This window comes from Peromyscus eremicus, chromosome 1, assembly GCF_949786415.1.
Source record: "Peromyscus eremicus chromosome 1, PerEre_H2_v1, whole genome shotgun sequence".
Classification (NCBI taxonomy): Eukaryota; Metazoa; Chordata; class Mammalia; order Rodentia; family Cricetidae; genus Peromyscus; species Peromyscus eremicus.
In genome coordinates, this window is record NC_081416.1 from 77,093,404 (window position 1) to 77,225,290 (window position 131,887).

The 131,887-nt window shown below is 49.8% G+C and overlaps 2 protein-coding genes across 2 annotated transcripts; one reads left to right on the forward strand and one right to left on the reverse strand.

The window, feature by feature from the left end:
- The first annotated feature begins 3,613 nt into the window (after positions 1–3,613).
- On the forward strand, positions 3,614–62,268 carry Gtf3c1 (general transcription factor IIIC subunit 1). Its single transcript, XM_059258392.1, is given in 37 exon segments — positions 3,614–3,729; positions 4,589–4,765; positions 5,017–5,160; positions 5,885–5,981; positions 9,271–9,394; positions 20,346–20,507; positions 22,954–23,069; positions 24,304–24,610; positions 25,289–25,503; positions 28,227–28,363; positions 29,577–29,730; positions 31,645–31,748; positions 32,492–32,676; positions 32,844–33,113; positions 33,564–33,709; positions 34,538–34,635; positions 34,992–35,088; positions 35,194–35,371; positions 38,821–38,959; positions 39,335–39,470; positions 39,723–39,801; positions 39,931–40,119; positions 42,860–43,017; positions 44,553–44,695; positions 46,224–46,305; positions 47,840–47,952; positions 50,586–50,648; positions 51,409–51,502; positions 53,913–54,085; positions 54,904–55,191; positions 56,077–56,336; positions 57,334–57,623; positions 58,671–59,181; positions 59,732–59,771; positions 60,557–60,749; positions 61,466–61,674; positions 61,676–62,268. Coding segments are annotated over 37 exon segments (6,090 nt in total). The 3' UTR covers positions 61,779–62,268.
- Positions 62,269–69,337: 7,069 nt separating this feature from the next.
- Il21r (interleukin 21 receptor) lies at positions 69,338–79,938 on the reverse strand. Its single transcript, XM_059251142.1, has 8 exons — positions 79,890–79,938; positions 76,403–76,505; positions 75,554–75,753; positions 74,469–74,623; positions 73,604–73,781; positions 72,817–72,916; positions 71,842–71,926; positions 69,338–70,308 (listed from the first exon to the last, which is right to left on the reverse strand). The coding sequence occupies exons 1-8, from the start codon at positions 79,936–79,938 to the stop codon at positions 69,583–69,585; spliced, it is 1,596 nt and encodes a 531-aa protein (XP_059107125.1). The 3' UTR covers positions 69,338–69,582.
- Positions 79,939–131,887: the final 51,949 nt, after the last annotated feature.

A 131,887-nucleotide genomic window follows, 5' to 3' on the forward strand; every position in this document is an offset into this window, starting at 1 on the left:
GCAGGAGCATGGAAAACTGTGACTGAGCAGAACACTTGGGCTGCTAAGACCTCGAGGACAGATGTTAGTAAACAGTAGAACAGAAAAGAGCCGCAGTGGCTCTAGAGGAAAGGGACGGGTAGCTGTGCTTTCTGTAAATCTGGGAGAGGGCAGTCCTCCAGCTCAGCTCAGTCACACGGAGCCAAGCTGTGAGTGCGGACTGGGTCTCCCTGCAGCTGGGCCAGAGCGTGAACAGAGCAGCTCAGTCTGCAGTGGTGGGCAAGGCGGCAGTGAGGTTTAGCTGGAGTGTGATGATACACAGTGTGTTAGCTGCTTTTTTCCCCCGGCCGAAAACAACTTAGGAAGGATTTGTTTTGTCATGGATTGAGAGGGTACACTTAGTTCCTCATGTTGAGAAAGGCATGGCAGGAGCATGAAACTGTGCACATCTTGACGAATCATGAAACAGATGGATGCTGGTCCTCAGCTGGCTTTCTTCTCATTTCCTTTTTGTTCAGGACACTAGCCTGGGGATGATGCAGCCCACATTGTTCAAGGCAAGTCTTCCCCACTCAGAAAAGAGCTCACAGACACACTCAGGTGTGCTTCAGTAATGTGCTGGGTACTAATTAACCCTGTCAAATTGACACTTGAAATTAAAAGTTAAACTGAATCACACTCTGGACTCAGAGACCCCAGCATGAAGCGTGATGGAGGACAGAAGGGAGCATCAGACCCTCTGGAGTTACGGATGGGGTCTGGGAACTCAAAACATAGGTCTTCTATGAGAGCAGCAAGAGCTTTTTAACCACTGAGCTGTTTTTCTCCAGCCCTCTCAGTACTCTGATTGAGATGTCTTGAAGGGCCTTGCTAGAAAGTCTTTGGGTCTCCTTAGGACATTATTGTTCATAGCACATCCAGTGGTGGGAAGATCTAATGTTTCAGTAGTGGAGTCAAAAATCAGACCCCTGCTTCTTTGCCCACATGGCGTTCTCAGCCCTGAGGCTTACTAGTGTGGTTCACAAGGTAGTCCTTCATTTACAGGTACCCATGGAGCCTTACTCTGCACACATTGTTTTGAGAATTAAGTGTTGGGGCTGGAGAGAGAGATGGCTCAGCAGTTAAGAGCACTGTCTGCACTTCCAGAGGTCCTGAGTTCAATTCCCAGTACTTAAATGGCTCACACTGGCTAAAACTAGTCTCCTGGTATCCGATGCCCTCTTTTGATGTGCAGATGTACATGCAGACAAAAGATCCATATACATAAAATAAGTAAATCTTAAAGGAAAATTAAGAGTGCCACATCCTTCCCAGGTGTTCTACTTAGCTTCTCTATTAGTAGAAGCTCCATGACCTTTTGGGGAGAAAGGATTTATTTGGCTTGCACTTCCCAATCACAGTCTATTATTAATGGAAACCAAGGCAGGAACCTGGAGGCAGGAACTAAAGCAGAGACCATGGAGGAACACTGCATACTGGCTTGCTCCTAGGGGGTTGCTCAGTTTGCTTTATTTTAATTTTATGTATATGAGTGTTTTGCCTTAAGTATATGTACTGCATGTGTAGTTGGTGCCCACAGAGGTCAGAAGAAGGCATCAGATCCCCTGGAACTGGAGTTTCAGATGGTTGTGAGTCTGCATGGTTGCTGGGAACCAATCCTAGGTCTTTTGCAATTAAATTTGTTTTTTTTTTTTCTTTTTTTTTTATTAATTTTACATATCAACCACAGATCTCCCTTTCATCCCTCATTCCACTCCCTCCCCTCCCCACCTTTCCACACCCAGCCCTCATCCCCTCCTACAACAGGGTAAGTTCTTCCATGGGGGGACAGCTAAGCCTGGTACATTCAGTTGAGGCAGGACCAAGCCCCTCCCCGCTTTTTCAGGGGTGAGCAGGTTGTCTGATCATAGGTAATGGGGTCCAGAAAGCCAGGTCATTCATCCAGTTTGCTTTCTTATATAACCAGGACCACCCGGCCAGGGCTGCTCACAGCAGGCTGGGCCCTTCTACATCATCATTAATCAAGATGTACCACAGGCTAGTCTGATGAAGACAGTTCTTCAGTTGAGGTCTCTCTTTCCAGATGACTCTAGTTTGTGTCAAGTTGACCCCCTTTCAACTTGACACATAACCATATCACTATTAAGTCATGATCTTTCTTGTTTATCCCACGATCTCATGTTAATATCACAATATAATATATAGTCCAAATTTTAAAAGTCCTAATGTCCTTTAAAAATTCCAATGATTCAATGCCTGAGGCAGGTGGAAGAGCTGGCCTTGCCCCTCATCAGCTGCAACACTCAGGAGAGTGGCCCCTACACCACAGTAGAGCTGGCCCTGAAGGTGTAGGTAGGGGAGAGCTGACCCTGAGGATGTGAAAGCAGAGAACTAGCCCTGCCCCTTGCTTGTCACTGTAAGGGTGAACTAGCCAGGGCAATGCTGGAGAGTTCACCCTGATGGTAAAGACAGGGGAGAGCTGGCTGGCTGGCCAATTCTGCAACTACCCAGGCCCCAAACCAGGATAATATGTTGACCCACCCCAACATCACCTCATCTGTCATCTGCTGGAGCATGGGGAGTAGGGACGGGGTCAGCCCTGTAGACCCAGGGCTGCAGAATCTCAACAACACACGGGGGCAACAGGATGTCCTGGAAAAGTCCCAGGGAGGGCTCAGCTTTGATGATGTAGCAGAAACCAAGATCCTCGAATCAGACCAATGATACTTTGCGATGAACACCTGCATGTAAAAACGTATGGATAAAGGGGTTTGCTGTGTGACTCACTGTCCCACTGCAGCTTCTATGATGAGATTTTTCCCTTTCTCTTTTTTTATTTCCTTTTTTCTCTTAAATTTTACTTTGTTTTATTCTGGTGGGGGGGATGGGTGGGATCAAGAGACATGATGTGAAAGACACAAAGAATAAATAAATAGAAAGTTTAAAAAAAAAAATCCAGCCAGGCGTGTACTCGGGAGGCAGAGCCAGGCAGATCTCTGTGAGTTTGAGGCCAGCCTGGTCTACAGAGCGAGATCCAGGACAGGCACCAAAACTACACGGAGAAACCGTGTCTTGAAAAACCAAAAAAAAAAAAAAAATCCCAGTGATTAGCAGTCCAAGTTCTCTTTTAAAAATTCAGAGTCTCTTAACTGTGATTCTGTAAAATCCAAAGTAAGTTACATCCTTTCTTATTTCAAAAGAGAAGAAAAGCAAAAGCAAAATGTAACAGTGTACAAAGCTCAGTGTCTGTTGCTCATGATCTTCTGGGCTCCAAAGGCCTAGGGCAGTTCAGCTCTCCCTGCAGCACATGTGACTTCTAGATTCAGACCAGGCACACTCCACACCTGCCACTGTCATTGGTGGTTGTCTCATAGTCCTTGCTTCTCCAGTATGGTGGGGTATCCGTTGCATTAAGACTGCACCATCACCAATGGTCTTCCTTTCAGAGATTCCAACCGTGTCATGTAGGGCCAACTTAGGACCGTGACCTCTGAGTCCTGGGCTTTCCAATGCAGCTGAGGCTACAACTTCACCAGTGGCCTCTCTGGGCCTCTATTTAAGGAGACTGACCCTGCCACACAGTGCAAAGCCTCAATGTTCTCCATGACCCCTTCATGCCTTCAAAACCAGTACGATGTGGGATGTTTACACACTGAAGTTCAGCTTCCAGCTTGGGATGCAGCCTTGGACCCCTCTGGACCACTTCTATGTATTTGCTCTGAAGAAAATTCCCCAAAAGATTTTGCCTAAGTGATTTTTTTTCTTTTACTTATAAATCACAGCTGATTTCTCAGCCCCATTTAGCCAGCATCTCTTGTCCCAATAAATCCAAGGTTTTACTTCCATGAATTCCTAATCCAAAATATTACATGAATGGTCCTGATAGTCTTTGCTTCCCTCTGAAATTTCACAAGCCAGGCCTCTATTGTCTGAATTGCTGTTAACATTGTCTTCCAGGTTCCCACAACAGCCCATTTAACTCAGAGTGCTCAGTGGCTTTTCTGCCCAAAGGTCCAAATCCTCCACCTTTCTCTCTCAAAAAGAGTCCAGGACACAGAAGCCACATGGTCAGTTCCATCACAGCAACACCCTGTTCCTGGTACCAACTTGTGTTCTAGTTTGCCCCTGTCGCTGGGTTCACACCAGGTGAACGGCTCACAGCCTGCCTGCAATGACAGTACTAAATACAGGAGACAGTGTTACAGAGGCTGTTACAGGAGTACTGAGTACTCGGAAGAATCTGGGCATGGTTAGGGTGGGGTTAGCATCTTCTGGAAGCCTAAGGAGTTGATAGCTGAACTGTGATGTTAAGGATGAGATCAGGAATTATCTAAAGGTCCATGAGAACCACAGCCAGGCAGTAACTTTGGGGCTGTGTCAAGAAGGAGGCCCTTGTGGATCTTCAGTCAGGGTGCTGTGGTGGTGAGGAATGTGGATGTATCTTGGCAGCCGATCTGTCCAGCTTACAGAAGTTCAGACTCGAACTTGTGACGTGGACCTGGGGTGCTGTGAGTGTCTCAGAATAAGCAGAAACAACAAAAGGCCCTGCTTTCTTGTGCTCTGGTTTCCTTACAGTTGTACTGATTCTGCATGTGGTTGTAACTTGCAGGTGGGGTAAGAAGCTCATTATTGTGGCCTCCCAGGACATGCGCTACCGGGCCTTAATAGGTCTGGAGGGGGATCCTGACCTGAAGCTTCCTGATTTCTCCTACTGCATTTTGGAGCGCTTAGGCCGGTCCAGGTGGCAAGGGGAGCTGCAGCGAGACCTTCACACCACCGCTTTCAAGTAAGAGCTGGCCTAGTGTCTCCACTTGAAATTACAAGGCCATTATATGCACCCCAAATGCAAGGGCCTGTTGCCATGTCTTCCGCCAAGGCATGGCTTTTTATTCTAGGCCATTGCCTCTTGTAACTTTTCCCTTAAGCTCACAGGCTAGACAGTGTGTGTGTGTTTGGTATTTGTGTGCGAGTGAGAAACTACATTGTGAGGGTAAAGCTACCAGTAAAACAAACTGGATGACACTCTCTCTTCTGCAGGGTCGACGCTGGGAAGCTTCATTATCACAGGAAAATTCTCAACAAGAATGGGCTCATTACAATGCAGTCACATGTGATCCGACTACCTACTGGAGCCCAGCAGCACTCCATCCTCCTGCTCCTGAACCGCTTTCATGTGGACAGGTGCGCTTTGTAGAAAACAAAGTATTCAGCTGCTTACGTGTTGTAACTAATTGCATTGTACTTTTAAGATTCTTAAAGGCCAAAAGCTAAACTTTTCAGAAAGATATTTTATGTTTGGTTCTGATGACAGTATGTCCTGCTTATTTAGAAAACTTGGCTGAGGCTTTCTGAATACAGAAAAGAAAGGGAACATACGACCCAACAAGGAGTCAAGCCAAGCTGCCTCTGGCTAGCTGAACTGGCAGAATGGCTCCTCCTTACTCTCCTCCCAACCTTCTCAGACATAGGCTGCATGAGCATCAGCTTCCTTAGAAGCTGTTATCTTGGAAGCATGTATCATGACACATCAGCTTCATGTTACAGGGGAGGTGGGCAGTGGGTCAGTCGCGCTGGGTGGGGGGAAGGGGAGCCAGAAGTGGAAACAGAGGCTTGATGGAGTGAAGGGAGCACAGCAGATATACAAAGATGCTTCTAGTCTTGGGCTTGGATTTCGGAAAAGCCTTTATCATGAAATAACCGCCACTCCTCTTAAGACAGAACTTGAGAGGCCCCCTAACTTTTAAAGTGTTATTCAAAGCTAAGGAGGTTTAGAGAATCCTTGCATGATGTTTCTGCCCTGGGGTCTGGTTTGTACACTGTCACCATAACATGAATTGTCATCTCTAAAGATCAGCTGGTCTGCAATGCTAGGCTCCAGCAGGTGACTTGCTGGTGTCTCTTACAGGAGGAGCAAGTATGACATTCTCATGGAGAAGCTGTCTATGATGCTGAGCACACGGAGCAACCAGATTGAGACTCTGGGAAAGCTGAGGGAGGAACTGGTAAGCCCATGAGGCGCGGCTGGGTAGGCAGCTGCAAGCTACGCACTGTCTGGGGAGCTTTGAAAGGTGCACTGAAGACTTGCCACCCCTCCCAGAGCTCAGCAAATGGCCTTTTCCTTTCTTTTTTATTTTTGCAGTGCTAGGAATCGAACATTAAAACTGGCTAAGCATTTTACCATTGAGCTATATCCCCAGCCCTGGCCTTTTCCTTTCTTTTGCACAGTGAGAAAATGCTGTTTTTATATGAAATTCTTACTTTATTTCCTCTGGGGTTTGCTCTCAGACCCACCATCAGAGTTCATGTGGGATGGTAAATTTTGACATTTAGATTTTCTTTCATCTTGAAACTTGTAATTTTACTCCCAGTGGTTTTATGCTGAAGTAACGGGAAGAAAAAAGCAATTGCTGACCTGTTGTGTCTTAGGCTCAGAGTAGCAGCTGTGAAGGGGTGAGTGTGAGAAGAGGCAGGCTCATGGTGGCGCTGCTGCCTGCCTGGCTGCCAGGGGATGCTTCTGAGTGGAACGGTAGCCAAGAGCCAGTATTAGGCATGGAGAAGAGACTGTCTGGAGGTTAAACCACAGAGCTGGAAGCTGCCCGTCAGAATCTGGGTTTTTTGGTGCAGTAATTAGTCCCCAAAGGGATGGCTCAGTGGTGCTTATGATTATATACGTCAGGACAATAGACAAGAGTCGCCCTGTGCTGTTTCTAGTCTTTGATTTCATCGTTTCCAGGCAGTGGGCCTCTTTCCATCATGACATCCACTGCATCCCCATCTCCTCAGAGGGGCCTCAAAGTGGCCTGGCTTCTTTGTTCTTTCACCTTGAGATTTCAGATAGAAATTTGAGTTTGAGAGCTTAGGTAAACCTTGCCCCATAGGTGATCATGATGGTAGCCAGCTGGAGATGACCAGCCCTGCCAAGTTCCTCTACTTCCTGTTACCTCTCAGATACTGGGAGAATCAATACCTTTGCCATCCCAGATGCCCTGCCATTTGGGATCAGAATGTATTTCTCTGTATCAGTTGATCAAAAAATAGGAAATCAAAGGAAGGTTGAAAAAACAAAAACCTTTCAGGAGACTTAAATAGAAGTGAGGAAAATTGCTACAGGCTGAAGAAAGCCAGTGGTTGTTCCTTTGTTCCTTTCCGTTCTCCGTCCCTGTGTATTCACTAGGGACTGGGACACTGCTGTACCCCTCCCTTGGGACAGGAAGCAGGCTAATCTTGCTCGGGTCAGCACTGTGGCCTCACTGCACCAGAACATGGTTATCTCTGAGCACGTGGTTCAGTGAGTGTTTTTAGTCAGAGCTGGGTCAAACTCCAAAGTCACAGAATTGGGTGAAGGTGGCAGGTGGTACTCTCATAGGGCTGTGTAATTGGGAGGGCTAGTGGATGAAAGCAGAGTGGGAGATGTGGCCCTAGACAGCTTGCACAGCTTCATAGCAATTTACAGTGGGCAGACTTCTCCCAACAGAGATGGCTTTCAGAGGCCAGCAAGGATTGGACGGTGGTGGCTGACGATGAGGGGGGTCTTGAGAGCCAGCCTGGCTTAGACTAGAGTCTAAGCTTCAACCTCAGGAAGGGCCTGTGTCAGTGGCCGCATGGAGAAACCCAGGAAGAAGCAAACAGTGGGAGCATGAGCCCCTGAGAGAAGGAGGGCACGGGCTGGATCCTGGCCAGAAGGCTGTCACTGGGCCTTGGATTTGAAAAGTATTTTGAAGGTGACACAGTGGTAAGTGGCCTGGCTAGGATGTAAGAGGACTGACATAAGGTCTGAGGATGCAACACGGGTTTTGATTTGAGTGGCCAATATGCAGGTGGACTGGACTGTGACAGCAGGCTGGTGGTGAGAAGGTAGGGTCAGGGACTTGTGCTGGGCTGCTCTGTGTTCCATGAGCCAAGGGCAGAGGAGGAAAGAGGAACCATGTGGGTGACGGGGGGTACTCTGTGAACCTGAGCCTGAGATTTATGGAACACGAAGGCTTTCTGTGTTCTCTGGAGTTGTCTAGCCTGCAGCTGGCAGTAGAGTCCAAGGAGAGCCAACTAAATTAGCCTGTAGCTAAAGTGGGTACTGTCCTTGGCAGGGCTCCTGCTGATCTTTCTGCTGGGCGGAACGTGAAGGTCCCCTGAGTGCAGGACCACATCATCTTCCTTCATTCTGGATGGTCCAGAGCTCAGCACCATTATTCCTGGGCTGGGGTTTGATGGATGAGTTTCCAAAGGCTCTTTCTCACTGGCAGGCTCAGCTAGATTAATGACAGGCACCACTTACAAGCCAGCAGGTTTGAAGGAGCCAGATGGGATTCATCTGGATTTCTTGGATAACCATATGTTCTGTAGCCAGCAGTGAAAGTGCTGGTTCCTTTGAGTGGGCTGCAGATGTGTGAGACCCATAGGCATTTGCTCTCTCTGCCCCAGTGTGTGAAGCAGTCCTCAAGATTCAGAGCAGCACTGAGTCATGAGCACCTTATCTTAGCCAGTTCATACCTTGCTTGCCCAGGGATTATACATCTAAGTAGCGACAAGGGTCAGGAGTTGATTGGCTAGGGGCAGGACATTTTATACAGTATGGATTTTTTAAAACTTTGTTGTCAGCAGCCATCAGAGAAAAGTGGCACCCATGTGACAGACAGCGGCTGACCTCCAGCTGTGCTGTGCAAGGGTCTGCCAAGGAGTGTAGACCTTCAGCTCCTTGGGGACCACATGCCCTGCTGTCTACAGAGGTATTAGGTCACCTCTCCCTGGCTGGTGCCTGAGAGGCTGTGTCAAATAGTACCTTGCCGGAGTTAGTTCTCTCATTTACTATGTGGGGCTTGGGGATGGAACTCAAGTTCTTGGGCTTGGTAGCAAGTACCTTTACCCGCTGAACCATCTCTTTTTTTGGCTCCTTAGATAACTTTAAAATTGTTTTCTTTTTTGCTCCACTGCCTTGGGGAGGGCTATCTGTGTTTGTTAATAATTCATGCACACACTTGGATTTAAAAAATACAGTATGGAAAGTGTCTGGTGGAAATCCTCCTCTTATCTCTGTTTCCACCTGTCTCACCCCACCCTGTCTACCCTTCCAGGGTCTCCGTGTACATCTCTTTCCCCTCTTGTCTCCACAGCAGTTACTCTGTGCTCCAAACCTTGTTCAGCTCCCTGAATGCAGCGTGGCAGTCTCATTAGTTCCTGCAGCATTTCTTCACTTACTGTCAGTGGTAATTCCCATCCTGAACACAGCTGTGTGTTTCCTCCATGCTGGGATTCCCAGGGCCTCGCTTAGCAGTACCGTGGGCTTGTGTTTTGCAGGGGCTGTGTGAAAGGACATTCAAGCGTCTGTACCAGTACATGTTGAATGCTGGGCTGGCCAAGGTGGTGTCCCTTCCCTTGCAGGAGATTCACCCTGAGTGTGGTCCCTGTAAGACTAAGAAAGGTAAGAACAGTGCCTGTGTCCGGCTGTATTTCCCTGCTGCCATCTTCGGGGACACTCTGCCTTGGAGTGTGAAAGTTACACTCTTTATTCAGTTCTTTATTGCTGAGTGCCTTTCATCTAAAAAGGACCTGACAAGTGCTCACTGAACTCCAGCAGCCCTGCGCAGACTCCTCTGGGAGGCTGCCTCCCCGCCTTCCCTCCTACACCAAGCCCTTCTTGGTTCTTTCGTTCGTTCCTTTTTTGGTACTGGGGACTGAACCTCTGAACCTAGAGTATTGTGCATGCTGGGGCAAAGGCTCTACCATTGAGCTGTTTCCCCAGCCCTGTTTTGAAGAACAGTCATGTCACACAACCATGAGGATGTGCTCCAGGTGTGAATTCACACATAGATGACAAGGGTCAGCCACTTGGTGTGGCCTCTTGGTGTCATCAAGACAGTCAGGACAAGGTGTTCAAGGTTGGCTGGATATTCAGGCATACTGCCTACTTGAAATAAACATTTTTTTCAAGTAGAATGTGTTCTAAAATTACAGTAGTGCTATGTAAACCAGTAACGTGGTCATTGATTATCAAGCAGTATGTACTGTGTCACTGTGCTGTGCTTTTGCCGCAAATGCCGGAGAAACCGTTACACTGTCACAGCAAAAGGTTACTAAGTGACAGAGATTTAACTATGATACCACTGCTGTGTGTGCAGCACACATGACTGCCTGCTTTGCACTGCACATCCTTTTGTGGCCCTGCAAGGTGGGTCTTAGCATCAGCATCTTACATGTAAGAAAGCTCAAAGGTGCTAAGTGGGGTTGGGAGATGACTCAGTAGGTAAAGTGTTTGCCAAACAAGCATAAGAATCTGAGTTCATGGGGGCTGGAGAGATGGCTCAGCGGTTAAGAGCACTGGCTGCTCTTCCAGAGGACTTGGGTTCAATTCCCAGCACCCACATGGCAGCTCACAGCTGTCTGTAACTCCAGTTCCAGGAGATCTGACACGCTCACACAGACATACATGTAAGCAAAACACCAATGCACATTAAAAAAAAAAAAAAAAATCTGAGTTCAGGTCCTCCAGAACCCAGGTAAAAGCTAAGTTTGCTATAATCCAAGTATGAGGGGTGTGAGGTATAGATAAGTGGATCCATGAGGCTTGCTGACTAGCTAACCTAACTGGAGAGCTCTAGGTTCAATGAGAGATGCAGTTTCAAAGAATTAAGGTAGAGAACAACTGACTTAGACCTGATACAGATTTCTGACCTCTATGCACGCATACCCACACATACATTGACATCTCCCCCACGTACACAAAATTTAAGCAGTCAATATTTGACAATGGTAGACTGTAAAGAAGCTTAAGCTAGAGGCTGGAGAGATGGCTCAGTGATTAGGAGCTCCGGCTGCTCTTTCAGAGGACCTGGGTTCAATTCCCAGCACCCCAACTGGGGCTTTCACCATATGTAACTTCAGATCAGGGAATCTGATGGCTTCTGGCCTCTGAGAGCACGCATACTGTGCACAGACACACGTGTAGGCAAAACAGTCATGCACATAAAAGTTCATAAAAAGAAACTTTTCCCAAGCACAGGTAGGCTATAAAATCTTAGCAGTCTAAAGGCCTTTATTTTTCTTTATTTTTGAATCATGCCCCATGCTGTTTATCTCTCACTTAACCAAAACTTTGCAAAATCTGAAAGTTGGAGCTTTCAGCAAGATAGGACAGTTGGAAGTTAAATGTTTTTCTCTGCATTCTGCCCAAGTGCTTCCAAAGTGATGGTAGAGACATAGCTGGAGTAAACTGGGAAGTTCAAAGAGCAGGGCAGCAGACATGTAGGGGTTCTCAGCAACACTTGGTGCTCAAAACTGCTGGAGATGTAGTAATAAGCAGAGCAGATTGGGAAAGCCAAGTACCCATGATAGGTGGCAGCTAGGAGCTGACACCTCTGAACTGGAAATATCAGAGATTCCAGGTGACTTTGAAAGGACAAGCGTGGATGGGGCTGAGACTGGGCGGGCTGACAGTCTACATGAGAAGCATCACACCTCACTTCCCTCTTGTGTCCCATATGTCAGGAGCCTGGAGGATTTCTAGATGCGTGGGCATGAGAACAGGCCTGGGACAAGGTGGAGTGCTGGCAATGGAGAATGTAGTCAACAAGAGATGTGATTCCTAACAGTTGCTAGTTCGTCTCATTTGATAACATTCTTCCATAGTTTTCTAGACTTTCACCACTTCCACAGTGACATGCTGCAGGTGAGAACTAGGGAAGGGATGTGGGTCGGGAATGCTTATCTGTGCTGGTTTAGGCAGGCTTCAGGGTCTCCAGCCATAGCCTCTGAAAACAGCAAAGGGACTGGAGATAGGACATGGGGCTTGTATGTGCTAGGTTAGCCCTGTACCACCGAGCTGCGCTCCAGCCCTCTAGTACCTAGTTCTAAAAGGGAACATGAGCTATTAGAACTATCCAGCCTCTAGAACACTGATAGACAGACTTAGAACCTAGGCCCAGGACTAGAGTCTTCTGTTCTGAAGAAAGTGACCAGTTCAAGAGCAAAGTCCTCTACGTACTGAATGCTGGAGTTTTCTAGCTAAGGAAAACAGCTTGTCACGTTTCCAACACGTCTGACAGCTCACCCTTCACTGGAGTCCAGATGATGTAGCTTTTCCCTTCCCTCCTCCTTCAGAAACACTGGTCTCCAGGCAGCATCCTAAAGCAAGCACATTGTTGAGGAAAATGAAGCCTAATAGAATTCAGGGAAACAGAAACCTTGAAAAGTACAATAAAATTTAATCCTCAGAAAGAAACAGGTGCTGTGTTCATGGAAGCAGAACAAGGAGCTGTGGAGATGGGGGAATGGAAGGGAAGGGTTGTTGACAGCTAAGTGCAATGAGAGAGAGTAAGAGAAAGGTTCCGAGAAAGATCTCAAAGAAAACAGAATGCCAAGTTGAAACTAAAAGCGGGGAAGAAGGGGCTGAGAGTCCCATGTCTCCTGAAAGTGGGTACTGCTGTGCTGCTGGTGCTCAGTCTCCTCCTAGTAGACCCCACCTCTTAACGGTTCCATCACTCTGTAGCTGCACAGAGTGCCAGCCAGGCCCTTAACAATGGGCCTTTGAGGACATTTTTCCAAACCATAGCACAGAGAACAGAAGGACACAGAGAAACATGCAGAGGATTGGGGTGTGGGAAAGTCAAAAATGGAACCTTTTGAGATCTGAAGGACATGGGCTTCTAGATCAAAAGGAACTGTCATGTTTCTAGCATAGTGAAGACTTCTCCAGGAAATTCCACGTTTCCCAGTGGACTAAAGCAGGACAGCATTGGATCAGAGCTGTCAGAATTCTGTAGAAAGGGGCTCGCAGTATGGATCTGTGGGTAGAAGCACTTACCTTACATCCCTGATGTGTTACTTACTTTTCTGCCACTGTGATAAAACACCATGATCAAGGCAACTTATAGAAGGAAGGAAGAGTTTATTTTGGCTTATGGTTCCAGAGGGTTAGAGTCTGTGATGGCCAGGAGGATGGCAGCAATAGTAGGTACAGTGGCAGGAATAGGGAGCTGAGTGCTCACATCTCAACCACGAGCATGAAGCAGAGGGCAAAACAGAAGTAGGTAAGGCCTTTTACTCTCAAAGCCTACCCCCAAGGACATACTTCTCCAGCAAGGCTGCATGGCTGAAACCTTCCTCCAAACAGCACTCCCAGCTGGGAACCAGTACTCAAATGGCTGAGACTATGGGGGACATTTCTCATTAAAACCATCACATCTGATAATCTGAGGTTGATCCCAAAACTCTGATTAAAAAAAAACAGATGTGGTGGCTGGCATCTGTAATCCTAGGCCCAACGCTCCCACAGTAAAATGGAAGGCAGACAGAATTGGCTTGAAGCTCACACAGGGCAGCCCAGCACAAAGTGCAGCCTCAGAAATAACCACAGATTTTGCCTCAAAAACAAGGAAGAACTGACCTCCAAAACCTCGTCCTCTGACCTCCACATGTACTCCTTTCCACACCTATGCCTGCACCCCTCCCCCACGCACACACAAAATGGCTCTTTAATATTCTGAAGGAATTGGTCATTTAGCCTAGAGTCCTTTCTTTAGTTTTGCCATGAATGAGGACTGAGGAGGGAACTAGTTCCATGCATCCACATTCTACATGTCCTGGGAACTAGAAAGTAACAGAGTAAACCAAGACACAGGGAAACATGGGGTCTAGGAAGCCAGGACTCGTGAAGTGGAACCCTAATGAGATCTGGCAAGTGTAGGCCACCACATAGACAGAGGTACATTTTAGTATTCTGGGATGTTGGAAGAAGAATGTTAAATAATTTGATGTTTTCTTCAGTGAAGAACCATGAAGGAAGACTCTGTGTTGCCATGTAGGCCACTGTGGCGAGAGCTTTCTTCCAGGCAGAGGTTCCTGCAAATTCAAAGTAACCACTTGACACTAACAGCTATCCAAATGGGCTTTTGTTGTTTTTCAAGACAGGGCTGTCCTGGAACTGACTCTGTAGACCAGGCTGGCCTTGAATTCACAGAGATCCGCCTGCCTCTGCCTCCCAGTGCTAATATTAAAGGCATGTGTTAACATACCTGGCCAAATGTGCTTTGGAAGTCAGGCAGTCATGCTTAAAATTTTCCCTTGACGTCTCTGTCCCAGCTTCCCTCAGCTAGATTAGAGCTACCTCTAAGGTGCTGCGGTGCTCACAGGGATTGCTGGGCTCTGGGTAGGGCCACGGCTTCGTGGCAGGTAGGATAGATCTAGAGGAGTTTTTTGTTTGAGACCGTTTTACTCTTGCCCCTGGTGGTCTAGAACTCATCCAGATCTACTTCTGCCTCCTGTTTGTGGCGTGTATCATCATGCCTGGCTAGAGGTGTATTTTGTTTAGCCTGCAGCATTTGTTTTCACTGAGTTGGTTTCTGGAATTTAAAACATGGATTTTTTTTTTAAACCTGGGAAGTCTGACTTCCAGCTTATATGCAAAGGGAAAGCAAATAGTAGTACATTTCCTTCATGGTGATTGACAGGCAGATGGGCCCGCCTCCCTACTCACCAGTAACACCTGCCTGCTGCTACATAGCACAATCTGTATGTATGGTCTCTCATCACCTTCAGGTGTGTCTGTCCACAGGGTATCACCTTAAGCCTGTCCTGGGAGGACAGGACTTCCCAGAGTGGTCAATGTGACTCAGAATACAGTTAGTGATAAGAGTTGGCACCCAGGCTGATCAGTCGGACATTTAGACTGTGTCATGTGCACACCAAGCCCATCTTGATTGCTAGAGGTTGTTCTTAGCCATGGTAGCCTCTGTACCTACGTGATCTCCCATCTCTGCTGCTTGGGTTTGTTTGCAACCTGGGCTCACAGCCAGCCCTTCCCTCTGTCTCATGGCCCTGGTTCATTCATTGCTTGTCTGAGCGACCTTGTGCTGGGTCCTGAGTTCTGTGAGGAGCTGGCCACACCCTTTGCATGCTTTGTGTTCCTAGTGCCTGGGCGAATCAGCTTGGAGCCAGTGAGTGCTTGGTACGTGTTTGTACATTTAATTTAATCAAGCATCACTTCCACTGGTTTTTAAACCCCTTAAACAGTTTGGATTTAGGCATATTTTATACTCACACTTTGCCATATCTATTTGGCAAAAGCAAAATAAACTTTGTAATGAAAGCAGCTGCCCAGAACTGCTCTGATTAACAAAATTATTTTCCTCAAGTATTTACTAGCCACCATGTGTTTATTAAATTGTGCTGAGAAAATGAAGGAAAGGGAGAAGTGAATTTGGCAATCCCTTCCAACAGGATCGCAGTTGGAAGCACTTGGCAGAACACCTGTGCATGATCTGGGCTGATGGCTAAGGTAGTCAGCTCACTTCCACTTCTGACAGGGATTGAGGTTGAGTCCTCCTCCTGATCTGATGTCCTTGTGACTCTTAAGAAATAAACAGTTCCGCAGACACTAACCTCAATATGCATCCCCACTCCTGGGTTTCTATACTTAAAGTGGAGAATCTAAAAGTTGAGCTGAGAAAGCAATTCTGTTTGCAGTAACTTGGAACAAATTTAACAAAATATGTGCAGATCAGTTACTGTGAAAACTACAAAACACTGCTGAAATTTAAGGGCTATGTAAACAGAAATGGATCAAGCCAGCTAACATTATAAGACTCCCCTGACTGATCTGATTCAACACAGTCCATGTCTGATTCCAGACTTGTGGGAGTTGAGGGTCTGTTTCTAAAATCTGTATCTAAGTGCAAGGAACCCAGAAAGCTGAACAGTCCTGGGGAAAGGGATAAAGTAGAACTCATTTCTACTTTCAAACCCTGCTGCACAGCAACAGAACTCAGACAGTGGCAGACATGGCACAGAGGGCATGCAGGTCGTGAGTTGGTCAACAGCACTCAAGCCCCTGTGTGGTGGCTCAGTTGGTTCTCAATAAGACAGGTGAAGTAAGAGCGGCCGCCACAGTGGCATTTCATGTGACTCCACCTGTAGGAAAGTCCAGTGGGACAATCTGGAAGTGAACTGTGAATGCTTAGGGGACAGCTCAGGTAGAGGAGTGGAGATGATTAAAAATCTTCTATGGGGTTGGGGATTTAGCTCAGTGGTAGAGTGCTTGCCTGGCAAGCACAAGGCCCTGGGTTCGGTCCTCAGCTCTGGAAAAAGGAGGAAAAAAAAAAAAAAAAAAAAAAAAAACTTCTAAAGTTGGCTAGTATTTAATACATAGGCTGTGACTTGTACCCACTGAAGGGGTTAGATTATATAATATATAAATTAAATCTCATTCAAGCTGTTAAATTTGAAATAAGTAAAACCTAAATCAAGAAATATAACGTGGTACAGCAAAGTGAATCATGACCATTAAGAAAGGGGATATTAACAAAATTATAATGGGATTAAAGTATACAACCTAGGAGAGAAATGAGCCATATAAAGAAATACAAAAATGCAATAAAATAAATATACAGGCCTAAAGAGTCAAAGCCAAGAAGAATAGAAAAGAATAAAGACCAGAAAAACAGGATAAAAGGTAAGCATAAACATGAAAACAAAGAGTTAGAGCTGTCACATATTTTAAAAGCTAGAACTCTAGTGCTGTGTTTTGAAGATGATGAAAACGGTTTAAAAGTAAGCAGTTTTATTTAAATAAAAGTGATTAAAAGACACCAGCTATAAGAATTAAAAGTAACACTGTCAATAATTAATGTACATAAAAGAAGCAGGGACATTTTAATATGGCAGAAACTATTAAAGGGAAAACTTGGGTGAGGGCTGACCTTTACCAGGGTGTAAACACCTAGACTTGAGTCACTTGTATAGGGGCAAGGGCAGTGCCTCTTGGAGCGGCCCCTTGTTCCTTCTCGAGAGGTAGCAGCTATGTAGGGCTCAGCAGGAATGTAGGGGCTGGTGTCAACACTGATGGTGGCAGACAGCACTTTCTGGACCAATGGCTGGCCCTGTGTGGAAGGAGGGGTTTGCCTGTGTCCCTTCCTAGGGTATAGCTAGCTGATTGCTTGGGGTGGAGATTGAGCCTGGACACTTCATGGTAGCATAGCTGCCTATATCAGATGGCCAGCCTGGTAACAGAGCAGGTAGGGGCTGTGAACATGGCTGGAACATGCCTCAAGTGAATCATGTTAGCTTCCTGAGCAGTGCCAGGCTCCAGGCTGTAGATGTAATCAACCGTCTTATTAAATAAGAAACACAGAACCAATGCAAAGAAGAAAGCCAAGAGATCAGAGCTAAGAGCCTTACCTGTCTGCTGCAGCTAGCCTCTTCAGCCAAGAGACCTCTCCGAAAGAGACCTACTTCCTGTCTGTTTGTCTTTATATAGACTTTCTGTTCTGCCTTCTCATTGGTTGTAAAACCAACCACATGACTGCCTTGTCACTGCCTGTCTGTACAGACCTCCAGGTCTTCTATGGTTGGTATTGAGATTAAAGGCGTGTGTCTCCAATGCTGGCTGTATCCTTGAACACACAGAGATCTACCTAGCTCTGCCTACCAAGTGCTGGGATTAAAGGTGTGCACCACCACCGCCCAGCTTTTGCTATGGCTCTAATAGCTCTGACCCCCAGGCAACTTTATTTATTAACATACAAATCACATTTTAGTACAAATAAAGTATCACTATACCAGGCCCTCAGGGGCTTCCTGGTGATGTTTTCAGCACCGCAATTCCAGCAGCCTTTCCCAACACTCCTCTATACTTTAGGACTGAGGGGACCTAATTGTGCCCGGTGCCAATTCAGACCAAATATTTGGGGCAGTGATATTTGCACTGGGTATTTGATGATGACTCTGAAATTCTAACCTAACAACAGTGATAATTTATAAACCTTTTTTAAGCTCCATGTGTGTTGTTACTAGTACTCTTGTTTCCTAGGGCGGTAAGAAGAGCCTGTCCTTGGGCTTGTCCTGGCCTTTTAAAAGAGGAAACCAGATAAGGCAGTACTACTATTGTCTCATATGGGGGTCAGCCTTGCAGGGGAAGGAGCATCCAGATAATATGCTAGGCACTGTTCTGAGTTACTTTTTCTGTAGTATTCCTAGTCTCTTTATTCTTTTTCTTCATTGCATTGCCAAGAAAATGGGGAGCGTGGCTTATGCTCAGGTCATCAGGAGGGGTGGTGCTGGTGCAGGGATTTGAGCAAAGAACATGTGACAATCTGCAGTGATTGGTCCCTCAGTCCCTTATGCCATCACTGTTGAGAGGCTGAGCAGGGTTTGTGAGGAAAGGGAAGTGTGTGGGCCTGGGCCTGTGCTGAGGAGAGGTGCCAGGGCCCCAGTGTCTGTAGATCCTACTCCCTGTGGCCTCCCATCAAGCCACTGACCACATTCGCCACAGCCCCAAACATCTTGCTTACAAAATAAACACAACATCACTTGCCTGGCATACAGACATCCCTTCTACAGCCTGCCTTGCTGTTCAGTGCAGTCTTCATTTCTTTCCCTTCTTTACCTCACTGCCTCAATGTCTGTCCTCCATGGCCAGATCAGACCACCCCTTCATCCTTCATTGTCCCATGCAGTGAATAGACATCTGCTCCACCCTACCTCCTAACTCATCTCCAAGCCTTCCGCACAAAGTGCTCAGTCCATTCAAGATGCACTTAGAATTAGCTCTGCTTGAGGGCTGAGAAACTTGAGGCTCAGAGAGAAAAAGGGCTTCCCTGTGGTAGGCAGAACCAGATTGTCAGCCTGGGCTGTGTCACGGCAAGCCCAGTGTCCTCCAGCTGCCTTGCCCAGACTCATTGTGGAGGAAACCTGTCTGGTTTGTGTCTGTTCTGGACACAGTACAGAATAAATGTTTGTGGAATCTGATTGAAATCAAGGTCCCAGCAATCCAGCTGGGTGTGATGTTTGGCCCTCAGCAGCTGTGTCCTTCAAGGGTGTTAGTAAGGAGAGAAGCAGTAGTGAGTGTCTCCTGAGCAGGCATCTGTTAGAAAGACTGTTTTTTTTCTTTGAGAAAAAGCCTTGCTGCTGAAGCCCAGAATGGCCCTGGACTCCATCTTCCCACAGCCTCCCATGTTCTGTCACCATAGGCATGTTTTACCACTTGGACAGGAAATCTGAGGCTCGAGCTCAAATCATCAAGCCTGCATACAAGCACCTCTGTCCACTGAGCCGTCTGGCTCCCCCAATGCTATTCTTGTGTTACAGCTGAGGAAACTGAGGCACAGAGAGAACATATCACTTGGTCAAAGAGTAGAGCTGGCAGAGGAGGCTTCCTACCTCTCAGGGTGTTATCCCCCACCACCCTCTAGCTTCCGGATTCAGGTCAGGCCTCTTTGCAGTCACCTAAGGCTGTCACCTCCTCTAGTTGTGCTAGGGCTTATTGATAAATTTCCCAGAGTTCATTCACTAGGGTGGGTGTCACTCTGAACTCACATGACATTTTCCCTGCTCACCCTTGGCTCTCTTTCCTTTTACTTGAAGAAATCTGACAGAGTAGCTTGCTCCTGTCATTGACAAGGCAGTGGGAGCTTGGGCTGGTGACCCAACCCTTCCATGCTTCAGTTCCCATATGCATAAAATGACTCCTGGAGTCATTGGGATCAGTGAGTTGGCACATGTCTGTTCCAGGCATCTTCATTGTTTGCCTTCTTTGTTGTCCTTTTCGTTGGGCATAAGTGTGGGGTTTTCCCTGATATGCTAGGTTGCAGTAGGCTATCTGAATGTGGATGCAAATTTCCCTCAGAGCCCAGAGCATGGCTTGTGTTGCAGCCGGACCCCACCTTGTGTGTACTTATCACTGGGGCTAATATCATACAGGGTGCTAGCTCAGACCCATTAGTCCTGTTTGCCTTGGCCTCTTTTTGAGTTATTTTTGTAAACTAAGTTCCCACCCTCAGAGTCCCAGAAGGGCCTCTTGTTGAATTTAAAGAAAAATTGTTCTTCATTTCTTCAGCAAATCCCAAATGTGGGTCCTGGAATACTGTTGAAAGGGATAGGCCATGTCCTCCAGGGAGGCTGTCAGGGCGCCTCTCTGCTCCTTTTACACATATTTCTTCCTGCTCTAAAGTTAACAAGACACAATAGTCTTGTCCCTAAGGGTAGTGGGTATTTTTGTTTGTTTGTTTGTTTTTCTAAATTTATGTTCATTTTGTTTATGTTAATTTTCACTTTAATCATGTGTATGTGTGGGCATGTGCCACAAGTGTGTAGATTCCCTGGAGACTAGAAGATCATTGGATGCCTTGCAGCTGGAGCTAGATCCAGGCAGTTAAGAGCTTTTGATGTCAGAAACGGAGCCCAGGCCCTCTGTAAGAGCAAGTGTTCTTAACCACCAAGCCATCTCTCCAGCCCCAGGATTAGTAGTTTTAGACTTTGCACACACACACATAGGGAAGAAACGTGCTGTGACACCAGGTCGTCTGTGACCTTTCAGGATGTCATCTACTGCTCTCCCATGAGGCCCTGTGCCTGCTGTCTGCTCATGTGTGCCCTCTTCCTAGGGACTGATGTCATGGTTCGGTGCCTTAAGCTACTGAAGGAGTTCAAGCGGAAGATGGAGGACGACCATGACGATGATGACGACGAGGAGGTCATCTCTAAGGGTGTGCCTCCTGTGGACATCGTTTTTGAGCGGGACATGCTCACGCAGACCTACGAGCTCAGTGAGTCCTGTTCACCCAACTCTTGCCTTTGTGTGAGCACTGGAGTAGGAAATGTGCTCCCCAGGTGGGAAATGGGGCTCCAGTACATAAAGCCTAGGAGGCTGCAGGCTTCTCTCCAAGCTTCGGCTTTGGATCAGGTTCAGGGTGGAGTCTTGTTGCTTCCTTGATACATGGCTTTAACTAGGCCTTTGAGCCTTGTTTCCCTTGTCTGTGAAGTGGGGTATGTTAGGACAACAGAGTTCTCTAGAGCTGCACCAATAGACTGAGGGTAACAGTGTCTATGAGGGGTTTATTAGGGCATTGTTTCATGTGACGTGGACATTGAGGCCTGCTATCGCTGGCACAAGTGGAAGACCCAGGGGAAACACTAGAGAACCTATAGATTTTCATGATCCAGAGCAAGAGGAGAGGCTGCTCCTGACCCAGGGAGGAAGGAAGTGGAGAGAGAAATGAGTCGTCATTGCCTCTGCCTTCTGTTTTGTTTTGTTTTGTTCTCACTGGGCGCCTGGTTGATGATATGATGTCACCCATATTTGGGCATATCTTCCCCCATGTCACCCTTTAACTATTCATAGGCTGCGAAATTTCCTCCAGAAATAAATACCCTCATGGACCCATTCCAAGAATAGTGTTTGACCATTAAATCTACTTAAAGTTAATCATCACGTTGGGATAAAACCCATGCGAGCACATTCTCAGGTAAAAGGTGGAGGAGTAAATTACCTACAACAGTGCCCCCCACAGAAACACTCAGGAAGCTTAGCTAGCTGTTGTCTTAGTCCGTTTTCTTATACTTTAACAAAGCACCCAAGAGCAGGCAATTTTTAAAGACAGGAGTCTATTGCTTGTAGATCTAGGGGCTGATGAGTTCAGGTTAGGCACTGGTAATTGCTGTTCTGGTGGGGCCTGTGCTGCTGCAGAAGTTAGGAAAGCAGAGGGTTAGCAGACATGTGGAGGGCACCACATGCTGCTTCTAGAACAGCCCAATGGAGAACAAGAACTGTCTGCAAAGTGGAGGACTCTACCCTGGTGCTGCTCCAGGGAGGAAGTGACAGAACTCAACCTCTGTGCTTTTACTGAGGTTCTGGAGCCACGATTGCCTTCTGAAGAGGTTCCATCTTAGCCTCCACCAGCAGGTCATGCTGGCTGATCTCTCAGGCTTTATGAAGACTAGTTGATGGACAGTTCTCATGGTGGCTCAGATTGCTTCCTCATAACACAGTTTGGAAACGCTGCCTATAGACCTCTTGTCCCCACTCTTGAGTAGAGGGGACCGTCTTAGCCATCTCCTCTCATTCTGGTCATCTTTGTGTGCAGCCGATGTAGAAAGCCTACATCCTGATTGATTTTTGCCTGGTTGCCTCAAGTGTGTGGACACATTAAAAAAGAAAGGGCAGTGTTTTCTGAACAAAGAGCTTTGCCGTCATCTGCCTCCAGGTTGTGTAGCAGCCTCCAACCAAGTTCCTCCCTGCAGTGTTCAGTCCACAGGGAGGGCCTGTGAAAGGCGGGTGCACGCCGATGTTGAGCAGTAGGCATGAGCTGCAGGGCAGAAACTGCAGACTGTACGGTGCCAGAAATGGGCAGCAACTTCTCCTGGTTCTCTGGAGCTGCTGCCATCATTTGCTCCCCAACTTCCTGCTGGCCTGGCTGTGAGAAAAGGAACAGTTGTTGGTCTCCACAGGAACATAGGAAATGCATATTCAGAGAAAGTTTTCGGGACCTAGACATACACATGTACCTGGGAGCCAAGACAAGATGATCACATGGTTCAAGGGTAGCAAAAAAAAAAAAAAAAAAAAAAAAAAGTTATTTTGATGCTTTTTTTTTTTTTTTTTTGGTTTTTCGAGACAGGGTTTTCCTGTGTAATTTTGGTGCCTGTCCTGGATTACTTTTAAGCCGCAGCAGGAAATCAGCTTTCCCTTACAAATGAACTTACTCAGATAAATGAAACTGACCCTTTCAAAAAGCATCAAAAAAAAAAAAAAAAGAAAAAGAAAAAAAATTGGCCGGGTGGCAGCGGCACACGCCTTTAATCCCAGCACTCAGGAGGCAGGTGGATCTCTGTGAGTTCGAGGTCAGCCTGGTCCACAGAGTGAGATCCAGGACAGGAACCAAAACTACACAGGAAACCCTGTTGGGGGCGGGGTGTGTGTGATGGAGGTAAGTTAGAGACCTTAATAGGTCCTCCTCCATTTGAACATAGCCACTGTTCCCTCCCTTCAGTGTTTTAGCACGGAGAACCAGAGAGCAGACACACAAAATGAGCTGCTGGTGCTCTCGGGGTCAAGGAGTGCTGTTGAGCCTGGCAGCAGTGGAGCACTGCTTAGAGGAGAGGAAGAAGTGCTTTCTGTGTCTTCTGTGCTTAGCATGGGAGCAGGGAGCAGGGAAGTGGCTGTGAACAGCCAGCCCTGTGCAGTGCTGGGGCTCAATATGGTCTTGTTCACAGTTGAGCGCAGAGGCACGAAAGGAATTTCCCAAGCTGAGATCCGAGTTGCTATGAACGTGGGAAAGCTGGAAGCAAGAATGCTGTGCCGGCTCCTTCAGAGGTTCAAGGTTGTCAAGGTAACATCCTGTCATCCCTACAGTGCCTCATCTCAGTGCCGGTGGGATTAGACATCAGAAAAGCAGGTGCCTAACTGTCTGTCCATGAGGCAGTACCTCCATGAGGCTAACATGCTAGGCCTCCCGCTCATGGAGCACTTGTCTGGTCCTGCTTCTTAAAATGGAAGCGCTGGAGTGACATTCCAGCAGCTGCCCTTGCAGCTCACTCCTGGGTGAGGACAGTCGGCTGGAGCTGGCTAGTGTCTAATGAGCCGCCGGTCCTCTCACTGGTGGGACGTGCTGGCACCTGGAAACATCACAGCAGCTGACTCTAGGCCTAGCGTCCCCTTTTGTAATTCAAAGCTGCGTCTCAGCTCCTGAGGCTGGTATTAGTTAGCTTCCTGTAACTGTAGTGAAGTAGCAGAGGCAGTTAATTATAAAGAGGAGGGTTGTTAGGCCTCTTCTAGAGATCTAATCCAAAATCAAGTGGTTCTCACTGCTTTGGACTTCTAATGAGACAGCAGGCGCCTCATGACAGGAACATGTTGGTAGAGTAAACTCACCTCCTGAGTCAGAAGGGAGACAAAATGGTCAGGTGGGAGGGGGGGAGGCACACTCCTTTGGGAGCACTCTCCTGTGACCAGGGACTTCCTGTTAGACTCCCACCTCCTAAAGGTTCTGCCTCTTCCCAATAGTACCACCCTAGGAACTAAACTTTGGCTCACAGGTTTTAGAGGATACTTATCCAGACCCTCTGGTGGGCTACTGTGGACATTTTGCCATAGACAGGGTTTTATTAGTTAAGCTAAGTATAACTGGGGCCTTGGCATCATCCCTTGCATGTGAAGGGATACATAGAAGATTTTTACTTTTCTCCCACTACAGGCCGTGGGACAAGCCCCTTTCCCATTTTAGAAGGCAAAATGATCATGGATTAGCCATAAACCAAACCACAGGTCTCCGAGGCTGTGGCTGTTTGCAGTGTATGGGACCCTGGGTTCTATGTAAACAGCACAAGCTGATTCCTGATTGTTTATGAGCCAGGTCCAGTGTCAGGCACAGAGGGTGCATGGTAAGACCAAGTCAAGGCCCTGTCTCCAAGGGACTTCTAGCTTCAGAGAACAGACACAGTCCAGATCATATGTAGGCCTAACATGGCAGGCCCTGACAGGAAGGCACTATGAGACAGGAGCCACCTGCACACCTATAGGCATTAACACCCCCTGGAAGGCACTAACTCATGGGATTACCCTAGGGATTCATGGAAGATGAAGGCCGGCAGCGGACCACCAAGTACATTTCCTGCGTCTTTGCGGAGGAGAGTGACCTGAGCCGCCAATATGCACGTGAAAAGGCCCGAGGAGAGCTACTGACCACTGTGAGCCTAGCCTCGGTGCAGGATGAGTCCCTCATGCCCGAGGGTGAGGAGGCCTTCCTCTCTGACTCAGAAAGTGAGGAAGAGAGCAGCTGCAGTGGCAAGCGGAAGGGCCGAGGGTCCCGGGGCCAGTCAAGAGCCTCAGGGAATGCTGGCTCCCAGCCTCATCACTCCACTCCAGCCAAGGGTAAGGACTGCTTGATGAGTATGGGGCCAGCAGGGCCAAGCAGCCTGGTACTGCTGGGCGTCATGCAGTTGTTCAGCTTAGGCATCCTGGAGATCCCCTAAGTGCTCTCCTGATTTGGGGCCCAGAAGCGTCCTTTTCACACCATTACTGTAGGTGTGGAGAGGACAGTCATGTTGTGTGCCCCGCCCTGGTTACTTGTAGTCTCCTTGAGTAACACCTTTTTTACAGCATGTTTTACTATTAAAGAGGTAGAGTTCCGTGAGCTTCATTCCTTCCCTCAGTCCATTCAAGAACCACTCAGGGTTTAGTTTATAGAACACTGCTGTGGAGGCAGGGATGTTCAGTCTAATGTTCTCCCAGTTGAGTTCTTACAGCCTAGTGAATTGTTTTCTTGTTTGAGACTGGACTTCACTGTAACCCACTTTGAACTCCTCCTTCCTGCCTCAGCCTCCTGAGTGCTGGGATTGCAAGTGTACATTACCTTGGATGGCTTAATCCTGTTTTAAAACATGTATGGAAGGTGGACAGGTGATAGACTTGTGAATTTTATGTTCAGCTTTGCACCCCAAGACTGCAGAGTGAGCCTGAGGAGGTCCCCCGGGCTAGCCTGCCCTGGCTGCCAAGCAGAGAAGCCTTTTTTTGTTTTCCCCTGACCAGCTGTGCCCACTCTCATTACAGGTGGGTGGAAAGTCCTAAACCTGCACCCACTGAAGAAGCCGAAGGCTGCCTCCCTGGGCAGCGCTGAGGGAAGAGCCCGCCGAAGCTCGGCTGGTAGGGAAAGCCTGAACACCAGCAGCTCCTCTGAGCTCAACGCATCCTTTGACCCTCACAACATGGAGAGTCACAGTGGAGACATCGCTGTGATTGAGGAGGTCCGCCTCGATAACCCCAAGGTCAGTAGTGACCGTAGGGACTTAGGGCAGGTGGACTCCAGTCTTCTGATGCTGGGCTTGAATCCCAGGGACAGGAGCAGGCGATAGCAATAAGAATGTCACCTGCTAGGCACAGGCTGTGGGCCAAGTGGTGACTAGCTCCACAGGGAGTGACACAGTGTCATTTGCTGCCTCTGCCCCATGCTGGGCCCAGAATTCCAGAACTCCATCACCTCTGACAAGGTGGTCTTTTCACTTGAGTTCAGAGGGGAGAGTTGGTGTGGTTGATTTACATAGCCAGTATTGCCTCTTAGAAGACAGTTGGTAGTGCTTGGACCTTTTAGATTATCACACTTCAGAAGAGATCGTTGATGGCCTTGAGTAGATGGAGGGCAGCATGCTTTGTTGTTGTTATTTTGAGGTAGGACCTCACTGTTGCCCAGCTGTCCTCCGGCTCCTGAGCTTAGGCAGTACTCCTGCATCAGCCTCCTGAGTACTTGAGACTACAGACAGGTGCCACTGTGTTTAGTTAAACTGCTTTTAATTTTTCTTTATATTTTGGGGCTGGAGGTAGAGCCCAGGGCTTTTTGCATGCTAGGCAAGTGTTGTGCCACTGAGCCATGCCCTTAGCTTTAAGACATCCTTGAAGCAATAAGTCGTGTGACTTAGAATGGCCACAACCAAAGTTGAGAGCCTGCTTTCAACGCAAGGCCAGTATCACTTGGTATAAAATGGAAAGAAAAAAAAAAAATTGTACCAGTACCATCTGGCTAGATGTCACCTGTCCAAGTACCATTGACACCACAGAGTCAAAGCCATACTTTTCCATAAGTGTATTACAGGCTGGGCAGTGGTGGCAAATGCCGTTAATCCCAGCACTTGGAAGGCAGAGGCAGGTGGATCTCTTGAGTTCCAGGACAGCCAAGGCTGTTACACAGAGAAACCCTGTCTCGAAAAACCAAAAATAAAAAATGAAAAAACAAAGGACAGTTGTTACAGGAAACCCCTGCTTATTACATGATTCAGTTACCTTTCACCATGCCATGTCCCTTGTCTCCTGAACATGCCTCAGATTCTGCCATTGCTTTGGAAACAGAGTAGAGGATCTGGTTCCTGGTGTGGACCGGATCTGTGGCCAGTTGGCTCTTGCTGCTGTTATTCAGGCTTCACAGCCCGAGAGGAGAAATGTGGACTCTGGTCCGTGAGGATGAAAGGCAATGCCATGGGTGGAAGACTGGCCTGCCGAGAGGAGGACAGGATGGGGACCTTACCCGCTCCCGTTCTCCTGGGCTGCAGTAGCAGCCTGTGCCTTGAGCACAGCCCTAGTGCAGAACTGATAGGCACTGGGTGATGGTAGTCTAGACTTGGTCCACACTTTACTGTTTGCAAGATGCCTGCCGAGACCTCCTTTTTAGGTCCTCTAATCCTGATACAGCAGGCCTTCCTCCCAGGCCAGAGTTCTGTGCTCTCTCCTACCACTGCTTTTTCTGATGAAAGCCCACTTCATTCTATATCCACGGCTCTCTGAAGGTTTTTGGCAGAGCACAACTCTGCTTCTCCAGCCTCCAGTTACTCGGATGGTTTCTTCCAGAATGTTGCTCTGAAACATGACAGACAATAGGCTGCCACTCTTAGGACCTTTCAGAAATCCTCGAGACTTCCCTCCCTAGTATGAGAGAACCCTGCCTGACCTGGAGTGCCTATGGTAGGCAAGGGAGCAAGCTAGGCTCAGCTGTTCTCACACTGCCACCCCAGCACCCACTTGTAGCTTCCTGGGATGTATTCCCATTCCCCAGAAGTACTACTCCAAGCCATAGCCCTCCAGCCAAACATGCCTGTGGCTACCACATGATGTCAACAGGTATTCTTTTTCCATTCGGGATTCATAGTCAGGCCTTACCGCATGTGCTGTAAAGACCCCGCTGCATGTTAAGCTCCTAGAAGATAGGAAGACCTTAAGAATGAAAGTGAGGTGCAGTGAGAGGTGGAGAAATGGTTCATTGGTTAAGAGTACTGGCTGCTCTTGGCAGAGAACTTAGATTTGAATCCTAGTACTCCTGTGGCAGCTTACAACCATCTGTGGCTCCAGTTGCAGGGGATCTAATGCTCTCTTCTGACCTCCTTTGGTACTGCATACATGTGGTGCACAGACATACAGGAATGCAAACACTCAGACATAAAATAAAAATTGATAAGATCTTTTAAAAAATTGAAAGTTGTGGGTGAAAAGATGAGTCAGCAGTTAAAAGTCCTTGCTGCTCTTCCAAAAGTCCTGGGTTCATTTCACAGCATCTATAGTGGGCAGCTTACAACTGCCTGCAATTCTAGCTCCAGAGGATTCTACACCTTCTAGCCTCCGTGGGCATTGTACATATGCAGCCGACACACACATACACATAGTAAATAAACCTTAAGGAGAAAAGAAGAAAGAATGAAGCGGGCCCTTGGTCAGGGTGAAGGGAGAAGCACAGACTCCTGTCCCCCTTCCATTTCACTTCCCATCCTGGTTGTAGAGTCAGAAGCCTTGTCCCAGCGCGCATGCATGCAAATGCACATTCCTTCTGTGTGCCTCTCGAGCCCTGCTTTCCCCTTGTGGGACACTAGAGCAGTAATGAGCATGCAGGCCTGGTGGACTCTCCTTGAATAACAGGACTTGACTTCCTTGAAAGGGGAGTGTGCCCCTCAGGTATGGTGTCTGTCTGGTCCTACTCTCCCTGACCCCTGGTCTTGGGTTTCTGATGTAGGAAAGCGGTGGTTCCCAGAAAGCCGGACGGCATGGCCCAGGCCAGGACAAGCCTCACAAAACATACCGGCTGCTGAAGCGCAGGAATCTGATCATAGAAGCTGTCACCAACCTCCGACTGATTGAGAGCCTGTTCACGTGAGTGTGCTGGTGTCTGTCTTTGACTGCCCCTCTTTACCAGCCACAGAAGGGACTGAAAGGCCTCGGAGCTGCTGCCTCACCATGTGCATTTTATGGTGTCCCATGGTGGTCAGTAGGATGTAGATTTGGTTCCTGTCACTGGGAAAGGTAGAACGTGAGAATTAAAATGCTAGATGTCACAGAGCCCGTGCTGACTTTTCTCCTTACCTACGGTAGCTCTGACAGGTCTGTGAGGGAGTAACTTGAGTGAGGATTCATTTGGGTTCCTGGGTTCTCCATGGTCTCCTGTCCCCATGTGTGTAGTGACAAGATTATGTAGCCAGAGAGCTTCTTCACCTCATGACAGCCACGAGGCAGAGAGAGGGTAAGGTCTGTCTCCAGTGGCCTACTTCCTCCAGGCAGGCCTCACCTTCCAGAACCTCCCAGTATCACCATCTTCTGGGTCCGAGCCTTTGAACCCATGAGTTGTAGGCAACATGACTGATTCAAACCCTGACCCTGGGGAGTTGTTAGAAGGGAAGGGAAACGGAGACACCAGCCAGAAGTGGTGCGGAAGAGGCACAGGAAGGACTGTGTGTTAAGGGAAGAGGAGCTAAGCTTAAGGTCTGCTCTTTGCAGCTCTAGGTGACCACTCTGTGGGGCAGCACCTTCAGGGCTCGGAGACCAGTGTGGGAACCATTGGGCAGAAGGGGCCTCACCCTGCAGTCACAGATGTGCGTTCTTCACTCTGTCTCAGGCTGACTGTGAGGGCAGGGACCACCTTAGATACATCTTCACCTTGGTCCCTTCTGTGCCCTGAGGAGTTTGTCTGGGTGTCCTGATGTCCATATTGGCCTTCCTCTTCTGTGGTTAATGATCTGGAAATATCACAGTGAATCAGAAGATTGAAGAGTGAAAAAGAGTTCAGACCAAGGAACAGTAAGCATGCAGATCTGGTGAAGACAGGTTTCCATCCTAGCACTGTTTCCCTTCCCTTGTTCCTGTTTATTGTCAGATCACGTGATTTCTAGTGCTGTGGAGCTGCTGTGGGTAGTGGCCTCTCTTCAGCTAATTTGTTTACTCAAGAAAGATGATGTTTCATGTTCCAAGAGGCCCCTGTGTGTAGGTGTGAAGAGCTCCTGCAGAGTTTCCCTGGTTCCAGACAGACTTGTTGTGGTTCCTCTATGCCTCTCTATGTTGAAATGGGAATGTGTTCTTCTCTGATATCCAGGATTCAGAAGATGATCATGGACCAGGAAAAGCAAGAGGGTGTCTCCACCAAGTGCTGTAAGAAGTCCATTATCCGCTTGGTTCGGAACCTGTCTGAGGAGGGTCTCTTGAGATTGTATCGGACTACGGTCATTCAGGATGGCATCAAGAAGAAGGTAATCTCTTGGGCCTCTCCTGATGCCCACAGAGCCAGCCTCATGCTTTGGGAAACTTTCTGGTCCAGTGTCCCTTGTCATTGTTGCATCTGGATTGATCCTTTGCTGTTAGTGATTGGGACATCACATTAGACCTCTTAATCTGGAGGGCAAGGGTCCTACCAAGTTCCTGTGGCTGCTGGGAGCAGCCGCCTGAGCACTAGAGCAGTGTGTTGGCCCAGCCTGGAGAGCCTGTTACAGTTAAGCAGGACAGTGTTAGGAATGCAAGAACTTTCTCCACAAAGACATTGGAAGGGTGGTGGCCAGTCTGTGGGGCCAGTCTATTCTGTAGTACTGTGATGGGAGCCGTTGCCATAGTAACTGTAGCTCAGCAGCTTTGCACACATTTTACAGCATCCATTTTTCAGGGTCAGAGTAATTGGGATGGCGCAGCTGGACATGAGGCTGAAAGCAATGAGGCTGTCTTCACAGCCCCTTAATTCCTGACTTGATTTTTCATCTTGGCTGTAAAGGAGCCCTGCTTTGATACTTTGTTTCCCTCATAAGTGGGCAAGGTCATTTCTGCTTTCACATATCTTATTTTTTTGAGCTATAGAAAGCAATACCAAAAAATGACTTAAGAAATAGTTTGCTGTTGCATATAGACAGGACTAGTGGGCTTTTATATCTGCTGAAGTCACTTCAAACTAAAGCCATCAAGTCCCCTTGACCTAGCTCCTTCCTCCACAACTGCCTGTTATGAATCCACTTGAGAAGTGGCAGACAGTCATGTGGCAGCCTGTCTCACTGAAGGACGACATATTGAGGCCTCATCAGCAGGGACATCCATGACTTCAGCAGGTTTTCCAGAAGCTACTCTGTTGGACTTCCTGGGTGTTGCTGTCGAGGGCAACAAATCCTCCCCTAGTTGGGGCCTGAGGAGACTATCTGGCCTCAGGATTGACTTCTCTAGTGCTATTCTAGAAGGCTAGTGACAGTCAATGCCTGGGGGAGGGGATGAGGATGTCAGGTCAGTATTTCGTGTCACACAGTCACAGAAATGGAAATGGAGTCTTCAGCTGAGGCTGTTGAAGAATTAGCTGCTAGCCTGGGCCAACGGGGCCAACAGGAGCTGCCATCTCTTAGTGCTTTTCATTTCTCTGAGAAGTTGCCTAACTGGCTCTCATTTGGGTCTCACAAAGAAGTCAGTAGTATAGGTGGATGCAGTGTAGAGGTGGGCATGGGGTTTTCTTTTTACCAGCAAGTATGTTGAGCTGGGCACGTGGGGGTGGGGCTGCTGCCTGTCCCAGCCCCACACAGCTGCTGCCCTTCACTCTACAGTGACAGCACAGGCTTCCCCTGGTACCCAGTCCATCATGTCTCATCACTCATGGCCTGTCTTGCTCCCCGACCTGTACCACTTCTGCCAGTGCTGAAGTTAATTTCCTGACTCCTACACACCTGCTACTCACTCCCGGGATTTTAGCCCCGTAGCTCAAAAAACAGTAACCACTGTAACCGTTCTGCCTGGATTCCCAGGGAGAGGTAATAACAAAGCAGCCCTACTTCCTCTGCCAGTCGTTCAGAGGTGCACTGCCAGGATCCTAGCAACACACAGCCAAGAGACTGCTCTTATGCCACACTCGCCTCTCCTGATTAATGTGCAGTCCAGAATCTCAGTGGAGCAGGTGTGGGGAGCTGCTCCAGCTATCAGAAGAGCTGGTGAGCTGTGACAGCCTGGACAGGGAAACTGCAGGACCAATGGCTTAGGGTCCAAGACTTGGTGACATGGTCCCCAAAGGAGTTCTGATTCCTGCAGGTGAAACAGCAAACTGTCTTTTGCCTCTCTCAATTGTGGGTATGTTGGAAATCCTGCTATGGAACCTCAGTTCAAACCTGCCCTGCCCTCTGGGACACCCCAACCTCTCCCCACAGGTGGATCTGGTCGTGCACCCATCCATGGACCAGAATGACCCTCTTGTGAGAAGTGCCATTGAGCAGGTTCGCTTCCGGATCTCCAACTCAAGCACAGCAAATAGGCAAGTGGAAGATTCACAGTTAAACTGCCCAGGTCTGTGTTGTAGCCTGCAGCCAGCAGAGCAGCATCCCAAAGGCTTTGTGTGCACCTGCATGAGATCCTGGGTGCTGGCCAGAGGCATCCAGTTCTGAACTCCGAGTATTCTTCATTCTAATGTATCATTTTCCTTTTCTTTGGATGGTGCTGGAGATGGGACCAGGGCCTTGCATACGCTAGGCCAACACTTTCCCACGGAACCACACCACCTGCCCTAATGCTTGTCCATCCGGGAAATGTAACCAACTGGGGCCCTTCCCATTGGTGCTTCTGTAGGAAGCTCAGTCTCATCCTGGCCTAAGTCATTGCACTTGCTTTCCCGAGGTCTCACTCATCTTACCCTAGGTGGCTGAATGCACCATTGAGGGAGCAAGTTTTAAGGTGGCTAGGTCCCTGGTGGGCAGAGGGCCACCCTGGAGGTAGAATCTCAATGCTTGGTCACAGTTTCTGACCATTTGCCATGAGGTTTTTTAATGTTCCTGGTTGCTGGCACCTGTGTAGTGTCAGGAGACCTAGCATACGGGGCTCCTTTCTCTTCTTGCTGGTGAGTACCTCTGAAGGCCCCCATTATTACCTCCATGTTTTAGACACCGTTCACTTGTGTCATCTGCCTGGGCCCGTGATCAGTTGAGTCTGAAACCCCAGGCCTGGCAGATAGGTCTTGTCTTTGCTTCTAACATATTTCTGCACCCTGTGTTTGGCCTGCAGGGTTAAAGTTCCACAGACTCCAGCACCCCAAGAGGAGGCAGAAGAGGAAAGCAAAGAGCCAGAGGTCCCAAGTGGATCAGCAGACTCTGACCCAAACACATCTTTAAAGTCAGAAAGCGGACGGGTGAAAAAGACGGATGAAAAAATGGGCATAACCCCGCTCAAAAATTATAAACCTGTCATAGGTAAAGAGCAGCTTCACAGTCACCTTTGCCAGCTTTGGTCTGCACAGTGGTAGATAAGTCACCTCCCTGGCACCTAGACCCTGCGTAGCCCATGGTAGCTGTAGGATGAACTGGACCAGACATAGTCTGGGGTTGCTCAAGCACTGCCCACACCTTTCTCCCTATAGTGCCTGGACTGGGGCGCTCCATAGGGTTCCTTCCCAAGATGCCCCGCCTTCGGGTGATGCACCTCTTCCTGTGGTACCTGGTCTACGGGCATCCTGCTGGCCACACCGGGGAGCAGCCCACTTACCACAGTGAGAAGAGAGCAGGGAAGCAGGAGGCCAGCAGGCCAGGGGCCCAGCCCTCCTCAGGAGATGACTGGGGCACCTCGGAAGCCAGAGACAGCACAGAAAGCGGCTCCTGGGAGGCAGAAATGGAGCTCTCCACAGAGATAGGTGAGAGCCACCGGCGTGCACCTGGGGGTAGAGGTCAGGGTGTAAGGGGAAACAGAAATAAGTGAGAGCCACAGGCTTGCACCTGGGGGTGTAAGGGGAAACAGAAATAAGTGAGAGCCACAGGCCTGCACCTGGGGGTGTAAGGGGAAACAGAAATAAGTGAGAGCCACAGGCCTGCACCTGGGGGTGTAAGGGGAGACAGAAATAAGTGAGAGCCACAGGCCTGCACCTGGGGGTGTAAGGGGAGACAGACATAAGTGAGAGCCACAGGCCTGCACCTGGGGGTGTAAGGGGAGACAGACATAAGTGAGAGCCACAGGCCTGCACCTGGGGGTATAAGGGGAGACAGACATAAGTGAGAGCCACAGGCCTGCACTAGGAGAAGGCAGAGAGAGACAGCTTTCTCCTGAACATGCCATCTGCTGGGAGTGACTCTTGACTTTTTCCTAGTATATGTGGATGAAATCTCGTGGATGCGCTACGTCCCTCCCATCCCAATCCACAGGGACTTTGGCTTTGGCTGGGCTCTCGTCAGTGACATTCTTCTCTGCCTGCCCCTCTCCATCTTTGTCCAAGTTGTTCAAGTGAGCTACAAGGTACCTGTGACTGGGCCATGTCATATGTGGGGCTAGCAGGGCTGGAAGCCTATACTCACGTGATCCAGTTTGCCCAAGTGATGGATGAGGAGAAGGATGAGTGAATAGTGGGTGGGCAGCAAGATGGTCAGTCAAAGGAAAACATTTCAAATATTCGTTATTCTGCATAGATTAGAAGTGATGAGGAATCAGCTGGGTGGGTGGGTAGTTACATGTACTTCGGGATGCTTATCATTGGCTAGGTCAGCAGATAAATGGGTGTGCTGCAACAGCAAACACTTTAGAAGCTTGGTCCAGAAGGAGCAAGTAGAAACTCAGACTTATCCCTCAGAGTCATTCACTGCTCACGTTTTTGGTATATTTTCTTCTAGGGGTGTGTGTGTGTGTGTGTGTGTGTGTGTGTGTGTGTGTTTTAACTGAATTGCGATTATGAATTATACTCATATGTCCTCTCCACTGACACAATTTAGTAATATTTTCTACTTGGGACATTGAGGTTCCAGTTCTTGCTTTGGCAGATGAAGTGTTGATGCAGTTATGGTGGGTGTGTGAGTGGACACCTCCAGAAACTTCCCCTTAGGCAAAATCACTGAGCTCAGGGGATCAGCAGTCATCCTTCCCTGCTGAGAGCACTCCTCTTGTCTCCTGGAAGGGCTTTAGTAGCTGTGTGCCTCCTCGCAGGCCCAGCGCGATTTGTTGCCCTCTGCTGTGTGCTAGGTCAGCTGGGAGGGGAGATACAGAGACCCAAGCCGGAGATGGGGAGGTCATAGTGTTAAGTGCTTTCTCGGGAGCCTTGTGGCTGAGCTGAATCTGCAGATGCCTCTGTAGGTGGACAACCTGGAGGATTTTCTAAATGACCCTCTGAAGAAGCACACGCTGATCCGCTTCCTCCCCAGGCACATCCGGCAGCAGCTCCTGTATAAGAGGTGAGAGTAAATCCCAGAAGGTGGGGTCTCATGTTCACTCAATCCTGGGAAGAGAAAAGGCTTGGCCTGCCAGGCTGCACAGCCTCAAGATTCTCAGTAGTTTATTCACCAAAGACAGGAGCCAGTACATTTATTACTTGATTTGAATAAGTAAAAGTTACTGCTAAAGAGTTGCAGCTACTGGAGTGTTTGGGTTTGTTCCCTTGTTGTATTTACTTTCCAAATTAAGCCCCAAGGTGACTGTGGGCCTCAGTGCCCTGGGGGACTAGGTAGGAGAAAGAGGAGCAGCTCATCCCTTCTCCTGGCCTCGGAGCTCTGTGCAGTGTGTGGTGGCAACCAGGTGCCCTCTCTTCTAGGCGGTACGTTTTCTCGGTGGTGGAGAACCTGCAGCGTCTGTGCTACATGGGGCTGCTGCAGTTTGGACCCACAGAGAAGTTCCAGGATAAAGACCAGGTAGTGCCTTCCAGCCCAGTGAGGCAGGCCTGATTGTCAACCCACCCCCAAGCATCATGGTGCTGATGCTTGTGTGCCTCATCTCCTGATGGGTCTCTCCTGCAGGTCTTCGTTTTCCTGAAGAAGAACGCAGTCATTGTCGACACCACCATCTGTGATCCACATTACAACCTGGCCCACAGCAGCCGGCCTTTCGAGAGACGTCTCTATGTCTTGGACTCTATGCAGGATGTGGAAAGCTACTGGTTTGACCTGCAGTGTATCTGCCTCAACACCCCACTAGGTATCCTGGCTTGCTGGGCCCCTTGCTTCTTTTCCCTTTGGTGTGATCATGGGTGCAGAGCCAGAAGAGAGCCTGGGGGTCATGGAGTCCATTGTCATTCAGACCACTCCTTAAACCAGAGTCCCTGGGGCTCCTTGTAAAGCACTGTGTTGGGCCTTGAAATGCCCCATCCAAGCCCAAGCATTTGATCTGCCCAAGAGCTGCATGAGTCGGTATTTATCCAGCATCATCCAGGTGTCATCAGTTCCCTGTCCTCATGCCACTTGTGTTCTAGGGAGGAGGAGCTCAAGAGAGACCCAGAGTGTGATAAGAGCTGTCGGGACACACAGGGCTCAGAGTCACCTAAGGAGACCACTGCTGAGCTGAGCGCTGTAGTCTGAGGCCACTGAGGCTGGAGAAGACACGAGGCAGGGGAAGTGGCTTGTCCCTTGAGTGTGTTAGGGAGGCAGTGGAGGAGCATGGCAGCTGAGAGTGGAAGAGGGTTGGGAGCAGACTGGTGGGCTCTGTAGGAAGTGCAGGGTGAGTTGAGAGCAGAAAGAAACCATGGAATGCTTAGGCGCATTGTGTTTGGAAACACACCCCACTGCCCTTTGGAGGATGGACTGAGAGTTAAGAGTAGAAGAAAGGAGATCAGAAAGGGAGTCCTGCGTGCTGATGACCAAGTGGGAAACTTGTGTGGGTCGACTGTGCTGGGCTCAGCAGTCTCATCCCTGAATGTCTGTCTTCTATGCTGGTCGTGGCTGTCTAAGTGCCATCTCCCAGAAAGCCTGGTCAGCATTTTGTCCCCATCCTATTTCCTCCCATGATCTCTTTAGCACATCTCCAGAGTATTGTAAAGTGCCATTCTGAAGTGGACATCCTGTCTGTACATGGGCAAGAACAGCCCCGGGCTTGGCTGGGGGGTGGGGCGCGGGTAGAACTCTCCCCGGGTGCTCCTGCTGCAAAGCCCCACAGTCACCATCAGAGCTTTCTCTCCACATGAGAGAGACACTGCTTTGTTTACACCTGGGGACGAGCTGGTGGAGTTACTGAATGCCCACACTGTAGTGTGCCCTCACTGTCAGGAGCTTTAAGGCGTCCAGGCAGCTCTTACTGCAGTGTGCTTCAGTGATGCTTTGGGATTCAGAAGGGAGGGAAGCTCTTACTAGGTTTCTAAAGCACTCTCATTCCCCTGTAGTTTATACCTGTATAAAATTTATGAACCAGTATGTTGTTTGCGTCAGTTTCTCAGGCCTGACAGTTGCATTTTTTGTCCCTCTTAGATGAGCAGAGATGTCACAGGCTTATTGCAGTCATTAATGAGACATCCATTGTCCCTTTCCTCAGCAAACATTTGAGGAGCTTCTGCCCCAAGTAATGTGGAGAAGCACTGTGTCATAGGACGCAGTTGTGCTGTGAAGTAGGGGTGTCTGAAATCCAGCGTGCACATAGGTCTCCTGGATGGCAGGTTAGACTGCTGTTTCCTAGGCCCCGTCCAGGGAGGGCATTTGGTTTGTTGTTTGTTTTTAAATTTTATTTATTAATTTTTAGTATACTTTTATTTTTTGAGATTATAATTACATTTTCCCCCCTTTCCTCCATCCTCTCTCTTGTACCCCACCTCTTACTCTTTCTCAAATTCACGACTACTTTTTCTTTAATTGTTGTTTAATACTTATGTGTGTGTATGTGTGTGCACGTGTGTATTCATTCCTGAGGATATAAATATAACGGGCTCAGTTATATGTTACTTTCATGTGTGTGTTTTCAGGGCTGATCATTTCATATTGGATAACCAATTGGTGTGCTCTTCCTTGGGGAAGATGCTTTCTCTTCCTCTCAGCACTCCTTAGTTGCCTGTTGTTGTTTGCTTAGGGTGGAGGCCTCCTAAGCTTTCCTCCCCCTCACGTTAGTGTGGGTGTTGGTGCCATCCTTGTTCAGGTCTTTTATAGGCAGTCATGTTGGTGAGGCTTCATCTCACAATCAGCTCCCTGTTCTCCTGGCTCTTAGTCTTTCTATTCCCTCTTTGACAGTGATCCCTGAGCCTCGGTGTGGGAGTTGTGCTGCCAGTGGGTCTGATTGGGGTTGGTTGTAGTTTGCTATAATGTTCTCTGTTTGTTTAAAAGAGATTCTCCTTGATGAGGAATGAGAACTGTACTCATATGTGATTATATATGGAGAGGTAGAGTGTAGTTAGGGATTATGTCAGTAAGGAGTCCTTGTAGGTTCTCCTCTAAGATCTATGACTTCTAGCCCTGGGTAGTTAGCTAGGTTTCCAGTACCAGGCATGGTTTCCCTCTTGCTGAGCAGGCCGTAAGTCCAGTCAGAGAGCTGTTGGCTACTGCCAAGGCATGTGTGCCACTGCTGCACCCTTAGGGTTATCGTGCCAGCTGGTCATTGATAGGCTTCCTAGGCATCAGAGCTGGACGTTTGTATGATGCCTCTTGGTACCATGGAAGCTAGTTCTTAGGGGGCAGGCTTTCAGATCAAATCTAGCTCAGGACCTCTAGGTCCTGTGTCCAAAGTACATGGTGTCTTCAGCCATAAGGGCTTACCTTCCACCTCTGAGAGGTAACCAAGGGCAACATCAGTAGCCTCAAATGTTTTAGTAGTTTCTTGGACAACACTGGCCAACACCTCAAAAGAGGGCTTCTCATACCTGGTGTTGGGATTTTTGTTAGATAGTCTATAGCTCTTGGAAGGAGCATTGTCAGCCCAGAAAGGATTCTTTCATTTCAACTGTATGTGTATGTATACAGACTTAACATGTATGGTAGGTGTTCTTAGATAATTCCTTATAACTTTTTCAGACAACTTTTATTATACCCTCCTTCCATATTTATCCCCTCCCCTGCCCTAATTAAAGCCCCCTGTTTTCACCATTTCCCCACTTGTGCCCTGCTTGTTCTTTCTATTGCTCACCCCCTGATGGCCTTTTTTACTTTCAGAGAGGGCATTTTTAACAAATACATTGGTGGGCACCTTTAGTATGTACATGACAAGAATGACCTAAGTGTCACATGTCCACTCAATGGACAATAGCCCTGTACAAAGTCTTTGCAGTCTCCCTGAGCCTCTGTTCCTTGTCTTCTAAACCAAAGCTGTCACTATACATGTGTAGGGTAGCATGAAGCTGAGCACAGTCTCTTAGATACCATTCTAGCCAAGAAAAGTTACCTGAGCTTCCCAGTTTGCTGTACTCACTGGCCATCAAGCCAGTGCCTGAATGACAGCCAACCAGGAAGGAGGCTTTCCCTGCTTGCTACTTCCCTCCAGTCCTTAGCAGACTGCACCAGTAGAGACCCCTCAGAAGTCCCTGCTGTGGCTGTCACCTCTCTCTCTCTGCTCTCCCCTACCTCTCTCTGCATAACATTGTGAGAAGGGCTTCACCTGGGACCATGGCTCACTGTCCCTCTGGCTGCCAGCAGCTGGCCGGAAACATGTCACTGAGCCCTGCTTTGGTTGTCCAGGTGTGGTGCGTTGCCCCTGTGCACAGAAGATCTGCCCTGATCAGGGCAGTGACCCAGAAGGCAGCTTGCGGAAGGAGCAGGAGAGCGCCATGGATAAGCACAACCTGGAGCGCAAGTGTGCCATGCTGGAGTACACCACGTGCGTACCGCCCCCTGAAGGCCGGGACACCCACCTTTGTGGCCCTAGCCTTGGCTAACAACTTAGGCTGGAGCCAGAGGCAGCAATTCAGTTTCCATGGACAATGTCTGGCCCAAGACATGTTTCTGAACACAGCTTTTTCTGAAATTTATGTCAGAATTTAGAAGCTGGCAACTTCACATGAAAATCAGACTTTTTGATTTCTGAAAAATTAACAGCTTCCCAACCTATAGCACTCCAAGCTCTTTCTTTCTGCCTGCTCATTACTGTCTTGGGAAAGTGAACACTATCACACATGCACACAGGGTTCTCCCACTCGATATGCAGGCTCTTAACTTACAAGGAAGGGCTCTTTTTCCATTTGCCTTGTCTCAGGGGGAGCCGAGAAGTTGTAGATGAAGGCTTAGTCCCTGGAGATGGGCTAGGAGCTGCTGGGCTGGATTCTAGCTTCTATGCACACCTGAAGCGCAACTGGGTCTGGACCAGCTACATTATCAACAAAGCCAGAAAGGTAGGCTCCTGGGGACACTCCACCCCTGCGCCTGGAGCCATCATCACTATTGCTAAGAGGGGACACTGGCCTAGAGTTTGCTTTCCCATTGGTTTCTGGCTTACACTGTCACGTGTTTGGGTGCTCCTTTTTAGAGACACACAAAGTCTGGTGGCATAATGCCTCCAGGAGGGAGGGCACCTGCAGGGACTGAATGGCTGTAGAGACCCATGGAAGTTCACAGCTCACCCCAGTGCTTTGCTTACCTTTCAGAACAACACCCCCGAGAATGGGCTCACAGGAAGACTCCAGACGTTCCTGTCTAAGCGCCCAATGCCTCTTGGATCTGGAGGTGTGTGTGCTGACACTAAACAGTGCCAACTATGAGGCTAGTTCAGGCCACCACCACTGTGGATTCTGCTGGCCTGTATGGCCTCTACAGGGGCTATGCCAAGCAGTTGTATCCTCTGATTATTTCTAGGCAGTGGCCGTTTGCCACTCTGGTCAGAGGGGAGAGCTGATACCGAGCTCTGTACTGACAAGGAGGAACAGTTTGAACTGGACCGAGAACCTACCCCTGGCAGGAACCGAAAAGTGCGTGGTGGGAAGAGCCAGAAGCGGAAGCGGCTGAAGAAGGAGCCTATCAGAAAGATCAAGCGAAGAAGAAGAGGTACCTGGGGGTGTTCGTGACCTTATCGTTGTATGTCCATGGCACATGGCAGTATTGCTCCCACAGGGCCTGGGTTCATCCTGCAAAGTGTCCATTTCCCCAGTCTGTAGCCCTGACTTGCTGTGTCCATAGCCCATCTAAGAATGAACCGTTTCTCCAGGTTTCTCTGGCTGTGTGCTTTGCCAGCCTTTCTCTTTATCAGCCTTCTGATTTCATCTTACCTGGAAAATCTTCCTAGCAAGATCTTTTCTCTCTTGGTTTGCCTTTGAGTGTCTGTCTCTGCTCATCTGGCCAAGCTCAGTCCTGTTGAAGAGTAATTAGGTGGAAGCTGGGAATCATTTAAACCTGCACTGTTCCTTCAGAACTAGCACAGCCCTCCTTGGCGCTTTCTAGTCTTGTTCTTCATCTGAACTGTACTTCTAATGGAAGTGAGTACCGAGGGGACCGTTCCCTAAGTAGGCCGTATGTTTTAACGTCAACCATGGCTGCAGATTCTTCAGAGAAAAGTGCTTAAGCAGGAACCTACTTTATTGGTTTGTGTTGCTGGCATTCATAATAAACGTCCCATCACTTGACATAGCCCTCAACTTAGCCTGTTCCAGATACATGAAAGACCAGGATATAGAGCAGTATTCCTCAAAGGGAAAATGCAGTGGCTTGATGTGTATGTGGATCCTAACCCAGCGCTCCCACAGTGTGACTGTGTGATGGTGCACTCGGCTGCTCCTTGTTACATAGCAGGCGTCTTGTGCTGTTGTGATTGTCGTCACTGACAATACCTATGCCAGCCACTTCGGGAGGAAGGATATATTGACTCACCGTATGAGAGGTTTGGTCCATGGTCTGTTTCTGGGCTGATGAGGCAGAGCTTCATGGCAGGGGGCGTGTGGTAGAGTGTGGCTCACTTTCAGGCAGACGGAGGCAGGGATGCTGGGCACACCCAGAGGCACGCTTTACTGTCGCTCTCAGGGGCTTCTCCACCAAGTGGCAGTCAAGGTCAGCCTCAAGGTGGGCTTTGCAGGAGGTCTCTTTGTGCTGTTCTTCTAATAGTTTTGCACTTACCTATGTATATGTACATAGGGTTCTAAAATACAGGTTGTTACAAACCACTTCACGTGCTGAGCCATTTTTACCTTGCTGACCCCAGGACAAGTTTTTATACTGTTGTTTTTGGTCTTCAAGACAGCCCTAGAGCATAGGCCTTGCCATCCCTGTAGTGTGTAAGAATCCACATGCACCCTGAGGTCACAGGCACACAGATACTTGGGGGCTCAGAGGCTGCTGTTGGTTACCCCACTTATTCTTTGAACATGTTCTGGAAACATCTCTATAAGATGTCCACCTTCAGAGGACTTAGCAACCCGGTGGAGCAATCGTAGATTGGTAGATGATGAGAGGAACGGAATGAGTGTATAAAGGGGATTTATTAGAATGGCTTACAGGCTGTGGTCCAGCTAGTCCAACAATGGCTGTCTACCAATGAATCCAGTTGTTGCTTAGTCCATGAGGCTGGATGTCTCAGCTCATCTTCAGTAAGTATACACTGGAATCCCGAAGAAGTAGGCTCTAATGCCTGAGAAGAAATGGCCTTGATAAATGAAAGCAAGCAGGCAGAGGGGCCAAGCTTCCTTGTGCTACCGGTTCTCTATTTCCTCCACCCTCAGCGAGCACCTCAGCAAGTCTCGGTTCTCTTCCTGGAGGAGTGACCTGTACCTTCATTCCTGAAGGCTCTGTGCCCTTTGTCATCCTGCTTGGGTTAGGCTGTTGTAGTTTGCCGTTGACTTTAATCACAGAACATGGTAACACCAAGAGATGCCCTAAAGCTGTGGTTCTCAACCTTCCTAGTGTGACCCTTAATACAGCTCCTCACATTGGGGTGACCCCTAACCATAAAATTATTTTCATTGTTACTTCATTTAGCTGTAATTTTGCTACTGTTATGACTTGTAATGTAAATATTTTTGGAGATAAGATGTTTACCAAAGGGGTCATGGCCCACAGATTGAGAACCACAGCACTCCAGCCATAATCTATTTTACCTCCATTGTGGAGAGGCAGTCCACTTCCCCCTTGGTAATCTAGATCAACACTGTTACTCCTTTCTTAGCTTGTTGGCATCAGAAGTCCAGAGTGGCCAGGGGGGAGAATGAGCCTCCCGTTCAGTGGAAAGTTTGTTCTGGCTCCTGGCAGGAGCACTCCCCACTCTGGAACCAAAACTTAAGGTCCCAGGAAGAAGAATCAAAATTTCCTAGTGGGTCACTAGAGTGACCGTGAGTGGAACTATCCCCTTCTGCTCCTTGATTTCTGAACCCATAGATCCTGGATATGGAAGAAACCATACCATATATTGGACACTGGCTCAAAACTTCTGGAAAACCCTGCCCCAACCCTCTAGGCTGCTGCTCTAGCTGTGTCTTCAAAAGACCACTCCATCTTTCTATCAGGCTAGCTGCTTCGGGATGGTAAAAACCAGTGGATTCCGTGATTGAAGGCCTACTGTCACATTTCTCTGGCTGTGAGGGCCATGTTCATACTGCCTAACCTTAACCCATGACGTTCAGCCAGAGAAATGGGTAAAAGAACTGCCCTTCCTGGTTTGCTTGTTTGGAATTGGGCATTGTCTAGTAGCTGGTAGGCTTGGTCACTTCTTGCCAGTGCAGTTGGCGCTCTTCCCCTCTGGAAGAAAACCTGCCTCAAGCCAGTTGCTGAAGGTCCCTCTCTTCTCCCCTTGTGTTTCTAGGAGAGCACCCGGAAGCAAAAAGCAAAAAGCTGCGCTACCAAGATGAGGCTGACCAGAATGCCCTCCGGATGATGACCCGGCTGCGTGTCTCCTGGTCCATGCAGGAGGATGGGTTGCTAATGCTCTGCCGAATTGCCAGCAATGTCCTCAATACCAAGGTTCTTGCCATTACCCAGGCCCCTGGGAGCAGCCTTTGTTGTGTTGTGAGAGCTATGGCTCTGGACTTATTACCACTCCCAGCAGCTGCCCAGAAGAGCATTTCCCAGAATCCTGTGTACTTGCACTGCTAGCCTGCACATTCTCCCAGCCTTCAGTTAGATGCGCGTGCACGTCTGCCTGGCTGCAGTGGAGCAGGTCAAACCATTTCACTCTTGTCTGCTGCCCACCCTTTCCTTCCTTCTGTGTTGTCTGCCTGTAGTGGGCTTGGTGTGTTCAGTACCATGAACCGTGATTTCCACCTTGGCTCTGTAGTTTTGTTACCCCTGGGCCCTAGAGTAGTTGTACCCCTATGGCAAAGACACTTGGCATTTCCTGGCCGTAGCCCTACACATTTGTCTTCCACACTCACTGTAACTTCCCTGCCTTGTTTTCAGTCAGCAAACCCTTCCGTGCTTCTATTGGTGACAGGTTCTACAGCCCCACCCAGAGTTCCTGTGTTTCACGTTCCCTCAGCACCTCATGACCCCTGGCTCTGTGCTTCCTGCCAGCATGGCGAGCAACAAGGCATGAGCAAACCCATGCTCTTTATAGAGGCCAACAGGATATGAGCTCCACGCCGACTGGGTCAGGGCCACTGCAGGCAGTGATGTCAACAAATAGAGCGGTTCTTACGGCTGATCTGTGTCCTGGTCACCAGCATACCAACCAGTAAAAGCCAGTTAGGGCCGTGTTGCTTTTTCCATCCCTGTTCTGATCCATTGTCTCCAATGCTTGCACCCCACCCTTTCCTAAATTCCATCTCTATTTGTCTCTAAGGAAGATGGAGAGGTGCCCGTTACCATCCTGAACTCCGTCTGCTGCCTCTCACATGGCTCTTTATTACAGCACTGGTGGTCAGGAATGCCTCCCCTCCCCCATCACCTGCCTCCCACTCCTCTCTAGAACTTGGTGGCATCTTGTTAGCATTGTTAGGAAAATCAACTGTCTTTAACCCTTTCCTGTGTGTTATTATTTTCTGACATGTTCTGAGTTTGCTGTCTTAGTTCATTCTGTTTCTTCCAGTATATACATTAGAAGATGATGTGATAGAAGGCACACAGTACAGAATGCCTCTGAGAACACAAAATGTATCAGTCTTTAACACTCTCTACCTACCCAAGGTGATGCACACCTTTGATCCTAGGAGTCAGGAGTTCCAGGCCAGCCCTGACTGCCCAGAGAGGACCCTAACTCAGTACCAAAAGAAAGAAGCAAAACTCCCAAAGCACATTTACTGTTCTCTTAACCTTACCTGATACTGGTGCCTTCCTCAGTGCGTGCCAGGAAGTACAATCCCATACGATGTTGAGGACTTGTCCTGTTTTTCTGTACCCAGGTCTCACTTGGTACAGTGTAGGGAGGCGAACATGAGGTGAACGCTCTGAGCCTCCCTGGGGAAACAGTCTCCTAGGACACACTCATTCCCAATCCTTTCTGTTAGCTGTCCTGAATATGGGCTCTGCAGGTACTAACTGTCACTCTGTGTTTGGACTAGGTGAAAGGACCATTTGTCACCTGGCAGGTTGTGCGGGACATTTTACATGCTACCTTTGAAGAGTCTTTGGATAAGACATCACACTCGGTTGGACGAAGAGCTCGCTACATAGTCAAGAATCCCCAGGCCTTTATGAACTACAAGTAAGCCACATTTGCAGCTGGATCGTGCCAGCCCTTATTCCAGCACTTCTAGCTCCTTTTCTCCCCCTTTACCCGTCATGTTCAGACTCGGGTGTGGGTGGAATCCAGGTAAAGTGTGATAAGTACAGTGGCTGTCCAGGTGTTGGAGTCTGCAGGTGAAACAGACATGACCTTCCAGAGCAGGTGTGGTTCTGGGCACTTCTGTGCACATGAGCTTACAGATCACCTTTGGGAGCAGGCGCTGAGTGAGGCTCACTGTGCATCTGTCCTGGTATCCCCATGCATGGAGGGCAGGGATTGACTGGCACTGCTGTGATCAGAGCAGTCCTAAGAACTTCATGGAGCTCTTTCTTGGGAAAAGAACACAGACCAAAGAACACTGTATCCCCTTGGCAGAACTGGTTGTCCCCAAGTCCTTCCGGGTGAGGCCCAGGCCTTGTGGGGACAGCAGGTACTTAGGAATCACAAAGCATCTTCTTGGCTGCAGGGCCAATCCACTGTCTCCTTACAGCCCTTCAGGCTCTTCCACAGCTTCCTCCACAGGGGACCAAGGAGGGAAGGCCGGAGAGATTCTGTGGAGCTGGGAGGTACCCACAACATGTCACCAGTGCGAGAGTGGGATAGGGTGGGAGGCAGGGACAGAAGAATGTCCTGTACTGTTCCAGTTTCAGTTTAGCCAGGGCACAGCAATTCTGCACTGCTGGTCACCTGCAGTCGGCCAGGCCATGTCCACATTGCATGCCTAGGGCCTTTCTTGTATGAAGCCACTTTTGCTTATTTATAGAATGTTCTTGTTTCCTACCTGAAAGAATTCTCTGAAGGAAAAATGTCCACCTGTCAAGAGGTGTGTCAAAATGGTAGAGAGTTGTCAGGGAAGAGGGTCTGAGGCTTGGGCTCCCTACTCCCAGCATGCCCTGGGACAAAGAAAAAAGGGGGTTCCAGAGTCAGCAGCCCTGGGGTCCTGTCCTCCTGTGGACTGGAGATGAGGTCATTTGCTCACCTGGAAGTCAGGTGATGAAAACCAAGGACAGCATTCACAGCCCAGGCCTCTCCGTTCCCTGACAGCAGAGATGGCAGACTGGCTGGCTGAGCCTTTGATAGGCTTGTTTCTCCTTTGCTTCCCTTTGGGCAAGCCAGGTTCCACTGCCCTCACAGGAATGGAGAGGCTGGCAGGGGGACGGCAGTGCTGGGGCCAGGAACTCTGATAGCAGATGGTGGTGTACAGTAGTTTAAAATTCACACACACACTTCTGTTGGTCCTATCCAAATCCCTGTGATGGGGTAGTGCTGAGGGAGAATGGCGTTGTCCTCAGTCTCTCCATGGAAGATACAAGCCAAGATGGAAATGTGAGCCTTGACCAGCCTGGCTTGCATTGGGTGCAGCTCACTGCAGGGCGCTCATTCCCCAAAGCTAGTTGTCCCACCAGTGCTTAGGTAGATCATAGCTCTCAGTGAGCTGGCCATCGGCTCCCAGTGTTCCAACAGAGGAGGGTGCAACTTCAATAGCACTGGACCTTCCTTCCCACAGGGTCTGCCTGGCAGAGGTGTACCAGGATAAGGCACTCGTTGGAGATTTCATGAGTCGAAAGGGTAACTACGAAGACCCAAAGGTAAGTCCCATGCAGTGGCAGGGCCCGGTGCACTCTGAAGATAGGCATTGAGGAACTTGCTAGCCCTCAGGACCCTACAAACATAGTCAGCTTGCCCGTGCTTAGGACCCTTGGCCCTGACTCCAGGCGTCCATTTTAAAGTTGACCATGTATGACTTGGTGCTTTCAAATGCTGTTGAGCTTGGGGCCTGTTAAGAAAACAAACCAACTCTTTAGAAATCGCAGGCCGAGACTTTTGAAAGCTGCTCTGTGGGTTTACCGTCAGGTGGGCCAGATGGTGTCTGATAGGAAGGAGGTAGCTGTGCAGGCCCAGGTACTTCTGCCCTGGCTCAGAGTGTGTTGACCTGCTGTCAGCCATTTTAGACCCTGCTATACCCGTGTCAGACCTGTTACTAGGAGAGCCCAGGGAGGGGTGTGTGTCTGCCCCTAGAACAGGTAGAGAATGCCCTGGCCTTCATCACATGGGACAAGTCTTCTCCCAGGTGAGGAAGGCATGGGCCTACAGGGGTCTAAGACGGCCCGGAATACTGAAGTGCACGCACCAAGCAAATCCAGCCTCGTGAGGCTGAAGACCTCACCTGTCATATAAACAAAGCAGTCAGCGTAGTGGGCTGTGTTCACGCTGCCATGAAAGAATAGAGAGTAATAGAGTAATCACCAGAGCTCAGCTCTCCATCTTGAACATGGAACCTCTGGACAAAGTTCCAGAAGCTCCCAGCAAACCTCATACAGAGGCTGAGGTGACATGAATGGATTGGCACACTGGCTCATCCTAAGAGGCCAGTCACACCAAACCAGAACACCTCTACTAATAAGAAAGACTGGGTACTAAACAGTCAGTAGGCATGTCTGCTCCTGTGAACTTTTTAGAGGTCTCTACTCTGGCCTGAAACTGGGAAGCTGGGGGCAGCCGAGTGGACACAGTAAAAGGGAGGGGTATAATCCTCTTGGAGCACAGCAACAGCCCAGGTTTGCAGCCAGGTGTGTCAGGAATTGAGGCTTGCCCAGGTCCAGAGAGGAAGCCAGTCTTCTGTGACTGCATGCATCCCAAGCTTTTAGCCCTGCTTCTCTGGGCCTGAGCTCTAGGAAAGGTATGAGGCCAAGCGGAGACTTCTCGGATAAGTCTGCATAAGGCAGCGGGCCACAGGTGAGCATGAGGGTCTGGAGAAGTTGGAGAAGTCAGCTTACACAGGGCAGCCAGGGAAAACCAAGCTGAGAGAAAAGAGGTAATAGAGCAACGTGTGCCTGGCAGCTAGCCTGTCCATGTGCACGGTGGGGACAGTGCAGGCAGTGTTTGCATCTCCCCTTAGCCTGGGGAAGGTGGGGAACAGGTATGAGAGCTGTCAGTGTCACTGGACCCCATGGACTCCAGAGTCCTGGCATAGCAGTGAGAGTTCACCACTCCAGTGACAGGGGACTCAGGATATGGTGTTTGTGGGGCATGGCTGCCAGAGGAGTTTGCTCACAGTGTCCTTGGTGCTTGCACAGCCTCCACCCCCTGGGAAGGTGTAACAGCTAAGCTTTTGTCTTACAGGTTTGTGCCAAGGAGTTTAAAGAATTTGTGGAGAAGCTGAAAGAAAAGTTCAGCTCTGGCCTGAGGAACCCCAATCTTGAGATCCCCAACACACTGCAGGAGCTCTTTGCCAAGTAGGTGTCTTGTCCTGAATGGGCAGAGCCTTGCACTCTGCAGGTGGGTAGCAGAGATTAGCAAGCTGGACAGTGCCTGCCTGGCTGTACTTGGCCTTGCATTGACCACCTGATGCCAGGTAACCTGAGGCCCTGCACGTCCTGGTACCTTTGTTTCTTCTCCCACTGAGTCCCTGCTGCCCACCTAACTAATCCAGGCTCTGTGTTGTGTGTGCTTCTTGCTGAGTTTGTTGATTTACTTATTAGGAGACTATAAGATGGAAGGAAGGGAGAGGGAAGGGGGTGGCTGAAGGTCCCAGTGATCTACCTTAGGGCCACAGCCAGGTGTCAGAACAGCTGCATCTGTCCTGCACAGCTTCAGTCCTAGGGAGGCACAGGCCACTGTCCCCGGGCCAGGGTCACAAAGCAGGGCCAGGGCCTATGCCGAGTGCCTCTCATAAGAGAGATTAGGTTTTTGGCTCACCACTTGTGTGGAGGAACATAGTAGTATGAGAATAGTTGGGGAGGCTGGAAAATCTGAAGGAGCATGAACCAGGCCTGTTTCCACAGCAGCATCCAGATACGGATCCCTCCTCCTCCATCCTCATGGAGACACACTCCTCCCCATCCTCAGAGAGATACCCCTCGCTCTCAGTGTTTCATTTGGGAATCATACTCTAAGGTTCATTTAGTAGTGAATATAGTGTCCACTCTTTGAGACCTCCATGGTAATTGCCCTTTTTTGTATGTGGTGGGACAGATCTATGTAGTCCAGGCTAGTCCCTAAGTCTGAGCATTCCTCCTGCCTCAGCCTCCTGATCCTTAGGATTATGGGCCTGTGTCACCACCCCAGCTGTAGCTGTTTTCTGGGTTTTGTTTTTATTTGGCAGGAAAGCACCGTCTATAATTTCCATGCATGGATGTGCGGTTTATGCTCACTCTTGATGGTATCTCAATGTCTGTGCCCATGCTTGTGGTTCATGTTCCTACACATGTGCATTCAAACAAGAGGCTGCTTGTAATCCCAAATGAAGACAGTTTTAAGAATGTAAAAGCAGAGCTCTACACACTTCAAGGAAAAGTGAGTTGCAGGTGTGGCCGATAACATTGACTTTGGCCTTAAGTGCTCTGTGGACCAGGCAGGATGGAAGAGACTTCCATGCCCTCCCCATAAGATGAAAGTGGAATTTTCTGAAAAGGCACTTTTTCTGTCAATAAATTTTAGGTAAAATTTACCATTGCAGAGTTGAGGTTTTACTTTACTTTTCTGAAAACCAAAGGAATGACTTGGTGAAACCTGAGGTTTTAACAATTAGTTCCATGAATTTATATTGACTTCAATTTCATGTAAAGTGATATTGCATAAAATTCACAGAAAAGACAGGAAGTGTTCTGTTCTTCTGCCATCAAGATTGTTGCTTATTTGTAAGATTTATTTATTTTTATTTCCATAGTGTTGGAGATTAAACCTAGGACCTTATACATACAAGGCAAATGCTGTACCTCAGAGCAAACCCCCAACTCCTCAATTTGTTATTGGTGGTTTGTGTTTGTTTGTTTGTTTTGAGGCAGGGTCTTACATGTAGCCAAGCTGGCCTTGAATTCATATCCTCTCGCCTCATCCTCCCAGATACTGTAGTACAGGTGTGCAGCATCAGGTCCAATTTACTCATTTCCTGTTGACAGATAATAATGGTATATACTTATAAGATACATAATGTTGCCGGGCGGTGGTGGCGCACGCCTTTAATCCCAGCACTCGGGAGGCAGAGCCAGGCGGATCTCTGTGAGTTCGAGGCCAGCCTGGGCTACCAAGTGAGTTCCAGGAAAGGCGCAAAGCTACACAGAGAAACCCTGTCTCAAAAAACCAAAAAAAAAAAAAAAAAAAAAAAAGATACATAATGTTATATGTAGTATGTTATTATTTAAGATCAGTAAGCACAATAAATCACTAAAACTCATTCCTCACCCTCACCATAGCCTTCCATCAGTTTCATCCCTCTGCCTATCCGTCTTTCTGCCTTAAGCCTCATAGCACCTTCCTGTTTGGTTTCCATGAGTTCAGACACACCTCCAACACCTACATAAGTGCCAGGTGATCATGGCAGCCTTTCTATACTCACAGCACAGCAGGCAGAGACGGGATCCCTGAGCATGCTGGCTAGCTAGACTAGCTAATCAGCAAGCTGCAGGTTCCTGTGAGAGACCCTGCCTCAATAAATAATGCAGAGTGATTAAGGAAGATACTCAAGGTCAACCTCTGACCTCCACACACATACACTTGCACATATGTGCACTTGTAACCTACAAATAAGCAGATGCACCACACACCCATAAACATACACAGACCGTTTCTTTGCGTTCTTTTCCACGTTCCTCACTTTGCTTGTCTTCTATTCAGTGAGTACACAATTTTACACCCTCTGTCCCTGCCTATCCATGTGTTCCCACCATGCTTTGTAAGAGGACACTGACTCTCCTGATCCTCAAGTCATAAGAATGGACTTGTTTGATGGGTGAAACCTGGTGTGGTTTCTGTGTGTGCTGAGTTTGGCTTGTTCAGCCCTTCAGCAATGAATGGCCACCATGAGCAAGTGCCAGCTCGGTGGAAGGCCATCCTGCCCCACCGGCATACTCTTCTGCCTCCTATGCAGATACCGAGTGTTGGCAATCGGAGATGAGAAGGACCGTGTCAGGAAGGAGGATGAACTTAATAGGTAAGCTCCATTTCTCAGCTACAGCCTCAATGGGGAACCTAGGGCTAAATCCAGCCTGCCACCTGCTTTTGTGAATAACTTGAGAACACAAGCCATGTTCATTTGATGTGCTGTCTGTACTGTTTCCTTTCTGTGCTGAGTGGTTTTACTAGAGCCCATGGGGTCTGGCCCTTTACAGAGGAAGTTGGCCACGGCCTAACCTCAGATGTCACCCGCCTGCTCTTAAGTGAGCTCAACCCACAGAAAATGATTTTTTTTTCCCCATCCTTTAAAGAAATATTCATCTGAATTTTAGCACTATCAAGTAGTACAAAATGATCCTTTTTCTCATTTAGAGTCAGAAAAAGAAAAAGCTTACTTTTACTAGCTGTTTTAGAAGCTGGTTACACACCGTATTGCTCCTTACCCTCTAAGGGAAGATACTTTTGTTTGTTGAGACAGTACCTTACTCTGTTTCTACACTGGCCTGAAACCTGCTCTGTGGGCCAGCTTTCCCATCTCAGCCTCCTAGTTCTGGGATTATAGGCAGACATCTAGCTGGGAACAGATTGTTGTTGTTGTTGTTGTTGTTGTGAGACTTGAACAATTAGTAAGTCTAGGAACTGCCTTTTACTTGGGTTTTGTGACTACGTCAGCATTCACTGCACTTCTGTGGGATTGCAATGTCTTAACTAAGTATTTCTCGTGTGTGCACTTAGCCTCTCAGGAGGTTGCTGTGGGCCAGCAGCCTCCTGCAGTCTCGGTACTTACTGTGTTTCAGTGTGGAGGACATCCACTTCCTGGTGCTACAGAACCTGATCCAGAGCACACTGTCCCTCTCTAACAGCCAGTCCAACTCTTGCCAGTCCTTCCAGGTGGGTGCTGGCCTCCTCAGCACAACAGGGCCCTTAGGGAACCAGAGCTATGTGGATGCTTACTCTGCCCTTCTCAGCTGTGAGTCTCGGGGACCTTGAGTGTCTTTCATTCTTGTGTATTTATTGCTGCTATAATCAAACCTAAGGCTTCCTTCATGTGTACAAGCACTCTAGCATGCCAACTCCAAGCTACTGAGGGTGGGGCCCCAGTAAGCCTGGGCATCCCTGTCTCTGGTTCTGACTCAGGCGCTGAGCCACTGTCTAGTCTTTTCCTGTTGCTGTGATGAAGTATTCTAAGTATTCTAATAAGCAACTCAAGAGAGGTCAAGGAAGCAAGAGCTTGAGGCACATTGCATCTACAGTCAAAAAACGGGAATGAGTGCTTGCTGAGTTTGCTGCTCAGGGACTTTTCAGCATGGATCACAGCCAGGGAATGGTGCCTCCCATAGTGGACAGTCTTCCTACCTCAATTATTGTAATCAATATAATCCCTCATGGGCATACCTGGAGGTCTACCAGGTGATTCTAGATTCCATAAAGTTGATGACACTAGCCATCACAACCCCTCTTTGTGCTAGTGAGTGTCTTGCTGGGGCTGCAGACACATCCTCCTAAGGCCTGTGCCATAGGGCTCCAGTGGAACTGCTGAAGAAAGATGTTTAGTTTTTGTTTTTCTTGTTTCTTACTATTTTTTAAGATTTACTTATTTTTATTTTTGTATATGGGTGTTTTACCAGCATGTTTATCTGTGAACCACATGGAGTGTGTTGCCCACAGAGGCCAAAAGAGTGAGTCTTGTCCCCTGGAATTGGATTTGCAGACAGTTAATAGCTGTCATGTGGGTGCTGGGAATTGAACCTGGGTCCTCTGGAAAAGCAGCCAATGCTCTTAACCTATGTCATCTCTCTGGCCGGTTTTTTTTTTTTTTTTGAGATGGTCTCACTAGGTAGCCCTGGCTAGTCCAGAACTTGCTGTGTAGATATGCCAGCCTTGAATTCACAAAGGTCTGTCTCTCAAGTGCTAGGATTAAAAGTATGCACCACCATGCCTGGCAGGAAGATGCTTTTGATATCTTGCCTCAGAACACTACCTTGGCACTGGACATTGAGCGGCAGTGGACCTAAGTGTCATTAGATCTCTCCAGCTCTAAGTCACCTGGTACAGTTTCTTCCCACAAGGACACCTAGGACCCCATATCTGAGAGTGCCAGCAAACACTTGTTTCCTGGCAGCACTTAACTCTGTTTGGCCTTCTGCATGGTTCCAAGTGAGAACCTGGTTATTGGTAACACCGCTCCCTTGGCTTCATGGGCATTCTGCAGCTGGAGAACATGAAGCCCTGTGTAAGCCTGAACTACAGTAGAGTATACAGTGAGGTAGAAGTCCCAAGATCTCAGCCATGGCCATACCAATTATTCGTTGGGCTCATGCTTGTTTAAAAAGAGAGCCAAAGATATGTCTCATGCTCAGCAGGGAGCCCAGGCCTGTGAGCCCTCAGCATCCTGCTTGCTTCCTCAGCCCCAGAGAAGAAAGTAAACAGCCACCAGCTGCTCTTCCACTTCCACTTCCATTTCTAGGGACATCTAGGCTCAGATGGAAAGTGTCTAAGAAAGACCATCTAACCACCCATCCCCCAGAGCAGGCAGGGTGCATCTGTGGCTCTCAGGAGCTAGCATTGAGGACTTAAGGGCCATCAGTGACGAGCGAGGCTCATACAGTACCCCTTAGGTTCCCCTGCAGTCTAGGTTCTCAGAAGACAGAGGAATGGGCAGATACTGCAGGCACGCCAGACAGCTACAAGGATACTTTCCTGTGGCAGCCTAGGCTCTCAGGATCCAAGTGGATGAACCCCGCTGTCTTGACCCAGCACACAGCAGCAGGTGTCTGGAGGATGTACCCAGCAAGTTCTCAAGAGCAGAAATCGTAGACGGCCAAGCCCTCGTGCTGGCTGCAGCTTCTACTCCACTTCTTTAGGGAGGAAAGGTGAAGAACATTGCAGCGTTCTCTCTGCCCCATACGGTCTCCCCCCTGGGGTCGGACTGTGCACACCCAGACCTGTCAGACAGACTGCCTGGAAAAATCAGGGTTGTGTGACACTCAAGTGGTCTCTTCCAAGAGACTGCTCTTTGTGCCCCACACCCCAGTGATCCTCAGCAGTGAAGTTACTTTCCTCTCTTGGTTTCTCTCCTGCTTCACAGCAAGGCTTCGGAATGTCACTGAACTGTCATGCTCCGTGCACTGTCACTAGGAAATCCCAGGGTCAGTACTATCCAAGAGCCTGAGAGCCTCTTGGAGACATTCAGGCTGGTCAGCTGAGCCAGGGTTCCTGTGAGTGGCTCCTTGCAGTTTTATGCTGCCATGGCTGGCTCCCCTTCTGGCCAGGCACCTCACCCTGCCATGTGCTATTACAGATCTTCCGTCTCTACCGGGAGTTCCGGGAGCCTGTCCTAGTGCGGGCCTTCATGGAATGCCAAAAGAGGAGCCTGGTCAACCGGCGCCGAGTCAGCCATTCCCAGGGTCCCAAGAAGAACCGTGCTGTGCCCTTCGTGCCCATGTCCTACCAGCTCTCCCAGTCATACTACAAGTGAGTGTGCTCAGGAGCAGAGGGCTTGGTCCAGGAGCGCTTCTCTTTCTGCCTGTCTCCTGTGAAGGAGTGCTGCCATGAAGCAAGTAGAGGAAAGTTAGTTTCCAGTTGTGTAAGCAGTCCAGGTAGCAATGCACCTGCCTAATGGGCTAGCCTTATCCCTCCCTCATTCAGCTCAGGGCCTTTTTGTACCACCTGTGCCCTGCAGGGCTGGGCAGGGTGCCCCCAGAACCCTTCTGCACCACCAGCCTCTGATTGCAGGTTGGGAAGCCCCTCATCCAGGCATGTCATGCCAGCCTCCAGTCAGCAGGGACCACATTTGGACATTAGATGATTCCACCACTAGTCCTTTTGGCTTCTCCCCATTCCAGGCCCTTCCTTCTTCCAGGTCCTCACCCTGAGGAGCTTGGGCTCCTTTGCATCTGGGGAGGGTGAAGCAGCAGAAGGTATGGGTGTGGTCGGCAAGTAGGGTACACTTCTTGGGTCCCTGCTCTCTGGGCTTTTGTCAGAGAACTGGCCTCCACGTCTGCAGACAGTGAGATTGGACACGCATGTCCTATCAACTGTCACAAAAGGAGGTTCCTCCTCCTTGGGTTGCCAGCTGTTGGCATGAGGCGTTGCCAGGCCTTTGGCATAGATGAACTGGCCCCACCTTGGATGTACAAGGTGAGTGGGGGAAGAAATGCCCCCACAATACTGGTCTGCAGCACTGTTTCCCATCACAGTGGGCATGAGTGCTGGGGGCGGCACAGGGTGCAGGCCAGCACAGGCTGTAACAGCAGCTCTTCAATAGCATCTCCTTCTTGCTTTGCCTACAGGCTTTTCACATGGCGATTTCCCACCACCATCTGCACCGAATCCTTCCAGTTCTACGACAGACTCCGGGCCGCCAGCATACTAGACCAGCCTGATCATTTTTCCTTCAAGGACCTGGATAGCAGTGACCCTCCAAGTGACCTGGTGGCATTTTCTTTGGATAGCCCTGGAGGATACTGTGTGACAGCTCTGGCTCTCTTCTCCCTGGGCCTCCTCTCTGTGGATGTCAGAATTCCAGAGCAGATTGTGGTGGTGGACAGCTCCATGGTGGAGAGTGAGGTCATGAAGAGGTCAGAGCCCAGAGCAGCATGTGCATGTGACTCTGGTCACAGTTTGGGGACACACAGATTCTTGAGCCATTAGGAGTAGTCATTTCCTCTCATTGTTGTAGTACGGACAGGGTTATCTGCTCAGTCATCTGGTCTGAGCGTATGGTCTATGTACATGTTCTCGTGGGAGTATGCACATAGTATATATACATGTTCTTGTGGGAGTGTGTGTATGTGAATGCAGGTGCAGAAGCCAGAAGTGGGTGCCTTTACCACTCTCCTCATTTTCTGAGACAGTCTCAAATTTCTCCTCAACTCAGCTAGACTGGCTGTCCTGTGAGCTCTGGCGATCCACCTCCCCAGCACTCGGATTACAGACATGCTCCCACCCTAGCCTTTTGTGTGGGTGGTAGGGATCCAAGCTAGGGTCCCCATGCACTGACTGAGCCATCTTTCCAGCCACCAGCAGATTTTTGTCATTAGCAAACATGACTTTTGCTGCTTTGTATCTGGTGGGTGTGCGGGACCTTTGCAGAGGGGACTGGTGTTCTGGGATCTTGCTGGGCCAGCATCTGTCCATCTGTCAGATTTGTGACTAGGATCGGCAGGGCAGTGTCCAGTGAGTTACCTGCTGGTACTTTCCAAGGGGTTAGGGGAGTGCTGCAGAGAAGGAAATGTGAGCCCAGGTACTTTACTGTGGCAGAGCTGAGCTGGGCCTTCATGGGAAGGTTTGGATGGTGATGTAGAAAAATTTATCTCAAGTAGAGACACATGGTGGTGGGGAGAGGGCACCTGGAGTGAATGGTGTCTGTGACAGTAACTATTGCCACTCAGTGAAGGCAAAGATGGCTGTGTAGCAGGTGGACTTGGTCTAAGTCAGCCAACTAGTTGTCTTCTCTTCCGCAGCTTGGGAAAAGATGGAGGCTTGGATGATGATGAGGAGGAGGAAGACTTGGATGAAGGTTCAGGGGCCAAGCGCCAGGGTGTGGAAATAAAGGCCCATCAGGCCTCACACACCAAGTACCTGCTGATGAGGGGTTACTACACAATGCCAGGAGTGGTCAGTACGCGCAACCTGAACCCCAATGACAGCATCGTGGTCAATTCCTGCCAGGTGAAGTTCCGGCTGCGCAGCACCCCTACGCCCACCCAGCTTGGGCCCACTGGTGAGTGTCCTGCCACAGTTCAGCTACGGGGGAATCCTGAGGCCCCTGGCCAGGCACACAGTGCTGGAGACATGAAGAGCAGCATTGCTGTTGATAGAGGTCACCTCATCGGGCCTGTCCATGCTTCCTAGCTGATCTCCTTTGTGACACCTCCAGAACCTTGAGTCCCGTAGTTTATGATGACACTGTTGAATCTTGTCCTTTATCCCTTTGCTCTCCCTTTGCTGTGAAAGATGGGACATCAGCTCCATTGCCACCACCCACCTTCTTCATGGAGGAGCTCTAGGGAGTGCTAGATAGCTTAACTTTTGTCCAGGCTGCCATAGAATGGGAGTGGAAAGGCCCTGCCCTTGCAGCCAGCTGACCTTTGTATGGTCAAGGCAGATGGTGTTTGCTATCACTGTCACTTCTTTTTTTTTTTTTTTTTTTTTAATTTTATTTATTTATTTTGGTTTTTCAAGGCAGGGTTTCTCTGTGTAGCTTTGGAGCTTATCCTGGAACTCGCTCTGTAGACTAGGCTGGCCTCGAACTCACAAAGATCCGCCTGCCTCTGCCTCCCGTGTGCTGGGATTAAAGACCCAGCTGTCACTGTCACTTTTTATCCACTGTCAGAACTCTTTTTCTGAAGTTGGAAGCAGGCAAAAATACAGTGCCAACCTATAGGTTGTTGTCTCGGCGAAAGAAGCTCTCCTGGATAGAGCGAAAACCTGACTGCATGGACGTGGCCCAGGCGTCACTCAGGGTTACGGGGTGTGGAAAACATGAGCTTTAGAAAGGGGTAGCTCAGTACAGCCTCAGTGGGGCTGCAGTCCAGCCCGTAGTCACGCACCAAAGAGTCTGACTTCTAGGGCCCAGTATGTCCCCAGAAAGTGAGCCGTGACTCCTTGGGGAGCAGTGAACTGGTGCTGGAGCAGATCTTGCCTCAGTATCCCACATGTGTTGGTCCCATGAAGGGATTGCTGGGTTTTTGCTGATTTTGCTTTCCTCGTGGTCTCAGGGTTCACAGGCACACCTCTGGAAGAGCTCCAGGCGGGGCCATCCTGCCTCCCCGATTCCTTCACCAGCCTAGTGGATCCCCAGCTGCACACCTGCTGCCCAGAAGAGTTCGCCCACCAGATGGCACAGTCCGGCTACAGCCCTGAGGATGTGGCTGCTTCCCTGGAGATCCTGCAAACTGTGACAGCTGCTGACTGCTTCGGGGTTGACAGGGAGAAGCTAAGCAGACAGTTCCCTGCCTTGGAGAAGATAGCGGGCCAGCGGACCAGGACGTTCTCAGACTATGTCCAGGTGGGCTGAGCTTGGGGCCAACCGTTGCTGAGCAGAAGCGCATGCCTGTGGTGGTGGGGTTCCCTTTCACTGAAAAGTCAGGACGTAGTCCTAACTCCATCACAGGGCCTGGCTGAGCCCTGTAGCAGCTAGCCCTACTGGGGATAGGCCACATCTCCCTTGACTCTTCTGTTCCCCCAACTCACAGGCATCCCATATCCCCTGGACTGCCCATCACTTGTTTGGTCCTTTGGACCTAAAGAATGTCATTCTCGTCTCTGTAAGCAGCTTCTGGGAATAGAATGCAGACAGTGGTCTGATGTGGAGTCTGCCATCTGGGATCTTTGTGTAGGACATGGAGCTGACTGGGACTATAGCCTCCAAGGACTACTCCAGGAAACCCAGCCATAGTGGAAGCTGGCGTGTGTCTCTGAGGAGCTCTTGGCACAGGAGATACTGTTTGCGTGGTTTAAAGTGTTCTTACCCTTACTTATTGTAACTTTGGGAACTGAGAGACCTCAGAAATTCTCAGGCTGTGGAGAAAGAGCCTGCTGACCACTAGAGGGTTGCAAGCCAGGCACTTTCTGCTGACCTCAGCACCCTGGCAGAGCTACATAGGCAAGGTGCAAGGCCTGGGCTTGAGGGTTTATAGGAAAAAGGAGCGATGGTGATTCCTGGGACACTTCCTGCACAGAAGCGGACAGTGGGGGCAGATGTGACCTGAGCACAAGCAGAGTCTTGTCATTGTATTGAAACAGTGGCCGCCTTTGTAGAGCTGGACTGTCAAGACCCACAGGAGGACACATGAGGCAGGAGAGTCAGAGTCCTATCCATTGGCAGTAGTTCTGTGATTTCGGGAGCAGGCTATGTCATGAGTAATGCAGTAGGTACAGAGAGAGCCCACAAAGGCCCATGCAGCTTGTAGCTCCAGGGCAGGATCAGGCTTGTCCCTTTGGACCTGGGCTTGCTGCTTGCTGAGAATACTTGACACTCGCTGCCATCCACACATCACCCACCTAGTGAAAACCATGCCTTCTTCCCAGGCAGACCCTGTGTCTCTTTTTCTAGGACCTCTTGGAGCAGCAACAAGTGATGGAAGTTGGAGGCAACACTGTGCGTCTGGTGGCCATGGCCTCTGCCCATCCCTGGCTCCTGCATTCAATGCGTCTGAGAGACACAGAAGTAGACACCAAGGCCTCAGGGGATGACTCCCAAGCCAGACTCCCTGAGGGGTCTACAGGCGAAGACCACACCTCTGAGGGGACAGCAGTGCCTCCAGACAGCTCCCAAAGCACCAAAAAGCGTGCCCACTGCTCTGTGCAGAGCCATGAGACTGATGCTGAGGAGGCCATAAGTCTCCCTGCCAAAAGACCCACACTCCAGGATGTCCGAGTGGCGGCCAGCCCCAGGCCTGGGGCAGAGGAGCAGATAGAGGCCCAGGCCTTGGCTCTGCTTGCGCCTCCTGAGGATGCAGGTGCAGAGATCCCCAGGCAGGAGAACCAAGAGAGTGTTGGTGGTTCCGGCCTGGAGCAGCTGGGCTGTGAGTTCCAGCTTCCAGAAGGCTCTGAAGACCCCCGAGGTACTGACCTCAACACCTCCCTATTTTCTGTCCTTCACTTGACTGCTCTGGCCCTGTCTCTAACTGGGAACCTGCCCTGCCCTCAGTGGGTGTGCCTACAGGACCGTGCCTGGAGAGCCTGGGCGTGGGAGCACCGGGTTTGCTGTGGTGACTGTGGGGAGGTTCTCTAGACGGTACATTTATTCCTAGAAGCATCTGAGCCTTGGCCAGTGGCAGGGGATTTCCCTTTGAGATCTGCTGCTTTTCCCATGAGCTGTTGTTGCCTGAGAGCATTACACACTCTACCCTGTGGTCAAGGCTCTTGGCTGGGAGATGAGGTACTTACTGACTTCACTGTACCTGGGTCCCCTTGGGCCAGGATCAGCTCTGCACTTGCCATGTACTGGCAGCGTCTGGTGTACTGGCCTCAGCCACTAGAGTACCATACTCTGGGTAGAAGGCTATCTTTCTGGTCGCTGCTTATCCACTTTGGTACCTGTTGAATGGGGGACAAGGGACATGACCTCCCACTTTGCCTTCTAAGAGTCTGCCACATTTTCCTCTCTTCCAGGACTTGCAGAGAGCAACATGGCCCAAGCAGCATGGGAGAGGTAATGGGAGGCTGTGGCAGGGAGGGGCATCGCGTGGAGAAAGTATGACCTCAGCTTCCAGGCTAGTGACCTAGTGTCAGTCACTGGATGAGGCTCCTTCATAGGGTGCAAGCCTGGGTAGTTTGCCTTGAACAGAGGTTCCCAGCCAAGGACTTTCATCGGTCCTCTCTTGGGCCTCCTCCCACGGCCCCCTGAACCCTCACACCCATCTTAGATGAGGAAAGGGCCTTCACAGCCAGCCTGTGACCACATTAACCAGAACTCAGAGCTGCCTGCCCAGGGCAGCCGCTCAATCCTGTAGCTGAGAGATGGCATATCAGAAGGGCTGCACTTTTCTGCCTTGAAGAGGCACCTTCAGTGGCCCTCCCTGGTCAGCCCACAGAGACCCTCCACAAGTTTCTCCCTCCATGTGTATGTGGCCTCAGCCCACTAAGGCTTTGTACTCTGGATCTGCCCCCAGGGCACAGATGAACCCTCCAGGGTTCAGCCATGGCTACCAGAGCTACCGAGACCTGCTCCATACAGCCCATCAACCCTGGGTTAGTGTCAGCTTTGTGCCAGAGGCAGAGCTGCTGTGTGGGGAGATCTGTGAGTGAGCCAGCAGGGAGGAGCCCCTGGTCGAGGCTACAGTTGCACTCAGCCAGAGATTGCCCTGCCAGGGAGCAAATAGAGGCTGGAGAGCCGTGGGCAGATAGTGGCCAAGTCCTGGGCCTCCCTGAGCCAGAGTAGCCTGTCTGTGACCGTCATGTCCCCTCAGTCTCTGACATCAACTGTCTGTCTCACAGTGGCTGTGAAAGAGTGTGCTTCATTGGTCGCCCCTGGCGTGGTGTGGACGGGCGCCTGAATATGCCCGTGTGCAAAGGAATGATGGAAGCCGTGCTGTACCACATCATGTCCAGGCCTGGTGTTCCTGAGAGCTGCCTGCTGCAGTACTACCAGGGGGTCCTACAGCCTGTTGCCGTGCTTGAGCTGCTCCGGGTAGGGCCCAGGGCATCTGAGCCCAGCTATGGGGTGGGGCACATAGGGTGGGTCAGGTCCATGGAAGGCTACACCCCAGGTATCACCACCTCAGCTTACCTTCAGTGCCTTCTTCCATCGGCAGAGGGGTCTGCTACTGTCGCTGAGGCCCTGCCTGGCTCTTGACCCTTCTCCCTTGGCCTGCTGCGGCCCACCCCTGAAGCAGGCTCCCTGTCCCTTGGGAACACTTGCCCTTGCTCTGTTTTATCCCCCTGTTGTTGTCCTCCAGACTCACTTGGGGTCACATGCGCACAGATCCTCAGGAACCCGAGGTAAATAAATGGGATGGTATAGAAGACTGAGGACCATGTGACCACTACTTTCCACAACCAGCTGCTTCCCAGCCTGGGCTGGTGGCTGCCCTGAGCTCCCATTCCCATGGTGCCCTGGGCCCCAGCTTCCTAGCACACAAGGAACTGGACACCTAGTGTGACATTCCCTGAACTTCCTAGCAGTCATTCCAGGCAGAGTTTCATGTGGGGCCAACCAGGTGGTGGGAAGGCTTTGGTGGCTGAAGAGTACCTGTCTGTCCTCCAGAGGTCCTTGTCACTGTGAGACCCATACCTGCCATCGTTTCTCCTGCCCATCTTGACCTAAACCTTCCTGCTAAGTCCTGCCCCCGGCCATCTTCTGCCTGGGGACAGCACCTGTGTAACCCCGCGTGTCTGTATCCGCAGGGTCTGGAGTCTCTCGGCTGTATCCAGAAGCGCCTGCTGAGGAAGCCAGCGTCCGTCTCACTCTTCTCCAAGCCTGTGGTGGAGGGCCAGGGCCAGGCCAGTGAGGCTGAGGCACTCTCCTGCCCCGAGAGCACTGTCACCTTCTATGAGCCTACGCTGGACTGTACCATCCGTCTGGGCCGTGTCTTCCCCCACGATGTCAACTGGAATAAGTGGATCCACTTATAGATGCTGCCCGGGCCAGTGGAGGAGCCTCTGCCCATGCTTTGTAGCTCATCCTGGACTGCCCCGGGAGCCCTGTCCCTCACAGTGATGTTACTGCATCTCTGGTGGGCCTAGCCCACTTGTAGCAGCTGCCGGGTGACTTCAGTCCCCTCCACTCTGTGGCTCTTGCTTCCAAGGTGCCCAGCCTTCCTGCAGGCCCACGTCCTGCTCTGAACTCAGGCTCCAACATCAGCAGTATCTGCAAGGATGGATATTGTTTGGGCAGCAGAGCTGATGGATGGCCAAGCCCTCAGTCACCTGGCACCCATGACACCATTCAGACTCAGAGAGGAAGGGCCTTGTGGAGACACGCCACAGGGATACCTAGCAGAGTCTGCTCCTCTCTAGGTAGGACATCCCAACTTGGGCTGAACCAAGCCTAGGCCTCTGACTCTCATGGGGACCCCTCCTGCCAGAAGCAAGGCCTATAGGTTTTGCTTTTGTTTGTTTTGTTCTTGTTTTATTTTGCTCTTTTCTCATTAGATACAAGCCCCTGGCATGTATTTATTTATTTTTTAATTAAAGTGAGATCAAATGCATTAGTTTTATGTGTTTGCCTAGTAATGGTTGGTCCCCAAGGGATTCCCCTACTTTCCAGCCAAGTGTGGGTGCCCAAGTTGGTGGCTCCTGGAGAGGGTGGTAATCTTTGGTCCTGGGAAGGGGCAGCATGGCATCCTTTAGCAGCTCCTAGCCCTGCCTGGGAGGATCTGGTCCCTTCAGGTTCTCTAGCAAGACATTTAACTTGTTCTTGGCAGTGGTTAAAAACCTTGAGTTTTCACCTTATGGGAGAAAGAAAATTTAGATTTTCATCTTTTTTTTTTTTTTTTTTTTTTTTTTTTTTTTTGTAAAAATGCAAGCAAGTCTTAGCAGCAAGACTTGCCCTCATGACCATCAGGAGAGCCACAGACCACTCGCCACAGCTGGCCTGAGCCTCCTCAGTCCTGGGCCCCTCCCTGTCCACCTTTCCTGCCTACTTAAAGGGCAGGGCACTTGGTGGCCTCGCCCAGCTTTGCGGCCTGTCTCATCCTCCATGTCACTGCCCTGATCACTCTAAGCCACACCCCTGTGAAAAGAGGTGAGGATGGGCCCAAGACAGGGAGCCCAGCACAGACACACAACAGTGTAAAACTGACCTGGGTAACATTCTGGAAAACTGGGGGGCAATGAAGGCGCTGGGCTCAGGAGCAGACCCTGCCTGTTTACACTGCACACGAGCTGGAAGCCAGCAGCCAGGTTCTGCCGTCCATCCAGGTCTCGGCTGAGATGGGAGGCCTGGGGAGCTGAAGGGCACCAAGCATGGACTCAGCTTGGCAGTACCCGTCTTCCCCAAGACCTCCTACATGGACCATTTGGAAAGCATGTCTGGGGAGGGGACGTGGGGTTTGAGGGTACACTCAAGCAGATTCAAGGCTTATCTGAACACTTGTTCCCAAAGCCCCTCACTTCTTGGTTGTAGCCACCAGTTCATGTCCTTTCATCTGTCATCCATTTATGCATCTGTCTGCCCATCCAATCATACATCCATCTGCCTGTCCGTCCACCCTCAGACCGTCCACCCAAACAGCTAGGTAGCAGCAGCCTTTCCAAATGCTGCACAAAGATCTCCAGAAACCACAGCAGGCTGCTGAGTCAAGAGGACTCCAGAGTCCCAGGGGAAGACAGGAGGAAGGAGGCCTTCAGCTAGAAACCAGAGAACTGCTGGGCTGCTGAGAAGTTCCGATTTCGAATAGAAGGAATGGTAAGCCACCAGTAACAAAGACTCCAGGAAGAGGCCATACAGGGCTGCTGTGCATCCCATCCCTAGAGCAATGCTGGCCGGCCTCACCTGGCCTTGTCACTTCTCACCAAGGACTGGGCCACCTGGCCCGCCACACTGCGCAGAACAGCACGTCCTCAGCTGTGGACAGTTCCCTGCCCACCTACAGTCTGGCCCTCTTTAGTCTGTCTTTGATTTCTTCAGGTGAATGACACGCGAGTGGTTCCTTAGGACATAGAACTTGCACACACGGCTCAGGCCTCTACCTGCCTCTCCAGGACACTCGGAGGCCTTTTGCATTTACACCCATGTGGGCACACCCTGGGAGACACAGGCCTTCGTGCCATTTGATGTCAAAGATGCCCATTATGCAGCTCATTTCGTATGCAGCTCGCTTTCCTTCCGTAACATCCCCGGGACCCCCAGAGCCGCTCAGACACCAGGGCAGCCTCCAGCACTGGAGCCTGAGTTTACACTTGCCTTCCCTGAGCAAGCTCACAGGGCTTCCCAGCCAGCCCCCACCCTCGCCCCTACCCCCAAAGCACGTTTCATGCAGGGTCTTCATCCTCCAGCCTGTTTAGGGGGCTCAGCCCCTTCCCTCTCCAAGCCCCACTCAGGTTATAGTCACTCTATTGCTGTCAGAATCCTCTGCATTTCAGCTGGCTCTCCCTAGGACTAGAGCAGCCTGTATGGGACCTTTGGTGAGGTACCTCTTACCTTCTGATCTTGGCTCCCCATCCTTCCCCCGGCCTCTGACTGCACTAGTTTTCCAGCTGTGTGAATGTGTGTGTGCGCGCCCATATCTCTCACCATCCCTCAGTGCCCAAAGTAGTCCCATTCACTCGAGGGCTGGAGTTCAGGCCTTGCTGAATTAAACTGCCGCTTTGTTTTCGGGCCTCAACACCCACAACTCTGACCAGAGTCCCTTGTTCTCTCTGGATGGCTGAGAGCTGGAAAGCTGTCAATGACTCCTGCTCAGCAGCAGGGGGCAGCAGCAACCTGTGACACCTCCCTGGGCCTGGGTGACTTCCTGTAAAAACGGTGTTACTAAGAGCAGCACACACCTGCATACACATCAGACACCATTCTGGACACTCCAGAGAATTCGTGTCACATGACTGTGTGCCTGTTTCATGTATGAGGAAACTGAGGGCCCACAAGGTTAAAACAGCTTCTACAAAGTGGGAAGCTAGTGGTAGGGCAGGTGTGATGGTTTTCCCGTCAGGCTGCCTGCTTCAGAGCTCCCTCCACAGCACCTGTGGTGGAGGGATGGCGAGTCAGCACCATGCTCACTGAAGAGCACAAGACGAAAGTTCCTACCTAGGGCTGTCAAGTTGGGAAAGAAAAACTTCCAAATTATTGGGGACAGGACCTCAGGTTGTCCCGTGGTTGGGGTTACAGAGATGAGTAGTTCTGGCCTCCACAAGCTTCCTGGGAACTCTGCCCCCTTTCCTGTCTTCTGCAGGTCCTGTGAGGGCAGTTTCTCCCCTCTGCCATCCCTCCGTTCATTCCCTTCCCATACTGAGCATCTGTTCAGAACCCTGCCCCATCTGGGCTCTGACACACAGCAACTTCAGTCCTGGCCTCAGGGATAGGGACAGGCAGGCAGCAAAGTCCAGGTGGGTTTTGTTAACATGTTTGTTGGGGAACAAAGCCAGGCAGGTGTGTGCTGCAGCTGGGAATAAGGGCCCCCACCACAGTTAGTTGTCACACGGAGGTGACGTGCAAACTGGACCGTGTCCTTTACACCTTTGCACACGTGGACGGCTCTAGACAGCAGGGCTCCTCTCCAGTTGGTCGTCTATGTACCCGCAGGAAAAGCTACAGCCACAAGGAGGTAAGGCTCATCACCAGCTGCCCCTTCGTTCTCTGGGAGTCCTCCACCTACTTCCTGTGGTGTGTCAGGCTGGATGGGCCGTGGTGGGCTGTGCTGCCCCGTAAGTGGCAGCCGCATCCAGGTAGCACAGCCCCCCACACAAGGATCTTTCCATCCACTGGAGAGTCCAAGAGGAACACAGCTCGCAGGGGGCTCAGTGGACTTGGGGAGTTCTTCCCTGGGGCTTCTGTTCTCAGGGGGAGAGGTGGGTTTTATTTCCCCTTGTCTCCTTCCTGCATGAGACCCTGGAGACCCACGTCACAGTGGGAATGCACTGGAGACATTGGGGGAGGTTGCTGGGACCCTGGCAGAGGCAATGTGACTTTCAAGACAATCTGGGAGGGCAGAGGAGGAGTGCCACCTGATGTCAGAGGCCAGCTCAGTGTGAGGCCATAAACAGCTCTAAGCAACCCTGCCTGGCCCCTGATCCTTTTCATCCCCCTTCCTCAGGACTTGAATGTCACACAAGCACTGTGCCTGTGAACCATGCCCCCAGCCCCCTCCTCTCCTCTCCCAGAGGTCCTTAGGATGGGAGTTGTCTTTTCATTGTGAGTTGTTAGGATGCTAGAGCACTTCCTGCCACAAGCAACAGGAACCCACCTCAAACCAGCTTACACACACAAATGGGAGATGTGTCAACTGGTCCACTGGGTCAGGACAAGGTGGGGTGTGCTGTGTAACAGTCACACCTCTGCAGCATCAAATGACAAGAGTTCATTTGGGGCTCACATTTCATACTGTCACAGGTGCAGGAAACTCAATCCTGTCCTCAGGCAGAGAGCATCACAGATGGCCAGCTCAGTCTCCACCAATGCCCATGGCACCGGAAGATGACTAGGAGGCACTGTGGCTCCCAGATAAGTGCTCCATCAGAAAGGATGACTTCCTGTTTCTGCTTGCATCTTCTCTGACCCCATGAGGCTGGGATGTTGACATGACTAGAAGGCCAAACACTGGAACCTGTGAAGCGCACAATGACTACTAACTACACTCATGTGCCTCAGTCAGGCATGGCTCGATCCAGAAGCTCCCAGGTTCTACCTCTCAGCGCCTCAGGCCAGCTGTTCTCTCCTGTTGCCTCCCCGATCCCCGATCCAGCAGCTCCAGGCTGGTAGCTCTGTGTTCCCAGAGGAAAGGATGAAACAGCAGGCCTCGGGGTTCAGAAGCTAGGGCAGGAGGATCAAGACTTCAAGACTAGCCCAGGCAACGTAGACCCTGACTCAAAATAGGGAAAGTAGAAGGGTGACCAGGGATGCTAGCTCAGTCATAGAAGACCCGCCTAGCGTCTGTGAGGTCCTGGGTTCTAGCCCCAGCACAGCTACAGAGAAAAGCATGAAGCAGCTCAGGTCACATGTCTGCCTTGACTACACAGTGGCCTGGGTTGGGGGGGCGGGGGAAGGGAGTCTAGGGGGAGGAGTCTAGTGCCCTGTCTCCAGAGCTAACGAAGTGGCAGGCCCCCATGGGTATTTGCTAAGAGGTTTGCCTCTTTGATTTTTTCAGTGACAGATCTTAGACAGGCCCGGCTCATCCTGCCCAAGGGATAGCCCCATCCCCTCAAAGCCAAGATGGGCAAAGCCTGGACATCAATGACTATGCACTCTTGTGGAGTGTGATGTGAAGCTCCCATCCTTCCAGAGAACCTTACTAGCAACTCCGGTCTTAGGTGAGGCTTCCTCAGGCCTCATGCTGTGCCCTCGGTGCCCATCAGCAGCTGACCAGCTCCTCCCAGCCAGAAGACATCCCTCACCAACCGTGTCTAGAGTCATCTAGTTCATAGCCTGAGATCCTGGAAATAAGAGAGCTACAATCCAGGCTTTATTAAAACTTTATTAAGCACCTGTTGTATGTAGGGCGGGGGTAAAACTGGGAGCAGACCGAGCAGCTAGCTTCATAGATGTATCTGTCCACCCGCTCTTGTGCAGTGTGTCTGTCTCTCCATCCGGCTGTCATGCCTTCACACCTTTGACCATCTTCCTGTTGACCCACTACTAACTCCTCCTAAGCGGTCCAGCTCTTGCCTCCAACTTTGCATCCGTGTTTCTTCACAAGGTGTCCCTTCAAAAATGGAGCCCTGGATGTTCTTCCTGCCCACACCCCAGTGAGGGGCTCTCCCTGCTGCGGGGGGGGGGGGCTAAACTGGCTCCCTGGAGAGCTGCCAAGAGCACCTGCAGTCTGTGGCTCCCAGAGGATGTGAAAACCACAGCACACTTTGGTCTAGGTGTCTGGGGGCGGGGGTGCAGCAGGGTGGGTCTGTGAGCACGTGCAGGAAAGGAGCTGTGGTTTTTGCTGCTCTGAAAGCCTCATACACACCTTGGTCCTAGGTGCAGTCTCACTGTTGAAACTGCCAGTGTTCCAGAACTTTCCAGTCCTGAGTCAGATACTGAGGACATTCCCGCATTCCCTGGGTAATTCCACCAGCTAGCCTGCTTTACACATGAGTCTGAGGGAGCTTTCGGCTGACTGCTTTCCAGTCCAGCTCTGCAGACTGGACAGGTGGACAGCCTTTCTCCCTGGGCCATGGAGGGGAGATGCTACATCCTGGAATCCCAACCAGGATGGAGGCTTCCCACAGTGTCCAGAGCAGATCAGGCTCTCCCCTGTCTCAACCCTATCTTGTTTGGCAAATACCACACCACATCTCAAGTGGGCACCCTTGCAGGAAGAACAGACCGTTCAAGAAGAAAAGGACAAAGGGTAAGGGAGGGAAGAGGAGGGAGCAGAAAGGAGGGAGGGAAACGACAACTTTGGCACTGTCTAGCTCCTGTACTACCCTGCTGTCCGGGGAGAACTGTTCCGATACCACCCAGTACTTCTTAGCTTCCCTCACGCAGCATGCTCACAGGAATCACTGGATGCTAGGGGACCTTCTCTAAGTCCCCAGGATAAACATGGCACCAAGGACAGGCAGGGGAAGAGCAGGTACTGGCTACAGAGTGCCCAGAAGCTACTTTTTCTTTTCTTTTCTTTCTTTCTTTCTTTCTTTCTTTCTTTCTTTCTTTCTTTCTTTCTTTCTCTCTCTGTCTCTCTCTCTCTCTCTCTCTCTCTCTTTCCTTCCTTCCTTCCTTCCTTCCTTCCTTCCTTCTTTCTTTCTCTCTCTCTCTCTCTCTCTCTCTCTCTCTCTCTCTTTCTTCCTTCCTTCCTTCCTTCCTTCCTTCCTTCTTTCTTTTTTTAATGTGCATTAGTGTTTTGCCATGGGTTTTGGATCTCCTGGAATTGGAGTTACAGACAGTTGTGAGCTGCCACGTGGGTGCTGGAAATTGAACCTGGCTCCTCTGGAAGAGCAGTCAATGACCACTGAGCCATCTCTCCAGCCCCTAGAAGCTGCTTCTTGTTGGCTCGTTTGTGTTCCCTGCACTCTGTGGGTGTCATATAGAGGGTAATATGCTCTGTACCTTCTCCCCATGCCTGATACTTAATATTTTCTGAGTACTTATAGGAATTTTCTTTTTAATAAGAAGCCAGGAAAAAACAAACAAACAAAAAACCTTGGTTGGTGGTACTGCTTCTGAGAGACCGGGCTGTGTACGTCACAGCCCAGAATCCCATTTAGTGCCCTTGCAGGACTCTCCACAGGTACCCAGGCTGGAGGTGTAGGCTGACTTTTTCCATTCTCCCACCTTGGGGCATGCACCTGGTCCTAGAAGCCACGAATCGAGAAGCTGAAAGGGGCTGTAAACAACACAGGGCTGAGCTGGGGCAGCCAGACCATTCCTAAAGTCCAGGAAAGCCAAGTCAGCAGAGTTCAGACGTGGCCTCTCCAGGCTGCATGGCCTGGAGCCACCCAAACTGGGATTCATAGCTACATCCCTAGGTTCCCCACAAGCCTTCCCACTCTGATGGACTCTAGAGGCTCATTCCATCCCCTGCCCAGGAGAGAAGACAATGGCACCTGCTAGGGTTGGGTTTGGTGATAGTGCCCTGGGGCAGCAATCTGGACCGGTCTCTTGACACTGACCGTGGGGAGCCTGCAGGGGAGGAGTCAGGGGCTCATGTCTAAGAGACGCCTACACGCATGCATGCACACAGTGAGCTCAGACAGACACACAGGTATGACAGTGCACACAAGGCATGCGCTTCTCACATATGGATGTGCTCACACACACCCAAGCCACACAAGGACACACACATACCTACATATTCACACTGTAAATGTCAGGCTCAAAGGCCCTCCCAGAGACAACAGGCTTCTGGCCTCTTCTCCTCACAGCTGGCCCTCGTATGCTAGCTGGCCTGGGCCTCACTGTCCACAGGTGGAGGGGTCCTGACCACCCACTGGCGGAGATAGCTGCGAGGGGGCCCTTCATCGCTCTCCACGGGGCTGCCACAGTCTGAGCCCGCAAAGCCGCTGTCAAAAGTGTCCATGTCCAAGCCAGGGGGGGAGCCTGCTTCGCTCTCAGAGCCCGCTCCTTGAGACCCAGTTCTCCAGGGTGGACCTGCTCTCCAGTCCCTTTCCTCGGCAAGGGGCAGCCTCAGTCTGTCCAGGAGACTGCCTGGGGAACCTCCCAGCCTGAGGCCACCACCTGAGACACAGCCACAGGGCAGAAAAGTGGTGTTTGCGACCAAGAGCAGATCCTCTGCATTAGGGCCGGCGTCCAGGTTCAGGGCTGGGTAGCCATCATTCCCACAGCTACACGGCCAGGCACATGGACACTCTGCATCCCCCACAATCACTGTGTCAATGGACACCAAGCCATACGGCCGGTCTCTCTCCTCACTGTAGGCTGAGTGCCCTGGGCCAGCTACCAAGGGAACTGTGCACCAGGGGCCAGGCTCGGCCACTCCATCACACTCCAGCTGCTCTTCCAGACCTGGTGGCCCCAGGAACTTCTTTCCCTTGGCTGGGTATGATGATGAATGTCCATCATGCACTTGTAGGACCGAGTTTGCTGTGGGATTCTGTGGTGCCAGCTCCAGGCTAGAGGCTGTGAAAGGGGTATCCACCCATTTCTAGGAGAAAGAAAGTCATTGGCTGGGGTAGATGCTTGGGTGTGAACAGACAGAGCCAAAGACACATGGACACTGAGACACAGAGACGAGCCAAAGACAGGGAGAGCAGAGGAACAAGACACTAGCAGAGAGAGAGAGAGACAGGACCGTGATGAACCCCTGTCCAGGGAGCCCCAATCCTGTCCTCTTTCAGGGCCCGTGTCCCCTCCTGCAGTAAGAACAGACTGCCTTCAGTGTCGTATTCACTCTAGTAACCAGTGCCCCAGCCTAGGATCGGCTGGGTGCTGGCACCAGGTTCCTGTGTCCTCAGGTCTAAGTGACCCAGCCCATACCCTGACTTCCTGAAGTCTTTAGTTCTGCTGTGTGTCCACACTAGATGGAGAAGTGAGCCCTGTTCACAGCTGTGTCCTCAGTACCTGACACACAGTAGATTTACCCCAAATGTTTATGGATGGAGTGAATCAATAACAAGCCACAAGCCACAAGGAAAGGCCTTTAGGGGATCTGGACTGGACTGAGACAGTGGCCCTGAAGCCTTGAGAACCCTCTTGCCCCTTGCCTGCCAGGACATAGGAGCAAATAGGAGAGCCTCCATTGAGCTGACTGAGATCACTCTGTAGAGCAAAATTCCAGTTCTGAGAAGGTCCCCTGAAAAAACATCTCAGAACCACAACGGTCCACTATCCCTGACCTGGAGTCACTTCTTAGTAGCTGTGTGGCCTTGAGCTAGATCCTTGCCCTCTCTGTGTCTCATTTCCCCAGCTATGGAATGGCCCCACCCACTGCAGTGTCTTGAGGATTGAGTGAGGTAATGCTTGTTTGCTGACAGTGCGTGGCACACAAGATTAACAGCAACATCAACCGGGCACAGCAGGCCGAGGTGCTGAGTTTCAGGGGTAAGGCAGGGCTGTGGGCACACCCTTCCCCTGCTTTGGAAGGCCTGCATCTCCTCCTGGACCCAGGGCTGCTGGGACCCCACTGCAGGAGCTACTGTTAAAGGGCAGCCACGGGCCAGGTGCACAACAGGTGTCCCTTGGGTGCCCTGCTGCTCTGACCTCCAGGTGCTGCTGCAGGTGGCTGTTCCCTATCCTGACATCATATCCTCTCTCTGATGCCTCCCGCCCTGCTGGGTTTGCGCAGCAGTGCTGGGCAGATACTCTGAAATGTCAGTAGTGGCAGCGGTACTTGGCAGGGAGAGGGATGCACTGTGGGGTAGGACAGGTCCTTCCCAGGTAGGATTTGCTCCCTGCCATAGATCAAGGCCACCACAGGAAACCCCAGGCACCCAGCTCATGCACCCAGGGGTCACCCAGTTTTCCACTTTCATGGTAATTCTAAGCTGGAAATACATCACAATATCTAAGTCTAAGACCAGCTCTGTACCTTGCAGAATAGGGAAACTGAAGACTGGCTCCAGGTCAGGTTGGGCCTGAATACTCTGGGCTCACAAAGTGGTCTTGGGATCAGGGTGAGAGTGGGTGGGGCTCCCCCAAAGGGGCCAACAATCCAGAGGGTGCAGCCAAGGTGTCTCACCTTGAAGTTCCCACTGTGTTCCCTGTACAGGGGCTGGAAGAAACTCTCAGGGCTGGGCACTGGTGCCCATATCTTCTTCCACAGTCTGCAAAGAAAGGGGTGTGTAAAGCCCTGTGGCAGCAAGTAGGAGGCCTGGCCTCTCTCCTGCAGAAGCAACAGCTTCTATTGCCAGGCACCTTCCTGCCCACCCATCAGTAAAACGGAAGCAGCAGTTACCCTACCCCCAAGCTTCCTGCAGATGCTCAAGTTCCTGTCTCTGCCATCTATTGTGGGCTGGGCACACACTGCCCTCTGGGACCTTGACTTCCTCATCTACCATGGTGGGAGCCGGGAGGAGCCCATGCTGCCCCCGTCAGCTGTGACTGGCACCCTGGTCTCTCCCTTCCAGATTCTCAGTCTCTGTCTCTGAGCATCTCATTGAAGGGGAACAAAATGAGCATGTGCAGAGCCCCACTCTGTCACTTATCAAAGGCGTCTGCATAGAGCAGCCTGCTGCAGCACTTGTGGTACCGAGGTGGTACGTTCTGGTTTGAATCAGCGGCCTCCTTTCTTTCCACGCCATGCAGAGCAGAAGCCCCGTATGTAAAGCAGATCCCAGACCACCCTAAGCTGAAATGAAGGGATGGGGAGGGGTAAGTGATCACCCCTCGGGCCTCAAAGTTCACTCTCTGGACAACGTCACAGTCAAGGTCCTCTCAAAGAACACGAAGTTTCTACCCGACCCTTGCCGCTTCACAGTTGTGAGACTCTCGGCAAGTAGCTTGACTACTCTGGGTTTCAGTTTTTCCTGTATGAAGAGTGGGGTGCCATTGAGCTGGGGCAGGAGCTCTACAGTGTCTAGCACATGGAGCATGCACGCTGTTCATTCACATCACTGCTCTCACCAAGTCACCAGCCCAGACAGAATAGGTCTTGGTTGGAGGGGCTGTGGCCCAGGCTGACCCCTTCTCTGCCTCCCTGAGCCCCTGGCCTCACCTCCAAGGCAGGTGAATCTTCAGACCCATGAAGATCAGGACAGGGGTCAAGCCGATCATGAGGAGCAGCATCAGGTGAGGGTCCAAGCCTGCTTTGGGCTCTGCATAGAGAGCAAACCGTGGGTCCAACAGTAAAGTCTCCCAGAAGTATGTGGGTGGGTGTGCTGGGGACAGTGGGGTGGGGTGGAGGGCTGGGAGGAAGTTGGGACTGATCCTTCTCCTTGGGTTTGTGGAATGACTCCTCCCCCAAAAGGCTCTTAGGTCAGAGGTGTGGTCGCAGCCTGGGATGCTACTGGAAGGTGGTAGGACCTTTGGAACTCAGAGCCTAGTGGGAGGAGGTTGGGTCATTATAGACACACTAAAGGAATATTGGGATCCCAGCCCTTCCTCTGTCTTTGCTTCCTGACTACCATGAGGTAAACAGTGTCATACACTTCCCCCAATGCAACAGGGCCTTGCAATCCTGAGACAAACCATAAGCTAAAGTAACCCTTCTACTCTATCAAGATGATTATAACAGGTATTTTATTCTCATCCCAGGCAAGTGATGTCATCTCTCTGAGCCTTAGTTTCCTCTTCTGTAAAACGGGGCAATGACTCTCCCCTCAGGGTTAGGAGTCAAATGTACCATCAGAAGCAGCAGCTCCCCTCACAATGAGTGGCTGCATGGGGGGTTGGATAACTGAGCACATACCTCCCAGCCATGCCGTGAACCTCAGGGCTGATGAAGCTGCACCAGGACATGATTTAGTACCAGAAGTGAGGTTTCCCACCAATGTCACACTCACCCTCAGCCTGCGTCTGGAAGATGACAGGGTCACTCCACTCACTCCAGGTCCCCCTGAATAATGTGCCTGGCTGGGGTGCTGCCCGCACCTGCAGCTGGTAGAGAGAGCCTTTGTGGAAATCTTCAGGGAGAAGGGAGACGTTATATGAGTCCACTGAGATCAGCTTGGTCACCGGCCTCTGGGAGGATGGAAGAAACACGATGCTCTATGGTCCCCCAAGCCATCAATGGGGTGCAGAGGCCTTCCCCTGGGGTAACAGCAGGCAGGCACCTCAGGGAGCATGCATCCTGACTAGAACTGCCTGGAAAAAGGGCTCCCTCTCTGTGGCAGTGGACCCACCCCAGACTGTCAATGTCCTGGGAGTAACCATGGGCACTTCTGCACATCGTTAACCAGAAGCTTCACAGACAGTGAGTCCCGGGGCTCCATGTCTCAGATGACATAGGACATCCTCAACAGTGTACCTTTTTGGAAGTCCTTAATTAAGGCATCTTGTCAATGGACGGCTATAGAAGTCTCCCTGGGAACATTCTAGATGGTGCCCTTTATGGACATCTTCAACCAGGACCATTCTAATAGACGTATAATTCTAGAAGCCCAAATCTCTGTCTAAACAGTGGGACGTTCTGGAACCTTCCAGCTGTGCCCTCTTAAGTAGCCTCACATTTGAAGCAAGTGGACTATTCCCAAACTTGCCCCACTGTAACTGAGGTGGACTGGGAGAAGTCAAGGTGGAGACATAGTGAGGGGAGGTAGGAGAGGGTTACATGCTGCGAGGGAGTGCCAAGTCCTGTTCCTTACCTCACTATGCGGGGACCTGCCTGGATACCCCTGCTGCTCCCACCCCAAAGCCCTGCCACCTCACCACAGCATAGGGGTCTCTGAGGTTCCGATACTGCAGCTCATATTGTAGCTTGCCCCTCAGCACATAGAAGGCAGGTTCTTCATAATCTGAGCGCCAGGAGATATCATAACGTCCAGAGAAGGTCACGGTCACATTGAAAGGGGGAGCTGGCTTGACTTGGAGGAAGACCCAAAAAGATGAAACAGGGTAAGAATCTGCAGGAAGCAGAGTCCCTCCTGATGTTCCCCAAAGGCCTTGGGTGGCTTTGAACAAAGCACTCCCTGGCCACAGCCCCTGTTGCTTGGACTAGATCTGGGTGAAACATCACAACAGTGACTCAGGACTGGGGACTGTGGGGGAAGAGAGGGCACTCCCAGGCTTAAAGGCTGGAGCCAGAACTCAGGCCCTGCCCAGCCCAGCTGGGGACAGGCATACAGACCAAGATCCTCTGGGCTTTCTTGGTAGAAAAGAAAAAACAAAAGCAAAAGCAAGAAGCAGAAGCTGGAAATCCAGAAGGCTGAAGGAAGTTTCTTAAGATTTAATGTTAGTGCCTTAGTGTGAAAAATCCCCAAGCAAGGTGCCCTCATTCTGTGGTTTTCAATTTCTCTCCTAAAGAAGGAGATGCATAAAAATAAACAGATACACCCTTTGCCATGTACCAAAGCAGCTGCCCCAAATCCCTCCTTTGCCCATCTCAGCCTCTGGGGACAGCTGCAGCCAGATCCACCCTGGGGCTCTCCTAACTTTAGGCCCCTTGCATCTAGATGGGAGGAGTCCATGTTAGCTGACTGGTGCTCATTACTAGGAACAGAATCCTAGGAGGTCATGTTTAAAGGGTCTTTACAAGGTATACCTTGTCCAGGGTCAGGTAGACAGGGAGGGCTGAGCTGGGTCCCACCTCACATCTTTCCGAGCCTCACAACCTTTCCATGCTCCTCTTGGGCACTGAGACCAAATCCCCTACCAAACCAGCACATCTTAGCTAAAAGCAGTGCATCTAAAAAGGATGCTCTAAGGACAGTAGCTTTTGATGGCATGAGAAGAGCTTGCGTTGAGGTCAGAGAAAGGTCCTGGGTCCTCCTCAGCTTGGGGTTCATGGTACTCACTGCTCTCAGCCAGGACAAAGCTGCCACACTCCTGGGAAATGTTGCCAGAGTGGTCCATCATGTTGACGGTGAAAACATCATCAGACATGAATCCAGACAAGGGCATGTGGCACGTGTACTGCACGTGTGTGGTGTTGTGGCCTGACCTATGCAGGCTGCAGGAGGTTTCCTTGTGCTGCAGTTCCTCGTACTCATCTTGCCTTCAGGGACAGAGCGACCAGTCAGTCACGCATGGCTGGGGACAGTGGAACTCAGTGCCCAGGGCAGGGCAGGAGTTCAAAACATGAGGGTGAGAGGGGCTGGAGGTAGGGCTGAGGGTCTCCTGGGGACAGCCCCCTCCCGGCAGTGTCCAGCACACTGAGTCCAGACACAGCTTGCATTCCTCCGAGGACCAGGCGCTCACTACCTTGCTCAGGGCAACGGCTCTCAGCTATGGGCATTTGGACCTAAACCTGTCTCTGTCGGTGACAGTGGGTAGACAGCTGTCCTGTAGGAAGGCTGGGCAAGTTCCTCCCCTCCTTTCTGTCCAACGCCACTGAACACCCGCAGGTCTGTGCTTAGAGGCATGCAAGCTTCATTCTCTGCTCTGACAGAACTTCCAGGGACACTGGTCAGGTGGGGTGGTGATAAATGCTTTGGCTCTTTAACTCCCACGGGGCGGAAAGGATGGGGACCTGGCTCTCAGCTCACAGTCCCGGTGGTGGGTGACATTGCTGGTGGGAGGGACGGGCCCTTGTTTGCAGCTAAACTTCTTGCTGAGCACGCCACAGGTCAGCTCAGCCCAGGGTTTCCTCCCATCCTGCCACCCTCTCCCAGCAGTTCCTCAGCCCGGGAGGCATGGCTACTCACCAGGTGAGAGTTAGTGTGCTGGGGTGGAGGTTCCAAGTCTCCAGGACACAGGTGACAGTCCAGAGGTAGTCAGTGTAGCAGGTGAGGTCCAGGCAGCCCCAAGCTGGAGGATAGAGGAGAAGCCTTTTTGAGTGAGAGACAGTCGGAAGGCCTTGGCAAGCTGTCTGAGACTGAGGACAAGTTTGGGCAGAGTCACAGGCTGGGATGAAAGCCTGAACACAGGGACTCTTGTCACCTGAAATTCCTTGTGTGAGTTCCAGCATTTCAAGACTGGTCATGGTGATGAGGTTCTTCTAATGTGGAACTGGGCGTCATATTTGGTCCCCAGGCCACTGTCTCTCAGAGGGTAGGACACTCTGAAGTCCCCACAGGCTGATGGACAGATCCCTGAGGCCAGGGAGAGTGGCCTGAGCCCCTAGGAGTTTAGTGAGGACGGTGAAAGAGTGAGGAAGACTTCTGCAGTTTACTTCTGGTAAAGCTGGCTGTGCCACTGCCAATGACAGCGTGGCTACCAAGCTGTGACCAAAACAAAAGCCTCAGCAGGGGCTGGCTGGAGGAGTCACCTCTACCCTCAGCCTCTCCACCCCCCCCCCCCAGCCATTTGTTTCACTTTCCAGATGACAGGTGCAGCAGGCAGGGGCACATCTGGCTTCCCAGCATTTGGGGAATGGAGGCAGGTGGATTGCTAGTTCAAGACCAGCCTGGGCTACACAGCCAGCCCCTGTCTCAAAAGGGAAGAAAACGTATCTACCTAATTACTAAACCGAAATGATATAGAATTCTGGATATTCCCCCCTCTCTCGGGTTTGTAGCTATGGAAGATGTCTAGGGGAGCAAAGGGAATAGTTGAAGGGGGTTTAGGAAAAGGGACAAGGCAGGGGGACTATGCTCGACATCCAGTACACGCATAAGAAAACAACGAAATGGGGATGCAGTCATTGTCCAAATTTTGTTCAAGGTTTGGCCAAATGAGCAGAATCATTTTGCGTTTTGCTTTGTAAAACTGCACCCGTATCTTCTCCCCAGACACTGGAAATGTGACACTTTTCAGTGGCTTCTTCCTTCTGCTTCCTGACCAGTGAAAGCCCTGAACCAGTGGACTTTGCTTCTGGGTTCTAAGCTAGATTCCAAGGCCAGACCTGGGCTGTAGAGGACAGCATCGAGGTTCCAAGGGTAGATGGCTTTCCTGGGCTGCTGAGCTCTCTTCCCTGGGGACCAGCATCTTCCTGGTCATATGCCTGGCAGACTCTACTAGTGAATCCCAGCACTCGCTCCCAGGCTAGCCCCAGAATCTTTCTCACAGTTCTTACGTAGCTCCCACCAAAAGCTGTAGAGACCAGGCCAGTGAGATGGCCCGGTGGATAAAGGTGCTTACTGCCAAGTCCAACATCCCTGGATCTCACATGGGGAAAGGTGAGAACTGACTCCTGCAAGTTGTCCACTTTGGCAACATGTACAGCACATACACATAAAAAGGGAAGGAGAGAGGGAGAGAGGAAGGGAGGGAGGGAGAGAGGGAGGGAGGGAGGGAGGGAGGGATGAGAGGGACGAGAAGGGAAGAAGGAAAGAAACTATATAGTGCCAGGACTTGAACCCAGGCCTTTGTGCACTCTAGACAAATACTTACTACTAGCTTGGGATGGGACAAACCACTGAGGCAGAAAGAGCAGAGCCCATGGGCTGCTGAGAGGAGGCTGCCAAGGCCAGAGTGAGTGAACAAGCCAGGCAGCACCCCACAACTGGATGGCAGCCAGCCAGGCATCTCACAGAGGTTACTACAGTGTGCAGAGTGCAGCTGCACCTCACTAGGTAACCACAGCCCCAGGATTAAAATTGCCTCCCTGCTGTCCCTAAGCTGGCTACACAGATCCCCAGCCTCCACGCCCACATTCAAGTGAGGTCAAGCCTGAATCGCATACACTGCCACATAGAGCAGCCATTTGACACAGCAGCAAGCTGAGGCAGGGGGATTACGACTCCATAGGGAAACCTTGTCTCAAAAACTCAAAAGTGAATGAATGAATGAATGAATGAACGAAAAGCAGCACAGCAGGGGTCTAGGGCCCTGCTAAAATTAGGATGTATGTGTCCCCTCAAATGCTCAGGCCACAGCGTGTGTGAGGAGGTGGAGTCTCCAAGGGTAGTGGAGTCCCCACGCCAAGCTCCTAAGGGGGTCTAGTGGTGTTATGGGTGTTTCTGCCCCCATCCTGCCTCCTGCCATAAAAACAGGAGGCCCAGCACCACACTGGAAGTAGATGCTGAACTTTACCAGCCACAGAGCCCGCTGCACCAGGGCCCTGAGCGCCTGACCCTGGGAGTGAGAAAGACACACATTTGTCCATGTCTGTGGGTTTGTGAACATGCATGTGCACATGGGAGTTGAAGGCAGAAGTCTTCCTCCTCCTCAGGCTTTCTCAACCTTGGTTTTTTTGTTTGTTTGTTTGTTTTGTTTTTTGAGACAGGCTCTCCCATCCAGCCTGGAGCTCACCAGTTGGGCTAAGCAGCCTGGCCAGCATTCCCCTGGGGTCTGCCTCCATCTCCCCAATGCTGGGATAATAGACAGGCTCAGCGGCACCCAGTCCCTTCTGCGGGTCCTGATGCTAGAATGGCAAGCGCTTCACAGAAGCCACCGCCCTGCCCATGTATCTGCTCCTTATATCTTGTCTTAGTGCCATAGGACTGAGTCAGACCTAAGTCAGGCAGCCAGCCACCCCCAAGGTGGCCACAGGGTCTGCATTCTCCCTGAACCTCTCTCTGTTTCCTCCACTGATGGCAGCATAGCCAGGCTCCACAGGAGGAGCCGGAGGTGACATTCTAGCCTCAGTGTGTGACAGGGGTCTGTTACCCCACCCCCACTCTTACCCCCTGTCCCCAGCGCAGGCACTGCAGGGGTTTCCAGAGCAGGCAGCGTGTTGCCATTAGAAAGGGAAATCAAAAGCCGGGCCTGTTCCTGGGGGAGCTATTTAAAGTACTGGATATTTCGGTAAAAACCAGAGCAAATGTTGCTGAGTCTGCAGAAGGTCAAGTTCCCCTTACCCTGGGTGGCCTGCACAGTCTCTCATCTCCTGGCTCTTGACGGGGAGAATGCCCTCAACAGCACTCTTGACCTGCAGCTCTGATGCCTTCCCTCGGGACTGCTAACAGAGTTCTGGCTCCTCTATCCCCACCTCCTTTTCCTCCAGCCTACTGAAGGTTCATGACCCCAGTGAGAGTCTTGCACAAAGAGGAATGGAGGTTAGACCAAGGGCAGGACTTCCTTCCCATGAGGGTGGAGAGCCTTTCTGTTTACTGAGCTCTTTGGTTCCCTGGGTTCTAATCAATCAAAGCATTCAGCTTTGGTGTCAAGTAGACAGAGGCTGTAGATTGCGGGTCAGTGGCCTGCAGCCACGGCCGGCCAGGAACCTACAACACCATGTGGCCCCTGCTCAGTTTTGCGGGAGCCCATCTCATGGGCCCATCGCCCCTGCAGCCATTGGTTGAGACTTACCTCCCTGGAGGATCAGCAGGAGCAAGGGAGCAGCCAGGCCCTGTGGCATGCTGTGTCCCAGACCTGCAAGAGAAGTGTGTGGAATGTGAAGTGAACCAGCTGTGGCCATGCACTACTGAGCAACCTCCCCACCTAGGGTCTGTCCCCACCACATCAAAGAACCAGTCCAAGGCTCACAACAACCCCCCCGTTGAAAACTAAAGACAAGGTTAGCCCACAGCGGGGCTTCTTATTCCAATAGGAGGCCCAGCTAGCCTACAGGGGTACACTGGGAAAGCCAGGCCACCAAACAAAGCTGTCCGGAGCCCTTGACTGGCTGAGATGGACAAAGGCCCTTGCAGAACCAAGGAAGTGATGATACTGTGGGCAGAAAACCATAGCTGGCCAACACCAAGCTCCTCCTGCCCTTTGCCTACGGAACTGCTAGCCCAGGAGAACCACCTGCCTGGGCTCAAGAGCCCCATGCAGGCCAGTTCCTCCAGCGTGGAGCTGGGACCAGGTCCTTGAGGAAAGATGGCCCATGCACGGATCAGGTCAGACTTATGGCTTTTCCCAGACACCATCCCTGACCCTACAATAAGACAATGCTTCATCTGGGGTTCCCTTAGATCCAGCAGCACTGCCTGGCCTTCCTGACCATCATCAAAGAAACAGTGTAAAGGACCAAGGTTCAGATGGCCAGCTGTGAGCGCTAGGCCAGCCTCTTGCTGTCTCTGAGCCTCATAAAAAGAAGCAGTGAAGGCCCGTCCAGAGCTTTGTAACAATTCAACCAGGCGATGTGCAGAGAAAACCGAGTATAGGCTCCGACACACCACAGAGCTGACTGGGCTAGAGCAGAGTCTAGGAGCTTCTAGAACAGAACCCCAAGAAGAACAGTGTGCCCAAGGGGCTTCCAAAATGCCTCACTCTCAAAATTACTTATTTAGTGTTTTTCTATAAATGGCCTTAAACATTTGACTCCAACCCCAGTCTAAAAATTACCACTCGTGGTCCCACACTTTTTCCACAAGGATATATTTCCCCCTCCTTTCTTTCCCTTCCCTCTCCAGACAGTCTTAACTGTGTAACCAAGGCTGGTCTCAGTCCTGCAAACTTCCTGCTTCAGCCTTCAGCCTTCTGTTGTAATCATTGTCATTGTTCTAACATCAGTATCAGAAGAAAAGATTCTGGAAAGTGTCAGTTCAACTTGTTGCCTTGAGCAACACTGAGCTTGGGTGGCCCCCGCCCTCACAAGTCCTGTGGTATGGTTTGACTGTGTGTCCCCACAAACTCTGTGTCTTAGAACCTAACACCCAAATCACACTTTAATAGAATGGAGGAAATTGGGGCTAGCTGAGGTCATGAGGGTGGGGCCCATCATGGCATTAGTGAGTTTTAAACAGAGCATGGACTGGAATGGAATTCACTGTTTGGCATTTGCCTGAACATATGGGAGTCTGCCCCCAGCATTGAAAAAGAAAGGTGAGGGAGGACAGGCAGGGAGGAAAGAAAGGAAAAGAGATCCACGCTGGCACAACTGTGCCTCCCCCATACAGTCCTGCACCAAGCTGTGATGGTGCACGTTCCTTTGAGCTTCCCAGGCACCAGACTCTCTGCTAAACAAACTTCTCACTTCCCATTCTTGGGTGTTTTGTTCCAGCAGCAGACCAAACAAAGCCATGCTGATATTACAGTCTGAAGAGGTGACCTCTGACCCCAGGAGGCTCCAAGTATGCTCCGCTCTACAGTGTCAAATCTATGACACCAGCCCCAGCACAGAACTCTGTGTCACATCTCAGCCACAGGGAAAGTAGAAAGCTTCTGCTCTTTGTCAAGAGCCTCTTCTCCCCCTCTTCATACCACAGCTCTGCACAAGCCACCGGAAGACAGCAGCTGCTCTATCTGCCTGGATTGGCGGTGCTTCTTGTGGGTGGCTGACATGCTTCCTAAACTGCAGCCCCTCGGCATGGTCCACAGAGCAAGCCAAGCCAAGCCAACCACCCACTTGCCCATTCGCCCTGCCACCGTGACTAGATAGGGCAAGACACAAGCTCAGGGAAGCCCATGGCAGCCAGCCTGGCCTCCTCTCTAGAACTCTGGCTCTGATGCTTTGCTGGGCACCTACCGGAAACCTGCAGCCACCTCGGTGTCTCTTAGAGATGTACCTTGGTTTACAGGTTCAGGGCTTCAGCATGTCCCAACAAGAAGGTGTGGTGGAGAAGCTCAGACAGGAGTGAGAGGCAAAGGGAGCTCCCATCATGGTGGCCCAGGAAACAGGGAGCAAGGCAGGAACCAGGTTGGGTATCACCTTCAAAGGCCCATCCCCAGCGACAGACTTCCTTTATCCAGCCAGGCTCCATCCCCCGCAACATAGAACAAGTATTTAAACACATGAGCCTGCTGGAGACACTTCAGATTCAAGCCACAACAGGAGGGCTACATTAAGAACATGATCAGGTTGTATCTGATGTCCATCCATATCTGAACCTTCCATTTACATGAGCTCAAACACCCCTATCCTCTAACACTGTTAGTTATAATTCTGTTGCTTTTTCCAAAGAGGCCTGGCATTGCAGAGTGGAGGAGGGGCCCAGCATTGGCAGCCAGCTGATCTCTGACCCTTCTGTCTACTGGCCTCAGTTGCCGTCTCTGAAATGGGCACATTCTTTACCCCTGAACCTCACAGCTGAGAGCAGCCAGGTGTCAGGTGTGAATACAGATTCATGCTGAGCCCCACATCATCAACCAATAAATGTCCCACAGGCTGCCTACAGGCCAGTGTGACGGAGGCATTCTTCAAATCGAGGTTCCTTCTTTCCAAATGACTCTAGCTTGTGTCAAGTTGACGACACCGACCAGCACAAATACCCTCTCTCAAGTACCCCTGCCCCATTGCCTATCTGCTGCTGCACCAGCCGAGTCCTCTCCCTGAACCACAGCCCTTCCTGTCCTTAACGTGACATTTTTGTGGCCCATTTCCTCTATCCAGTTGGGCTGGAATGTTCTAGGATGACTTCTGTCATTCACTCATCACCTTTCCATGACACTGTTCTCTACTTCCTATCTTTACCTTGCTGATCCCTGTTTTACTCCAATAAACTTGTGTCGAAAGAAAACAGCACATTATTACCACTGACAGTTCACCAGGATAAAGCCAAGAGGCCGAGGGCAGCATGCTGGGTAAGTGCCCTGTGGAGCTGACACAGACTCAGTTCAACCCCGGGCTGTGTGATCTCATGCAGGTGACTTGACTATTCTGAGCCCCAGGCCCTCATTTGTAAGTGCTGATGGTTAAAGGTCCCATGCTCTCAGAACCCTTGGGAAATTAACTTGGTGCTTGTGAAACACGTGCAACAGCCAGTTTCTGTTTTAATTACATTAGTTGTGTGTGTGTGTGTGTGTGAGCATGCACATGCACGTACATGCCCGTGAGCATGCCAAAGCATACATATGGAAGTCAGAGGACAACCTGAAAGAGTTGATTCCCTCCATTACGTGGGTCCCAGGTATTGAACTCGGGTCGTCCAGCTAAGCACCTTTACCCGCTAAGCCATCTCACGGGTCTACATAAAACTTTCTTAAACAAACCACAACCAGCTCTCTGGAAAGCTAGCCCACCACTGTGAGAGGTAACAGCTGACAGAAGGAAAGCACAACCCAGCCACGTCACCTTCCCAATACTCCAGGAGCTGGGGAGTACAACCCAGCCACGCCACCTTCCCAACACTCCAGGAGCTGGGGAGCACAGCCCAGCCACGCCACCTTCCCAACACTCCAGGAGCTGGGGAGCACAGCCCAGCCACGCCACCTTCCCAACACTCCAGGAGCTGGGGAGCACAACCCAGCCACACCACCTTCCCAACACTGCAGGAGCTGGGGAGCACAGCCCAGCCATGCCACCTTCCCAATACTCCAGGAGTTGGGGAGCACCTCTGTTTTTCTTTAAAAGTGAGGGGCAGGGTGTCAGAAATGTTGACGAATAGCTAGCACCAAATGGAGGTGCTGGCTCTCTGCTTTGAGGGCTCCTTTACACCCCTGCTCCGTGGTCTGAGGACATGCCAGTAGCTGCTGCACCAAGGGAACAGGGATCTTAGTGCTGAAGGTGTGCCCATGACTCTCTCCTCACACTCTCTGCACCCAAGAGGTCTTCTCATCCCTCTGGCCTCTTTGTCCTGACTCCTCTCCTGGGATGCACATGAGGCTCACAAGAAAGTCAGGAGGTGTCCAAGAGCTTCTGCAGGGGACCTGAAATCTGCTACATCCCGGCTATGTGTCCTTGGGCAGGTACCTAGCTTCTCGGATTCTGTGTTCTCTGCTATCAGTGGAGGTCAAGGGCCTTTGCTGAAGTTGGTCGCGATTGCAAATTGCATGGGAGACCTCTCAGAGTGTTTATCTACCGGGCCCCAGCACTGGGGTTGGAGGATGCAAACTAATAACTAACCACATTTCAGGAACTCGGAGGGAAGCAGAGAAGGTTGGGGTAGCAAATGAGACTGAAGGGAGGGCCACAGAGAACACGAGAGCCTAATCTCCCAGCAAGCAGAGAAATGCAAATAAAACCACAAAGGTTTACCGCGGACACTTTATCAGATCGGCCAGGAGCTAAAGCTCGTATGGCCTGACTCAGAGTCTGATACACAGGGATTGCCATTCATGCCAGGGAAAGGTGACAATACCACCAGTCTGGAAAATATTTTTTGGTAACCAAATGAACGCAGTCGGCGGCTTCCCTAAGCGCCAGCCACGCCATGCCCATGCTCACCAGCATCCGATAAGCTATCAGAAGCCTCGCCAGGTTTAATCGTGAGGAACTAGAAACGACCTAAGTCCTCATTAGCAGGGCATGGAGAAAACAAGTGGGGCTTTGTCGGCCAAACACGGGAATGATTCACTTCCCATGGCCCACACCCACAGCAAAGCAGGTGACCACCGAGATGGAATGTGTACGGAAAAAGAAGAACGTGGAGGAGGATGCCGCCTCTGCCACTCTTGGAGCTACATGGAACAATTCTATGAACTGTTTAAGTGGACAGAAAGGAACTGGGAGGGAAGACAAGCATCACTTTTTCGTTTTCTTTTTTTGAGACAGGCTCTCACTACACAGTCCCGGTGGGACTATAACTAACTATGTCGACCTGGCTGGCCTCAAACATGCAGAGTTCTGCCTGTGTTAGCCTCCTGGGTGGGAACGAAGGTGCATGCCACTGTGCCCAGCCTGAAACACTGCATTTTGAATAATGTGCAGAAAGAAGAAGCTGGGGAGGTGTTTCTAGGGTCCCCATGGTTTGGGAAAGCCCAGCAACACTGTGTGACCTTTTCCTATGTCTAAAATATCTCACAGCAATTTAAGGGCAAGCAGTTTAAGTGCAAGCAAATATTAGTTGTGTAAAATACCGTGTGCATGAGAGGACTTCCACTGTGGGGTGCTGGAGGGGGGGTATCAGGCTGATGCCCCCACAGAGAGCCACTGGCAAGCTTGAGATGAAGTAGGGCAGCCAGGAGAGATAGAAAGTGACAGAAGGCACGAGCCCCGAGGCCCTACACTTCCTTCCTCAGTGACTTGGTAAATCACTGAAGATGAGCAGCCAGAAATCTGCCACAAAGAACCTGGAGATTGGCTGAGAGGCCACAGCAGTTTCCAGCAGTTATACCAAACTGAGGGAAGAATTGGGGCCAGGGCTGGTCAGTGCTCAGTCATCCAGCAAAGGCTGAGAAGCAGGAATCTGGAATAGCTCAGTCAGCTCTCCCAAGGAAAGCCTCAGCGTCATCCAAAGGCTCCACATCTTCATCCATGGCGCTCAGGGTTCCGTCAAAGCGATAAGGTGAGCTGTGCACAGAGCTTATGACCAGTAAGCCAGAGTACAGGGCACCAGAACAGCATAGTAATTCAGAGTCTGGCACTGCTTTTACAATCACTACAGTTGCTCTGATTAAGAGTTCCTGGGATCCGGGTGGTGGTGGTGCATGCCTTTTATCCCAGTACTCAGGAGTCAGAGGCAGGCAGATCTCTGTGAGTTCAAGGCCAGCCTGGTCTACAAAGTGAGTTCCTGGAGAGGATCCAAAGCTACACAGAGAAATCCTGTCTGGGGGGGGAGGGGAGTTCTTGGTGGCTTGGTAGCATTGCCTTTAATCTCAGCAACAGGAAGACAGAGGCAGGTGGATCTTCGTGAGTTTGAGGCCAGCCAAGGTTACACAGTGAGACCCTTTCTCAGAAAAATTAATAAAAAAGAGTTCTTGGTGGGAGGGCGAGGCTCTGTTCTACAGCATGGTCTTAAAGTGTTAAGACCCTGATGGTAGGAGGGGAAGAAAGGGAGAGAGAGAAGGAGCAGGAGGGGGAGAGAGGGAGGGAGGGAGAATTCTACTTTTTGTATTTAGAAAGGAAATCTCGAAACTCCTCAAATTTATAAGCATGTAAGAAATGGGTTTGACAACAGATTAGAAACATGAGAAGAGGATTTGTGAGCTGAAGGTTGCTCAGCTGAAAGCAGATGGAGGAAGAAACGTTTCAACACACAGAAAATAGCAAAAGACACGCTTGCAGCATCCTAAGGAAGACTGGCTACCCATGCACACTCACTGTCCAAGAACCAGAAGCGCAGATTCTCATACTCAACACTCCGACGTTAAGTGTGGAATTCTTACTGATCCCTTTATGGTACTGTTCCCACCTTCATTTTAAAACAGCACACACCTTTCATAAGTAGAATTACTGTTGTGTGCATTAATTCATCCCTTTTACTGAGGACCTTTACTTGGTTAGTTTTTGAAACAGAACTTGCTAAGTAGCCAAGGATGACCTTAACTGTCAACCTGATCAGATTAATAAACACCAGAGAAAGTACACTTTTGGGGGTGCTGTGAGGCATTTCCAGAGGAGATGGGATCCTGAGGTTCTGAGCTACTGAGGGATCAGACCCTGATGGGTTTATGATATGAAGCATTGTTGCAACATAATACGAAGTAAGAGGTGGGGTGGAGGAAGTCAGTGACTGGGGTTGTCTTAGGGGGTCTGTCTTGCCCTGGCCCCCTTCCTGTGTTCCCTGACTGTCCCTTTTCTCTGTTTCCTGGCCACAATGCCATGAACTACTCTGTTCCTTGGTACCCTCCCCATCATGATAGATTGATACCTCCGAACCTGTGAGCCCAAATAAACCTTCCCCCATTAAATTGTTCTTGTCAGATGTCTCCTCATAGTAGTTAAAAAGGCAATGAACTCAGTAGTCAATAAAGAGAAGAAAGAGAGTAAGCCAGAAGGAATTAGAGCTAACGGCTAAAGATTTTTCCACACTCACAAAAGACACTTAGCTATTGATTCAAAAAGAAGACAAATTCAAAGAAAACTCCATCTGGGAACATCACAGAAATGCTTCCTCTCTTCCTCCTCTTCCATTTTCTCTTTTCAGACCGAGCACATGTAGCCCAGGCTGGCCTTAAGATCCTGTAGCTGTGTAACTGTGGAAAAACCTAAACTTTTGATCTGTCACAGGTGGACCTCCCAGGGGCTAGGATTACAGCTGTGCACTATCACACTGGTGTATACTGGGCTGGGATCAAACCTAGTGCTTTATGTGTACTAAGCAAGCACTCTGCTCACTGGGCTACATCCTGAGCCCTAGAAAAACTATATCTAAAATTAAAGACAAAGATAAGCAATGATGACGTATGCCTTTAATCTGGAGGCAGAGGCAGGCAGATCTCTGAGTTTGAGGCCAGCCTGGTCTACAGTACAAGTTCCAAGATAGCCAGGGCTACACAGAGAAACTATGTCTCAAAAAACAAACAATAATAATGATAATAATAATAAAGTTAAATTAAAGACAAAGATACACTGAAAGTACTGCAGAGAGAGAATCATTTATCTTCAAAAAGGACACATGTGACTGACAGCTGACTTCCACAGAAGTAACAGAAGACAGGAAACAATAGAAAAAAAAAACCTTAAAGGCTGAAAATTTTAAATGTAAACATACAATTTTAAATATTTTATATATATATATATATATATATATATATATATATATATATATATATATGTATTTGTAGCTAGCAAAAACTTACATACCTAGCAAAAAATATCCTTTTGTGGGCTCTCAGGTAAGCACCAAACTTATATAAAGGAGTGTAACAAACAAGATAATAGAAAACATAGAATGGTGTTTTTCAAAGACGGGAGGGTTTGGTATGTAGCTCAGGATAGCCCAGAACTCCTGAGCTCAAGTGATCCTTTTACATCAGCTCCTGCACAGCTGGGACTGCAGACATACACCAACCTGCCTCTCTGAGAATAACAACCATGTTCAAGAGTAGAACATCTAAAAAGAAGAAAAAAGGGAACAAGAACAGATCGGACCCAAAAAACAAAAAGAGAAAAATAACAAGACAGTTGTTTTTACTGACTTAACCCCAAGCACATCAGTACTTCTTAAATAAATTCAACACTGGAATGTAAACCAACCATGACGTCAACAACTGAGGTTAAAAGGAAGTAAAATTTCACAAGTAAAATGTACAAATTCTGAACAAAATGTTCAGATACAATGATACAAAATTAGTTAATACTTTTTCATGTCATTTATGTCAATATGGAAGGTGAGTTTGTCCATCTATTTTATTCCATTTGCAGAAGAAAGTAAAATTTCGTCTGACTATTCAGTAGGTTCAGAAAACATATTTAATGGATTGAGATATCCATTCGTGATTTTGAAAGCTTGTCAAAAAATAAAATCCCCTGATCTCAGGAACAGAGGACTATTATTTACTCTGATAAGGACACACACAGAAACAATATGCACTGCTCTCAGTGTCCTTAATGGCCAAGTTAGCATATTTTCTTTTTGTTTTGTTGAGTCAGAATCTTGCCATGTTCCTAAGAGGGACATAAGCTCCTTATCCTCCTGCCTCAGCCTCTTGAGTGCTGAGATTACAGAGTTGTGCCAACACGTCTAAATCAAATATTAAACATGTACGTCCTAAGGACAGGGAAAGATCCATGGATATCTATTATGATAATGGTCCTATCCAACACAGCAAGGCAGCAACAACAAAAACCTCATGAAGATTAGAAAACCAAGTACCTGCCAGGTGGTGGTGGCACACAACTTTAATCCCAGCACTCAGGAGGCAGAGGCAGGTAGAGCTCTGTGAGTTTGAGGCCAGCCTGGTCTACAGAGAGAGTTCCAGGACAGGCTACACAGAGAAACCCTGTCTAGAAAAAAGAAAGAAAGAAAGAAAGAAAGAAAGAAAGAAAGAAAGAAAGAAAGAAAGAAAGAAAGAAAGAAAGGAAGAAAGAAAAAGAAAGAAAGAGAGAGAGAAAGAGAAAACTAAGTGCCTGCAACAGTATAAAGACTGAGCACCTAGAAAAGTCCAAGACATGCCACAAACAAATAAAAATTATCTGAACATGATACAGGCATCTATGAAAGTCCACAGTAAAACAAACAAAACCCCATCTTCCTCTGACATCAGAAGCAAGGGAATGCTCACTCCTGCCACTTCTGTTCAGCTAGAAGTCTTAGCCAGAGCAATGAAGAAGGAACGAGAAATCAAGGGCACTTAAGAAGAAAGAGGTACAAGGATCTCCGTTTGCAGATGACGTGACCTTATACACAGAAAATACTAAGGATTCCACATTGAAAACGTTACATTGAATACAGGAATCCAGCAAGGCTGAAGAATACAAAATCAAGACACAAATATTAGTTGCATTTTTCAATACACAAACAATAATCAAAAGGGAAATTAAGGGGCTGGAGAGATGGCTCAGTGGCTAAGAACATTTCCCAGAGGATCCTACATTCCCAGCACCCGAATCAGGTGGCCCACAACCACCTGTAACTCCAGCTCCAGGGGAGCCAATGCCTCTGTCCTCCTCAGGCACCTGCACTCACATGTATGTCTCCACATGCAGACACAGGCCTATACATAATTAAAAATAATTTAAAAAATTAAAGAAATTAGTAAAACAATTCCATTTATAATAGCATCAAAAACAATAAGACACTTTACTTGGAGAATTGTAACACATTATTGAAAGAAATTAAGAAAGACACAAATAAATAAAAAGATATCCCTTCATGGGATGAAAGGCAATATAGTTAGCATGTCAATATTGCTGAGAATAACTATAAAGTTAAACAAATTCTACCAAAACACTAATAGTTCTTTTTGTAGAAATAGAAAAATCCACCCTAGAATTCATATGGAATCTTGAAGGGTCTTGAGTAGCCAAAGCAATCCACAGATGGGAATGCAAAGTTGGAGACTTTCTTGGTTTAAAAACTTATTTTAAAATTACGGTGATCAATAGACTGGAGAGATGGCTCAGAGGTTAAGAGTACTGACTGCTCTTCCACAGGACCTGGGTTCGGTTCCCAGCACCCACATGGTGCTTCACAACCATCTGTAACTGTCACATGGGATCCTATGCCCTCTTCTGCACTCTATGGGCACTGCACTCACATGCACCTATATATATGCAGGCAAAACACCTATACACATAAAATAAATATAAATAAATCTCGGACAGTGGTGGGGCACGCCTTTAATCCCAGCACTCGGGAGGCAGAGCCAGGCGGATCTCTGTGAGTTCGAGGCCAGCCTGGGCTACCAAGTGAGTTCCAGGAAAGGTGCAAAGCTACACAGAGAAACCCTGTCTCGAAAAACCAAAATAAATAAATAAATAAATAAATAAATAAATAAATCTCTTAAAAATTTTAAATCACAATTATAATTGGTACTGGGATAAATACAGACATAGAGTGCAATAGCAAAGAGTAGAGAGCCCCCAAACAAGCCTACATGAGATGATCAAATGACCTTCTATGAGGCCACAAAACCACAGGGGTGAAAGGGCAGGACTTCAAGAATCTGCGCACATGAATGTAATCCCAGCATTTTGGAAGTAGAGACAGGAGCATCGGGAGTTGCGAGTCATCCTAGGCTATACATAGGAGGTTTGAGGCCAGCCTGGGACGAACAAACACGAAAATAAAAGAGATGGCCGGGAAAGTGGCACATCCACAGGTGTTGATGAAGCTGGTCTCTATCTTACCACATACAGGAAAGACCTCAAGATGGCTGGAAACCTAAAACTACAAATGTCCCAGGATGGAACACAGGCCACCAGAGCAAACATAGACAACCTCAAGCAGCTAGAGAGGAATGCTCCCCCAAAATCAGATGTCAGGCAAGGACTTAGGACCCCAAATACAAAAAAGAGTGCTGCAACTTAGTAACAGCACCCCAACAACTGTTAAAACGGACGAGGGCCATTTCTCCAGGGGAGTTTATGGCCAGCAAGCATGTGGAGGGCAACTCAATATCACTGATCACCAGGAAGTGAACGTCAAAGCCCCAATAAGGCATTGTCTTACACCAGATACAATGACCACTGTCTCAAAAAAGAAAATGACAAGTGTTGGTGAAGATGTGGAGAAATCACAACACTTCTGTACATTTGGTGGGGTTGTACAACAATGAAAAACAATTTAATTAAAACTAGAAATAGAAGGTATATACCCAAAATAATTGAAAGTGACATTTCAGTAATGTGTTTTCACCCTCCTGTTTACTGCCCCAATATTTAATAAACAACATACACTTAAGCAATCAGTCTGTTCACAGACAAAATATGTTCTAGGCATACAATGGAATATTACTCAGCCTTTAAAAAGGAAGGAACTCCTGTCATGTGTTGCAATGTGGATGAAACTTGAGGACATCACACTAAGAAGTGAAAGAAACTAGTTACAGAAAGGCAAATGCTGCCTGGCTCCACTCCATCTCTGAGACAGGAAAGGAGAGCTGGGGCATTGTTGTCTGGGCGATCTAGAACTTCCACCCAAGCAAGATGGAGGAGGGCTAGAGCTCCATTGCTTGGCACTGCCGCTCTAGAGCAGCATTGTGCCGTCCACTTTAAACAGTGGCATGGAGGGGTGGCAGGCAGCTGCCCAAGCATGGGGACTTGGTTTGAATGCCCCACCCATGTAAAAGCTGAGTGAAGCAATGCGTAATCCCAGTGCTCGGGTGCCAAGATGGGAGGATCCCTGGAGCCCACCAGCCAGCCAGTCTAGCTAAATCAGCTAGTTCCATGTTCAGTGCCTCAGAATATAAGGTGACAGCGATTGAAGAAGAAACCAGGGGTGACCTCTGGCTTCCACAAGCGCGCGCGCACACACACACACACACACACACACGCACGCACGCACGCACGCACGCACGCACACAAGCACACTGAACCCCAAATCTAGGACTCTGCTTGGTACCACACCTTATCGTACAAGACTGACAAAGGCAGAAACCAAAAATATCATAAAAGCAAAGGCAAGCTAGGCAGACTCACACGTATAACCCAACCTTGAGGAGTCTGAAGCAGGATGCCATATTTCAGGCCACCTGCCTCTGCCACCTGAAGGCTGGAATTAAAGGCGTGTGCCACTGCCACCACCCAGCTTAAAGTCTATTTTCATATACAAAGGTCAAATGTGAAGTTTTGAAATAACGTTATTTCAGGCCAGTGGGATGGCTTAACAGGTAAAGGTGTTTGCTGCCAAGCCAGACAGTCTGAGTTTGATCCTGGCTAGTTTGGGTTTTTGGTTGTTGTCTTTGTCAACTTGACACTAGCTAGTTTTATCTGGTTCGAGTCTCAATTAAGAAAATGCTTCCATTTAGGTTGCCTGTAGGCAAGTCTGTAGGGCATTTCTTGACTGATGGTTGATGTGGGTAGGCCCAGTCCACAGTGAGGCCACACTCCCGGGACAGGGGGTCCTAGGTGGTATGAGGAAACAGACTGAGCAAGTTGGAAGGAGCAAGCCAGTAAGCAGTATTCTTTCATGGCTTCTGCTTGAGTTCCTGCCCTGGCTCCCCTCATTTTGGGAGTGTGACCTGAGAAGTATAAGCTGAAATAGACCCTTTCCTCCCCAAGTTGCTTTTGGTCATGGTGTTTTATCCCAGCAATAGAAACTCCAAGTGAGGCAGAGATTAGTGCCAGGTTACAGGGTAGTGCCGTGATGGGACTGACCATATTTTTTGGGAGGATTGTGGAAAGACTGGAACTTCGGGCTGGAAAAGTCATTGAGTGCCCACAGCTCATAAGTTGTGGGAACTCAGAAGATAATTCTGAGAGCAGTGCAGACAATGGAGGCCTGTGGAAGCCTCTGCTGGGGCCTTTCGATATTATGAATTAAGAGGCTGTGGTTCTGGTCAGCTGGGGTTGAAGCACTGGCTGTGATTATGAAGATACCAGCATCCTTGAGGTGAAACCTTCTAGGAGAGTCAGCACACAGAAGCTGTGTTCCAGAGGCACCCAAAGCTGAACCTCATGCTGCCGGTCAAACTTGGTAATGTGCAAGAGTTCTCCAGCTGATACTGGATTTGAACGCGTGAAGGGGTCGTGGAGAGAATGAGGCTTGGCACCGTGTGGCAGGATCAGAGTCCCTGAGGGGAGCTCAGAAGAGACTATTGGTGAAAGTGCAGACCAGTTGCAGGAGAGATCCTCTAGACAGGACCATGGGATGACCAGCAAGGGTAGCAGCAGCTGACAGATGGAGCAAGCCAGTGAGCAGCACTCCTCCATGGCCTCCGCTTCAGTTCCTGCCTCCCCGTTCCTGCCTCCCGGTTCCTGCCTTGAGTTCTTGCCCGTGACTTCCCTGGATGATGAACTACAGGCTGTAAGATAAAATAAACCCCTTCCCCCAAAAGTTGCTTTTGTTTCAGACCAGCTAGAAACCCTTGTTGCGGGAATTCATTCCGTTCAACCATGCTTTCAGTTTTTAAATGTGTAGCCCAGGCTGGCCTGGAACTCATGATCCTCCTGCCTCTGCCTCCTTCAGCAAATCCTACTGGCATCTGCCACCACAACCGGATGGCACCCAATGTGGTGTAATGAATCCCCACAACAAACCCTAACTAAGACAGACCCACAAGGTAGAAGAAGAGAATCAACTCTTGAAAGGTGCCTTTGGTCCTCCATGCACGCCCTGCCACACCCCCCTCAAATAAATAAGTAAAATGTAATAAAAAAAAAAATCTCAAAATGGCATAACTTACATTAACAACAAAAAGGCAGTCACCCAGGAATGGCTCAAAAGATGTCAGAATTGCTAAGATGGAAGTGAGGAATGAGGACTAAGGGCCTGAACAGACTGTGCTCACGGAGCAAGAGGTTTCAAGGAAGTCTCGGCATGCACACTATCTCAAGGAGGGTTCCTCGGGGAAACTGATAAGATTAGTCCAACACTAGTGGAAGTGTTTAAAGAAGGCTGAGGCTATGGAGTGAAGAACACATGGAGTCGCTGCAAGGAAACCAAACTGCCCAATGGTACAAATAAACTAGCTTGTGACCGCTGGACTGTCAACAAAACTGCCATTGCATTTGGGTGGAGGGAGCCTGGCATTTAAAATGATGGCGAACCCTGTCTCAACAAACGAGGTGGCGAGTGATGGAGGAAGACACTCAACAATGACCTCCAGACGTGCGTGCACTGCTCAGCTCACCTGACACACAAAACAGAAAAGACTGAGCACCAGGAAGAGCATGCAGTCAGTCCTTGTCATGGTTTCTCTGCGTTCTTGGGGTCTACACCGAGTGGAGGCATGAGTTGATGTGTCTGCCTTGAAAACTTGCCACCTGGGTCCCAGCACCTCCTCTTCAAGGTGCTATGCCAAGGAGCAATGTCCCCATGTGGACCTAACCAGACCTGTTCATTCACAGCATGCATCCCACCTCCCCTGAACTGGAAGACCCTGAGTCCTTGCTTTCCCTGCCCTGCTCCCACGAATGATCAAGAAACGGAATCTAGTCGATCCGTCCAGACTATAGTTAGCTCACTATAGACCAGGTGGGAGTAACAGGGTTGAAAGTGAAAGGTGAAAATATTCTAAAAGTAAAATGTCCTATTCCCTACCCTGACAGAGAAGAAGTGAGGCGGGTACAGAGGGACTCCCCAGAAGAGCCATACACAAGAGCCAGCAAGTCACCAGAAGGAGAAGTGTGTCTGTTCAGGGACTTCCCAAGGGGGAACCAGATGGAGGGCCTCTGGTCCTCTGGGCATGGACTGTCCCACCTGCCTGCTGCTCTTCTTTGGCCCTGACCTCTGGCTGTATCCTCCAACCCACTCTCTCTCTGCATCGTTTCACAGTCCCACCTAGACCTGCAGAGAAAAACCTAGCGCCCACCCCTCCCCTCCACTGTTTTCTCTGGGCTCCAAGCACACCAGACTGCCAGGACCTGTCACTAACAGGTCGCCTTCACCTGGCTCCCACCCTTCACACCTGGTCTTTCAGTCATTGGAACTTTCTGTGTTCCCTAGCTGACTGTCAGCCTCCTACCGGGTCTTCAAGGTTGAGTTCAAATGCCATGGCTGTCTTCTTTGATCTCTCCAAAGAGGGTGAGTCACTTCTTCCTCTGGGTTCTGACCCTCCACCACAGCCCATAGCCCCGGATGTTTCCATTCACCTTCTAAGCAATAGCCCAGCAGGAACCACATGGGCTCGGTTCCTGCGGAGCCCCCTGGGGCTAAGCACAGCCTCACAGAAAGCAGGTGCACACACAGGCTGCACAAATGACTAAATGACAGGGATCCCTTTCTTTGGTTTGGAATCATGCAGCCTATGCACTCCAGTGTGAAAATGACTCTCTGGTTCCTGTTTCTTAAATTCAGTGAGCTGCCACTGAAGGTCACTGCATTTCTGTAGTATAGGAACATCAGTGCTCCAATATCCCGTCTCGGGACCTTTGCACATGCAATTGCTCGGCTCAAACTCCCTCCCCCGGCTTCTTTGCAGTCTCATCCTCAGATTTCAACTTCAGTGTCACCCTCCAGAGCGACTGCCTGCTTCATCTGAAGTGGGTCCGCTCTGGTCCTCTTCATAGATGTCAGAATATCAGGATAGTGATTGTCTCTGTCTTGTCTTTATGACCCATCACTGTCTGGGCACATCAGGTCCCACAGGTGGATAAATCACCAGATTTCTTCACCACAACATCCTCAGCATTGATAATGAGTGAACGGATGAATGAGGTTCGTGTGTGACGGAACAGCCACTGAGCAGTCCCTGGAGACGCAGTTTTCCCACCAGCTTTGTCTCTACCCCCAGGAGGCACCCTCCCCCACCCCGGGCAGCCATCCTGGCTCCCAGAGCCTGATAGAGAAGACTGTCCTCAGATTAGTGACATGACCACCGGGGACCGACCACGGGTTCTCAGCTCAGTAGAGTTTGCAAGTGGGTGAGTGAGACCAGCTGGCCGGGACCAGAAGAGAAGTCGAACTCTCACAGGCCACCTTTTGTCTGAGCTCAGCTCTGCACATCGGTAGACCAGGCTCAGCTGCTGGCCTTCAGCAAGAGGCAAGGAAGTGGAAGCCGGCACGCTGCAGCCGTGTGCTTCCTGGTGCCTGTTTTTCCCAGTGTGGCCGGCTGGGTTACAGCTGAGGACATCGGGACCATGGCTTAGTGGGTCGCAGCTGAACATGAGGAAGGACCTGCTCTGGTGGCTGTGTATACACAGTCTCCGTGGGCCAGGACCTCCTCCGGCCTGGACAACCTGTGCAAACCCAGGCATTCTTGTAGCCTTGCTCAGGTGTGCACCCTCTCTCTGCAGCTCACAGACAAGGGCTGGTTTGAAGCTCCAGCAGAGAACTGGGCCAAGACAGCACCTGCCCATTCCGTTCTCAGCAGCCCACCCTGGCCTGACTGAGGCAGCCTGACTGAGGCATGAGCTTTTAATCAGAACTGGAGAGAATCGGGAGCTCCAGTCGTGGTCCTCACACCAAACTTACTTAGCAGATCAAGGAACAGAGTCCCAAAGAGGCCCAGAGCCACATCTGTGGTCACACAGTGAAGAAGGCTGAGGCTCAAGGGGGGAGCCAGGCCGTGCATTTGCCCCTCCTCCTGGGACAGTTCTAGTGTTTTGACCCTCCCTGGGGACCGCAGGGACAGCAGGCTGAGGCCCTGGTACAGATGTTCTTCAGGGGCCCCCGGCCAGGGAATATTCTCAGGTTGTTTCAGAAGTTCCAAGTTTACTCAGCGCTCCTGTTTGAATCGTCATTGAAAAGTCCCTTCGTCCTGGGCCAGAGTGGTGGGGGAGGAGGGGGTGACACCTGCAAGCTGCAGGCTGTGGGTGGGGCCTCTCCCAGCTCCCCCCACTTCGTGTTTTGGGGGCCCTGGACCGGCAGTTGAAGAAAAGGCTGCCAGGCTGAGAATACCTTCCTTGAGGAAGCATTTTCATGGGACAAAGTCCCTCCAAGTGGCTCCCTTGAAAACCCCTTCCCTCTCTGAGTCTCAGTTTTCTCATTTGCAAATGCTGAAGCACCACCAGCACCATGTGGTACTGTAGCAGGTGGCACACGCCTGTAAGCCAGCCCTCAGGAGGCTACGGCGGGAGAATCACAATTTTGAACCAGACTAGGTTGCATGGAGAAAGAACCTTCCCTTGTTAGTCAGCGGCAACAAGGCGGACACCTAGTATTTAAAGAAAACCAGCTGCTGTCCCTGGCTGACTGACTACGGCTACTCCCCCTGCGCATGCACAGAGCCTGGCTTGGGGAAAAAGCACACCCCTTCTCCTCATGCCTAGCTGGTGCTGCTTGGCCCTGGTACAGTAAGGAAATCACTCCCCGCCCCCCTCGAGCATGTAGTGTGCCTGCCTCTCTTCCATCTTTCCACACTGTTCTCCTTACCGGCAGCCCCTGCCTTCCAGTGCCGGAAGCCTCTCAGGGTGCCAAAGAAGGCTGAAGTGGCCTCTAGAGGTGGGAACGTTTGAAGCTTTGGGTGAGGGCCCAATCTCCCCTACCTGTCAGGCAGGGATTCTCTCGTTCTCTCTGTGAGGTCCAGTGAGGACTAGACAGCATCTCTAGGGCAGGGCTACTGCAGAGAACACCCCACTGTGGGGATCACATGGCCAGGTGCCCTCTGAGGAACGGACCTTAAGTAGTGATCCAGTTTGTGAGTCTTCCCACGGGGTGGGACCCTGTCATACAGGCTGGGTTCCAATTTCTGTTCTGACTCTCCGCATCATTCTTAACCCAAGGACAGGTGTGTCCCCCAGGAGCCCAGCATTGCCATCTATGCACTGGGCTGCATGGACTCTGAGGCTTCTGGGAGGTCTCCAAGTGCCTACCGTTCTGTGGATAGGGCTGTGCTAGCCTTTCTGTACTCTCCACAGCTCCTAGCATCTAGCCCTCCTCTTCCACAGGTCAGGGTACCTGGGGTTAGGAGCGCCTGAAGTCACAGTCTTGACATCTGATGTCCTGGAGTTCTTATAAACCACCTCACAGAGATAGAGCCACCTTGCTCCCCATTTTACAGATGGGGAAAACAAGGACCCAGGAGGCTGGAAGAAGCAGAGAGACTTGCCCAGGTTCTCCAAAAGGCGACCATGTGCTCTAACACCCAGGCTGCCTCAGAGAGCACAGACATTCTCTTAGGAGCTGCGTGTGACACTCTAATGCCTCTGGGACCTACTGGGGTCCCTTTGGCAAGTCCTAAGTACAGACATTAACTCCCATGGCTTCTCCACCCAACCCCTCTGCCTTCTCCTTTTCCATCCTTCCAGGCTAGGCCTCCAACAACCTCCGGACCCCCCTCTCCTCCCCATGTAAGAAGTGTTGCCTCTTGCCATCTGACACATGCCCTGGGTTTGGATGGCAACACCTGGTTGGACTGCCCACCTTGCCATATCCTGGCGAGTCCCATGAGGAAAGTCATACTTCCCCTGTGGAGCCAGGTTGCCTTATCTGTGAAGTAGGCACCCCACCTGCCTGGAAGGATTAGATGGAGTTTAAGTAATAAAGCACAGTGGTTGATCATCTCTGATGGCCTCCACGGACCCCCTGGAAGCTTCCCAGTGCCCCTGCCTACTCCCCAGAGCTGCCTGGCAGACTGTCTACCGTTCAGATCTCACTGTCCTCTCCCTATCACTTCTTGCAGGCAGTTAGTTTGCTCAGGCAAGGGATCATACAAGCCATGCCCCTGCTTCCACAGCCCTCCATCATCCTGCAAGTACACACTCCGGCCCCCAGACATTCTAAGCCAACTGAGAAAGGGACTGCAGCCTTGGCTCTGCTCAGTCTAACTGCATTGCCTTCCGTGCCTCTGTGTCCCCAGCTGTGACACAGGCACAGGACGGCTCAGAGTCCCAGCACGGTGCTGCTACGTAAAAGGCAGAGAAAGACCACGGGCTCAGAGAGAGAGAGAGAGCCAGGGCTAGAGTCTACTTACCTGCTTCTTCAAAGTCCTTCTCAGAAAGTCATTCCTCAGGCTGCGGCAATCGGGTGGCCTCCTGGGTCTGGGACTCACGGTGGAACTCAGAGTGCGATGGTGGGAGGTGTGGGTTTAAGAAGGTAGGCAGGGGGCCAGTCGGGTGCAAGTCCAGAATCTAAGGGAGTCACCACTGAGACAGTCCTGGGGCTGAGGGCCAGCCAGGCAGTTAGGCAGGGCTTACATAGAGAGAGTCAGCAGAGCTGGGGCAGCCAGACAGAGCCGGGGCATGGCTGGGGCTGGGGTGGGGCTGGGGCTGGGGCCAGCTGGCCGCCCCAGGGACGGACAGACCTGTGGTCAGATAGGCAAGCGGTTGTCAGGCAGGCACACCGCAGAAGTGGGCAGACAGCTGCAGTCGCCTGAAGCACAGGGCCACCAGCAGAGGCTGTGGTGTCTGTCTGAGGCCAGGCAAGGGGTGGGGATCGAGAGGATGTGGTAAGCAGTGCCCGCCCAGCCCAGCCAAGTCCTCCAGAAGGGGCGAGAAAAACTAAGACGCCTGCAGGCAGGCGCCCACGGCTTCCCAAAGGTTACTCTTTAGCAAGACATTTGGGGCCTTAGGGGGTGACATCTTACAGACAGATGACGCCATCCTACAGGCCTCACAGTCATGTTCCATGAGGCAGGCAGTGAAGTGGGGCTTGCCACTTCTCACGGATGTAGAAATTGACCGCAGGTGTGAGAAGGTAATACATCCCACCTGACGCCCTTGGCGTCCACATTGAACTCCTCAGCTCAGACGGGAGAGATGGAGGGCAGACACCCACTCTATGTCCTCTCTCCTGCAGGTGGATAAGTGGGTCCGTTTTTTCTGTCCCTTGCCTGCCCCAGGGTTCTGACCTCAGCATGACCCAGGCTTTCTACACAGGCCCCTTGCCTCAGTTCTGTGGAAAGGAGGACTCTCCCTGCTGCCCTGGAGGAGAGAGACCTGAGGCACCTCCTGAGAGCCTTGCTGTGCTCATTTGTCTGTCAAGTGTGGACACCTAGCCAGGAGGGCAGGGCAGTCATACACCTAGGAATTCAAGAAAGAAATAGAGAAAAGAAATTCTTTTCCTTTCTTGTCTTTAACTTCCTTTTCTTCTCTTTTCTTTCTTTCTTTCTTTCTTTCTTTCTTTCTTTCTTTCTTTCTTTCTTTTTTTTCTAGGAAAAAAGACTTTATTGTTGAAAATTCAATGTAGTGGGGTTTCCATGTTTTTCTGACCTTGCTGAGGTACCTACCATTCCTGCCTCAGCCTCTTCCCTTATCAGTCCAAGGGTGTCTCCCGTCACTTTACAGCAGCCTTTAGGATCCTCTAAGTCTTGCCTCTGAATCCTCTCATCTCCTCAGAGCTGACAAGCTGGGTTATAAGATGACATCCGCCCTGGGCAGACTGACCCTCTGGTCCTTACTCCGTCCCCACACCTGAACCCATAGGAGGCCAGTGGTGAGTCAGCCTTTGAAGGGGAATGACTTGGGCAACACTCAGCTGATAAAGGGGGGGTTGATCTGAACCCCGTGCCCTGCCTGTGGTCACTCTCAGGCAGCTCCCAAGTTCTCACCCAGCTGCAGCACCTATCCCCTCAAGATACTCACACAGGCGTGGGACGCAAGGTTTGTCTGTTTCAAAACCATTTAGGCATAACATGCACAATAAGCACATAACTCATCCATGTTCAGCAAGGAGAGGGCCCGTCCCATGAGTTCCTTCAATAATCAAATCTCTCACTTTGCGCTTCTGGAGATGGCATGTCTTCAGACCCTTTCCTGTCCTGAGCCCCCTAGTCTCCAGCAGGGGCTCTACACTTCCTCAGCCAGGAACCCAAAGGAAAGAATTTCCCTTTCTGGTCCTTAGGGCCCGCTGCCCTGGGAGAGAGAGCATGGGCTGAGCGGGATCCACAGACGTTCTTGGCAATCAGTAAAGCATGGGGACACTGAGCTCACCCATCCCTGGAATATAATGAGTCTGGCATGTGGATAGCAGCCCTCTCTGACAGGTGGAGTAGAAAGAAATTCTTTAGACTGTTTTCTTGTCTTGAAGCAAGAGAGAAGTCCAGGAGAAGAGGGGTGATGAGTAGACATTTGGAATCCAGAAGACTGATGTCAGGCAGCTCCTACCCAGCAGCCCCTGCCCAGCAGCCCCTACCCAGCAGCCCCTACCCAGCAGCCCCTACCCAGCAGCCCCTACCCAGCAGCCCCATAGAGAGAGCTCAACAGAGCCACCACCTCCTCATAGACCATGGGAGGTAGTCAATCCTGCTCCCATTTTACAGATGAAGAGACTGCAGCTCAGGAGTGGTTTTTTTGTTTTGTTTTGTTTTACTCTTTACTCTTTGGGGACCTGCTACCCAGCTCCCAAATAATCACATGGAGACTTATTCTTACTTATGAATGCCTGGCCTTAGTTTGGCTTGTTTCTTGCCAGCTTTTCTTAACTTAAATTATCCCATCTACGTTTTGCCTCTGGGCTTTTACCTTTCTCTATTCTCTATACCTCTCTTTACTTCTTACTCCACAGCTTGCTGTGTAGCTGGGTGGCTGGCCCCTGATGTCCTCTTTCCTTCTCCTGGTTATTCTCTCTGCCTGCCAGCCCCTCCTATCCTTTCTCCTGCCTAGCTATTGGCCACTCAGCTCTTTATTAGACCAATCAGGTGTTTTAGACAGGCAAAGTAACAGCTTCACAGAGTTAAACAAGCACAACATAAAAGAATGCAGCACATCTTTGCATCATTAAACAAATATTCCACAGCACAAAAGAATGTAACACATCTTTAATATTCCACAACACAGGAGAGGAAGCCAGCCTCCAGCCATTGCACTGGAGCGGGTATTTGAACCTAGCTCATCTGAACCTAGAAGGAGTGCAGCCAGACAGGGGTTTGCAGGAGGGGTGGGGGGTGCTTTGAGCTGTCTGCATGGCCCTGATGGGCTCAGATGCACACACCAACACCTTCACACTGACCAGTGTTTGCAAAAGGACGGGCAGCAGCCCACATGACTGACAGGTTAAGAGAAAGCATTCCTCTTTTTGTGTCTGTCTTGCTCTTTCCTTTCTATAGCTGTGCTCAAGGAACTTCCTACAGGTCCTCCACGGTCGGTGTCGGCTCCAGGCTTCCCTGCGACCTGGACCTCATATCTGGGGAAAGAAATCTCTGGGGGAGCTAGCTTTTCTTTCTCCCTTTTCTTGTTTTCTTTCTTTTTCTCCTCTCTTCATCTTCACAGTGGATCTTCCCAGGTCTTAGCCTGGAGTCTGAGAGCACTGAAAGGCTGGATAGTAGGAGAGTTACTGTCTGCAGAGTTCCTGGTGTCGGGGAGTAAACTGTGCAGTCTCACGTTGTCAGGGACACTCTTCCCACCCCCACAAAGAGGGCTAAATACTGAAGACGGCCTTGCCATGAGAATTTTTGCTTTCCCTGTGTTACAGGTGAGTCAAGGAACCCGGGGATTGGCAGAGCTACGATTTGAACTCCACGGCCACCTCCATCCAACCCACTGAACTGCTTCTGAGTGTGGGCAGGAGGTGGTTCAGCACTCCACCCCCTCTCCACCCCTGCCAACTCAGCCAGCCCACTCTTCCTTCCCTCCATCCCTTCTTATCAAGTGGGCTCTTGGGTATGTCCTGAGGAAATGCCACAGAAAGGTGCACAAATAACAGCCCTTGGGGAGCCAGACAGACTGACAGCATGAGGGCATGATGTGAGGCAGGATGCACAAGTGCAGAGGCTCTAGGATGGGAAAGAACATAGAGAGGAGGATTACAGGGCCACAGAGGACACTCGTCTCTAGGGTCCTTGCAGGTGGAGCTGGGAAGACAGACTTGGTTCCGATGGAAATGAGAATTCCTGTAGAGTTTGCAGAGGAGCAACTCGATCCAATTCACATCCATGAAAGAGTGGCCCAGTGTGGTGATCTCAGTGCTCAGGATACTGACACAGGAGGACAACAGGTTCGAGACCAGCCTAGCTACATGCTAAGATACTGACTCAAGGCAGGGGGCGGGGCAGAGCTCCAGGCATGACCTGGGTGGGTGGGGGATACAGTCAAGGCTACTTAGTCCCCTGGTGCTTAAGTGAATGGTCGAGGTCTGGTCATGTCCAGTGGGTGAATGAGCATTGAGCTCTGAAGTAGAACTGTGCTCAGGGGAGGGTCCCTCTGGCTGTGTAAAAGTCATCAAAGTGTAGCTGTTAACCCTGGAGAGATCTCTAGGCTCTCACACACCTCCCTGGCATTCCAACTAGCAGAGCTGGCCAAGGGGAGAAAAGTGGTCACGCTGCTCTTCTGCCCAGGGGTCTTCTGAGAAGAAATAACAGGATAAGCCCTCTCTAACCCACTTCCTCTTTTTATTTTTTTTTAAATCACTTCTTTGAGAAGAGATTTGCTTAACATATATTTTGGGCACTATAAGTGTACAATTCAATGTTTTGTTTTTTTTTTTAAGTCAGCTTGGTGAATTAGACACCCATGACTGCGGCTAAGTTGATGGAACATTCCATCACCTAAATAGAGCGCTCCTGCGTGGTGTCAGCCTCATCTGCACTCCCAGGAGCACCTGACATGCTGGCCTGTGTCTCCTGCTTTACTTCTTTCCTGGAAATGTCACATAAGTTGACAATAATATATCTTTTGTGTATAGCGTCTTGCACTCAGAATAGAGTCTGACTTGGCTGTGTTGTAGTATAAATGGCGCTGCATTCATTTTCCTTGTTGAGTAATATCCCATGGCATGGAAGTACCGTACCAGTGTGCTTTCATACACTGATGAGCCTTTGGATGGATGGTGGCTTTCTTTTTTTTTCTTGATTTTGGATGATACCATCCTTTGTGTAAACAAGAATCCTCAGGCCTCCTGTGGTACACCTGGGGTTAAACCGCTGGGCTATATAACAATTCTATGTTTACCTTTCCACAGTGGCTGCATTGTATTACTTACCTGTCAGCAAGCTAGGAGGGCCCACTCTCTCTATACTTGCTGATCCTGTTTTTTTTTTTTTTAATCCCTCTCTTTCCTTCTCTTCATACGTATGTGTCATGTGTGTATGGATGTGTGAAGGCCTGAAGTGGTGTCCAAACTCTTCCTCAATCACTCCACCTTATTCATCAAGGCAGGGTCTCAGTCAAACCCATGGCTTGCCTCTGTGGCTAGGTGGATCCACCAGCTTGCTCTGGGATCCTCTGTCGCCCACATCTAAGGCTGGAATTACAGATGGGCCCCCATGCCCACCGGCCATTTACGTAAGTTCTAGGAGCCCTTGCTTGCATAGGAAGTACTTCAATGGCTGAGCCATCTCCCCAGACCCTGGTCCTGAGGTTTTGAACGTCAGCACTCCTAAGTGGGTGAGGCGATCTCGCACCCTGGGCTTGCTCTGCTTCTGCCTAATGACTAAAGATGTCTGACATCTTTCCATGAGCTTGGTTGTTATTTGCATCTTTTTCTCTTTGTATTTATGTGTGTATGTGTGTGTGTGCCTGTGAGCTTGTGCCCATGTGTGCGGGTGCCCTTGAAAGACAAAGGAAGCATCTAATCACCTGGAACTGGAGCCACAGGCGTTGTGAGCCACCAGAACCCAGGTCTTCTGGAAGAGCAGCGAGCACTCTTAGGCACCCACTGATCCATCTCTCCAGCCTCTGTTTCTTTGCTTTTGATACGGGCTCTCACTGTGTACCCCAGACAGGGCTCAAACTTGCAATCCTCTGGCCTTCGTTTCCGCACTGCGGGGACTGGAAGCACGCAGGACTGTTAGATATTGTATGAGGGAGGTTCTGGCGGGTAGAGCCAAGGTGCCTCACGGGCGGGTGAGAGACAGAGATGCCATGCAGACAGCGCTCAGTGAAGAGTTTATTTGGTGAGGGGAAGAGAGAGGGGGGAGAGAAAGAGGGAAAAAGAGAGACAGAGAGAGAGGAAAGGGCGAGGGGTTCAAGAGGGGTGCACTTCGTGGGAGGAAAGCGGAAGAGGGAGAAGAGAGAAATGGGCTGAGTTTTTCCTTAAGAATAGGTTTTTACGTCAGGACACAGGGTGGCCGCAAGGGGCGGGTCAGAATATTAACACCACTGCTTTGCTAAAGCCATTCTAGTGAAGTCTAGTGATTGTTCCATGGACTTCCAGACTTTATGTATTTAGGTCATGCCATCATTTACAAAGGTAATCTTACCTTTGTTGTTGTTGTTTTAATTTCTTTTTCCTGCTGAATTGTCAGGTTAAAACCTTTGGTGCAAAGTCGAATAGCGATGGTAAAGTGGGCAACTTCAGGGGAAAGTTTCAGGTTTTTGAGGCTGTGAGCATGATGTTAGCTGAGAGTCTTTGGCTCACGTCCTTTAGCAGGCTGAGGGAAGTCCCTTTCATTCCTAGTTTGCATGAGAACAGACATCCACGTGGTGTTTTCTTCCCTTAGCCTCTGTGGTGGACTGAGGTGGTTAACTCTGTTGAGCCACCCTTGCATTCCTGAGGTAACTCTACTTGGTCAGGCTTTTCATCGCTGACGAATTCTTGATAGGACAATGGGGAAAAGGGGGAGATTGGGGGGGGGGGCTGAAGGTGGCGGTGGCTTCAGTCTACTTGGTCTGTTACTTCTGGGCCAGGGGGAGGCAGAGCATCATGATGGAGAGGGTGAGGTAGAGCAGGGCTGAGAGAGACAGATGAGGGAAGGCATGCCTCTAGTGATCTACTCACTCCAACGTCCCAACAGTGCCATCAGATTATGAGTCCCCAAGTGGATGCCCTATTGATGAGGTCAGAGCCTCCATGATCCAATCAATTCACACAGCTAGGCAGCTTGCAAACAAGACTTTAACACACAGCCAAACCAAACGGTCATGAATTATAGTCTGTTTACCTAGGTACTAATTTTTTTTCCAGCACCCTTGTTGTGGATTTTTGTGTCTATGTTCATAAGGACTGTTGCACTATGATATAGCAGGTAATCCATAGATACTGATAAAGGAACTATTTATTTAGAAATTATACTGGGAAGAACAACTCACTAAACAAGGTAGGCAAAATCATCTCAGAGTCCTGGAAGGCTGATGTCCTGTCCCATGCTGTTCCTGCCGCCTGAATCCAGTCTGTACCATCTAAGCCCACGAGGGAGAGAAGGGGCCAGGCGTAGGTGCCCCTCAGCATAAGCTAGCTCCGAGGCCACGCCCTAGGGGCTGGTACTCCAAGGTCATAGGTGGAACAGGTATCCACTACACTGTAGTTTTCTATATTTCCCCTGTGGCGTCCTTGTCTGGAGCTGGTGTCGTAGTGAGTTAGGAATCATTTTCTCCTCTTCTATTTTGTGGATAGGATGAAGTCAATCCTTTCAGTGTTTGGAAGAATTCACCAGCAAAGGCTGTACTTGTCTTTGCTGGGAGTTTTTTTAGTTACCAGTTCAACTTCCTACTTGTTATATCTATTAAGAGTTTTTTGTTTTTTTGTTTGTTTTTCTTTTTGAGTCAATTTTGGTGATGGGCAATTGCAAAATTCTGGTTTCTATGTGCAAGAAGGCACCATCTCCCTTTCCATTTCTGATTTTATTTTAATTTTCTGTCTTTCTTGCTTAGTCTAGCTAAAGGTTTGTCAAACTTTTCCAATTTCTGTCCAAAGAAATGACTTTTGGTTTTGCTGACCCTCTCTTCTGTTTTTCTAGTTTTTAGTTATATCCACTCTAACTTGTATTACTTAATCTCTCCTGCAAGCATTGGTTTCATTTTCTTTTTCTAGTTCCTTAAGGAGTACAGTTAAGGGACTGGAAAGACGACTCGGCAGTTAAGATTGTGTGCTCCTCTTGGAAAGGACTTGAGTTCAGTTCCCAGTGTCCATGCCAGACAGCTGGTAAGCACCTATAATTCTGGCTGCAGAGGAATCTGACACCTCTGGCCTCTTCTGACAACTGCACATATGTACATATACAATTAAAAATTAAAAACAGTAAAGGCCAAGATTCCAGCATTTGCAGGCCCTGGCAGTCATGTAAAAGAGTATCGTTAGGTTACTGATCTGTGCTCTTATTTTAGTGAATGTATCTGCAGCTATAACTCTCTTGGCTTTCAATACATACCCCATAAGTTTTGGTGTGCTGATGTTTTGGCTTTCTAGCATTATGACAAAACACCTGAGAACTCAATTTAAAAACAGGAAAGATTAATTTTGGTTCAAGGTTTCAGAACTTTCACAGTCTGTGGTTGCTTTTGAACCTGTAGCAAAGGAATAGGTAGTGATGGAAGTGTGTGAAGGAAAAAACTTGTTTATCTCAATGTGTTTATCTCCAGGGAGAGAGGTTGGAGTTCCCATACCTCCCTCAAGAATACACCTCTAATTATCTAACTTCTATCTATCTTCCCACCAGGTCCCACCTCCTAAAAGCTTTGCCACCTCCCAATAGCACCAGAGGCTGATGACCAAACCTTGAGTACATGGGCCTTGGGTGACATTCATATCAGGAAAGTTGCGTTCATTCACCTTTGCTTTCTAATCTCTTTTGTGAGTCCTGTGACGCATTGGCTGGTTAGGGTGTGATGTGTAATTTCCACACAGCTGTACACTTGCTGCTTTTCTAACACTGTGGTCAGAGAAGGCAATGTAATTTTAATCTTTTTTTTGAGACAGCATTTCTCTATGTAGTCCTAGGTATCCTAGAACTTGCTGTGTAGACCAGGCTGACCTCAAATTCACAGAGATCCACCTGACTCTGCCTCCCCAGTGCTGAAATTAAAGTGTGCACCACCACAATTCAATCTTTTCAAGTTCATTGTCTTAGTTACTTTTCTATTGCTGTGAAGAGACAGGACCACCAAGGAAACTCATAGAAGAGCTTATTGGAGCTCACAGTTCCAGAGGGTGAGTCCATAACTACATCAATGGGGAGAGTGGCAGGCATGGTGCCAGAGCAGTGGCTGACAGCTCACAGCTGATCCACAAGCACAAGACAAAAATGTGGGGTCCTGCCCCACCGGGAACTTAGGTCCCCTGAGAAGGGAGACCTGGAACCGAGGAAAGGTAAGTGCAGCTGCTCGCCTGTTCCCTAGCCTCCCTTTTCCCCTGGGAGACAATCAGACACAGCAGGGAGCCAAGTCAGGCAAGAACTCATTTATTTAAAAACAACAAGCTCTTTTTAAAGCAAAAAGAAAACAAGATGGGGGGGGGAATGCCCCACTGGGACATCAGCTTCAAGGTTACCCAATCTCACACAGTCTACATATTTACAGTGTTGTCTATGAAGGAATCATGTACTGACATCATCTTTCTTGACCTGAAGCTCCAATCATATTTTTTTGTAAACAACTTGGGTTCCACCCTCTACACTTTCCCTGGGGGCTTTACTAGCACCTGGCTCCATAGGCCCTTCCCCCACACAGAAAGAGAACTAACTGGGAATAGTGTGGGCTTTTGAAACCTCACAGGCCACCCCAAGGTGACACACTTCCTCCAGCAAGGCCACGCCTCCTAGTTCTTTTAATCCTTCTCAAACAGTGTCACTCCCTGATGTCTAAGTATTCAAATATATGAGTCTACCCGGGCCATTTTCATTCAAACTACCACATTCATGAAGACTTGTTGTGTGGCTTAAGACATGATGTGCCTTGTAAAATGCTGCGTCTGTTCTTTCTGGCCATGGCTGATTTTGCTGGGGTGCTATGCTTGTCTGTTGCTCTAATTGTTTGTTTGTTTGTTTGTTTTTTTATATCATTCCAATTTTCTTCTCTCAATGCCTTCTGCCCAGCTGATCTCCCCATTATTGAAAGTGTGACATTAAAGTTGCCAACTATTATGGTATAATACCTGTGTTCTTGTTCAGTTTTGTCAATATTTGCTCCATCTATTCTTGGGTTCCAATATTGGATGCATATGTGTATGGATATTATATATTCTCCATGAGTTTATGTGTTTATTAGCATATAATCTTGTTTAGCTTTTGAAATAACTTTCCTTTGCCTATCTATTGTTCATACTGTAAACTACTCAGAGCTCTTGGTTTTCCTTTGCATGAAATGTCTGAAAGGATAAACGGCGTTGGTTGGTTAGCAGAAGAGTCATGGGTCATGGTTACCAGAGTTAGAATGGGCTTTATTAGAAAGAAGAGGGGATAGAAGGGAGAAGCCAGGCCTGGCGGGGGAGGGAAACGGGGCAGAGCAGACAGCAGAGAGGAAACAGAAAAAGGGAGGTTGAGGGGGTCCGCGTCCAACTTTTTAAGGCTGGTATGTCGTCGCCAGCTGATGATGTAAGACGTTAAACCCAGAAGACTGAGAGCAGGATCCTAATAATGTCCCCTTGAGTCTTTTCACTTTTAACTTATTTGTGTCTTGTGGACAGTATATAGTTGGGTAATGTTTTTTAAATCTATTCTGCTGATGTGTATCTTAAACACCCTTTACTCTGTTAAGTATGAAGCGATTACTAGCAGGGATTGCTCTGCATTTTCCTGCTTGTCTCTGGCTGGCACTCAGTTCCCTCAGTGCCTCCATCTTTGGTGTTTGATTGGGTTTTCTCCTACAGCATCGTTTATATGCTCTCCTCGTTTCACGTCTGTCTGTTTTTTTAAATTATTTTTTAATGATTACCTCTGACTTTGCATTCAACACAGGGAATTTGTAAAGATGTAATTTGAGTTTTCTTCAATTTGCTATTAATAACATTCAAAACTCTACTTCTGCTGGGTGTGGTAGTGCCTGTGATCCAAGAATATGACAGGCTGAACTGGGGGTCACATATCAGGGACAGCATGAGCTACACAATGAGACCCTACCAGAGAGAAGATAGAGGGAGACACACACACACATTCACACACACACACACACACACACACACACACACACACACACACACGGGGGGGGGGGAGAAGAGACTTCTAGATAATCCCACAGCTTCTCTCTTTATATTATTATTGTCACAAACTATACCTTTATTTAATACCCACTAACAGATCTATATTTATTTTCTATGCATTTAACATTTGGGGGGGGGGTGCAAGGTAAAGTTTCTCTCTGTAGCCCTGGCTGTCCTGGAATCCTCACTGTAGACCAGGCTGGCCTCGAACTCAGAGGTCTGCCTGTCTCTGCCTCCTGAGTGCTGGGATTAAAGGTGCACACCACACTCAAATTATGCATTTGTTTTCTAAGTCATATGGGAAACAAAGAGTACTGGGAAATAAAAAATACAAAGTCATCTGGAGTGACTCACACCTGTAGTCCTAGCATTAGGCAAACAGAGGCAAAAGGATTATCCTAAGTTCAAGGACACCTCGGCAGTGTAGTGAGTTCTAGGCCAGCATGAGCTCGAGTGAGACTCTGGGTCTTGTTTGTGACAAGTTACATCTGTCTTGCTGGTCCTCTGACTTTCTCAAGGTGCACATCGATTACTTGACTTAAAATTTAATTCTGGATGGATTTACCAGTTATCAAATGAATCGGCATTTAGGAGTGCTGGCCCACTGAAGAGTCTAGTGTGGGAAGAGATTTTCAAAATTCGGAGGCATTTGTATCATGTTCTCAAATCACATCCCTGCTGATGTGATTTCAGAGTCCAATACAAACCAAGGGGCAGGGGTGACAGCAGGGTGACCATGTGATTTACTGGTATTTCCTTCTTATTTGGCCACTGACGAATATGTCCATAAAACAAACACAAGAGTAACTGAGTGAGTGAGGAGAGAGTTCCCAATATCAGTGCCATGATGTGCAGCCCAGCCTTCCTCCTGGGTCCCTCAATAGCTCCTTCCTGTGGCTTGTTCCAGTGAAATGGCCCCTACTCTTCCTTAGCAGTATTCCTCAGCAGACCACTTGGTCTATCAGAGGGACTCCACAGCTTTGGGTTTCAAAAAAGACCAGAGGAATTAAAATCCTGAACCATGGAGAGCAACATGGCGGTGAGCAAACCGTGTCTGAGCCTCCCTAAAAGAGAAAGGGTCTGTTTGGGCTCATGGTTTCAAAGGTTTGCATTCAGAATTGCTTGGCTCTGTGAATCCATTGCTGTGGGCCTTCAGTGAGGCAGAGCTTCATGGGAGAGAAGACAGAGAAGAACAGAACTGCTTATACCTCACGGCAGGGTGGAGGGGGCAAGGTAGGTGTGGTGGTCGTATATGTAAGTGCTTAGTCATCAAGTAGTGGAACTGTTTTAGAAGGATTAGGAGGTGTGGCCTTGTTGGAGTAAGTATGTCCCTGGGGGTGGGCTCTGAGGCTTCAAAAGCCCACCTCCCAGGCCCAGTGTCTTTCTCTACCTGCTGCATGTTGATCAGGATGTAAAGCTCTCAGCCACTGCTCCAGCATCATGCTTGTCTGCTTCCTGCTTTGATAATCATGGACTAACCCTTTGAAATTGTAAGCAAACGCACAACTAAATACTTTCTTTTGTAAGAGTTGCCTTGGTCATAGTGTCTCTTCATAGGAACAGAACAGTAACTAAGACAGTAGACACTGTGTGTAGTGACTCACTTCCTCCAGTCAGCACACCCTCCGTAGTTCCCAGCAACCTATTCAAGTTTATCATGGAGTAATCCATTGATTAGGTCAGAAGCCTCATGATCCAATCATTTCTCAATAGTGTATCATCTGGAGACCAGGTCTTTACCAGAGGAGCCTGTGGGGTACCAGAGAAGGGTAGGCAGCCAATCAAAGCGCTTTAAGGAACAGGTGACTGATCTAGGCAACTAGATCCGAGCCCACTGGGACTCCTGGGAGACAGTAGACCATGCTTCCAGGGTGCCCCTGGGGTGGAATAAGAAATCTGAAGTATTTTTTTCACCTGTTACAAGGTGAGACCTGTTTGAGAAACAGGCGGGCCTGTGGCCATTTGGCTCAGTTTGCTTGAGTCGCCCTCTGTGGTGGCAGTCTGTTTGAAGGGCAATAGGAGAGTAAAAGAAGTCACTGCTAATTATGACTACAGCAGGGTAACGACGTGGAGGTAGGTCATGCAGACAGGAGCACTGGACAGTCGTCTGGAAAGACAATGAGCAGTTGAAAAGATGGAGGAGGGTAGGCGGATTTTTCTTTTTGGGCCACCAGCTCACCAAAAATGACACAGAGACTTATTATTAATTACAAAAACTTGGCTGATAGCTTAGGCTTGTTTTTAGCTAGCTCTTTTAACTTAAATTAACCCATTTCTAGTAATTTTTGTGCTGCCACGTGGCTCATGGCCTGTCACCTCATCTCCTACATGTCATGCTTCCTCTCCATCTGGCTGGCGACTGCTGGCATCTCCACCCTTCTTCTTCCCAGTGTCTTCTTCTGTGCCGGGACATCCTGCCTAGCTGTTGGCCATTCGGCCTTTTATTAAACCAATCACAGTGACACATCTTCACAGTGCACACAAAGATTAATCCACAGCAGAGGAGGGCACCCTGAAACATGGAACCAGGCTTTCCATGTCTAAGTCAGTGAGGGATGATAAGACTCACAGGGAGAAAGGGGGAACTGGGCTGCTGATGGGAAGTGTGGGGTCTGTGGGTACAGCAACCCTGCAGTCTATACAGAAGGGAGGGGAAGGTGACTCTGTTGAGAAAATGGGAGGTGACATCAAACCCAATGAAGAGAAAGAGAAGGAAGGTGGTGAAGCTGGGGTTGGGGGGCTATAGGGAAGAACAGTACAGGGGGCCAGAGGGCAGCGACCCAACCCAGACTCAGCTCTTGGATGAGCCACAGCGTGGTTGTGTGACTGCAATGGCTAATTCTGGGAATGATGAGGTCCTGATGTGGGTGGAGAGGACCCCGTGGCTATGAGAATGAGAGGAAGTGGTGAGGCTGGAGCTGGGAGGGGCCTCCCATGGGGGAGGGACTCAGTAGCCATAGATGATGATTCTAGAGTGAGGAGGGAGCCCTGGACTGAGGACCCGAGGCCCCTGAAGACCATCAACCAAAGAGAACCAGGGCTGATGAAAGGGATGGGAGCCACAGAACATGCCAAGTTCCATTTCCCAGAAACCAATCTGTGTTGTGGGCTAAAACTGTCACTACAGTTGCCCACTGCCTCCCAGGCACAGGCTTGCTTCCTTTTTAGAAGGTCCAAAGTCCTCAGTGGTCCCTGAGAGGACCTGCTGGAGGCTGTGGGGCCCAGACTCTGTACCCTTGTAGTGCCACTCCACTGAGGCAGGTCTGCATAGTCAACTTTCACTGTGAAACTATCCTGGACATTCTCAGGGCCTCTCTGGGCCATGCTCCCACCAAAGGCTGTGCAAACCACAAGTGTCTCCAAGTATTTCTAAGGGTCCCTTGGACACCCAAACGTCCCGCAGGCTAAGGACCACAGGTTCTAATAAAGACTTCCCCAGGGTAAGTATGTTAGGACAGCTGGAAGGCTGGAGGAACAGTGGAGAGGGAGGTTAGGATTGTGTGCTCAGGGACCAGTATTTTACCTGCTCCTGGGCCAGGCTAAAGGTGGGTACTGGGGGCGGGGTATAGTGTAGACAGACTTTTCTTTTTGGGCCGCCAGCTCACAAAAAGCAACAACATGGAAACTTATTATTAATTATGAAAGCTTGGCCTTAGCTTAGGCTTGTTCCTAACTAGTTCTTATAACTTAAATTAGCCCATATCTTCTTTTCATCTACATTCTTTTACATGGCTTAATTATCTTTACTCTGTACTGCCTATCCTGTTTCTTCTCCACTTGGCTAACAACTCTGCCTTTCTTCTTCTTTCTGTCCAAAAGTCCCTGCTACACCTCCTGCCTATATATTGGCCATTTAGTTTTTTATTGAACCAATTACAGTGACACATCTTCTCACAGTGTAAAGGAATATTCCACAACATTTCCCCCTTTTTGTCTAAATAAAAAAGAAAGGTTTTAACAGTAATACAGTAAAACTATATACAATAAGAAAAATTGTCAGGTAAGAATTACATTTACAATGTCCAGTACATTTGTATTTGGCAAATTTAGAGAAACTACCCCATTATTTATTCTAACTTAATCCAATGTTTTATACCTAAGCAATTTTTCGTCATAATTTTTATTACCATCCTAAAATTATCTTTTTAGATAAATAACTTTAAGCTTTTATTTCTCAACCTTATAAACTTTATATCTCTTATGTAAGTTTGTTTTCTGAATTTGGTAACAAGGAAAACTGTAAAACTATAACTATCTAGTCTCCAAATCCCCATCAGAGACCCCAAAAGGATAAACTATTACTTTAGTAAACAGGAAGTGCAGAGAAAGTAACTTCCAAAACTATAGAAATGACAGAGACATCTGGCTGCATGGACAGTCACCCCAAGGTTCCTCTGTAATGTTGGAGCATCCATTTTTGGCCTACAGGCCTAGAATATCTGAAGACTTTTCTGTAAAGCAGGAATTTTGAAGGACTGTCGTACCTTGTCTTGGCAAAGTTTGGCATTCACTTTCTTTTGTTCTGCTTGTCCAGTTTGGACAGCATACTGTCAGCAATCAAGGCAAGGGCAGCCCCTTGCCCAAATGGCTAACTTTTGCCATAGAGAAAACAAACTCCATGTGGAGGTTCTTTGATGTCCATCATCCTTTTTTGAAGTAAATTGGTGTTGTTGGAGTAGATGTCTCACTGTCATGAAAAGTCTTATGTTCTTAAAGCATCTTAAATGCCATATTTTGTAGGTCTTTGAAGTATTTGAAGACCACCTATCTATCTAAAATATATATCTCTGTTTGACCTTAAAAACATACTAACATGACTATAAGTTTGATGGTTATAGATTACTATTAACCTATTTTTTTATTATCCTAAATAGCTTTCAAGGACTAAAAATTTACATTGCATTTTTAAATGAGCTGCAGAGATACAATATCTCAAACAAGCATAGAAACATATATACAGTATAACAAAAAATAACCTTAAATTTGTATTAATATACAAAAATCCATACCAATGTAAAATATTTGAGAGTAGTGGTTTTTCAAAAGTAGACTCAACAATCCACCCATCATTTCTATACTATATCCCCCTTTTTCCCTTCAAAAAGAGGTCCCTGAAACTAATCTCCTTTGTTCAGCTTTTTTCTTGACCATGACCCGTAACAATTTCAACCAACCCCCAAATGATGACAAATATACATAACCTACTGAATGATCAAAAACCACTCATCCCACCTCTTGGGAATGTGGGTGTCATGTTCTCTAGCCTGCTTCCTGTGGTCTGTGGGCAATGTCATCTTTATGGAACCTGAGAAAATTGAGATAATGGTCAAATTCTGGGAAAACTAGTCATAACATTTGTTGTTCAGTCTCTGTGCAATAGGAAAGCGCAAGGCTTATCTGTAGTCCTGGCTAGAATAGTCTGAGAGGGTGGACCATTTCAGCCAGCAGCCTTGATGCAGAACCCTGAGAAACCTGCTGCAGAGGCACTCTGAGAAGCTGGATTACCTGGGACATCCATTTTCATTGGTGTCTGATCCCCTTGTTCTGGCTTGTAGTTTTTCTAGGTTTATTTATGTCTGTAGCCAGGACTTTTAGGGGATCTCCTCTGATCAAATCTGGTCTTAGTCAACCTTGAATGAATCTGTAGCCTTTATTTTCTGTGGAAACAAAAATATGACCTCTTCCTCAATGCAGCACATTTCCTAACTTCCATTCTGAAGCCATGCCATCTCTAAAGTATGTAGGCTGGTTTAATTCAGCAGTCCCTTCCACAGTCTAGTGTCTCTCAGCAGGTGCTGTTCAATTATCGGCATTCAAAAAACTTAAAAGTCAACAAAGCAACACACAGGACCCAGACTTTCTGTGTACTTTTTGTCTTTATGTGGCTTATACTTTTCGTATTATTTTATTTTTTCTTTGAAGACTTTATCTTATTTGTAAACTATTTATTTGGTTTTTTTATGACTGTCTATATCCATTTTCTTTTCTATTTTAAGCCTACACACATTTTAAAAACACTTTTTAACCTATTTAGAGAGTTTTTGGCCTGTATCTGTCTTTATTGAGCACCTGCAGCATTCTCTGATCACATGAGACAAATCGTAAACTGCCATGTCAGCTGCTGGCGTAGCTCAGCTTAGCTCATGGTGCTGGTGGCTGGTTCCAGCCTGCAGGCAGTCTGTATGCTGAGCCTACCAGACAGACTTCAGTCACCAGGAAGCCACTCCAGGAAGCTGCATTTAACTCCGTGTTTTGAACTTCTTTTTAGCTTTCTCAGGCTTTGTGTGGATATACATGGCCTATGTTGGGTGCCATATGTAGACAGACTATTCTTTTTGGGCCTCCAGCTTGCAAAAAACGACATGGTGACTTAGGCTTGTTCTTAACTAGTTCTTACAACTTAAATTAACCCATATCTTTTAGTCTATGGGTTTTTACATGGCTTGGTTACCTTTACTCTGTACTGCCCATTCTGCTACTGCTCATCTGGCTGGTGACTGCCTTTGTTCTTCCCAGAGTTCTCTCTGTAAGTCCCTGACATACTTCTTACCTAGCGACTGGCCATCTAGCTTTTTATTAAACCAATCACAGTGACACGTCTTTACACAGTGCAAAGGAATATTCCACAACAGTACAGGGCTGGCCCCAGAATGCCCATGGCACACCGTTGTTGATATCTGCTTGCTCTCACCACAACAGCCCCACTTGCTAAGAATTGCTGCTGGTTCTATTTATCTACGACACATGCCCCAAAACCACAGCTACCACCTGCACTAAGCCACCAATGCCCCTGCCCAAATGGCAGAAATGGGTTCTCTTTGATCTCTGGGCCTCTTTTACCAAAATGTACTGTTCTCCTTTCAGCTAGTGCTATCATTCTACAATAGATATGGGATCAGTACATGTCTGTGGCTGAGATTCCAAGGCCTGCTCTGCATCTGCACACTGAGCTTGCATCCCTCCTGGGGTCCCTGTCCCCCTCACTTCCTCTCCTCTCTCCTTGTCCATGCTGCTCTAGATTCCTTCACAAGGCTGTTGCCCTGGCTGTCCCGTCCATCAATGGCACTAGGTGTTTGTGTGACTTGCTCCTTTACTTTATTCATCCTGTGGTCAAATGTCCCTTTGTCAATGGTCCTCCTACCCACCCACTGAGGTCGAGGTGTTTCTCCAATGCCTCTTCTGCTGGTCCTGCCCAGCACTAAGGTCATCCAAGCTACACTGTGTCCTTGTGACATCCCCTGACTATCTGCTTCCTGCAATTGACTCTGCTTCAAACGCACAGGGACTTTGTGCAGTCCCGTGTGAAAGCACACCCAGTGTCTGGCCCCTAGAGGTGCTCACTACACACTCACGGAATGAACACAATTGTCAAAGGCTCTCTGCCCTGCTCTGCCCCCACTTAGGACTCACTCAGGACACAGATGCTCCTGCCAGACTTGAGTCAGGCTGGCCTTCAGGTAACAAGACCCTTCTAGTTCTCAGACCCCCGTGTGGCCATCAGCCCCCTCCTGCTAACCTCCAGGCATTCCATATCCTTGTCAGCAGTCAGTATCCTTGGCCTTTGTGTGATCTGTGCCTCTGCCCTGCCGTCTCCTGGAAGACAATTTACTCTTTGTATTTCCTTAGATTCCACCTCCCCTGGGAAGCTTTCCTGATCCCCTCATCAGATATGCTCACACTGCCTCCTCTGTGCTCACACTGCCTCCTCTGTGCTCACACTGCCTCCTCTGTGCTCACACTACCTCCTCTGTGCTCACGCTACCCCCTCTGTGCTCACACTGCCTCCTCTGTGCTCACACTACCTCCTCTGTGCTCACACTACCAAGTCTTGTAATGAACATACCAAGCTCTCCTTGCTGGTTTCCTTGACCTTAAGGCCCAAGTGGGCAGGAAACAGCCTCAGAGCCCAGGGCCCAGGGCTAAGCCAAGGCTTAAGCCAGGAGAGCTGCAAGAGTCAGTGGTAACACCCTTGGGTTCCCTTCCCAGCTGCTTGGCTCCTTTTGGACTCCCAATTCCCCTGGTCCTTCCAGCCCTATCACCATTCATGGAAGAACAGACTCAATGACGGGCACCCCCAGCACCACCCCAGATGGATGCAGCTCAGTTCCGTCACCATCTGTAGGAGAACAGAGTCAATGATTGACAGGAAACCCCAGCACCACTCCAGATGGACGCAGCTCAGTGTCTCCTACTTCTGGATGATGGAGTGGAGTGTTAAAAAGATAGAAGGATGAGGATACAAGGAAGAAAGAAAAACTGGTTTGCTCTGAAGATAAAATAAGCACCTGCTGCACAAGTCTGATAATTTGAGTCCATTGCAGAACCCACTGAGGAAGAGGAGGACCGACCCCAGAAAGCCATACGCTGACTTCCACAGTAGGCTGTGGCATGTGCACATGATTATAATGAAGAAAAATTCATTTAAAAGCATTTCATTTACCTGGGTGTTGGTGGTGCACACCTTTAATCCCAGCACTCAGGAGGCAGAGGCAGGTGAATCTCGTGAGTTTGAGGCCATCCTGGTCTACAGAGCGAGTTCCAGAGCAGCCACACAGAGAAACTCTGTCTCGAAAAACCAAATCAAACCAAACAAACAAAGCCCCCACACCTTTTTATTTAGTATACAAAACATGTGTATACAGTATTGCAACACGCAAGCGATGAGAGCAGAGAGAATGCATTGAGTGAGTACCTACTGTATACCTGATGCTTCTGTCTTAACTATCCTCTCCACAAACAGCTCCAGAAAGCAGATGTTATGATGGACTCATCTCACAGATGAAGAAACTGAGGCATGAAGAATTAACTTGCCTATGTCACCCACATAAGAAGCAGGGCCTTAGGGTCTGCCGCTTGGCTTCCAAGCTGTATCTGCTAGCCATGACCCTGTCACTAGACTAGGGCAAGCCACCAGCTTGACCAATGCCAACGGAGTCCTCAACAAAGAAACAAGTAATGGTGAAAAGCAGAGGAGGAGATTCATCCGTGTGGAGGAGGAAGAGATAAGGGGTGTCCAGGGACCCCGAGTCCATCTTTGTCTTTTGGACCCTGACGTGAGCATTAGGTTTAAGAAGAGGGAGAATTGGGTCAGGGCAGGAGGCTTGTGTGATGGTCACTCTGGGCGGGCGGCCTGGGCGGCCACGGTCTCAGTTCTGGTCCTGCAGGATGGTCCTATAAAGAGTATTGCTGTCATCTCCCAAGGGGCATCGTGGTTCCCCGAGATGCTCACTGGCAATCAGGTGCAGACTCTCACCACAGATGGCTCCATCACCTGGGGTGGTTTTGTCCCTCCTTTGGGGTGGTTTCAGTTCCTTGATATGAGGATGTTTATCAGTCTTATTGTTCCTGGAGTCCGAGATGACTCAGGAGAGTGACTCAGGAAGAAAGGTGGAGGAGGCAGACATCGAGCCAGAGAGGGGCAGGGCTCTCCTTTAGCCTGTCTCACAAGTGCTCGTGCAAGCCCCCTGCGTACAGAGAACATGTCTCACAGACATCACGTGATCAGTCGTCATGTGAACACTGCCCCTGCTTGTTCATGTATCATGTGTATACGTGTATATACACCCAGAGTTCACAGACATGGATCCCTACATAGCATGAGTTACATCATACATGATTAACAGGCCACTAGAGACACACAGGTTCATATGTCCTTGTCCACATGCCTACATTAAAAAAAAATGCAGAACCTCCATCCACCCCATCTCCTACATGTACAAGAAAGTGGCAATGTGCAGAGGGGCATGTATGCACATTTTTGTGTAAAAGCAATATTTATGAAGCACCTACTGTATGCCCTATGCTATGCTAGGAGCTGAGAATAAAGCAGAGAAAGAAATGGAGGTCTAGCCAGTATAATCTTGCCTGGGAAAAGATGTACAGTGGCCAAATCCGAGAGAACCCCAATTTCCCACATTTCCTCTGCACTCAGAGCTGACTTTGCTGTGTACCAAGTGATCATGTCAAGCCCACCCATGTCACACGCACAGCCCTCTCTCAGAAGCCATGTAGCACAACTGGGCCCCGGGCAGGAGTGGGTGGCAGCTTGTACTATTCAGAGACCAGAACCATTTTGAGCCCTTCCTGTTACCCGAGGACCCTGAGCCTCCGTCAATCCCCTAAGAGCATCCAATGATCCTAGGGACGAGTGCCAAGTGCATTACAGATAGGCCCAGGCCCAGGTGTGCACAAGCGTGCACGCTGCTCAGAATCACCCCTCCCTCCCAGGGCCTCCTCCTCTCCCTCCACTCTGCCATGGTTCACAGACACTGGGTCTCCTGAGAACAGGTGCCCGCAGGGAGGCGGGATGTGATGACTCTGCTTCCAGGCAGCTGTGGTGAGTTTCGGCAGAGACTCCCTTCCTCACAGAGGCCCTGGTTTACTGAAAGTACTGGCTACCGTGGTTTCCCCACATCAAAAAGGTCAAACTCTCACAAGAATATTTACTGAGAACTGTCAGTCAATCAACAAGCAGTTTCTGATAGCTGTTGCTCACAGGCTGGGGAGGGAGCAGGCTGAACAAACCCAGGCCAGTTCTACAGTAGGTCCGGGCAGGCAGGGACAGAGCTAACTAGGAGAGGAGAAGTGGCCAGGCAGCAGGAATGCATGCCACCAGGAGACCGAAACAACCAAGTTCCTGGTCATAACTGGGATGTGCGGTGAGGTGGTAGTTGACAAGAAAGAAGTTCACCCTGTGACGCCGTGACTGACTCTCCATCACAGTCAACATCAAGGGAAGTCGGGGGACCCAGAGCCACATGGTGACAAGGCCAGAGCTTTGGTGCCTAGGACAGGGTGGCGGCCAGTTGGATGGGGTGGTAGTGTGACTTGCTGTTTCACCGAGTGAGCACCCACATTGTGCTGGGCTCCTTCTGGGGCTAATGAAGAAGCCCAGGCTTGGTAGACCCAAAAGAGAGACATCTGACGGAGGCCCAGGAGCCTCCTGAAGGTGGTGACATTTGAGCTGAAAGGTGATGAGGTCATTCTCCCAGCCCACATGAACCATCTCCAGTTAGCAGGGTGTGTGTGTGTGTGTGTGTGTGTGTGTGTGTGTGTGTGTGTGCGCGCGCGCGCGTGCGTGCACATCCATGTGTCATGGTGCACATGTGGAAGCCAGAGAACAACTTGGTTCTCTCCTTTCACCATATGGGTCCCAAGTTGGCAGGCTGGGCAGCAAGCGCCTTTACACACTGGGCCACCGCGTCAGCCTCAGTTAGTGGAGTTCTTAAAGGAGCCAGTGCTGCTAAAGGCTTTGCAAGGACCCGCTCATGGGAACCCTGGACGATCTTCTGGAGATGTCGCATAAATAGCCCCACAAGAAAGTCACCATGCCCACGACACCTGCTCTGTCCTGCCTGCCCACTCCTTTGCCTTGAAGTGTCTGAAGCAGGTGCAGAACCAGTCTGGGGGTGGTTTAAGGGGGTACCCAGCCGTGGCGAGTAACTGTCAGTTTAGTTCTGGGTTTAATAAATTGTTAGTGTGGAAAGTGATCGGTTCCTCTAAAGTCCCTTCCACCCCCCACTCCCCCCACGACAGCCCGTCACACAATCCAAGTGTTGCCTGGGTTACCAACAATGGCAGCCAGCCAATCAACAAACATTGGTGAGAATTTTTATGTCTTGGTCTGACCCAGGGATGAGCGGCTGGAGGGGTCCCTTTTCCATTTTATTTTGTTTTACTGAATACCTGTGCTAGCCTGGTCCTGGGCTAGGGGCTGGGATAGAAGAAAGAATGAATCTCAGCCCTGGTATCAAGACGATTACTAAAAGATGAACAGGAATTGTACTTTCTATTTGTTAAAAATATTCCGTTATTACAAGGGTGAACTAGTCGGGGGCGGGTGGGGGGGTCACGCACGTCTGGGAGGCTGAGCCAGAGACCCAGACCTCCAGGCCTCTGGGGTGAGCCCACCACTATTATTTTGCTAAATGGACAGAGTATCAAGCTGACCTCTGAATTCACATCTCTCTACTAGAGCAGCTCATCTGAGAAGTTTCTTTATGTCATGGTGGACAGTGGTTAATGCAAAACTTCACAAGTGATCCAAGTGCAAAGATGGTCAGTGGGGTGCTCAGTCAAAACTGGGACATCTGTGTTGTGCCTCCTCCTCAAGAACAGGGACCGTTGAGAGTGATGGGGGAAAAAAATCCCAAGAGCCAGAGGCTGGGGAGAACCGGTTGAACCATGTCTTTTGGGCACAACAGGACCGCTGCTCTCTGGACCTTGCAGCAGCTGTGGAGGCCTGCAGAGGACTACACTGACCCACACCAGTCAGCAGTCCAGCATGGAGCGGGAAGGGGCTTGTGAGCCCCCACCCCTAGCTGAGGAGCTAGTGACAGCATCTGAGGAAGGGAGGGAGGGAGGGAGGGAGGGTCCGTTTTCTTCAAGGGTGTGGCCCCTGGGAGGTCAGTCATGCTCTCTCTGGTGCATGGCCCCACATCCACCAATGTATGGGCAGCCCATAGTGGACTCCATGGGTTATTAAAAGTGAGAGAGAGAGAGAGAGAGAGAGAGAGAGAGAGAGAGAGAGAGAGAGAGAGAGAGAGAGAGAACATGAAGCTGAATAGGGGTCAGAGTGAAGGATAGTTCTGAGAGGAGTCAGGGGAAGGAGTTGAGGGTGAATATGATCAAAACACACCGTATGTGTGCATGTATGATATCCTCAAAAATTAATATGAATGCTATATTTTAAAAAGAAGGGACTGGAGAGATGGCTTAGCAGTTAAGAGCACTGGCTGCTCTTTCAGAGGACCTGAGTTCAATTCCCAGCACCCACATGTCAGTTCACAACTGTCTGTAACACAGTGGATCCAAGGGCACCAGGCACCCGTGTGGTGCACAAACACATGCAGACAAAACTCCCATATACATAATAAAATTAAAATTAAATACAATAGATCTTAAAAATAACACCGGGCGGTGGTGGCGCACGCCTTTAATCCCAGCACTCGGGAGGCAGAGGCAGGTGGATCACTGTGAGTTCGAGGCCAGCCTGGGCTACAGAGTGAGTTCCAGGAAAGGCATAAAGCTACACAGAGAAACCCTGTCTTGAAAAACCAAAATAATAATAATAATAATAATAATAATAATAATAATAATAATATAAAAAGAAAGAAAGGAGCTACAGACCAGCCTAGGCTACACAGCAAGACCTTGCTTTAAGCAACAAAGCAAAAAAAAAAAATTAATAAATAATAAAAGAGGGATGTGCACTTGGAGAGAATAGTCTGTCCTGTTTTCAAAACCTCAGAGGGAGAAATGGTGGAGACTGAGCCTGAAAAAATGTTTTGGTTGCTGGGAGTGGGTGGATGGTGGTGCGTCTGGAGACAGTATTGTCTTGGAGTTATACAGTGATGGAAAGTTCATGGCAAATATACTAAAGCTTGCTGCACTACGTGTGTGTGTGTGTGTGTGTGTGTGTGTGTGTGTGTGTACCTTGGATGCATGTGCACATGGAAGCCTGAGGTCAGTGTTGAGTGTCTCCATCATCCCTCTCCACTGTATACTTTGAGACAGTTTCTCACTGAGCCTGGAGCTCCCCAGTTCAGCTAAACTGGGTGGCCAGCAAGCACCAGGAAGCTTCCTGTCTCTGCCTCCCCACAGGTGGATTTACAGGTGCCTGCCTCTGTATCCAGCTGTTTTTCATGGGTGCTGGGAACAGACCTCAGGTCTTCAGGTTCCTCCAGCCAGCACTTCACTGACTGAGGCATGTCCCCAGCCCTGGAGTGTCTATTTGTAATAGTTAAAACGGTACATTCTCTGCTACATGCATTCAGTCTTAATGAATGCTAACTTCATGAGACCCTGGGTTCCATCCGATGGTGGTCAGGTTTTATTGTTGTTTGTTTGTTCGATTTTTGTCAATGTGACACAAAGTACAGTTACCTGGGAAGAGGAAACCTCAGTTGAGGAATTGTCTCCATCAGATGGTCCTATGGGCGTGTTTCTGCAGCATTTTCTTGTTTGAGGATGGATGTGGATGTGGGAGGACCCAGCCTACTGTGGGTGGTACTAGCTCGGGGCAGGTGGTTCTACCTTGCAAAGGAAAGCAGGCTAAGCAAGCCATGAGGAATAAGCCAATAAAAGCATTCCTCCATGGCTTCTGCTTCAATTCCTGCCTCCAGGTTCCTGCCCTGAGCTCCTGCCCTGGCTTCCCTAGTGATGAACTGTGATGTGGAAGTATAAGCCAAATAGCCTTTTCCTTTCCAAGGTACTTTTGGCCAGTGTTTCATCACAGCAAACTAGCACAGATCCCCAGTAAACCCACCATGGTGGCATCTGTCCATACTCCCAGCACTCAGGAGGTGAAGGCACCAGAAAAGAGGTCATCTTTGGCTACATAGGGAGCTTGAGGCTTCTATGGTCCCGAGAGAGAGAGAGAGAGAGAGAGAGAGAGAGAGAGAGAGAGAGAGAGAGAGAGAGAAGAAGAAGAAGAAGAAGAAGAAGAAGAAGAAGAAGAAGAAGAAGAAGAAGGAGGAGGAGGAGGAGGAGGAGGAGGAGGAGGAGAGGAGAGGAGAGGAGAGGAGAGGAGAGGAGAGGAGAGGAGAGGAGAGGAGGAGGAGGAGGAGGAGGAGGAAGAGGAAAGGAGAGGAGAGGAGAGGAGAAGAAAAGAAAAGGCCCATCACTGTTTCAATCAGCAGTCTTGTGGTTGCAAAGAATACAACTACTCTGTGTGCATGCACATGTGTAGGTATATGCTGGTGTTCAAGTGTGTGTGCACAGGTGCAGGTGTATGTGCACACATTGTAGGTATATGCTGGTGTTCAAGTGTGCGTGCACAGGTGCAGGTGTATGTGCACACATTGTAGGTATATGCTGGTGTTCAAGTGTGTGTGCACAGGTGCGGGTGTATGTGCACACATTGTAGGTATATGCTGGTGTTCAAGTGTGTGTGCACAGATGCAGGTGTATGTGCACGCATGTCAGAGAACAGAGACAATATCAAGTGTCCTCCTCGGTACTCCGCTTTATTTGTTTGGCAGCATCTCTCACTGAACCTGGAGCTCATCCATTTGGCTAGGCTGGCTAGCCAGGAAGCCCCAGGGATCTGCCTGTCACTGCCCTCCACCCCCATCTCCACGCTGAGGTATCAGGCATGTGCCACCATACCCGCATTATGTGGTGCTGGGGATGATGCCAGGCAAGCTCCTGACCCACCAGCCACTTCCCCAGGTCCAGAACTGGCTTTTCAGGTTGAGCTGTGAAGCACACCTGCAGTCCCAGGACTTGGGAGGCAGAAGCGAGAGGCTATTTCCAGCACAACCCAGGCCCCATAGCGAGACCTTGAACCAATCAATGTGATAAAATAAAGTGCCTCTCCTGGCTTTTTTTTTTTTTTTTTTTTTTTTTTTTTTTTTTTTTTTTTTTTTTTTAAGTTTAAGGCTGTGGTTTCACTCATGGCTGGGCCAAGGGGATGAAGTAATTCCTTCAGAGCAGAAGGCATGGGTTCTGGGACGTGCTTCATTTGCACAGGCGGTTAGGCCTTCGTGGGAACAGAAAGTGGTCGCGGTGGGGTAATCGGAAGACTAAGCTTGTTGCCTACTAGCCTGTGGAGCCCATAGAAAGCACCTAGTGAGTCCAGTACTAGTTCTGGGAAAGCTCTCAATGGTCAACTCTACTTAAGCGACTCCCTGTGCCGCCCATTGTACCAGGTGGTGAGGGGGTTCTCTGATTGGCTGAGCATGAGTCACATGCTGTGCGGGAGAGGTAAGGGTGAGATCAGATCCACAGAAACCTTGTGAACTGGGAGTCACAAGTTGATCCCCAAAGAGGCCACTCTGTCATCAAGAGAACAGACTCTGACCTGATGCCCTAGGGTCCTGTGAAGTAGGAGAACTCTGGAGAAGAGGGGGTGCTGGGCAGAAGGAGGTCCACCAGGGAGTCCGGGAGTCTGAAACTGCAGAATGTGGCAAGGTCACACTAGCTAAGGGTCTAAGAATTAACAGATCATGGAGTGGGAAGTGGTGAGCAGTGGGGAAGAGGGAAGACCTGGCTGGAGATTGCTTCCTGTGTGCATAGCCACACACAGTGTCTGTGGTGTGTGTGTGTGTGTGTGTGTGTGTGTGTGTGTGTGTGTGTGTGCATGTGTAGGTGCAAAGGCCAGAGGTCGACACTGAGTGTCTTTCAATGGCTCTGCACCAGGCTTTTTGAGACAGGATCTCTCCGAACCTGGAGCTCACTGACTCCTAAACTGGTTGCCAGTGGCCTCAGGATCTTCCTGCCACTGCTTCCCTCATTCTGGGGTTGCAGGTGCATGGCACCATCTGGCTTTTTACATGGTCCTGAGGATCTGATCTCAGGTTCTCTGGCTTGTGTGGCAAACACTTTGCCCACTGAGCTGTCTCCCAACCCCCAGCTCCACTTTTCCTGTTATTTGTCTCTAGATTATTTTTAATGTTTTATTTAACTAACTTTATTTTCCAAAGAAACATTGTCTCCTCAAGATGGAACGCGCGGTCTTTACCGTAACAAGCAGGAGGGAAGTGCAGACGCCGGAACAGAAACCCACACTCACTGCTGTGAGTTGCTGTGCCAACCTGGTGGGCAATCAGCAGAGAAGGAGAAGTGACAGAGGGCTGGGGGTGGGGGTGGGGGCGTGAAGCCCAGAACGCCACACTGAGTGGCACTGGAGAACATCCACCAGACAGCCAGCGTTGGGTCAAGACAGTTTGGGTGAAAAACTACGATCTGTCAGGCTCCATGATTCTGGACTTGGGATGCAGCAGTGTGGCCATAGTCGAAGGCCTGGGCAATGCAGCCCACCTGAGAGGGTAGAAGACCCACTGAAAGAGGGCGGGGTGGGGGCAGGCATCCATAATGTGTGGTTTACATATGGCATGAGATCATGGCATGTGCCAGCTAGGACAGTGACATGGCTGAACCCTAGCTGTGTGGATGCCCAGCAGCTGCTGCGGGTGGCTCCGGAACAGACTGGCACTGAGGAGAGATGGCAGGGGACATCACTGGCTCTCTTATTCTCTCACAAGTCACAGGTGCCCTGCTGGTGGCACTGTCTCTGCCAGACCAGGTTTAGAAAAGATTGTCACTAACTTGGTGGGGGAAGAGGGAGCAGAAGAGAAGGGAGAGAGGAAGAGGAAGAGGATGGAGGGAGTGAAAGAAGAAAGGGGGAGAAGAAAGAAAACAAAAGGAGGAGTGGGAGGAGCAGGAGGCGGCCTGGGGAGGCCGAGATGGACATCAGCCCCCCAGTGGCTGAAGGGAAGAAGGAGAGCCCCGGCTTGGCATTGCAGTTTTTATTCTGACTGTAACATCCGTTGCCTCCTTGCCGGTATGAACATGGGTTCCAGGAACTAGGGCATGCCTACCTTCAGAGTTCCCTGTTCTGCCTGCTACAGCACTAAAGACTGCTTAATCATTGCAAAAGAAGCTCATGTAGGAACACAAGCACACGGCTTAGGAATCGAGACGCGGGTTTTGATTCAGTGATGTGCTCAAGGACCTGCCCTTCTCCACTGTGCTGCATCTCTACACGGGTCTCTTCAGGATCACAATATGACTGGCCAAGCACCGTACGCCACATACACAGTGGGAGGACGGTGGCAAAGGACCCTCTCATGATGCTTTTTCTGATTAGGAAGAACTGTCGGTGTGACCTGGGGTCCCATGATAACAAAGGACAGCTGTGTAGAATGACTTGAGCTGAGATGCCCAGCTGGAAATCGAGGTAGGACCATGCCAAGGTGGGCACACAACACACAGGAGTAAGCCAGAGTGGCCAGGACCCGAGTTCATCAAAGAGGACGCAGGGGACAGGTTCAAGAGACATCGTGCAGTGCAGCTAGCTGTATGCCATCCAGATCACGAATTTAATAACATTAGAGAGGATCGTTCTCTGAGGGGCTTGATCTGGGTCAGCATGGCAGGAGCTAGGATGAAGGAACTGGACCTTTGAGGAGTTGGTGTTATGTAGTGGCGGCGTGTGTGTGTGTGTGTGTGTGTGTGTGTGTGTGTGTGTGTGTAGGGGTGGGGTGGGGTGGGGGTGGCGTGGTTTAGCAGTGGAGTACTTGCCTGTTGTGAGCCTCCACGTTCAACATCCCCAGCACTGCAAAGGAAAAACAGCGAAGAATCACTCTGCGCATACCCTGTGGAGAGATGGGGACATGCGCAGACACAGGGTGGTGACTGTGGGGCACATTTTATTCTAGACTTGACTTGTTCTGAACTTGGTCCCAAGGATGTCACTCTTCTTGACCGTGATTTACTGCTCTACCCCCACACCATTCAGATAGGTGCTCGATAGGACATCAAGAGTAAGCTTGGCCAATGCTTTCAAAGCGTTAAGTGTGCAAGAGCCATTCCAAGGGTTTATGGAAGGGATGTATTTAACCCTCACCACAGCCTTCATGAGACAGGTACCATTTACAAATGAAGATGTGAGCTCAGAGAGGTGGCAGACTGGCCCGGCGCCACACAGCTAGGTTTAGGGTTGTGCTGTTCCCCAATGCAGGAGAATTTATGGGAGAAAAGCCGGCTCAGGTAAGCTGGGCTGCAGCTACTTGGGCAGCACTTGGGGAACCCCGGGGACACAGATCGGTGCTGGGCCAACGCGGGCCACCAGGGGGCAGCAGGGACCAGGGCACAGCCCTTCCCTTCGCTCTTCCATCTTGGGCCTCCTGGTTACAGTAGCCGCTGAATGTTACTTGCTCTTGCCCCCATTTCTCCCGCGTTTCACCCCAGAGTGGTAACGCACGGTGCCTTCGGTCCCACAAACACTGACGTCGCTTGAGCCCGCGTGTGACGTCACGGCAAGTCCGAGACATCACGGGCACTTCAAACTCACAGAGCGCGGCAAGCCCGTGGTAGGGCAGAAACTTGCCATGACTTGGGGCGGTTTGGTTTTTTTTTCGGTTTTTATTTAATCAACTTCGTGGGAAAAACCATGTTAGAAAGGTTGAAGAGGACACGCGTGCTCCGCGGCCGCCCACGAGGCTGGAACCAAAATGAGCCCAAAGCAGCGATTTCTTCCACGGAGTTAAAGCAGACGCGTTCATCGCGGCTCCCAGAGCATCCCGCGGGGGCTGCTGGGAAAATCCCAGCCTGCAGTACAGGGCTGAAGGCGCCCACCGCCTGCAGCCTCCCCACCCCCCATATGATACCAGCCCTCGGGTCTTTTCTTCTTCCACCTTTCTAGCTAGTTCCCTCTAGGTGGAGGCCGTTGACAAAAACACACGGAAACAAAACTCAAGAGGCTAATAAACAACTGTGTTCATTTTAAGTGACAATTTCAGCTCCTCCGTCTAACCAGTCACAATTCAACGGGAAGCATTTCCTGTGTGGTTTGAATGTGGTGTGTCCCCTCTGGGAAACTTGGCTGGAGTTGAATCCCTTTGGAGAGGGATTAAAAGGAGGAAATTACTCACTGTGGTATTTAGAGGAGCCTTTGGTAGGAGATCAGGGTTAGGTAAACTCATTAGAGTAGGCCCTGACTGAATCATAGTGGCTGTACACAGAAACCAGACACATGCTCACACCAAATACATATACAAGCACACATACACCACACACACACACTCACACACACACACACTTCTGTGTTCTCCCATGGGATGCCCTGAATCACCTGAGACCTCCATCATCAAAAAGGCCATCTCTTGACTTCAGAACTGTGGACTGAAATAAACCTCTTTTCTTTATAACTCACTTGGTGTGTGATATTGGGTGACAGCACAGAAAACAGCCTCAGTTTCCATCTCAGCACACAGCTCTGTGGGGTGGAGCCGCTGTACACAGTCACTTGTTTACAAGGTCCCTTCTTCAGATGGAACTTTGAGCCAGTGTCCTGTTATAATGGATAGAAAACGTCCTCCTGCAGGCTGTGTGTTTTAACACTTGGTCCCCAGCTGGTGGCGCTGTTTTGGGAGGTGGTGGAGCCCTGTGGATACCCGACCTTTCTAGCAGAAAACCGGCCACCAGTGGGCCTTGAAGGTGATAGCCACCTCCAGTTTCTGTCACTAAGGTGTGTACAAGCCCCACTGCAAGCTTGTTACATTGCAGACAGAGTTGCTGTAGCCACCATGGGGGTCTGAACAACCTGAACCGTGAGCCCAAATAGGCCTCCCCTTCTGTAGGCTGCCTCTCTGGGGCTTGTCAGTTGAGAAATGTAACTAGCACAAACATTTCTCTGTGTGTCCTGACTCTCTTCCTGGAAATATGAAGTAAAATTCTGATTTGTGCTCACGGTCTGAGGAAATTTAACAATTGCCCATCAGGGAGAAGTTGCCTGATCAATGGTTGGAGAATAGTATGAAGAACTAGGACTAGTGACAGTTTGAACTCACAAAGGCTAGGCCTTAGCTACTTGAGTATGGGAGCCAGGAGAGCACAGGCTAGCCCGCTCTATGGTAAATGACTGCAGGCAGGAGGACCTCCACGAGGCCAGGAAACGGCAGGGCAGAGAACCCAGGTGCCTAAAGCATTCACCGTCCACTCTAGCACCCAAGAGATGGGAAGAGGGCGCTAATGGAGCCAGCACTGACACAAAGGTCTGAGCAGCTTCCTGGGTTTGCAAATGAGGAGAGCTGCTGCAGGCAGTATAAGGGGAGGTGGGCAGAGGGCCAGTGGGCTACCCTGGGCTAACCCAGAGACCAGAGCTTGAAGGTCAAGTGCCAGACCATGAGGCTGCTTTGAGACAGGGTCTCACTACAAAGCCTGGGCTAGCCTCAAACTCTCTGGCTCCCGGCTCCTGGGATCAAAGACATGCACCGTCATGTCCAGCTGAAGGGAGTTTTTAAGAGGTACTTCACAGAGGAAGTTCCAAGGGTGGGCCGCTAACAATTCCCTGGGACAGTCAGCTTATTCCCGTGGGAGTCATTTCCCTCCAGGATGCAAATATGAGCAATGGGGATTTTAATCTTAGACTCCTGCTTCTGCCAAGAGGGAGGGAACCCCACAGGAGGTATACCTTGGGAGGCTCCATTTCCTTCCGGCCTAGGGGTGTGGTAATATTATTCTGGGGAGCTGAGTAGTAGTGCACACCTAGTAACCCCAGCACTCGGGAGGGATGTGTGTTGGAGGCCAGTCTGAGTCAGCGTGAGACCTTATCTTTAAAAACATTGTGCTGAGATGTGAAAGACTGAGCTTGGCTTCTCCTGGACCACCCCTTGGCAGGCAGAACTAGGCACACTCTGTATCCAGTTGCACACTGGCCCCCATCATGCCAGGACCCTAATCTCTGATGCTGTGACCTCACCAGATCCTTGTGCCTCAAACTTTGGACATAGGCCACCTGCTGCCCAACATGTTCTGAGTTCTTCCTGGCTTTTTGCAGATACCATGGGCTCATCTCAGATGTGGCCTTCTCTAAGCCTCCCTCAGTGACCTGTCTGTCTTTCCTATCTCCGCTGCCCGGCCAGGTTCCCACCTCACCACTCCTCTGCCTCACTTGGGGGTGGGGGTGGGAGGCCACCGATGCCAGTGCTGTGCTACTTTCAGTGACACACAGCAGCCAGGGTCACGTCCTCCGTGCTAAGAAGCATCCAACATATTCCACACTCTGCCTAAAGGCAAGAAACCTAGGAGGACCCCAGCCCCTGGAAACAGCCCCCACTAAAGACAGTGGGAGCTGGAGAAAGGTGCCTGGCTCCCCCCCCCCCCCCCCCCAGCAGGCACACCCAGGGAACAAGCTGTGGCAGCCAGGGCTGGAGGGTGAGGGTGAGAGATGGAGCAACTGCAGCCCCGCCCTATTCCCAAGTCCCTTAAACCAACTGCTGGAACCCTGTCTCATGCTCCCTCAGACTGCACATTTCAGCTGCTTTGCCTAGGCTGCCAGGAGGCCTTGGCGAGTTGCTGTAAAAGTGCTGTGGGCCTGGAGAGTGTGTGCGTGTGCGCGTGCGCGTGCGTGCACGGTGTGTATAATAAAAGAGAACTGACAAGATAGAGCCTTTATTGATGTAAAGCTCACGTGGCCTGGCCTGCCCTCCTCGCAAACACATCAGACGCTGCTCAGCCTGGCCCCATGTTTCCAGAACGCAGTTA

What these genes read in the sequence shown, in the direction of transcription:
- Il21r (XM_059251142.1), bottom strand. Translation starts at nt 79,938, where the DNA reads ATGCCACAGGGCCTGGCTGCTCCCTTGCTCCTGCTGATCCTCCAGGGA. An exon ending in AGCACACTAACTCTCACCTG is followed by an intron (nt 75,754 to 76,402) that starts GTGAGTAGCCAT and finishes CTGTCCCTGAAG; the next exon opens with GCAAGATGAGTACGAGGAAC. An exon ending in TCAGAGACCCCTATGCTGTG is followed by an intron (nt 73,782 to 74,468) that starts GTGAGGTGGCAG and finishes CCATCCTCCCAG; the next exon opens with AGGCCGGTGACCAAGCTGAT.